At 46.1% G+C, this 144179-nt stretch overlaps 5 protein-coding genes and 1 pseudogene across 5 annotated transcripts; 1 reads left to right on the top strand and 5 right to left on the bottom strand.

Annotated features, from left to right (window-relative positions):
* Nucleotides 1-13057: 13057 nt before the first annotated feature.
* Nucleotides 13058-23563, bottom strand: LOC146199352 (uncharacterized). Its single transcript, XM_084592760.1, has 5 exons — nucleotides 23407-23563; nucleotides 23027-23210; nucleotides 18088-18274; nucleotides 17538-17736; nucleotides 13058-13790 (listed from the first exon to the last, which is right to left on the bottom strand). Exons 1-5 carry the CDS (start codon nucleotides 23437-23439, stop codon nucleotides 13479-13481), a joined length of 915 nt encoding a protein of 304 aa, XP_084448886.1. The 5' UTR covers nucleotides 23440-23563; the 3' UTR covers nucleotides 13058-13478.
* Nucleotides 23564-24564: 1001 nt separating this feature from the next.
* Nucleotides 24565-39735, bottom strand: LOC146199350 (uncharacterized). Its single transcript, XM_084592758.1, has 4 exons — nucleotides 39687-39735; nucleotides 31492-31659; nucleotides 30310-30667; nucleotides 24565-25122 (listed from the first exon to the last, which is right to left on the bottom strand). Exons 1-4 carry the CDS (start codon nucleotides 39715-39717, stop codon nucleotides 24771-24773), a joined length of 909 nt encoding a protein of 302 aa, XP_084448884.1. The 5' UTR covers nucleotides 39718-39735; the 3' UTR covers nucleotides 24565-24770.
* On the bottom strand, nucleotides 36502-39207 carry LOC146199351 (uncharacterized; annotated as a pseudogene).
* Nucleotides 39736-51748: 12013 nt separating the features above from the next.
* On the bottom strand, nucleotides 51749-58891 carry LOC146199349 (uncharacterized). Its single transcript, XM_084592109.1, has 3 exons — nucleotides 58717-58891; nucleotides 56758-57131; nucleotides 51749-52105 (listed from the first exon to the last, which is right to left on the bottom strand). Exons 1-3 carry the CDS (start codon nucleotides 58889-58891, stop codon nucleotides 51749-51751), a joined length of 906 nt encoding a protein of 301 aa, XP_084448235.1.
* A 380-nt stretch (nucleotides 58892-59271) lies between these two features.
* Nucleotides 59272-96704, bottom strand: LOC146199348 (sodium- and chloride-dependent neutral and basic amino acid transporter B(0+)-like). The gene is made up of 17 exons (XM_084592108.1): nucleotides 96675-96704; nucleotides 95215-95332; nucleotides 93552-93683; nucleotides 91146-91321; nucleotides 90225-90415; nucleotides 89267-89402; nucleotides 88382-88516; nucleotides 87685-87788; nucleotides 87015-87139; nucleotides 85765-85877; nucleotides 85391-85519; nucleotides 84576-84675; nucleotides 78017-78117; nucleotides 75229-75378; nucleotides 73492-73641; nucleotides 72428-72697; nucleotides 59272-59325 (listed from the first exon to the last, which is right to left on the bottom strand). Exons 1-17 carry the CDS (start codon nucleotides 96702-96704, stop codon nucleotides 59272-59274), a joined length of 2214 nt encoding a protein of 737 aa, XP_084448234.1.
* A 10600-nt stretch (nucleotides 96705-107304) lies between these two features.
* LOC146199347 (uncharacterized) lies at nucleotides 107305-108423 on the top strand. Its single transcript, XM_084592107.1, has one exon. It carries the CDS (start codon nucleotides 107305-107307, stop codon nucleotides 108421-108423), a length of 1119 nt encoding a protein of 372 aa, XP_084448233.1.
* The last annotated feature ends 35756 nt before the right edge of the window (nucleotides 108424-144179 follow it).

Below are 144179 nucleotides of genomic sequence, written 5' to 3'. Positions count from 1 at the left end.
ATGGCTCGAACGTTAATTCGCGCCGGCTCGGTTAACTTTGGAGTGTGACAAATGGCAGCACCGTGTCTTTACTGGCTGCTCCGGCGAGTGGCGCTGCGGCGTGGGACACTGTGTCCACCAGTCTCGATCGTCGTGACGTATACCAAAGCGTGGGAAGATGCGGCGTTGTTAAAAGCGACTGGTTCCTTGGCTACGCATCCGTGTCCAAATCGCGCGGAGTCTGTGAAATGAGGGGAAACGTTTACGCTGCCGGTTGGAGACGACTGCTCTTGGGTTTGGAGTCTTTTGCTTTCGTTCGGCTTCGTGCCTGATTGTGCGGTTGTGTGGCTAATGACGTCGCATGCTGGGCAGCTCTAAGGCGTGTCCAAATTTATATTTTTTGGTACAATCATTTGTAGTCACGCCGCTTCAACTTAAGTTGGTCTAGTTACTGAGTCATTGACACCGGTGTGTATGTGATAGACGCAGTGTTCATCACACGTCTAGCATCGTGGTAAGCATTACACACGAAATACCTTTTGCGGAATCTGTACGCCACTGACTTTCTCCGTTAAATGAAGCACCCTGCAGTAACCCCAGTACAGGCGAAAAAAGACGCCTGCCCTATACATGGATAAAAAGTGAACCGAAATTTGTTTTGCTTGCGTTTGTTGCATCGCGAATGTTGTAGCGCATAACATGTAATTCTACGCTGCTGATTTCGAGCGACTTTGAACAGACTAGGGCACGTAAGAAGGTTTTTTTTTTCTCTCGGATCTAAAGATTGACCTGAGTAATTACTATTAAAGTCAATTAAAAAAAAAATGAAAGGGTTTTTGTGATATGATAGATTGGAACTTAACACATGTGCCTAATGCTGCGGTGACACCGAATTACCTACATTCACAGCATAAATCGATGTACACAAACATCTGATCCAAGAAGAGAAAACCCGAATTTTTCCAGCTTTTCTTACGCTCAGCTGCATGTCCTGAAAGCATCGGCAGGCAGGTTCCCGAAAGAGACAAAACTTGAGCTAAGTGGGAACCTTGGCAGCGGTTGTGGTCAGTACTATTAAAATTTGCCGCGCTAGGCCGACCACTTTGGAATAATCCTGCTGTTTTCGTTCCCTCTCGAAAATGTTATTTTTCTATAAAGAAAAAAGATCACAACAAACTTTTTGAGCGATAAGAAAACATTGCGCCTCTAAGCCGCTTTGAAACAATTACTCCGCCTCACCCTGTTGCCCAGTTGCCCCGTTTGTCCGCAATAAAAGGGGGAACGATGTGCAGTGCCTCTGTAATTATTTAGGCCGTGTGAACAATTTTGTCATAATTTTAAAATTTAATGCACGTTTAAGAGGCGGTTAATAGGTGCTAATTCTTATGTATGGTGACATTTGACCTGATTTCACAGTCTTACTGAAAGCGAAGACTGAAGCTAAAGCTTCCCTACGCCATGTAAAGTCAAAGTCGCCGTACCGGGCGCAGGCCACTACTGCGCATGCGCCTCGTCTCTCGTCGTCTTCTCCTTCCCTTCTTCAGTCTTCTTCTTCTTCTTTCTCGTTTTCTTTTTCCTCTTGCCCTTCCTCTTCCTTCTCTTCTTTTTCCTCTTGCTCTTCCTCTTCCTCCTCTTCCTGTTTTCCCTCTTGCTCTTCCTCCTCCTCTTCTTTTTCCTCTTCCTCTCCTTCATCTTCCTCTTCCCTCTCTTCCTCCTCTTCTTCCTCTTCCTCTACTTCTTCCTGTCCTTCTTCCTCCTCTGCCTCTTCCCCCTCTTCTTCTTCTTCTTCTTCTTCTGTTTCTCCTCCTTCGATTTGACGTCGAGCAGGATGACAACCCGGAACGAGAGGAGGGGTTAAACACCTACCACGAGATCTGTGAATACTACAAACCCAACAGAAAAACGTTCTCCACTCCACATAAACAGCTAAATAACGAAGAAGCCAAACGTCTTCGCAGACTACAGGCCGGAAATTACCGTGACCCAGTGTGGCTGCACCATTTAAAAGTAGAGGACAGAAAAAACAAAAACTACAAACGCTGCGGACCGAAAGGTACACTAGACCACACAATCTGGCAATGCCCCTTTTCGCCTGGCCAACATTAAAGATGCGGAAGGTTCGGAGACCCTCCTACAAAGCGAAAACCTTACCCAAAAAGAAGTCGTCTGCCTGGTGACTGAGGCCGCAAAGAATCAGTGTATTCTTGCGCGCTTCTAGTTGCGGAGTGCCAGCCCACTATTCGGGCCTTCGTACCTTAGTGAGGGGAGTAGGGGAATCTCCTATATCGGCTGCAGTGAAGTTTTCAAACAATCAAGTAAGAAGCCTGTAAATAAAAAGCTTTACCACGTCTAACCATTAGTAATTAATGAAGCTTTCGCTTACACACTAGGTTTAATTAAGCTAAAGCATCAGCAATTTTTAAATTCATCGTGTATTTTAGCCGGAGCTATGCACGGCATAATTATTGATCAGCTTCATTTGCCTTCACATGCAAAAATGCGTGAATTTTATCAATTGCGCCAAAATATAGCTGGATATTTTCATGCTCCTTCAAATGGCATGCAGGCAAACTAGGTCGCTGAATATTGCTGGTTAGCCTGAACTGGCTCTCGCTTGTCATATATATGCTATGCGGAATTCCGCTAAGATGAATACAACCTTTCTTTAGCGTTTCGACAGTCAAAAAGCTTAACCGCTTAGAAATCAGCCTATGACCACTGGAGGCAGCCTCGTAATGAGATGGTTGCTTCTAAGGATGAAGTAAGATGGCTGAGTTAACGTGGGATCTTGGATCAAGGAAGGGTGCTTAAAGTAACGGTGTGGAGGGCCAGGCTATAGTGAGTGCAAATTCCGAAACCTTGAGGGCACGTGCAGAACCTCTCTTTCTGCAAGTGCAGAGCGCTAATGTTTGGCAGAACAGTGCAGTCAAAAATCAGCGAGTGCACCGACACTGTATGTATTGCCCAATTTGATTTTTTTCTAAGGCGTGCAGAGGCACATGTTAGAGCAGTTCGAAAAGAAGCACATATCTACTTTCCTTATTCGCTATATATATTTTTGCTTCAGCAGACAACTTGATAGGCAATTAAAAGAATAATGCCCCTTGAAGAAATGTGTTGAACAAACGCAGAAATGAAGCTTCTTGGTAAAGGCTCAAGACTATAGTTGTCAAGTGCACGCCAGTAAAGTGTTCTCTTCTGTACTAATTCCACATGCAATCACGTGGCCAAAATAATGACAAAATTATATAAACAAGATCTCGTTACCGAGGAACCATGGCCCATGGATAGCAATAGAAACTCGTCGTCGCGCGAGTGGAGCACGTGGTAACGAGTTTTCTCGCGGTCTCCGCCCAAACACGTGGCAGTCGATGTAGTTTCGGCGGCAGGGATTTCAGCTCGGCGCCCTCCTGTGGTCGCGTCAATGGGCGGCACGCACTTCGTGCACGGCGGAAACAATACGTTCGGGAAACGGGTGCACCACGCTGACACGCTCCCCTGCAGCACATGATGGAAGCTGTCCAGCCGTCTCCTGCAGGATTGGTGCGCAGGCAGCGTGGTCGGCACACCGATGATCGGGCAGGGCACCACGCTGGCTCTGTGAACGAGGCGTCGGAGACAGCAATTTCCTCTTTGCGCAACAGCCAGGCTGGTGCTGTTTGTCCACTGGTTGCGGCAATTTGCGTCACTGCGTCATTTGTGGGGACGGAGTGGGGCGGAGGGGGGAGCAACAAGGAGACGCGCAGATTCTGAAAATTAAGCCGCCTATTCGCGCGTGCATCTATCCAGAGATCGAAATATGTCCAAGGTGGCACTGGCGAGATTCTTCATTTTATGTAAAGAGGCACGAGAAAAAGTTTTGCGATACGATGTACGCAAGCTTCGACGTAAATTTCTTCATTCACTTTCACATTACTGGAGATAACTTGAACCCTCAGCATATCTAAATGCACGCCTATATAAGCCATGCTGCTTTCTTGTTAACTACTGTAAAAACGTTCCGTACTTGTCGCTGTAAAATAACGGAGTTAGAGTTCGGAACAATAATGCTTACAGACATCAACGCGTTTAGGGATTTAGATATTCTGTTCGGACACTTTGTTAATTTGATGTGAATTACCGAAATGAGGACTGATAGCAGGATGAAATCCGGTTGAAACAAATGTAAACAAAGTGGATGCCAATTGGATTTTTTATATAAACCAACAAGAGGAATATAGTGGTAATGAAGGGCGAGACGTTCCAGTAGAAAATTGGGTTGTAATCATGAGGCAGATACCAAAGGATGCAACGTTCTATATATGAACCGTTGCATCCCTTATTATCAGCCTTTATATAGCATCACGTCATGCCCGAAAACTTAAAATAAGTGCATGTTTTCAATAGAAGGTTGCTCATGGACGAATTCTTTTTAACGTAGCGAAAGTTTGCACCATGAAAATCAATACATATGCAGGTAATTTCCCGGGAGGCATCTGTTTTTTTTTTCTATTTGGTTCCAAAAGCGCGCTCCATTGTTCTTCTATTGCAGTCGTGACTACCCGTTGCGAGCACAGGTCAAATTCCTGAAGCGGGGCTTTGCTACGAATCCCAAGATTACATCATAGATGTCATATTCCAATGGATGCATTGATTTCTATTTTGTATTGATGTATGCATATTTGTGAACTTCAAAGCAGATCTCAGAATGTTGAGGTAGACGCATCCTTGTATCTGTTATCTTGACTTAGTGTCAAGGGCGCCGTCAAGCAGTCTTAAAGTCCTTAGCCGCTAGGCTTCCAAATTTTTGAAAATCTGAAACATGCAATTTTGATTCCAATTCCTACATTTTCAGAACAGTAGCTTAAAATAACCACAGTTGTCTGACAACAACTTAGATATCACTGCAGAACCTGCATCTTGAGAATGCAAATTTGCGTTGGTACAACGTTGTTGGCTCCTAGTTGACGTCTTTCTACAGCTTTCTTACCAACATGGCATGACTCTCCACTTTAGTCTCATGACCCATGTCACACGACTCATGACTTACATGACTACAGACTTTCTTGGCACGTGACGAATGATTCATGACTCGTTAATGATGCATTATTTTTTTATACCATGGCTTACAACTCTCACCTGGTCACTGACTGACTCCACTTAGTGATGACGTCACGAGGGGACCAACTTCCGGCGACACATTTTGCGGACACTTCTGGCGTCAACATAGCCAGCGCATCCCCCTTTGTTTTTTATGGCAGATGTAAACATATACGGCGCGAGCACTGGACTAGGTTTCAAAGTAAGAATACGTTACGCGTCGGGAGGTTGGACCATTCCCATTAATGCGCATGACAGTATGTTACAAAATTCCAAATATTCAGCAGTTGCCTCCCTATTATAGGTGATATCTTAGAAAGCTGGTCTTGTAAACTGCATGAGTTGTACTTAAAATAAACTTGAGAAAAACCACATGGGAGTGTTTTGCGGGTGCAATGGAAACTGATGAGGGTAAGAACCACCAAATAATCAGAGAATAACAAGAGTGCAGGGAACACAGAGTGGTTGCGTGACACCGCATTTTGGATTTAGCGTTTCGGACACTCATGTGGTCTACATCTGGGTACTTTCCTCGGCGTATGCCCCATAATCGCTCTTCATCCACAGCTGTGCCGTTTTTATATTCCGCGACTTCAGACTGGACAAAGGAGACAAGAAGTGTACCGCTCATCCTGTCCCCTTCTTGCCCTTTGTACAGTCTGAAGTCGCGGTTATTTTTCCCACAACAATGTCGTCTCAAATGGCCCAAACCTTCCCCATGTTGGACCTTTTTCTATTCAATTTTAGTTTTTTATGGTGACAAAAATGTCCCATTCAGATTTGGGAAGTTTTTCTAAACAAGCTAAATTAGTGACCGAAACTGAGCCACATTGTACTGTAATGGCAAGTAAATCCATAAAACGTTTCTTCGCAAAACCTGCAGTGAGAGAAACTGCCTCCAATTAAGGCCTAAAAATTGAGCGCAAATTTAATTTCAAATCATAAATGATCCAGATCCTGCTTACGTACGATTAACATCACCCAAATTACTCGTGGGAGCCTTCTTTGCTAGTCTGAGCCTCATAGCTTGGACTGTTTCGTGCGCGCTTTCATTTATTTTCCTTCTTCAGAGTTATTTTACATTCGACTCGGTATATAAAGGAACCAAAGGGCGATTTGAAACCAAAGACGACATGCAGGAATGGATAATTAGCCCCGCTGCCATGAAAGCATGGATGCGCCTCTGCACAATAAACATTAAAGTCTTTGGTTCTTACTGCCAAATGGCAGTAGTAGAGAGAAAGCTGCAGGACTGATGGCTGTGACGGGGGTCTTTTACCCTGACTGCCATTTCGCTACCTAAGTTCCTACTGTAAAGTTGAATACATCATTTATCCGGTATCTATGATATTTCTTGCTGCAGATGAAAAGTTGTCAGAAGACTATCCTCAACATCATCATCGTTACCATCATCTGCCGATACTCACTGTAGGGAAAACGGCTCTCCCATATCGCTTCAATTAGATCGGCCCTGTGCCAGCTGCACCAAATTGAATTCTCAAACTTCTTAATCTCGTACACCAACCTAACTTTTTGCTGGTATCAGTTAAGCTTGCCTTAGAATCGAGTGTTACCCTTAGCCACTGTTATCCTTCCTTCACATTGAACGCCCAGCTCATGTCCACTTCTTGATTCTGATTAGAATATCCTTAACTAGAGATTGTTCCTTGACCTACTCTGCACGCCTCTCGGCTCTTAACGTTTCACCCGTCATTTCCTGTTCCTCAGCTCTCTGCGTTGACCTCAACCTATGTATAACCCTTTTCGTTAGCCCCCACACGTTTCTGCCCCACAGGTGAGTACAGGTAAGGTGCCACTGTTGCTACTTTAAGGTAAGGTAAGGTGCTACTTTCGTTTTGAGGGATACCGGTAAGCTGTTATTCATGATCTGCCAGTTATTATGAGATCCATCCCAACTTGAATCTCCTATTTATTTCCCTTTTGTGGTTAAAACCTGCGACTACTTGCTCTCGTAAGTATAGACGTGCTACCTTACCACTTTCAGTGCCTCGCTACCTAAACAAAGGAACAGTGCCAGCAGTGTTCCTTTTTTAAGACTGTTGTACATTAATTTAGTCTCCTCCATGTTAATGCTAAGGCTTACCAATCTGCTTTGCCTGTGTTCCCCATTAATATTTATCCGCTATTCTTCCCCTATCATCAGCCAATTGCATATTACTGACATGTTCTCCATCAACCCTTATCTCTAAATGTTCCCATTCCAGGTGTCTTAATACTTCCTTTAAGCAAGTGTGAATGGTATCAAGGGGATCGTGTCTACATGCCTACACCTTGCTTTATTGGAGTTTGATTGCGTTTTTTTATGGAGGACTATAGTAGCTGTGCAACCATTATATGAAATTTCCAGCACTTTCGCATACGGATCATCTACACTATGATTTCGTAATGCCTGCATGGCTGCAGAGGATTCGGCTGAGTCAAATACATTTTCGTGATCTACAATGAATGGTGTTTATAAGGTTTGGTTATACTCCGATGTTTTTTTTTCAATTGATAAAGTGTGGATATGATTCCTTTATAAAGTCCAGCCTGATCCTTAGATTGATTAAGGTTTCCTGTATTCTCTTAGTGAATATCTAGCGCCTTCGACGTCCTCTTTTTTTGTGGACTAAGACAATATTAGCTTTCTTACATGATTACGGTACTTCGAGGTTATGATATACAAGGGTTGTCAGCCAGTTTTCCTAGAACGATCTCTCCACCATCCTTTAACCTACCTTAAGTCACAAGGGGGAAATCAGCTGAGAAGGGTGTACCCTTCCCAGCTGCTTTCCCCCCTTTCAATGCTTCTAATATTTCTTTCTCATCATAGGATAAAATTAAGCCAGCTATTGATGGAGGTACTTGAAAAAAAGCCCTGAAGATGTCCTGAATAAAAATATTTTAGCTCCCTCCATAACGCACTGGGGCCCGAACCCTGGCCCTTCTAACGCTTTTAGGTGTTTCGTAATTTAGCGCCGAGCGTAACAACGGAGAAGGTTCTTCCGCTGTCGTCTTTTCGTGGCCAGCAGAAAACAAATTTTTCGCGCAAATGCCGACGCTATCCCGCGTCTAGTGCCGGCATCTCCACGGCGCTTACCGCATGGGCAACGGCGCCACGCACGAATTGTCTGCAGTGGCCAAAAAATGGCGCCGAGCCCGACAACGTCCGCAGCGCAGTGAAGGGCGGGTCGGCGCGCAATTTATCGCCTGCCAGAGGCAGCTGCCATCAGCCAATGGCGTCGTGAGCAAAGGAGCTGTCACAAACAGGGCCCAAAGCACGGCGGCACCATTACGACGCGCCCTCGGTCGATACGAGGCACCCGGGAGAGCCCGCCTACGAGCGAGACAATCGATACCAGCAGCTCGGTGCTGCGATGCACGAGCTGCGAGATGTGCTTGAGGAGAAGGTGAGAAGAGGGTGCGGTATATTCCGACCATTTTGAAACTAGAGAGGTAAAAGTCGAAATGTCAGTGCAAATGTGTTACAATTTTCATGTAGGTTTCAGCGAAGAGGTTCAACCGAGTAGGTGGAAGCTGGCAGGCCAGTGAAGAAAGGAAATGAGAAGGTTTATGTTATCAAAACAGCTTTCATTATTGTTTTCAATTAGGAAGTTTTAGAGCACTGGATGCTTCTTGCCGTAATTGTTCACGTCGCTGGCAAGCGCAAACTGCTCACGCAAAGTATGGAGGGGTGAAGAAATAGCGTAAAGATTTGCAGCGACTTCAGGTGCCACCTCCAAGTTTACTACCACTGTGGCAAAATTTTGTTTTTTTATTGCGAAAGCAATGCTACGCCAGGTCTAACCGCTCGTCGCTGTGTGCGCTGTCCGTGTCGGTGGCCCCTCATGACGTTTGAATTCACGTTACCCATATGCCACGGGTAGGAGCTGCTCACTCGGGTCGCTCCTTTCGTACGGGAGGGTGATATCAGAATCAGCCTGCCAGAACCGTTTGCCTTCACGTTACCCCTACGACACGCAGGCACGTAGGGGAATAATGTAGCAGGCAAAAGAAGTTTTCGCTGTTGCTTTAGCAATTCAACTAGAGTTAACCAGAGCTAAATCATAACTAATTACTTTATTTTCTATTTTCCGCAGTACTATGCTGTAAAGTCCCACAAAGGTGCACGAAAATTGAGAGGGAAGTTTTTGCCGACGTCAGCTCAAAATTATGATCAACATTTTGAACGAAAAGTAGTTGAATTTTAATGCAGATAAATTGAAATAGATTATTCCACAGTCATGAACAGCAGATTGCGGAACGAAGGTCATTTTAGAGTGAAAAAAAAGTGCTCTTCGAGAAAAAAAAAGTTCATTGTAATGTTCACCCCTCCCTTGACCAATTACTAGCAAAGCGGGTAGCAAGGCTACGCAGAAAGTTCTTATTTTGTTTTTGTGCACAAGATTAAGTCGACTGATCATCAAATTCTTGACTGCAACATGCATTCAGTGGCAGCAACACGACTGGTGTTAATCGAGTGGCCAAATGGTTATTTTTAATTTATGAATAACGCCTAGCAGTTACGTTATAATATACGTCTGGTTAGGTTATCGCGTTATGAAAGTGGCAAAAGAAACGAGAAAAAGAAAGATAATTCCCGTGCGAATGCAATTGCATTTTCTATTCCAGGTATACAAATGTTGAAAAATTTGCCAACCGTTGCAGGGTTGCACTGGCCTGTTTAGCCTTTAGCGCTGTACTGAAGTGTCCAGTACTCGCGTCAAGCACAGATTCTACCTTTTCATCAAACCGTATCAGGGTAACGATCAACAAAACCAGAACACAAAATCAGTTCGATTTTGTATCGCGCTGATGCCAAACTGAACATCAGGATCATCGGCAAGGACCGCCACCGCGTGGTTCTTCAAACGACACCCTTGCTCAGTGGGCTTCGATTCAAGTACTGCAAATTTATTTGGTTGTTTATTTAGAACACACCTGGCTCCTCGTGGTTTATTACAAGAGGAATCGCAGTACAACATCAAAGTAGTATATTAGTTACTACATTAATAAATTATTTTCTCGGTGAACCTTTTAAATTCTACGGACTGGAGTGGGTTACGGTATCAAGTGGAAGATCCTTCCAGTATTTGCAGTCTGAATGAAAAATAAATAAAAGTATGCGCAGTAGTATGGGCAGACGGTGGATACACACTTTTGTGGTGGCAGAAGCGTTGCGAAGTCGGGTGAGAGAGCTGGATGACAAAATCGCATAGCTGCGAGCGATAATATTTGTGAAAAAGGCAAAGTAGATAAATTTATGGAATTGAACGGCGGCCCAACACAGAAACGGAAACGGCCGTTCAATTCCATCATGCACCAACTCGCCCCCCAGGCCGTTATTCTGTAGATAAATTTCACATAGATGAACGATTAGCAGCAGGTTAGCTTGAGACTGTAGATTAGATACATTAGTGAAGTAGCTGCTGTAGTTTTACAAAGAGCGAGCAGCTCGATTTTGTACTGATTCGAGAGTGTTTGGAAGGTATGAATGCTGCGAATTTCAAATAACGCATGTCTACGGTAATTTTGCTCGAAAGAGGCATGGATATTCTTTAAGTTTTACAGAGGGAGAAGCAAGTTTTAGATGGTGGCGAAGGAAGCCAAGACATCGGTTAGCGTCGTTTGTTATTGTAGAGGTGTGGTTATTCCACTAAAGGCCGTTGATTATGTCTATGCATATTTGTAGGAGTTTTGGTTTGGTTTGGTAACGTCTCAAAGCGACTCGGGCTGAGCGGTGCCGTAGTGGAGGACTCCTGAAATTTTGACCACCTGTGGCTATTTAACGTGCACTGACACCGCTCAGCAACCGGACGCCTTAAATTTCGCATCCATCCAAAAGCGCTCGTGCGGCCGGAATTCGATCCTCAATCCTTGGGCATAGTAATTGAGCGACTTAACCATTGCACCATTACGGCATGGCTATTTGCAGGCGAGAACACAGAAGATTAAGGGACCAAAAGTGACGTAATTGGGCAGTAGCGTTGTCGATTAAAAGGTATGGCGGATGTGTTTTTATAACAGATAGACATTAATCCTTTGTTACACCAGGATTCAATGAAATAGCGGTTATGTCGGTAGTACTAGGTATGGATCAATATATTACACAATCATCTGCGAACAAACCAATGTTAGGGATATGTTATTCGACAAGTCGTTGATGTAGGTAAGGAAGAGTTAATGGTCAAGAACAGTACATTGAGGCACCCCGGAGAAGACAAGGTGCATTTGCGATGGACACTTGTTACGTATACGGAATGCTGACGGTTGATGAGAAAGGAATGAATCCAAGTTAGAACTGAAGGGTTAATATTCAGGCACGAAAGCTTAGAAAAAAAAAAATACTTGTCTGAGGAACCTTGTCGAAAGCTTCCTCGAATTCAATGAAAATTGCGTCTACAGGAATGTTAATATCGATAGGATAGCTATGTCATTAACAAATAGCGCTCGGTGCAGCGGTTAGGGCACTCGACGCCTGTGACCAAGGATGCGGGATCGAATCCCGGCTGCGACAGTCGCTTTTCGCTGGCGGCGAGAAGCAAGGCTTCCGTGCGCTGTGCGGTGTCAGTGCACATTACCCCGGGCGGTCGAAATTTCCAGAGCTCTCCATGTAACAAACAGTCGTCATATGCCGCTTGGACGCAGGGACTGCATCATCGTTCACTCCTAGACTTCATTGTATCAGTTAACATTTTCTACATTTACTTGACCATACCGCTTCATCCATCGCAACATGTTTCTTTCTGTCCCGAGGTAATAAACATCGACAAAAAATCAACAACGGAGATTGTGATGGCTTTGGCGTATTTTGTTTGGGCAAAATGAAGTTTTGAAGCCGGCCATAAACAACCAAAAGAAACGTCAGTGTTGCATGTGGTCTAAGACTGCCCAGTGAAGCTGACCTGTTTGCCTCGGCGAAGGTTCGAAACAAACAGGCGGCGAAGTTTTGTCCCCTCGGCGCTCTCAGAGACCGAAGCTCAAATCGGCTTCGTATACACACGAATGAGTTTTTTTGCGAGGATGCGGGTAACAGCGCTAGTGCAATTTTGTTGTTTTATTAAAAATCTTCACCGTCGATATCACAGATGATATTTCCTGTAAAGTGAGTCGCCTGCTCCGCATTTAGGGCAGAGGGTTTCAAACGACACAGATCACTTTCCTCCTCCTTTTACTTTACTTCTTTGCACAGTCCGGAAGTAAGACTGGCATACACCAAGTTACCTGTATCGACGAGCAAGCACGAGTTTATTGGGAATACATATACATGCGCGCTTCAACGCAGGCTAACTCCAAGAGCAGCCCTCCTGCACTGGTGCCATGATGCATTAATTGAAGTGCTCCATCTATGACGGGACACAGACGCTTAAGCTCAGCCTTTAAAGTATAAGACACGACAGCGTCCCTGTCTGCTCATTCCTTTACAACTCGCTCAGCCACTAACCCCTTAATGCATGCCTATATTATTTTAGACTTATTAGCATGCAGTGCCCAGGTAACGGGACATAAGCCTCAGTTTTTCATTCGTTATCTACGAGTAGCGTGTCTAGCTCAGGAACCAGGGGTTCCGCAAAACTGAATGCCTATTCCATCCTCCCATTGCAATGGACCTCGACCATATATGTATCTGTAACGTGAGATAACTCCCACCTATCAATCAGTGCCGGTGATATCACCTGTCAACTACCAACTGCCTGAGACATGCCTACAGCGCTCATTAAACTCTTTAAAGTCTTAAGTGAACCATCGTTTACAAGATGCTATATGCTATTCTCTTAATACTTCATTTCGGAATAGTGTGACTGTATACTAAGCATAAAGATGTAGAATCACGCTCAGTGAACCACGAATCGAAATGTGTAGGAGCTGTTATTCCGTCGAGCGTCAAGAGCCGACGCATTGTACACATCATTAAGGCAGACGTGCCTCGGATACGACCCGTCTAACCCCCCCCCCCCTCCCCCATACAAACAAACAAACAAAGACACACACACAAAAGAAATCGTCCCCGAACAAGAGAAATTACTTGAACTAGGCGACGCGCGGCCACAAGGGTGTTCGTTTTAAAATGAGGAAACTTCGAACCAGATAGGAGACTATATGTTGAATGCCTTTTTCTGCTTGCAGCTAGAAAAATATTTAAAACAATAAAAAATAATTCTGAGTAAGTTTGCAGGAACTAGTCTGTAATACGAGTAATGAAGTAGAGAGGTTATCAGCATTTTACAATACACACAGCATAGCGTTTGCTAAATTCCAAGGTCAAGTGATGTGCGAGTTTTCCTACTGCGCGCTTGGCGCGGCTATAAAAGAGCTATAAAAGAGCCACGGGTAAGCAAGTATGAATCAGAGCCCAATGCACGCGAGTAACGCACGCGGACGCAAATTTATTGCGACGTGCGTCGACGTTTGTCTCGCTTCTAGCTGGTGGCGTATATCTTGGTGAAGTCCCCGTTCCTGGAAGGCCACCGGAAGAGCGTCTTCATGGTGGAGGACACCTTGAGTCCCAGCTTCTTCTCGAAGTAAGCCTCCTCGGTGTCTCGCATCTGCACGAAAAGGATGACGCGCGACACATCGCGCAGCAGGTGGGCCAAGAGAGCCTCGGCGATCTCCTCCGAGTCGGCGAAGATGCCCCGCACAATGCGGCCGCCATAGATGTCGCTCGTGGCGAATCCGTAGCCGCATACTCTCTTCGCACCGCGCCGGGCAACGGCGGTGCAGGCGTCCGGCTCCTGCAAAGGTAGTTGCACCTCAAGGTCTGTGTTTCTGTGGTAAAGACAACTTTCACGAAGGCTACAGGTTGATGCCTATTGCTCTGTTACGGGTGTACTCTATGTCGACAAAGAGCGCAACATTTATAGGGGGGAGGGGGGGAGGGGGGGAGGGGGGGAGGGAGGATTATTCGAACGTCTGTACTTCATTGATCGAGCCTTAATGTGGCATCAATAGAGACACCAAAAAACGAGCCTTGCAAGTGAGAAGAATTGCCGGAGGGCAAGTTTAATGATTTTAGTGAAGGCGAGATTACCGGCAAGCGCGAAAGGCTATAAGGTGGCGAGAACGATTCACTGCATAGAGAGCGCAGTGTGTTAACAGTGGGGGCAGGGAAGTCCAGACAGGTTGGGAGGGGGGAGGGGGGGGTCGTGAGAGGATGTGTAATTTTCTTTGCTTCACGGGTGTAATGTTTCATGGTACATTTGCCTTATGAACGCTCGGCAACAAGAAGGAGGAGGGTTCATCTGATATTTGATGCGAAACTCGATAAAACAGCAAAATTTTGGTCAGAAGTCACGAGTTGTCTTCTCCAAAGATAGAGCGCTACGCATACGGAGGCTTCTTAAGCAAAACAAAGCGCAATTTCAAGAGATGCAAATTGGGATTAGGAAGTTTATCTATAAACTTCTATTATCTATACAGTATATTTGGAGCAGTGGGAGGTAATTCTGCGCAGCGAGGACCCCGACCAACAACGAGGACTGGTTCGCAGGGCCCACGCTGCGAAGCAGGCCACTGGGCTGTCGCAATAGGCGGACCACCCACAACTCCGAGAATTCCCATGCACTCAATAAAGTTTTCAATCAATCAATCAATCAATCAATCAATCAATCAATCAATCAATCAATCAATCAATCAATCAATCAATCAATCAATCAATCAATCAATCAATCAATCAATCAATCAATCAATCAATCTATCTATCAATTACTAATTGATGAATAATGATTAATTGATTAATTAATTAATCGAGGCAAGTGGCAATCCGCAAAATATCTAACGATTGAAAGATGGTGCGGGAGAATTTTTAATTCCGATAAAGCTGGGTTACGCCAGAACCTGAAATAAAAAGCAGTTACATCAGTGCAGCTACGTACTTGTTTAATTCAATACCTTAATACTGCATTTCCTTACCTATGATTCCGTGACGTTGTAAGAATACAATTTTTTGCACGTTTTGCCGTGGAAACAAACATCTGATTCGGAGAGCGCTGTTGCATGCCGTTGTTTGAATACGCTAAAGTAACGCTGCGCAATGTTACCGATCTCTACGAGCAGCCAGAAACGCTGAGCGCTAATAGTCTAATCAAAGTAGCTTGTCATAGAAAACAAGCTTTTGAAGCCATCACAGATTTGGTCTTACTGACCCGTAGTTGCATGAATGGCTTGGGGAAGCGATGCAAAAGACGCAATGTTTCATCAAGAACGCTTTTTATCTGTTACCGACCGTAGCACACTATTCCTTAACCATTCCAGAATTTAGAACGCGCGAACTTGATTCTGATACGCAGAATAGAAAAACAAGAATTTGAGTCTTTTGAAGCTCTCATGACGGCCTCGCCTTGCTCGTGACGAGCTTTCCTTTGACGCACATTTTGAGTGCGCGTGCGACATTCGGCCGGAACTGAGTGGGTAGTGAATGCCTCGTTCCAATCGTCCTTTTTCGCATATCGTAACATCTGTGAGCAGTGCTGCAGGGAATATAGGGAATTTCATTTTAGTTGAAATAGATTACTTCAATAATGATCGAGAATAGGCTAAACAAAGAATTGATTAGTATTCAAGAATGTTTTCAAAATTAGCATTTCGCTACCTTCACTTGATCTCGGAGGAGCAGCACTGTTAAATACAGAGGCGACATGTCCCAGTGAGGAGCATGCGAACTACAGGCAACTGTGCTGATACGTGCGTCTCTGCACCGCTCACTATAGAAAATGTAATTATGCTCTTACCATTGCCCCTGCCATTTTGGTGAGTGACAGGCGCGTAGGAGCACATTAGCCTAATATATTACGCATGATCGTGATTGGGCTAGGTAGGCCCTGACCTTTGAAGTGCTGCGAACAGCTTCTGAGACTGAGTATAACAAGCTAGCCTCAAAAGCGAGTGTGTGCTGGTAGTACAGTTTGGTTATGATACACCCGCACGGACTAAGGGGAAATGTGTGTAAAATGTAATCTTAATTTCCAGAATCAAATTCCGAATGCTAATATTTTCAAGCTTTTGGAGCAAGCTTCGAATGAAAAACTGTTTGAAGCAAACTGCAGAACTGGAGTCCTGTGCAGAATTCCCCGAGTTCTGTCGTCACCTGAAATCTCCCCTCGTCTGTAGGACGGCAGTCAATAAATGTAGAAAACTGCGAAAAAGCGATAGCAGCAGCAAATAAAGTGCCCAGATAAAGGCACGTGTGTCAGCACGAGTTCACCATGCGCGCGCCGCTTCCTTGTTTCAAAACAACAGACTGAGCAATGCAACGTACGTCTCAGTGCCACTGTTGTCATCAGTGCAGCATCGAAAATTGTGGGTCACTTATAAGCCTTTATAGGTTATGAGGCATCAACCATCACTATAGGTCCCGGTTGCCGGCTTACCATGCGGATAGTCGTTCACGTACATACACGTTTCTACACGCATATCACAAATAATTTAATTTGTGCCTCCACAATTACACACATATTAAACTATAACTCTACACTTAATAATTAGCATACTGTCATAGAACTACCAGATAGAATGAAAGACCCCCGAACTAGATATAAAACTTTTTACCGAAACAGTACGAGCGTTCCTGTGTGGACTAGGGATATTGTTCCTGACTCGGGATCCAGTTATTATAGAAGGCTACATTCTAGCTCTCGCCCTACCCTCTCAAAGGCAAAGCCCGAGTTGGCAGCGCCCGCCAAATCTGCCATGTCACGTGGTCTCGTGATGTCACACACCCAAACGACCAATTAGTGCACGTCCTTGTCATCTGCCAACTAAACATACGGAGACGCTGGGGTTCTTAGAGAACGGGGCCTTTAACGCGGTCGAGTTAAGAATGCGAGTTGGTCACATCCTAGTCGAAATCAACAAAGAAATGAGCCTGGACAGAAATACAAGGCCAAGCCAAGATAACCTATTGTCGTTATAAGAGTAGAGATGGAGTTTAGAAGAATGGAAGCCTACCGGTGGCGTCAGAAAGTGGAGCTCGCCAGATGTGAACCGGGAGTTTGGGAGAATAAGGTACAACCCCAATTGGCCCATGACAGGGTTAACTGTTAGGACCTTTTGCTCCATCGAAAAGCGGCTCCCGAGGCCGGGATTAGATTTCGCATCCTTGAGCAACATGCTACACAATATATGCACATTTCGGGCATCCATCTGCGCCAAATGATATCTATATTTTTCGTGTATCAAGCTGCGGACAAGAAAGAAATTCACTTATACATGGCTGAGCATTCATATTCCACCAACTAGCTTAGAAACCAATCCTTATGCCTAAATAGCATCGTACGTGCGGTTGTACAGTGCACGCTCTTTCGAATTTTTTTCCTTAAAGTACGTGCTGTTAGGAAATAGTGAAGCTTTGTAAATACTCCATGTCGCATATTAACTGACACTCAAGTGAAAGAAGTAAAATATTATCAAGAGAAGCGTCCTAACCATTATGGGCAGGGGGAGGGGGGAGAGCAAGCATTGCAGCAAGGAAAAGTGAGACGTACGGCAGTTCCTAGCTCGACGAGTTTCTGGCGGCAGCAGCCGAGCACGCACTCGTCATAAGTCACCACCAGCGGCAGCGTCTCCTTGCTGATGGACTCGACATCGACGCCCGAAACGCTCTGCAGCAGCTCCGAAGTATTCGGCACTCCAGGGCCTAGGCACCTTAACTCGCGGATGTAGACCTGCAGTTTGTGCCGGTCCCTGCACATGCAGAATTCACCCATTCAGAAGCGCAAACACCATATTTGGGTTAACTGGAAGATGAGGCAGCAACGTAATAACAAGCGCCCGGTATATTAAGGAGAAAGCTGTACGCGGGAGTTGGTAAAAACTGTGACTGGGATCTGTGTTTTGAATGGCAAAATATGAATTAAATTATGTAGGATATGTTACAATTACGAAACAAATCACGGCTGCCATTTACGTGTATGGTTTGAGGGTAGATAAGCTATGGAGGTTTCGCACCAAGGTACGCCATTTTTAGCTGTTTTGTCATCGCTCCTCCTATGCCCGTTTCTGCACCGCAGCTAATAGAGCACATTGCGCCCGTACCTGAATAGGGGAACCTGCGACGGCAGGCAGTGCAGGTACACGTTGTGCGTGCCAACGTGCTCCATGGCCGCGTTCAAGAGACGCTTGCCGATGCCCTGGCGTCGACACTTGGCGTTCACGCCCAGCAGAGCCAGATGTGCCATGTCCGTGCCCACGAAAGGGATGGCGCACATGCCATACAGCTCGCCTGCGCGGACCGTCAGAGACAAGGTATATGTACACTGGCAGCGAAGGCTCTATAGGTTCAAACCACGGCGGCTCATAGGCACTTCATCGCCCACTGAAAATTGGGGGACCAACTAAAGTTAGCTAAAACAGACGCTTGGGCAAGTTGGTAATCCATTGAGGGTAAACAGCGCAAAAAAAGACGAGGACGAACGAAGTACACAAACGAGCGCTGACTTTCAACTCGCTTTACTGCTTGTCCCGCGAAAATATATACATGGAACAAACAACAAAAGAAAACGTGAAGACACTGATAATCAAAGATATATAATATCTCCAGCTGCGGATGACAACAGCGGCGTCATTGCCTTGCATTCAGAAACCTTATTTCCTTCGCTGTTAGAGCCACCGAAGCGCTACTAACACTCTATCTTCGCGATTTCAACGGCTTCCAGAATTTCACGGGTTAGCTGATTGCGGTGTTTCGTTATCACTCTCGTTTGTTCAAATTGTGGCGTGCAATTATCACAATCCCTGCAGTGAATGCCTAAGGTGCCCTTTCACTGCTTCGTGCACATTGTAATGATGTTCTTTGAGGCGTTCATTGAGGCAATGTCCCGTCTGCCCGATATATTGTTTACCGCAAGAAAGCGGAATAGTATAAACAACACTTTCCTGACAGGGCACAAATTGTTTTTTGTGTCTAACTGAGCAAAGTTGTGCAACGAACGCGGCGTTGTTAACTTTCTTGCAAATCATCCCCAGCTTGTTGGGTGCCGAAAGGGCGACTGATATTAAATCGGCTTCCTATTTTCTTCAACTTGTGTGAAAGCCCGTGAATATATGGACCACTAACTTTTTCTTTTTTCTGAATGGTTGCAGGTGGAGCGTCGTCCTCGTTCCTTTTCTTCGACCTTAGGCCTGAAAGAATTGATTCTGCTGTTGTGACAAGCAGCTGCTTGGGATACCCGGCATTCACTAGACGTTGGGTTTGATACTCGAAGCTGTCTTTCATGGAATGGAAGCATGGCTTTTTAAGTGCATTGATATAACAGGACTTGACAACAGCTCTTTTTACTAGTTTTGAATGAGATGATGCAAATGGAAGTAATGGTTTACTGTTTCGTGGTTCGTAACGTCAACTAAAGTTAGTGACGTTGAATGACGTCAGGGCTACCTATAATAATGGCGCGAATTTTAAAGTGTCACTTTTATGGATGCACCCTACCGTATTTCCGAGGCCGTCCTTTTGAAGGGCGCCTTTCAGCGCTCGCCAACCTTTGCCATTCTATTGGGCTCGAATCTTCCTGTTTGAGTGCAGTTGGCAATCAAACCCAGCAATTAGAAGACAGCACAGGAAAGAAGGAAACGAGCATCTCTTCTAAAGGGACAGGCTCTGCATACTTGTGCAGCCTGTAAGGCACTGGCGTAACCGCACAATTTGCAATAGTGTGTCGAACAAGTCTAGCACAAAAATAGTTGTGCTTTGCTATATCAAGCCCGCAAATACAGTGATAACGCGTGCTAGCAATATGTACAGTCTAGCGCGATTGCAAGGTTACCGCGCAAGTATAGTGCCCAGAGCGCAAGCGTCGACCAGCCTAGCGTTCCAGGCGCCTAGCGGCAGGTTTAGAAACAAGGAAAATTACGATTTCGCATTATTCTCTCCCTATTTCGCTATTTATGCTATAACCATCACCACCGCGAACAACTAATCACCTTTTAAGGCGAAAGCCTTTAATGGCTCATGCTGTCGTGGACAAAGTGTGTACCGCTTTTGCGGCATTCTGATTGGTCGAGGCGGGATGCGTTCCTGCTATCTGCAATGCCACACTTGAACGCGCGCCAAGAAACGCCAGCCCTGCCGGGTTGGTGCAGTGGTAAGACGCCCTACTACTGTGCCGGAGTACCCGGGTTCGAGCCCGGCCTCAGTGGCTGCGTCTCGATGGAGGCGAAACGAGGAGGCGTCAGTGCGCTGTGCGATGTCAGCGCACGTTAAAGATCCCCAGGTGGTCGAAATTACTCCGTAGCCCTCCACTACGGCTCCTCTTTCTCTCTTTCCACTTTCACTTCCACCTTCCTCCCTTCCCTTACGGCGCGGTTAAGGTGTCCACAGCAAACAAGTGAGACAGTTACCACGCCTTTCCCCTCCTATAAATTAATCAATATTAATCAATCAATCAATCAATCAAGAAACGCCACCCGACAGGAGCGATGTTGTGGCTGTAGGAAGAAGGAAAAGAAAATGCACGAGCTTTTTCCTGGCTCTGTAGCTGAGCTACATCCGCTGCCTACTGATTTACTGATTTATTTATAGGAAGGGAAAGGCGCGGTAACTGTCTCACTTGTTTTCTGTGGACACCGCAACCGCGCCGTAAGGGAAGGGAGGAAGGTGGGAGTGAAAGTGGAAAGAAAGAAAGAGGAGCCGTAGTGGAGGGCTACGGAGTAATTTCGACCACCTGGGGATCTTTAACGTGCGCTGACATCGCACAGGACACGGACGCCTCTTCGTTTCGCCTCCATCGAAACGCAGCCGCCGAGGTCGGGTTCGAACCCGGGTACTCCGGCACAGTAGTCGGGCGTCGTGCGGACAGAAGAGAGAAAGTAGAGAAGAAAGAAAAGAAGAGGGAGAGAAAGACGCGCACCGCAACAGCCGTCGTCCACCACCTAAGCGGTGGCGGGTGCAATGACAGCCTACAGCAGATAAAAATTCGGTGGCTGGCTAACCACCATCGCAAGCGTCGTTGACCTACCGTCCCAGCCCCGTAGGGCCTGGAACTGCCACCTCACAGGAGTGATGGTGTGCTTTTCAAAGTAATGGTGTACTGTTCAAACACACTTGTCGGAGAAAACGTGATAGATACTCTTCCTTTCCTTTCCTGTAAACCAATTATAATTATATGTAGCACTGCAACGAATGCCGACAAGAGGCTACGATTGGAGGCAAATTATAGGATAGGAAGGGTACGCTTTCAGATACTAATTTTAAATTAAAGGCGAAAGCCTTTAATGGCTCATACTGTTGTGGACAAAGTGTGTCCCTCTTTTGTTTTGTGGTGGCTTTCGCGTGGCATTCCTTGGCGCGCGTTGAAGTGTGGGATTGCAGATGGCAGGAACACTAGTCAAGTTTGGTTTGGTTTGTGGGGTTTAACGTCCCAAAGCAACTCAGGCTATGAGAGACGCCGTAGTGGAGGACACCGGAAATTTCGACCACCTGGGGTTCTTTAACGTGCACTGACATCGCACAGCACACGGACGCCTTGCATTTCGCGTCCATCCAAAAGCTGCCGCCGAGGCCGGAATTCGATCCCGCGTCCTTGGGAACAGTAGTCGAGCGCCGTAACCACTGCGCCACCCCGGCGGAGGAAAGAAAGAGTACCTGTTACACTTTCTTCGACAAGTTTGCGTTTGGATGGTGTGCCATCGCTCCTGTCGCGTGGCGTTCTTTGGCGGGCGTTCAAGTGTGGGATTGCAGATGGCAGGAACGTTAGACAAGATGAGGCTTCTCAGGCTTTCACCTTTTAATACTTTAGTCGCTAAAGTCCCTCGTAATATTTCTATGTATTCTAAGCTTTTCATTCATTGCGATAAATTGTGGACTTCGTTACCTCTTCCCATCGTGGACGATAACAAAAAACTGGTGGAAATACGTCACGCGCAATACGATCACTGCCTGTTCTCTAAAGTAAAAAGTACAATTAAAAAGTTATTCGTCTAGAATGGAGAAGACACTGCAAAATGCACAGCAAAGAGATGGAAAGTGGCCTGATACTGCTCTCGTCACGGCAAAGGATTCTGGGTCATGGCACTGTTCATGTTCTCGGTCGACGCTCGCGCAATAACCTTCAAATCACGCTAGACTGTACAACAAAGCTAACACAGACCAGTATACGTAAGTTAACAATGCGCACACGTAAGGCGGACTACACGTGTAGGCGGGAACTCACGTGTAAATGTCCTTCCGGAAACAACGTAGGGGCAGTTCCTGGCCAACGGGGCTGGGATGGTAGGTCAACGCCGCTTGCGGCGGGGGCTAGCCAGTCAACGAATTTTTATCTGTTGGAGGCCGTCATTGCACCTGCCACAGTTTAGGGGGTGGACGACGGCTGTTGTTGCGGCCCGCGTCTATATTTCCCTCTTCCTTTTCTTTCTTCTCTGTTTTCTCTTCTGTCTGCACGAGGCAGCGGAGGTGGCTCAGCTACAGAGCCAGTAGCAGGCCTGTGCATTTTCTTTTCCTTCTTCCTACAGCCACAACAACAAATCGTTCTTTCTTGTTGTATCATTCCTGCGTGATTGGCGACGAGATAGCGCTGGCGCTAGACGAATTTACCTGCGCAAGAATGAGTGCCGGGTGGCCACCGAAATTCACAGATGCAGAAGGTACGTGGCCTACGTATCGTTTTCGGCTAGAGGCTTACTTCGAAGCCTATAGCATCGTGGAACCAACGAAGAAGTGAGCGCTGCTCATAGCTTCGCTCACGGACAGTGCGGTGCGAGTGATGCAGGGGCGGTTTCATTAAAAAAAAAAGAAAGAAGAAAATGTGAATGAGCTGAGTTACGAAGAAATCTTCCGGAATTTGGAAGACCACTACGCTCCACAAGTTAACGAAAAGGAGCTGCCTGAATAAATCGTTCTTTCTTGTTGCGTCATTCCTGCGCGATGCTATATAACAATTACGTGCAGAAAATGAATGAATATTATAAACATATCAGAACTGCAGAGCCGCTATAGAATATTCAAAGTTAACAGCATGCAGAATAAAATCTCGCATACCATTGTCCGTGACTGCTCCGAAGATGCTTCCAGGGTCCACTTTCCATAGTGTTTCAAGCTGGTGGGTTCCGATGATGAAGCCTATCTCGAGGCGAAGTTCTTTGGCCAGCGGAAGTTCTTCCCATAAGAGCGGACGAATCGTGTACTCTTTCAGGTCCGTGCTCGACATCGCTGGATCTGTGCCCTATTAGGAAGCGATAACGGCATCGTCGTCTGTTAAGCAAGGCCTGCAGATGATGCTGGTGCCATTCGAAGCCTCAACCTGGCGCTTCAAGCCAAGTGTATGGCCATCTAGACAGCGTCAGCACTCTACCGTGTTGTTTCGGTCTACTGGCGTATGCAACCCAGAAAAAACTGCGAAATATGTTAAAACTGCTCACCTCTTGTTGCCGAACTGCAAAAGATGGGGCCATACTGTTTGTCTACCAAGCGACAATTCTTCTTCGCTTTACAGGTCCGAATGTGCACGCGCGGACGCCCAAAACTCAGGTGGGAAACACTAAAGCCAAGGCGGATGTAAAGCAGCCAAGGTAGACGAAAAAAAAAAAAAGATAAGAACTACAGAGAAAAACCAGAGGGAGCGTGACTGCTTCGTCTTTGTTTTATCAACTACACTTGACGGTGTTGGATTTGTGCGTTATGATGATATGCCTTCCCTGACAAGGAAAAAAAAAGGGGAGGGGCTCTTTGTATAGGGGTTGGTAGTGCGGAAATTTCCTGCGCGCATAACATGGGCAAAAGTAAGTTTATGTGTTGGTAAGTTTACGTGTTACAGCCACAATAGTGCCCACACCCTTGAACAAAGAGAAGTGACTGCAATCATTTGAAGGCCTGTGATGTTTTCGTTTAAAGCTAATATCTTTGCCGCACTGGAATATTTAATTTCAGTACAATCGCATTGTTTGCATAGAAAGTCATTCGGTTTTCTGTCGGCGCTGCAAAAAAACAGAGAATGTCATTCGCAAATGGTTGCATCACGACCAGCGAAAAAACAATACTACAGTTAAGGAACTATACAATATAAAATAGTATAATAGAATAATTCAGTTGTCAGTTATGTTTGACAACCTAGCTCAATGATCCCTCGTATTATTGTAGGAAGTTTATCTAGATAGAGCAGGAAGCGAATATCGACCCCGTGAGTGAAATAACAAAAAAAGAAATGAAGTGGAGCGTCGTACTTGAGAGCTTCAGAAAGAGAAACAATAAGACATGGGGAGCGAGTAGAGTGGGCCAGTGAATACATTTGTGTTAAAGACATCCTAGCCGAAATCAAGAAGGAAAAACATGCGTTTTGGCCATGTTATGAGAACGCGAGATAACAGATGTTTTCTAGGTGTGACAGAGCGGGTGCCATTGACAGCAAGTTTCAGTAGTGGCAGAAAACCAGGCTATAGAATTAAAACTGCAAGGATCAGATGCATGGTTCCTGCTAGCACATGACAGGGTTAATTATAAACCATACGGAGATGTATTTGTGGCCTGTGTTTTCAGGTTTATGGTTGGGATATACCGCTTTACGGGCTCCCTACGTCCCCTACCCGGCACTGCAGTTGGTCCTGTCTTCTTCCTTTGTGCCTTGTCTCAGTGCTGGTTTCCCCCGTCAGAATTTTCCCGTAAAGACTACACACAGCAGTCAGGAAGCAAGCTTTTTTATTTTTTCCAAGCGGCGACGGAAGGCTGCGGCTTCCAGTTGACACAAGCGGCATCTTTCCTCGGGCATCGAGCGAGCTGTGTTGGTGCCTCAGTAGAAGACGTAGACGCGCGACATGTCGTTGTCGACGCCCCGGCGGCGCAGCAGCTTCATCTCGTGGATGGACTTGAGATTGAACTTTTTGAAGAAGCTGTGTGACTCATAGCTCTGAATACAGCCGATGGCCCATACGCCATGCGTGGACACCGAAGGGAAGTCCCGGAACAGCCGGCCCAGAAGCAACTCGGCGATGTCGATCGAGTCTGCGCTCAAGTGACGCACGATGGCGGCGCCATGGAGGCCCTCGCTGATGAAGCCGTAGCCGCCAATTTGGTTGTCGTCACGCAGGGCGATGCGCAGCATCGTGTTCTTTTCCTTCAGCATGCGGTCCATGAGCGCTGTCCTGCGCAGTGGCCAAAACAGGGTTCATGATATGCTGAATCATGATGCGCGGTTACACACACAGGAGGAACAAATAGCATTAATCACCGATTTTGTTTAGCCTACAAATCTTCGCATAGACGCCGTAGAGTGCAACTCAAGAATGCGTGACCGATTTAGGTATTTAGATTACCACGAAACGGAAAGAACGTGCTTCAGTGGCACATAGGTGTCCATGACGTCGGGTTCAATACCCATGTCAAGCCTATTTTCTTTTTCAGCGCAGTTAATTTGCTTTACATTCATGCATGCCATAACGCGTGAGTAATACTGCAACCTTATGATAACAATTTATCTGTTGCTTTAATCAGTTCCGATTTCGTGCGACGTTATCACCCTCGATCGCGACCATCACGATTTTCTAGACACGCCAACAACTATGGCGCTGATTTTTTTTTTCGCTCAAGGAGGCCTCTGACGCTATCGCATTAACCCCCACCCCATACCATGGTATTACGAAACAAGGGTGATGGCTGCAGTGTTCAGTTAGCTCCCTTCTCCCTTAGGGAACCAAACGGGAGGTGCGCAAAGGACACTACAGTACCGCGAGGGGGTCGCGGAAGGGGAATTTTGTAGCGAAAGCGACACTATGCTAGCAGAAGTGCATTTCGCTTAGCCGGGCAAAGGCCAGTACTTTGCGTCGTTATGATGGCAACCAGCTGCGCCATTACACAGGTGTTCCGCCGCAGCGCTCGCAATCGAGAGGAGAAGTATCGGCATCCGTGCAGATGAGAGCTACAGAGCCAGTAGTAGGCCTGTGCATTTTCTTTTCCTCCTTCCTACAGAGCAATTTGCTTCCCCTGATGGGGCTGGGACCGGTAGGTCACCGCCGCTTGCGGCGGGGGCTAGCCTGCCACAGAATATTTATCTGTTGTAGGCCGCCATTGCACCCGCCACCGTTTCGGTGGTAGACGACGGCTGTTGTTGCGGCGCGCGTCTTTCTCTCCCTCTTCCTTTTCTTTCTTCTCTATTTTCTCTTCTGTTGCACTAGGCAGCGAAGGTGACTCAGCTACAGATCCAGTAGCAGGCCCGTGCATTTTCTTTTCCTTCTCAACTTCTTCCTACAGCAACAACAACAACTGCGGCGTGGTGACGAGAAGAGTAGTTTCTACATTGCGCATGCGAGCGCCGCCATGGAGAGTTGACCGAGTGGAGCATGAAAGTGTCTGCCGGCATTGCATGCGTTGGCCATGAAAGTGGATTCTGTAATAATCATGACAATTGGTTCACAGGAAGGGAAAGACACCGTATCTGTCACACTTGTTTCTGCGGGCACCTAACAGCGCACCGTAAGGGAAGGGAAGAAGGTGGGAGCTGAAGTGTAAATAGAGAAAGAGGAGCCGTGTTGGAGGACTTCAGAGTAGTTTAGACCTCCTGGCAATCTTAAAGTGCACTGACATCGCACAGCACACGGACGCCTCCGTATCGCTTCTATCAAAACGCAGCCACCACAGGTCGGGTATGAACCGGAGTACTCCGGCACAGTAGTCGGGCATTTTAACCACTGCGCCACCGCAACGGGGTAAAGTGGATGCTGCCTAGAAGGCCGGTGAAGCTTTGGCTTTTGCGTTCAACGGAACGCTGGTTGTGTTCGATGCAATGCTCGGTCACCCGCAGGCAAAGCTTTCGCTCCACATTCGGTTTAGGAGCGTTGAACCCCTCTAATTTTTGTTTGTTTCATTTCATTTTGATTACTATATTATTTTTATGATTGGCTAATTTCTATGCCCCATCATCGCTATCCCGCGTTTTGGCAGTCGGAGTGATGAATCATAAGGCAGAAATAGAAAGCAAGAAGAGGGCATTGCTCTACAATATAAAATTACTCAGAGGAAACATAAAAATCGTTTGTTATCAATGGCAAGGAAATGAATAAGGAATTAAGTGCTCTGTTTTCGGTGTTCTCAAGCCAATTACTTGGTCACGTCTACGGTGACAAGTTCCTTTATCAAACATTTATAAAATGAGAGGGGGGGGGGGGTGGAGGTGCTGCATTTATTGCAATCACCAGAACATTGTAAACAGCAGAAAACGTTCCAGGTAATCCAACACTTCATTTGAGAATAAGTTACACGTGTGCCAATCCTGGTTGATTGATTGATTGAATGTCCTTTATTGAATGAGAAGGCTCATGGCCATGGATGGGGATAAAGGGGAGTAGACATAATCTTTATTGTTTAGGTCGTCACTCGAATCACATTGCTCTAACCAGGCCACTATGCAAGCCATACTTGGCAAATATCATCTGTGTGTTAGCATCAGTTTCTAGAAGAAAACGGTAGTTCAGGCGGTAGGGTTCGATCTCGGGGCGTCCAGTAGAAAAAGCAGGCCAATCCCAAAGTAAATGAGATATGCCGCCGCAGGTTAGAGTCGTACAGTGGGGGCACGTAATCATTTTCTCCGTATACTGACGCCAGCGGGCCATAATACGTGGCGTGCAAGCCGCATGGGCGATGAGCTTATTCAAAAATACTTCTTGACTTCGGGTGAGGTGGGTTCTCGTAAAAGGTGGGTCTGGTGTGGCCACCTGCATGCGATGCTGACTGAGGCTACGAAGACTGGTCCGAGTATAGTGCATAAGGGCAAGAGAAGGGGTGAGTCGCCCGCCCAAGGTCGAATAAGGATGAAGCAAGGGGGGTGGGGAAGTAAATGTGGACATCCCACCTGCCAAGGCAGCCGCGGCGTGTGCCGCCGCATTGCCCCCTGATTCGTCCGAGTGACCTGGGGTCCAGTGAATAGCGACAGTTCTGGTCGCGAGTTGGTGGCGTTTAAGGAGGCGCTGTATAGCCGTAGCTGTTGCATCTTGTGAACCCGGAGTAGCGATTTCCTTGTAAGCTTCAAATGAATCAGTAAGAATACGTATTAACCCAGTTCCGGTGCAAGGCACTCCTGACCAGGCTCTCCAAATCGCGAGGAGTTCAGCGTGAAGAGGGATACCTTGAGGTAGATGGCAGGCATAAGCGCCTGAAAGGGAAGGGTTGTCATCGCATACCCAGGCCATAGATGCGAATTCGCTTGTAATCGATGCATCGGTGTATATGTCAGTCGTATCAGGGATTCGCTCTTGTCGGTGATGGGCAGCGAGGAGCTCCCGGGGAATGACAAAATCGCGGTTTATAGGACGGCGATGGACGCGTGTGACTATTGGCATCTCCCAAGGGGGAAGTGATGCATATAGGGCTGGTGTTTTGTCGTTACGCTGTTCATCCCAGGCCAGCAGGCGTCGCCCCTGGACAGTGTTCTCTAGACGTATTCGATGACGCGTCTGTGACTCGGTAACGATGGTAGTGAGCGGTGGAAGAGCGGCCAAAACGCTCAAGTTCGCCTATAGGAGTGTGCTTAGGTAGACCGGTAATAGTGCGTAGTGTTGCGCGATGAAGGCGTTCGACCTTAGCGAAGTCAGTCTTCGACAGTTGGAGGACGGGTGTGCCATAGAGGATTTTTCCGACCGCCGTTGCTCTGGCCATCGCACGGCAGGCATGCTGCCGCGCACCGCCGTGCCGGTTGGACAGAGTGTGTAGCAGTGCTGGCCAAAGGCGTTGTAACTGATGAACCCATTTCTGGGGGCTGTGGCAGCTTGATATGGGCAGGCCAAGAATGCGGATTTGCCCATTTGAGGAGGTGATGGTGTTGCCTCCGATGTGAAGATGGATCTGCATACTGGGGTTGGTTTTATGTTTTCCGTCGATACTAATCAATTCTGTTTTATGTGGTGCGAGTTCGTGGTTTTCATGAAAATCATATGTTGCGTCGGAAAAGGTTCAGATCATTGGCGACAGTGTACGCCATTAGTAAGGGCCTTTTTTTGCGCAGTGGTTAGGGCGCTCGACTACTGTGCCCAAGGACGCGGGATCGAATCCCGGCCTCGGCGGCCGCTTTTCGATGGAAGTGAAAAGCTAGGCGCCCGTGTTCTGTGCGATGTCAGTGCACGTTAAAGAACCCCAGGTGGTCGAAATTTCCGGAGGCCTCCACTACGGCGTCTCTCATAGCCTGAGTCGCTTTGGGACGTTAAACCCCACAAACCAAACCAAACTTTTTCTTTATTACATAAAGACCGATTGAATGTTTCCTGGCACGAGAGGAAAGCGTTGCGCTGCTCTGGACACTGCATGCTGCATCACGTCCTTATAACATTTAGGGGACCTCAAGGCTCGTACTGGTACAATTAGGCGATTTCAGTATGGCAATGTGCAACACCATGAAGCGACTGAAGGCCGTGTTTCACTGGCACCGCCCTAGCTGGGCCAATGATTTTGCTAAATTTTGTTCTGGCTGCTTTTTGTATGGCGTGTTGCACTGTCATCGTGATCACAACATTAGATCATTTGGCACACTGAATTAGAATAGAATAAGGTCAAATGAAAAGAATCGAATCAGTATTCTACAGGTATCAGATGCAGAAACATGATCATGAACTGAAGGAGCTTGCTAGCTGCAGTGAATACCAGTAGCGTTGCAGGCGAACGACTAGGCGAAATTTAGAGATTAGCATGTTGTCACGCCCCTGCGTCATTCCTATCAACTGTCGTAAGGCTATATTTAAAAACAGATGTGGAAAAGAATTAAAAGGTGCAGGGCTGACATAGTTATCTATGCTCGTGGACGAAAGCTCAGTCTCAACCCCTGAAACTAGCCTAGGTGTCTTGCCTGCGATTACAAGATTTTGATTCGGAGTTTCCAAACTGGTACGGTAAGGAACCTGAAGTGTTACTGGGTTGCTGTTTCTATGCGAATGACATCGAAATACTATATAATACTAAAGAACACCCACACGAAGACAAGTCTACTTGTTGAAACGTTACGTTGGCTCACTTTGCAAACTGAGGCTAATACTGCGACCTTATGATCACAATGTATCTGTTGCTTTAATCATTTCCGATTTAGTGGGACGTTATGACCCTCGGTCGCGACCATCATGATTTTATCGACACGCCAACAACTATGGCGCTGATTGTTTTTGATTTGTTTTGGCCAAGGGGGTCTCTGAAGCTATGACATTAACCCCCCCCCCCCTCCCCCCTTTTGTCTCAGCGCTCTTCCACAAAGGACTGGAAGTGGGTCTTTGCAAATATATAGTCGAATATCAATGTGCTGAGCAATCCGACAGGTAGTATTGCTTTGCTGTGAGCAGTAGCTTAGAGAAGCCCACCTGTTGAAGCCGACGATGTCGGTGTCATATTCGAACAGGAGCTCGCGAACGCCGCGCTCGCTCTCCATGACGCGCACGCCCGGCAGCGAGGTGATAACGCCCGTGAGGCGTGGTACCGCAGGCCCCAGGATCTGGAAGAGGCGCGAGCTGACGTTGAACTGATACTTGTTGAGGTAGATGTGCTCGTGCTCGGGAATGCACAGTGTGTACGCGTTGTTGTCGCCAATGTGCTCCATGGCGCGGTCTGCCAGCTGTGTACCCAACCCTTGGTTGCGGTACTGCTGCAGCAGGCCGTGCAGCCACAGTTTGGCCATGCCCTCGCCCACGAACGGTGCGCAGCACGAACCGATCACCTCGCCTGCACGGCGTCGGCAGAAAGGCGAATGTGAGTGGCCTTGGGTCTTTTGCAGAAGCATTGTCGAGCAGTGAACTAAGCACAGATAATGGTTGTAAACAGGCCCTAGACATGACTGAAATTGCACAAGGTTCAGGTGAATAATACACACTTTGAGACACAACCGAGGGTATGCGTGAGTAACCGCGATGCGCGTTCTGTCTAGGGCGTTTATAGTTTGAGGTTTTTATTCCAAGCCTAAAGCGGATTTTCCTTAGTTACAACAAGACGAAGAAAACTATAGGAAATTTTTTGTTGTCACAATACATTTTTTGTTCGTTTTTCAGCCCTAAAACTGTTTTGAGAAGAAATGTCTGTAACGATTACAGAATTGTGTGTGGTTACCGCGGAAAAGTACTACAGAACTGCAAGCTACACAAAATCACTACAGAAAAGACTTCATATCTACGAAAAAGCATCAGACAACTGAAAGCTTGGCGTTAAGGGAAAGGTATACGGAACATTTTGTCTTATATTTCGCATGTTGATGTCACTTCTTCTATCTGGGAACATACCTCCTTTACGGAGGTTCCAGGTGCTGTACTTCTCGCCAGAGAAGTTCTGCGTTTCTCCCGGTATTGATCGATTCCATGATAGCTTTCTTGAGAGCGGCATGTATCGGCCATAGGGAGAGATTAGCGTAGCCACCCCACTGATTGAGAACGTACAACCTTCAGGTTTAAATGATGCACAGTTTTAGCACATAATGAATGAATAAACGAAGAAAATTACAAGACCAGGGCTTGAAGGCTGCTTTTATAAATAAGTGCGAACAGCCTTTCTCTCACCGTCTTCGGCAACAGCCGCTATGACGCCGGCACGGTCGCACTTCCAGATGGAGTCGATGAGGTCAGCACTGACCATGAAGCCGATGGACTTCCACAGCTTCACCAGCAAGGGGAGCTCTTCGTACTGCAGCTCCCGGATGGTGTACTTGCGGTCCTGCAGAGGCATCGCTGCACGCAAACACCACATTTTTCGCACATATTCAGCAACCATATTCTTGGAGGTTCGCTAGCAAGAAAAACGCAGCTGCCTCACGCTGTGTGTGGCTTTCAAGTGATGTCATGATATGACGCATGATTTGGTTTGGTTTGTGGGGTTTAACTACGTCCCAAAGCAACTCAGGCTATGAGAGACGCCGTAGTGGAGGACTACGAAAATTTCGACCACCTGGGGTTCTTTAACGTGCACTTACATCACACAGCACACGGGCGCCTTGCTTTTTGGCTCCTTCGAAAAGCTGCCGCCGAGGCCGGGATTCGATCCCACGTCTTTGGGGACAGTAGTCGAGCGCCGCAACCACTGCGCCACCCCGGCGGGGTTGACATGACACATGGTGGCAAATCACGCATACAGCTCCCACAGCGCCCACTGGGACATGTGACGATGCAAGCATTACACGCCACAAGTTTCACCGTGAACATAGATTACTGGAAGTTTGGTTAATTGGGTAAAGTACCAAGGGTTTTTGCACGGGGAATGGCCATTCATCCCAGAAATCTTTGCTGATGTAATATGTGCTACAACCACTGTAAAGTACCTAGGTGTCCCTCTGGAATTCTACCGTGATACCCTAATGACAAACGCAGGTCTAGGAAAAAAAGGAAAAAGCTGATAAATGAACACCTGCGCATCTGTCCATATTTGCCAGAGCAACAGTCTGTAACATATGTTTTTTAAGCAAGCTTTGGTACTCGCTGCAAGTGCTTCACTGCTCGCGGAAAACGTGCAGAAGCTCCTTCACGTCTTTGCAGTCTTTAATTCAGCCTCCAATGGGAGCGGTCCAGTCGGACGAGTTTGTTCAGGCACGTGAAGGCGAGGGGGGAGGGGGAGGGGCTTGCGCACTTGTTCGTGCGTCAGATGGTAAATAGGTTCATGTTTCTCCGTAACGTTAAAGATTCTTTTTTTTTTTTTCCAAAGGCGGCTGAGATTGCGCAATAGTTTGAAAATCATTACATACGGAAATAAAAATTGGATGGTGGTAACTCAAACACTAATTAATTATCCCAAATTTGGTACGACAGGTTTCAAAATTGGTTATAAACTAATCAAGGAGTGTTTCGGAGCCTTCAGTCAGCCTTGTAGGTGACGTTATCGCATTTTGGGCAGAGTGAGTGTTCAAGAGAGATTCAAACATCATCTTCGTGCGAGTTTCGAGAAGAAAATTAAGATTAGCTTGCCTCCGCCCTGCAAGTTCTATATTGCGCAATAAAGAAGGTGCAGGCAATACACAGAATATTGGCAACTTTCGTATGGTGCTCTCAGTGGGATCCCATGCACCTGTTCCTTCCAATAGGGTTTGGCGGATGAGGTTTTTGTTCGTACAACATCTAGTGTCGCTTTTTTTTTATTTTTCAAATTGGCGAGCCATCCATTTTTAGTATCTGTGCTTATTAGACTTCTTAGTTCTCACTTGCTTTATCTAATCGCACCGACCGAACAGGTGCACGAATTTCCTCACATCGCGTGTTTCTTCACATTACCTGCATTGCCTATCCAGAAGGCATATTTGACTGAAGTTCTTACTGAGTCTTTGTTCCGCGTTCCTTCGTATTGGCAACCAGGAGTTTCTTGACACTAGCCTTCTAAGCGTATGCGATAGTGTGGATCGGCAGCCGGCGGCCCTCGCAGAAACGCACGCGGCGTATGTCTGCTTCCGAGTCTATAGCGACTTACTGTTTAGCGTGTTCCAGTATTGCAGAATAAAAAATCCGGAGATTTCGAGAATTCAGGAAAACAAAAACAAAAGATGCGCGGTTTATAGTCATGTCCGGCTCAGCTTGTTATGACCCTGACAGATTCTAAATCCGCCCTTCAAAGATTAGAGTGCGGGTTCCCTATTGACGTTAAAAAAAAAAAAAAAAAAAAAAAAACTAGCGCATATAACACAGACACAGACATAGGAGAAGACAGGACGAGCGCTAATAATAATGATGACACACCAACTAGCCCAGCTTTCGGCCTTTACTCCCTATTGACGACTTGTCCCTTAGCTGTGTGTGCTTGGTGCATACTCTCGGAACACCAATCAAGAAAAGTTCCTCAAGACACCAAATGCTCTTAAGAGAAACAGTCACCTGACATTTCAATTCCTTTTGGAGTTCCCCCTACAAGGCATACATGACCAAAGGACTGAAAGATCCCAAGCGACTTGCTATATATCGCATTCGCACGGGCTGAACTCGTAATTCCTACATAGGTGTACCAGATGGGTCTGGCAACGCCTCCGCTGTGTTTCACATGTGCTGTGTGCGGGCATATAGAACATTACATTATGTAATGGACTCGAATCTGGCATATAGATAGTGACAGAAGTAGGGACTGTTACCTATTATATGTGATTATGTATGACTGACTTGTGAACACTACTTATAAAGCGTCGCTAATATGGAGCAATTGACGGCAGAACCAGCAAGACTATAATCCCAACTGTAGTTAGCAACAACCTCAACCTCAATTTCAGGGCCTCCGCACTACCACTAAGGTAAGATGTGCGTGCTATGAATAGGTGATGCGGATCGAATATTCTAGTCCTTACAGATGAGATAAAAATCATTTGCGCCACTCGAGTATTATTTATATTCCCAGATACTTAGATGCCTCCTATTTGAACCAGCTCCACGTCGCCTTCGTGCATGACCCAGTAAAAAAACAAATCCGTGCTAAAGGTTGGTGAGAGTGATATAAACACTTTGCCTCAAGAGCATAGACGTTTAGAAAAAGCTTGGTACCAACACATGAGTGATTGGAATTGAACAGCGTGCCGCAATGAAGCGGGAGATGAATGCGAACACTAAAGTACATAAAAGATATATAAAAAAAAACAAATTCAGAAAAAAATCAAGTTTTTTTAGTGTGCTGATAGCTGCCTCCAATTTTGAACTGCTCAACGACTGTAGTGTCAAAGTTGAGCACTGAGCGTCTCTTGCTTTATTTTTTTTTATTTCAACGCCGCTTCGCACCATCTCACATTCGCTTCTTCGAAGCTGCGCTGCCGCTGTGCTGTGTCCGACGATGGCGTGATGCGCAAACGTTTTGGGGCCATGTCGGATACAAGTCCACTACAAGTACAAAAATACCAATGGCCACCTTCGCAATTTCGTCTCATGGGGCTGAGAAGGCTTCCGCATTATAACGCTACAAAAGGAGACAAGATATTCCCAACGCACTGTTGTAGCCGCGGCGAGCGAAGCAGAGGCAGAGCGACTAAGCAACATGTTTATTCGGCATGCTGGGCCGTACAGATTGAGAGACCCGCACGAGCGATCTGGACGCTGACTTCTTCACAAGTGCCACGCTCCCCCTCTCGGCGTTGCCATTCACACACGTCACAGCATCACGTGACACTACATACCAATCGCGCACAATGCGATCACATGATACTTCATTCCCTTTTCCCCCTAACTGTTTTACACCAGCTCTATGGGGTATAACGATCAGGAGGCTTCCGAGAACGAGCACTGCGCCGAAGAGGTGGCGAGTCCGGAGGTGGCGCATGCTCCCGGAGCGGTGGTGCAGGCAGCGTGGACCTTGCAGGCGAACTGGCGTTCTGTCCCCGCAACGTAGATGCTTGGGCAGGCTGTGGTGCTGAGGAATCCTGTGGCTCAGACGTATCTAAGGAAGGGGTCTTAGTAGACGACTCTTCCGTTACAGAATCAGGCATTGAACTAGGCACAGAAGGATACACAGTTGGCCCGGATTCAACACTTTGAAACGAACACGGACGTAGGTTGTCAGCATGCACAAACCTCTGTTCCTGCCCTATTCTAACATTGTAGGTGGATGCACTGCACCGCTGTTCTATAACGCCTCGCAACCACTTCGATTCCCCAGGACGTAGTCCTTGGACGAGCCCATGGTCGCCTTCCTCAAATGATCTCCATGACCGCCCTCTCTCGTTAGCCTTCTCTTTCGTCTGGTAGAACCTGTCGTCCATACGTTTTTCCAAGTTCGGTTGGAGAAAGGTCAGGCGTGTGCGCGGCTTCCATGACAGAAACAATTCCGCGGGTGTCAGCCCCGTGGTTGCGGTTGGTGTGTTTCGGTACGTGAACAGAAATTGGTCAACCCGATGTTGCAAGGTTTTCTTGATCCCTGTTCTTCTCTCGTCGAGAACCTGTCGCAAAAGGTCCCGCTTAATGGTCTGTACGTACCGCTCTGCGCTTCCATTTGATGCGGGGTGGTACGGTGGCGTCCTGGTATGCCGCACCCCATTCCTGCGGAGAAAGTCTGCGAAATTCTTGGCACAGAACTGTGGACCATTGTCCGTAACTACTTCTTCTGGCAGGCCGTAGGACGCAAAGACACTCCGCAGCTTTTCAATGGTCTTCTCGGTAGAGGTGGATGGCATGACGAACACTTCTGTCCACTTGGAATGCACATCCACTAGGACTAGGAGCCACTGGTTATCGGTAAAAGCAAAGTCCAGATGGATTCTTTGCCATCTGCGAGTTGGCCAACCCCAAGTTATCAGTGGAATACGTGGCGGAGCATTTTGTGTTAACTGACACGTGTCACAGCTTTTCACAATCTGCTCAATGTCCTCCGTGAGCTGAGGCCACCACACAAAGCTACGGGCGAGCATTTTCATGCGCGTCATCCCGGGGTGTCCTTCGTGCAAAAGATGCAACACCTGTTTGCGCAACCCACGAGGTATAATCACTCGATTTCCCCATGTAACACGCTGCTGATCTACAGATAGCTCATGTCAACGAAATAAATAAGGCATTAACTCATCATCTTTAACATGCGGCGGCCAACCACTCATAGTATAACACAGCACTTTCGACAATACTCTGTCAGTTCGAGTGCACTTCTGAATGTCAACAGCAGACAATGGCATTTCATCAACAACTGAAAAGAAATGTGCATAATCCGAGACATCATTGCGATTTGCAAGTGGTAACCTTGAAAAACCGTCAGCATTTCCAACCTCTCGACCTTTGCGGTAAACCCAACGATAATCGTACACTGCAAGCAGTAAAGCCCAGCGCTGCATGCGGGCTGCTGTCATCACTGGTACGGGCTTACCATGAGCGAGCAAGCCTACCAATGGCTGATGGTCGGAGTAAATCTCAAAGCAATGCCCGAACAGATATTTGTGGAACTTTTTCAGCCCAAAAACAACAGCCAAGGCTTCTTTTTCGATGTGAGCATACCCCTGCTCTGCTTTACTTAACGTTCTGGAAACATAGGCAATTGGCCTTTCGTCGCTTCCAATCTTATGAAAAAGAATGGCTCCTACGCCGTAAACCGAAGCGTCGCACACTAGTCCTATCGGCTTTTTCTGGTCGTAGTATGTCAGCACATTGCTTTGTGTCAACCAGCTCTTACTTTCTTGAAACGCTTGCTCAGCTTCCTGTGACCACTGAAATCCCTTTTCTTTTTTTAGAGCATTATACAGAGGCTTAAGCTTAGCTGACATGTTCGGTACAAACTTCCCGTAGAAGTTAATCAAGCCCAGGTAAGCTCGCAACTGTGCCGCATCTTTTGGACTTGGTGCCTCTTTTATCGCTTTCACCTTTTCATCTGATGGCCGAACGCCCTTGTCGTCCAGAATGTGGCCTAGGTAAGAGACAGATGTCTGAAAGAATTTACACTTTTCCTTTTGCAATCGCATGCCTCTTTCTAGAAAACGTGCCAACACCCTTTCCACTCGATGAAAACATTCGTCAAATGTTGAACCTGCGATAAGCACATCATCCAAGTAGCAGCTTACCCGCTCAAGCCCTTTTAACACATCATCCATGACAGACTGGAAAACAGCAGGTGCACTTGTGATGCCATAGGGCAAGCGCGTGTACTTGAAAAGCCCCAGGTGTGTATTGACAACCACCATGCAGTTCCAGCTGTTGGTACGCTGTCGACAAATCAAGCACTGTGAAATACTTGCATCCTGACAACTTTGCAAACAAATCTTCCATCACGGGAAGTGGATAATGGTCAGTTCGCAGGCACGAATTCAATGTAACCTTGAAGTCCCCACACACTCTGACTTTGTTGTTCGCCTTAGGCACAACAACTAGGGGCGTCGCCCAGTCGCTTTTCTGTACAGGGACTAACACTCCCCTGTTCACAAGAGACTGCAATTCAAGTGACACGGTTTCCCTCAAAGAAAATGGCACCTGTCGCGCTTTGCAAAATACGGGGTTGCTCCCCTCCTTCAAAACCAGCCTGGCTGGACTACCTTTGATCAGCCCCAGAGTGGGCTCGAACACCTTTGCGTACTTCTCAAGTAGCGCCGCAACTTTGTCTAAACACACGCCATGCACACTTGACCAGTCTAGCTTAAGAGCCTCCAGCCAGTCACGCCCTAGCAACGCAATGTCGCTATTGTTGTCGGTTTTAACGACAATGAGCGGAAGTTGCTTGTACTGACCATTATGTTCGACTGGAACCATCAACTTCCCTGTGACTGTTAGCGGCGACCCACCGTATGTCCTCAGCTTTATGTGGCAAGGCTCTTTAGGTAGACTGGGCCACAATTTCCTGTATAGCGTTTCTGGCACAATGGAAACAGACGCACCCGTGTCTATTTGCATGTTAACATCCTTCTTGGCTACCTTGAGACAGATTTCATAACGCCCTGGGCGTTCTGCACAAGAATAGACATTGTACAACAACACTTGGTCACAATCCGCGTCCTCCACAACTACCAAATTAGCCGCGTCTCTAGACTTGAACTTGCACATTTTCGCCAAGTGTCCGTAACGCTTGCATGCACGACAACGATACTTGCGAAATTTGCAGTTCGATGCTTCGTGCGCTGAGCCACACCGAAAACAGACCGGTGATTCAGACACTCGGTCCCTTGCTAGTCCTGCACCGGTTGAACGCTGCTGCTGGCGTTTCCCACCGCCTGGCTTATGACGTACGGCGTCGACTGTACCTTGCGTCCCGCTCGGTTGAAATTCCCGACTTTCCTTCCGCGCTAGCTCGATGCTTTTCGCAACGTCGCAGGCGTCCGAAAACGTCAACTTGCTTCTCTTCAGCAACTCTGCTTGCGTTGCGCTGTCGCAGAGGCCCACTACAAAGCGGTCTCGAAGAGCCTCATCGAGGAATTCCCCGAATTCGCATGAAGCTGCCAAACGCCTCAACTCCACTGCATATGCTGCTATGGACTCTCCCTGATGCTGCTACCGCCGATTAAACTTGAATCGTTCTGCAATGACCATGGGCTTTGGGGTGAAGTGACTTCCCAGCACTTCTACGAGTTCCGCATAAGTCTTGTCCTCTGGCGTTTTAGGCTCTAGCAAAGTCTTCAGCGTCTTGTAAGCCCTCTTGCCTATTGCCGTAATAAACATCGAGACCTTGAGGTCGTCGCTCACCTGGGAGGCCTTCAGGAAGTGCTCGAACCTTTCCACGTAGGACCCAAAATCCTCGTCTCCGTCCTCGACGAACTGGTCGAAACTTCCAAGCGTTGCCATCCCTGTGCCTCGCCCAAACGCTCTCCACGAACGCCGGTGCTTCCACGCACGCCGCGATGAGTTTCACGCAGTACAGCAGGATCACGAGCGCCGCGATGCGTTTTACGTAGTCCAGCGGGATCACGAACGCCGCGATGCGTTTTACGTAGTCCAGCGGGATCCCATCCTCGTCGCCAATTATGTTGTAGCCGCGGCGAGCGAAGCAGAGGCAGAGCGACTAAGCAACATGTTTATTCGGCATGCTGGGCCGTACAGATTGAGAGACCCGCACGAGCGATCTGGACGCTGACTTCTTCACAAGTGCCACGCTCCCCCTCTCGGCGTTGCCATTCACACACGTCACAGCATCACGTGACACTACATACCAATCGCGCACAATGCGATCACATGATACTTCACGCACCAAGAGGTACAACCGAAACCAAGACCCTGCAGCATTGCGACAGCTTCGGCGAAGGACGCCGAAGCGCACTTCAAGGCGCCACGGTGGGGCATGATAATTGTCTAAGCATAAACAACAACAAAAATTGAGCTCCATCTACTGCAGAGTTACTCACCGTTCCTTATAATTACCGATTCTTCAGCCATCGTGTTCCTGCGCTCCTTGGGCTCGCTTCGAATGGTACTGGGCACGCGCTGTGGCGACAGCTGAGCACGATCACTTCTTCTTAATCCGATCCTCTGGTCTTACAGGCACGGGGTAGGTAATGAGAAGATGGTAACTGGAACGAATAAACTAGCATATTTTTTCAAGATAACTCGTTTGTGCACTATACCACCAAATTATGCAAAAAAAAAAAAAAAAGTAGCGAAGGTACACCCTGGCAGTGCAGAGCTCCCGCTTCCTTATTTTCAGCCAGTGCACAAAAGGCGTGATACAAACAAAGTGGACACGAAAGCGCTCGTTTGCCTCTCTATCTGAATTTTTAGCGTTTCATTCCCTTCATTTTTTTTTTCAAATTTTATTTCCGCAGTGGATGTTTCTCGACCTCGATCCCTGACATGTGAAAACTATTTCACGAAGCATTTTTAACCTACAATAATTCCTCAATTAAAAGTTCTATGCAGAAAAATCAAAGCCAGAACAAATAGTTTACTGCTTGAGTGTGCACCGAATCTTGAACATTTCCCCATTACTAGTACGTGACACTTGCTTTAAGGCAATGACAAAAACAACAGCTGTTTTTGTTTCTTTGCATCGAAACTTCCACGCTGAAATGTATGCCGTTCAATTCATTCCCGTGTGGTGAATTTGCTTCACATCCCGCCGCTGTGGCTTAGTGTTTAAGGCGCTCGACTACTAAGCCTAAGGACGCGGGATCGAATCCATCCCGGCTGCGTTGGTCGTTTTTCGATGGAGGCGAAAAGCAGAGCACTCGTGCACTGTGCGATGTCAGTGCACGTTAAAGAACTTCAGGTGGTCGAAATTTCTGGAGTCCTCCCCTACGGTGTCGCTCATAGCCTAAGTCTCTTTCGCACGTTAAACCCCATAGTGTAAGCGGTTTGATAAGACCTCAGCAGCAATATACGCATGGTCCTCTACACTTCATTTCTTATTCCTCCGTTTTGTACTGATTGAAGTTTTTGACGTCTACTAACTTGCATAGAATGCCACTTTGGTTCCGTTAGAGCATGATTTGTTCGAATCACCTTTGCCGAATACCGTCCGCAGCGTTTCCTTGACACCAAATAACCTTTATTGTACGAGACATTTTAAAAATAGTGTTGTGATGAGTGACTACAGCTGTTTGGAAAGCATACAAATGTGGTTGCGCGAAGTCACTGCATCAGACAAGATCGACGACTCCAAAGGAAGAGTGCATGCACGCGCCGCATCAGCGGCTGCACAAGCAGGTGCGCATTCTTGCCATTTTTCGGAACATTGGCGTTCGCGACGGTGATATGTGCAGACGGCATGAAATATTTACTCATTCATATGTATGGCAACGATTACGCTAGTAATTTTATTCTGGAAAGGACGATATATCCGCCACCAGACAAGGAGCTCGACAAAAGGCCGAAGGTAAAATGGCGTCAGCTCCAGGCACAAGCCTTCTTTCTCTCCTCGGATAGCCGGATACGATCACATTGTATGGAGCTGCAAAAGGCGCTTCCCCTGACACACCTACAACCGGTCTCTTCTTGATAGGGGTGGGAGGCTGCCCAGCTCAGAAACGTTGACGCAACTCCGGGCCACTGACTAGTTGGCTCACAATGTTGCTGATAGCCGTGGACTGGAAGCCATCTAGTATAGCACTCAAATAGGGCTCAATGCGGGGAATAAACACTTTTCAATCCAAAAATCTTATTCACATGCAAATGTAACAGACAAGACAGATAGATAGATGGATTTATTGAAAGGAAAGACAGAAAAGTTGGCCAGAATGATTACATCTGGCCTGCTACACGGCACTGGCGAAGGGGAAGGGGAGAAGAAAGAGGATCATGATGGATGACGATGTAGGAGAAGGCATAAGAAAAAATAAACAGGCACGGCAGTTTGCTTTACAAGCGGGAATCGAGCCCGGTGGCCCACAAAAAACGGTAAAGAGCCCGCACTGACTGGACACCTTTCCCCTTGGCCTGCCAAGCGCCCAGCAGCAGTTCCCCCGGCAGAGGCCTCTTGTCCAAACGCTTCAAGGAAACCGCTAGCACATTTCTCTCACGCGCATATAATGGGCACACAAACAATATATGGTCCACAGTATCGGGGATGCCACAAGTTGAATGCAAGTACTTGCACGTGAATGCCACGCTTAAACGCAGTTTATGTAACAAGCATGCTGATGGTGCGAAATTTCACGCGGAGCATAAAATGGCAATGCTAGATCGAGTCTTCTTAGACGAACGTATCGGCCGTCTGGCTGGGCCCAGTAAGCTGCCGTAGCCTTCTTCATATAGCTCATTTTTAGAAGACACGTCATGTCCGCTCTTGACAAAGTCACAGCTGTTTGGAGGCCATTGCTGAGGGCACGTTTTGCTTCAACATCTGTCTGTTTTTCCATTAAGCCTGCAGTGGGCAGGGATCCATTGAGACATTATCCTATGGCCTTGCAGTCGGTCAGATGTAAGGAGCTCCATGACGTTTAGGGCGAGAGTCTGGTAATCGCTCATACCGGGCGTGATAACAGTGCGTGGGACTAAAACAACATCGGTGACATCGAAGCCACATATTCCTGTTGGATCGTCATCCCGTCTCGCGATAGAGGTTATCTTGATGTCTGCTCGTGGCGTGTCGCGTTATACCGTGCTTGGCTGCGCATGCGCCGGCAGTTCACGAAGGTAGTACTTCACGAAGGTATTCACGAAGGTATCCCTTGCTGGAGTATACGAATCTAGTGAGAGCATAGAAGTAACACTTCGCAGTTTAGGTGAAAAAGAGGTACCTACCTTCAGCCGCAGTTTTCTCTATTTCGACAACATGACTCTATTGCACCAGCAAACGCGTTTATAAGTGATGTCAAGGTTACACAGTACATTCCGCGATGCTTGCCCGCAATACCTTTCTGATGAATATTAGCTTGGGAGTGGCCGCCTACACACTCTCGGATCCACGAGCCACGCAGGTGTGATAAAAAAAAAAAAATCTATATTTAAGGGTTGGACAGAGAGGATTACTTGTGTTTAAGGGGAACAAGGCCAGCTTAGCTAAAGCGTATGACATACAAGATATGGGGCTCGAAATACAAATTTTAAAGCATTCTGCCCCAGGGAACCTAAGTAACGGTTTGGGGAAACGCTTCTGCCCTTTGGATGACAGCCGTCCGCCCAAGCCTCGATCCTCCGCCGTGCTAGGAAGACGCTAAGACCACTAAGGTATCGCTGCAGTCTATGTTGAGAGCGTTAGCGCATAGTAGGCTGAAACATAGAAAATATATAGCTGAATGGCGAGGAAGAAGAGGTAAGGTTCAATAACGTTGTGATCTAGTAGGTTATGGTACGCTGCGATGTAGAATAGCATGTTGTAGTGCGAAGATGAAAGAAGAAAGCTTCCAATGAGTACAGAAAATGAAAAACTAGAAGTAGAAGAAAAAAATTGGAGTCCGAAGAATAACAACACAGACAATAATATCAGAGGGGAACAAGCGAAAACGAAATTTTGAGGAAAAAATGACGAAACTAAACTATGGAAACAATTTGCAGAAAACAACTCCAACTGTGAAGCCTTTCGTGGCCAGATTAGTAAACGCAACAGTCATGGCAAGATGCAGGTACTTCCAAAAGGCAGATTATTGAAGCCTTGAGGATGACGTCGGTTCAGGAGGCAGACATCGAATGCGGTGAAGATGCTGAACTGTGTTGGACAAACTGGTTCAAATGAAAGTCAATTGGACACAGTTATGTCAAGTGGCACGGCAACCACATTATTTTAACTGTTCGAATGCTTTCTGTACTTATACCAAATCAGGCAATAAAGAAAAAAAAAAGAAGCGGTGGCGCCCCTACTGAAACAATTGTATGAGGCAATAACCTCATATTTTCTCACCCAATCTCACACAATTCACATAAGAAATCACATACAAGTCATATATAATTGCATAAGGTCTCATAGTTTCTTGTACATTATATAAACTATGTAGGATATTTTATGATAATGATGTGCACTGTATGAGAGTCTATGCGATTAGACGAGATTTTTATGAGGTTATTGCCCAGTAGGTAGAGCATCCGCCTCGCATTCGGGAGGTACCAAGTTCGTACCTTCGAGTTACCGGGTACCCACTGGTTTTTCAATTAATACAAAATTCTCCTCGTCCTGGTGCTCAGCTCTTCTTAAGTGGAGCTCTTGGTAAAAGGGTCATCAACCAACGTTGCTATGGAGGGTCAGTAATTATTTCCGCCATTCGACAACCATACGCCCACCTAGTGTGACAGCTAGAGGCCCCTATGTGGCAATTTGTTTTTTATTTTATTTATAAGCACGGTGGTTGGCTTTCACTTGGCAGCACCTCGTATTTGAGGTTGCCGATGCGATGAATAACCGTGTACTCTCCGAAGTATCGCTTTATCGACGATGTACCGCAGTGCATACTTAAACCTTATGACCAGGTCGAAAATCAACGTCACATATCTCCGAAGATTGTAGCGATGAGCCTCGATACGCTGTTGGTGTTGTATGTGGAGTAGTGCCAGTAGGCGGACAAACCAAGAAAACTTCTCACAGTCTTTTTGTCCGATAGCGGTGTAAAGAACGCTACAGCCGCTGTTTTATCAGGATATGGCTTCACGCCTGAGAGGCTGACGATATTCCCAAGAAACGTTAACTAGCTGTACACGAACCGACATATTGAAGGCTTGAGTGGGAGGCCAGCGTTCCATATAGCCTGTAGAATCGCTTGGCACACAAGATGGTTGAAAAAGCTGCTTGAAAAGATATCATCATTTATATGCACAAGACACGTCTGCCACTTCAGTCCGACGAGCACAGCGTTCAAGACTTTTTGAAATGTTGCAACTGCAGTACATAAGCCAAATGGCATCACCGTAAACTCATAGAGGTCATTCGGTGTTATAAACGCTATTTTCTCCCTTTTTAGCTAATCCTCTTCAATATGCCAATATCACCTCCTCATATCCATCGATGAAAAATAGCGGGCGTGACGGAGCCGGTCGAGAGTGTCTTCGGTTCGGGGCTGTGGGCATACACCCGTGTTTGACACTTTATTTAGTAGCAGCCGGTAATCGACGCAGAACTGAAGCGAGCCGTATTTTTTATTGAACAACCCCGCATGTGCAGCCTACATGCTGTTGGAAGGCTGCAGGTGACGTTCTCGTTGAACATTTCACGCAGGTTTCATTTTTCTACTAGGAAACCCAGTAGGGCAGTAGCGGATAGGGTGTGTTGCGCCGTCGACAATAAATGTGTTTGTGGAATGTCATTATTTCGAATTATTTCTCTGACTCACTCTGCACGCTTCCTATCTCTTAACGTTACACCTACCATTTTCCGCTCCATAACTCTCAGCGTTGTCCTCAACTCAAGCAGAACCCTTTCCATAACTTCCACGTTTTACCCCCTAGGTGAGGGCAGGCAATATGCAACTCTTATATACTTTCCTCTTGAGCGATACGGTAAGCTGGTAGTTATAATCGGCGAGTACTTGAAAATGCCATCCGTTCCAACCTTATTTTATTAGTTATTTCCCTTCAACTTTTCCGATCTGCGGTTACTATCTTTCCTTTAGTTAAACATAGTTGCCTACCACTTCCAGTGCTTCGTTACCTATTTTAAACTGCTGTTCTTTCCTGAAGCCGTTGAACATTGCATGTCCTCTGCTATTATTTGTTAGGCCTATTTTTCTACTTTTCCTATCTAGGTCTTTAATCATTCTTTGTTGTTCATACCCTGAGTTACTTAGCAAGGCAATGTCATCAGCGAATCGCAGATCACGGAGATATTCTCAATGAACCCTCATTACTAACTGCTCCCATTCCAAGTCTCTGAATGCTTCCTCTAAGCATGCTGTGAATAGTACTGGGGAGATCGTGCCTCCTTGCCTAACATCTTTTTTTATAGAAATTTTATTACTTTCTTTATGCAGAGCTATGACTGCTGTGCAGCCGCTATAGATATTTTTCTGTACTTTCCCATACGGCTCATATACACCCACTTCTCTCATTTTATATAATACTGCGTCTCACTGCCTGGTAACAGAGATCATTGAACCTCAACAAGGTTGACGACTGGGCACGTTGGTATGGGTTCATATTTAACCAGCCAAAAGACGAGACACAGCAAAGAGGAGGACAGGACAAGGCTGGACTATCAACTGAATGTTTATGATCGGAAGAAAACAACGAAGACTCCTTCCGAAAAGCTCGCGCACAACCCAACCGGTGGAATGCAAGACATTAGGAAGAAGATGAAGACAAAAATTCAAAGCCTGTTGCACACAGCCCTCTCCCTAATGCCCAGCATTGGGTGATGCAGAAGCGGAATCAAATGATCGACAACGAAACTAACTTCAAAATTGCCCATAGCTCTCGATGAGCCTGCTATCGAACGCACAGAGCGGCGCTTTATCTGGTCACGCCATCTGCAGTGATCTCGAGAAAACGTGAAGTCGAAGCTAGCAAATACCGGCAGTTGAGCAGAGCGAAGCGGGGCACGAAGACACAGCAGGGCTCACACCGATCTCGCGCAGGGTTGTGGTGAGGCGGAACGTCTCGGAACGGATCAATACATACTACGGCTCCGTTTCTCTCAGTGACTGTTAGATGGCGATAGTTGTACGTTTAGCGCACAGAACGCTAAACAATACTGGCGCAGCTAAGGGGTTTATGTAGAACTTCTATATAACCTCCTTGGGCGCACAGACAGGCAGTAGAGGGAAAGCTATTCGAAACTTCGAAAAAAATTACGTGTGTGGAAACACAGCGCAAAATAAATTCAGCGAAAGGGCCGCCAAATACAGGTTTGCGGCGACCCTATCTCCAGGTTGCGGTGTGAAATTATCGATGAATTGTATGCATTATACAAGCCAGCCACTTATGCCGACGGACTGGGTAACCACAATTCCGAAATCGCTGCATTGTGCAGCTCTAGAACGTAGAGGTGTCTGGATCTCTACGTGAGCCGCACCAGATCGCTGTCAAAATAAATTTCCTATTCAGAAAGGTCGGTTTGTTCAGTTCATTTCATTTCGTTTATTTCACGTACTGAAAGCACATGAGGGGGCGAGAGAAAAAAGCTGCCTTGTCGACAGCTTGACAAGCTCGAGCCCCCTAATGCATAAGGGCAAGGGCAGACAGTAAAAGCGTTTCGTGAAACAAAATAGAAAATAAAAACACAGATGTGAAAAACACAGCTACAAATAGAAATAATACAGATTAACAGCAGTTACATGCAAATTTTACACTGGGAAGAAGCAGCTAGATCCTGTAATGAAGTGTTGCAAAGAAAAAAAAAATACAGAGCATTTATATACAGAGCATATAGAATAAAAATCTACATATAGCAGGATGAAAACACGACAATTCAAATCAACTATACAACAGTGCGTATGCATGACTGTTTTTTCTGAAAGGTGCGAAACCTTGGGTGCAGCCTTTCATTGCTGCAGGCAAACCACTGCGAAGTTTTTGTAGAACTGACTGCGCTGGTTTGCTTTCGTGTTTTCTCAACCGTTTTAGCGGTGAAACACTGAATTTCTCTACAGACAGCATATTTTCCTCATGTCTCCCTCATTTTAGCAGCGCGAAGTGGTGGCATGAGAAACGAAGGACTATAGCTGTGGTTGATATAAATCTGCCTTTCCATAAACGCGCTTCGGCGTCTAGAATTATAAAACTGCGTTCTGACGCTATCTGTGAGGATCAATCTGCGTCGTCATTGAACCACATCACGTTTTGCGTAACAAGCAGCTTTCATAAAGTTTTTATTGAAAACTAAGTGCGGTGCGGGGGGCAGCAAAATGAAGTAAACGATTGTTCATAGCCTGGAACTCGCCCAAGGTTGTTTGCGTTCTTACTTATTTATTCAGGCAAATTGATAATCGCAGATCTATTCGCAGTCTGTGTTCGATGACTATGTGTTGAATATTTTGTGATTGCAGTCAGCTTGAAAAGAGCAGACAGCGATAGGAAGATAGAGTGGGTAGTTTTACTTCTTTTTGCTGTTTCTAAACAAGTCTTGATTCAAATCGACGTAAGCTGCAGAGGAAGGGTTATGGGACGATTGTCGATAAATCAAGACAAATATCAATTACAAGTTTATCCTCTACTTTTGAGGCACAGTGGTATGTACTCTGTCGTTTTGACCTATGGCTACTATGCTGAGCGAGAAACTTTCATCTGCTCGAGCGCACTGAAATGTTAGTTGCCTAGATTATATTTGTCGAGGGCAACCATCAAAACGTAAAGACGGCTGGAGACACTACGGTAAGCTCTAGGATAAATTCTGTTGAACTTGCCAATAACAGCGCGCCAAAAAAAAAAAAAAAAAAAAGACTAAACCGCGTGATTACACACTATTATCCATTATTGAATTATATAGTGATTACAAGGTACGCTGACAATTACCGAGAAGGCAGCAGTAGTTCTGAGTGAAATGGTTGGCTCAAGTTACCGTAGTTACGGTCGCTTTTCTTCAAGGGCTGTTCTTTTTTTTTTTTTTTTTATCTATGACGTACTCCGAAGCGCGTCGTCTGCTTACCTGGGAGAACAACTGAATGCACTGGACCAGCGAGAAGGCACGGAAAATGGAACGTAGCAGCAGAACCCTTTCGACCTCCTTTTGTTTTCTTACCTTCACGTTGCGGAATTCTGACGAGTCAAAACCGGAGAGGTCATTTTACAACGCATGAGTAAACGATTTCTATCGCGCACTACTACGCTGAACCTGTTTCGGAGGTTTCCCGCTGAGGCCGATAGGTGCCGAGGAGTAATCTGGAGCTGCGAAAAGTATTTAGGCGTAGGAGCAGTAGTAGTGTTTGTAATAGCTAGTACACTATAATACGATCGTCTAAATTTGCTGCGGACGAAATAATAATGCGAACGAATATCTTATCTTATCGGGAGCGTCTTCAGAACGTGTCACTAGAGCATGCTAACAAAGCGGGTCTTCAGATCGTGTCTTCATTGTCTCAGTACAACCAGAAAAGAACACAGGGACGTGCCAAACATTCGTTTTCACATAGCCTTAAAACGTCTTTAATGCAGGCAATTTATTAAACAGGCTCAGCCATTCGGGTGGCTCGGAAACGCTCTCTCTGCAAACGTCCTGCACTTACGTAACTCTGCGGATGAAATTTTCATGTGTGAAGGAAACATTTTCATCGACGTGAGTGACCTGCATACTTGTCCTAAGAAAGCTGCACATTCTCTGAACTATTATCTTGTCCTATGGTATCCCACGATCATTTTTAACGACTTCCTGCGAATGTATCCACAATTCCGTTTGCCGAGCGTAAATATACTGTACGTGGTTTAGGGGAATAAAATATAAAAACATAAAAAAGGCAATAAAATAAAAAAAAAGAAAGTTAAATAAAAAGGTTTAAATGACGACGCATCCAGTGTCACAACAACAGCAACAACGCTCACGCTTTCGCATTTCTCCTGCGCAAGTTCTGCATTGCTCTCAAATGTTTGTTTAGATGCCCGATATGCAAAAAAGCTGAGCTGAAATTGGTTGAACTTCACAATACAGAGTTCAAGGATTGACTTTACCTTGCGAGCTGGTACTATTTAGTTAGAGGAAAGGGTGGTTAATAGCTCTATTGTTTAATGACTTAAGCATTAGTTGTGATATTTGAGAAGCATAATCCTACAAGTATAATACGTTTTTCCCCTGTACCTGAAATTCGGGAAGTTACTGCGGTAGCACTTGTGCCAAATAACTTTTGAATTCACAAGCAGGATCGCTAAATTTCCTCTCCGCTACTAGCCTTGCATCGCAGTACCTTGGCTTTTGCAACAACAGCCGAGATTGCTTTAAGTCTGTTTACGTTCCCCAAGTTTAATTTATATGGCACTTGCAGCTTCAACCTCTGGTTATGTTTTCAGTGGTGTCAGATTCCACCTATTCGAAAGCCATTGTGGCACACAACTGCGCACAGTATTTAAGGACCCATTGACTCACTGCGGAATGCATATGACACCATTGTATATGACTTCTGGAATGCGACACGGCATGTAGTTCCGTGGTTGTGTGAGACGGTGGCGTTGCAATAAATAGAATCCGGACACTCTAGAGAGATACAAGTCAGCTATTGATGTAGGCACCTGACGGGTGCCGCAGGCGGGCTAGAAATGCAATCGCGTGCTGAGTCATTCCGCGAAAACTTCATGAGGGGTATTTAAAGAAGTAACATTTTCTAGAGGCGCATCTATACACGAATGCAGCCAACCGCCACAGACACCGAGGAAAACAGTGATTTTAAAACATTTTGTTCTATGTGGGATAATACTGTAATCAAGGAGGTAGTCGATTATAAAGTAGGAGAAGAAACAATTACAGGCAGCTGGTGAAATCCGAACTCGGAACATTCGAATTGGGCGTCCGGTGCTTTAGGGCTACCCTGACAACATGACCACAACCGGCACACTCCCAGAGCACTGGAGCCTTCATGAAAACAAGAGCATAAGATTCTGCGGAGGAATAGTAACTTCGCATAACAAACATATCTTTGGAAATAAAATCTAGATAATTATCACTGGCAAGCAAACTCTCCTCAGCTTTGATTGGTCTATAAACATCTAGAGGCGCCTTATCAGAGAGTTAAAATAATATACGCAGCTTGAACTCCGCATTTTAACAAACGCAGATGGATTAAGGATATTGACATCATAGCATTTAGCTGCAGTCAGAGATTGTATTTTCTTAAGAGACGCTTTTTCCGCTCTACCTACACTCTTTCTCCCATATAAAAGCCGTATCATGCAGCACACAATTTACCGAATGGCCGCTAATTTTGCCCTTGGCCACTTATTCCTCAGATATAATGATGGAATCGCTCAGATTAGTAAAGGCCATTCTCAAAGACAATGACAAGCGCTGTGTCGCGGCCAGTTCACTATTGGAAGGCTCATGCCTCACGCTTTAGGCGTGGTTTACGAAATCAGTTAGATTTTAGCGTCTGAGCTTCCCAAGGTGACCTGCTACTGGTAGCCAGTAGTTTCAGAAAAAAAAATAAAAAAGTATAAAAAGTACAAAAAAAAATGGTAGGTTTTTTAGCGGAGGTACACAGGATACGAGCGAAAGTTTCTGCGCACAGTAAATGGAGCGGGCGAGGTGCGACGCACAACGTTCGGCATTCACTTCCCATGACGAATTCCTGGATTCGGAACCACTGCATGAAGACGGCTTTCTTTCTCCCTGGGCGCCGCTCGCACACGCAAGGAATACACTGTGCCACGGTGGAGCCACGAGACCGCTGACAATTTTCTTGGTCGGGGTGGGGCGGCTGGGTGAGTGTTTTCACTCCAACAAACCTATTGAATAAAGTCTTTGGAGGTATGATTAGTGAAAACATCTGCATTTTTAAATTGTTTTCTCCACCTATTCTAGTTGATCTTAGATCACGATTCTCTTTAACGGGGTTCATTAGAACAATACGTTACACTGTCGGAGGTATAAAAAACGGAGCAGCTCAATATTACTACAACTGCGCACGAACATCTTTGTCAGACTTTGTTGTAGAAATATTTTATAGCCAATATTGCCAATAAATGCGTGTTTTTTTTTTCGTGTTAATTTGCACTGAATAAACAACTGAAGTGAAGTAATCCAACCATGCTAAATGAATGATTTTTTTCTCTTCTGGTTGTTATAAAAAGCTAAAATTCTTATAAATACCCACAACTATGCTAATTTGTTCGGAGAAACAACTGTTGGAGAAAGATGTGTTCTTCGCTTCAGCTTGTATGCTCCTGCAGGAATTTTCTACCTTTGTGCACAGTCAATAAGATTTTTCGAACTCAATAAAATGTTCATTTCAACGAATGAATAAGGGACGAAACAAGTAAGAATGCAGAAGTGAGAGGCAGAGCTGCTTCGAAACAAAAAGAAACATGAAAAACTATGCACATGCTAACCGCGCACGCGTGGCGACTCTTGCGCGCCAAATTTATTCCGTCCATGCAGCTCGCACGGGGGGACTGTCAGTCTAGACGGCGATCAGACAAAGCCTCCCAGGGAAAAGATTTTGTTGTAGGAGAACGGCAGTGCGAATTTTGTGAAGAGCAGGCAGGACACCTTGTCCCCCTGCAGTCGCAGGTCTGCGGCGAAGTTGTAGGCGGTCGATTTGGCGCCCTCGGTCATCATCGGGACGATCAGTACGACGCCTTTCCGGCCGGCTGGTGGGAAGCCGTTCTGTACTTCTAACAGAAGCATCTTGGCCACGTGCTTGTCTTCCGCGATCAGGTGCGTAACAATGGCGGAACCGTCTGGCAGCCTCTGCGCTAGCACGAAGCCGCACACGGTGTCGTGCTCCGTCGCCATTCGGCTGAAGCTGCCCTGGTCGGATGTCATCACCTGACAGGACAAAGTATACGGTCATCTGGTGCTAACGACAAAAAAAAAAAAAAAAAAAAAATCTGCAGACAACTTAGGAAAGCTGTATAAGAATGCGAAAACAAAATTGTTTGCCCGGTCGAGTTTTTTTTCCTAAAGGGAAACTATAGGACGGTTTTTCATCCATTTCGAGTTGAGTTAATGTCTATTTCGTGTTCCTGAGGGCATCCTGTAATTTCGTAATACAGAGTATTCATAAACTACCACCAAGTAATTTCCGAAACCGAGAACGCGAAACCGAAACTACACAGGTTCGTTGGCATGACATCGACGGTGACGTATAGAGTTGATTCGTCGGGTTGTTAGGATCCATCGCGTACCAGGAATAACCGCCGTGCTGCGTTTTTTTCTTTTTTTTTTTTTTATCAATGTGCGTGAAGAGGCAAGAAGCAGGTTTTGTGGAACGATTCTGACCGGCCGAGTATCATTTAATGCGCGGGCCGGCTGTAGCGTTAGTACAGAACCCATTTTCAAGTGCCTATTCGACACAGCCTTTGCGATTCGAAAGGCTTCGCAGCGTACACGCATTCTTTATAACATTCTAGCCCCAGTTTGGAAAACAGTTAAAGCGACGCACAGCTTTGACCAGCCTCTCGCGAAGTTCCTTGTGTCTTGAAAATTTGCTGTAGATCATGCTCGCTGACTTTGTTGCTAAATTTTGCACCTACCAGCATAGTCCCAGTTCCAGTGACTCCCAAATTAGAGGTATATATCACATCAAATTGAAAGAAGCAAGATAAGGTGAGTAAGCACGCAGAGATGCCGCGACGCCGTTTCCGAATTCCCGGCTCTACACGTCCCTGACCAACTGGCATATATGTCAGTGATTCAATTACTGCAAATAAAATAATGTATTTATTCCCGTTCTCAGTAATCTGCAAAGTAATAAACTGCTTATATGGTATGGTAATTTAGTAATGTAATGGATTTCTTAAGGACAATAATTTTACATCAAACGTTATTGGGTAATTCTTTTTGAAATTACTTTTCTGAAAGTACACCACTGATGTTGCCTTAGTAAGAACTAAATACATTCGGAAATGTCCATGTCATAGCGTGAACATTACCGAACGCAAGGTGTCGTGGTCGATCCGTGGGATCACAAAATAAAAATAATAATTAACTTCATTCAGGATGTTTGAGAAACTGACACCTTAGGGTTAGCAAGACGCTGGATTCACTCGCTTATGTCTTCGGCTCAAGGAACGCGACGATCACTGAACCAGTATTCTGCTTTAGATGTTTAGGTGCCATTTTCTTGTTTTTGTACTAGCGCGCACTGTAGGAAAGAGGAAGGAAATATTTCCCTGGGACGGAATTTGGAGGCAAGACGAAAGAATGTATGCGTCGTGTCTGGAGAGAGGTCGTTTTATTTCGTTATATTTAATGGGACATGGAAGATGAAAATGCCATAGAAGGAATATAGACATATAATTTATTTCAGACCGGCGGAATTCAAAATTTCGCCGTAGTTATCCATTAAATTTCTTTATGAGGGATACTTCGTGTGCGGGGTGTGTTGTGCACTAATAGAGATATACGTTTGAAACATTTAGCTGCACAGTGATAAGAGGGGACGAACTCTCGTTCTGCAGCAGTTTCTCTTTTTCCTCTGGATTCATTATAATGTTCCTTAATATTCACCTTTTTGAATCCGCTTTGGTCGCTTCCAAATTGCCATGGTGGCGACAGTGTCATCGCAGCCTCCCATTTTTGCAACTAGCTACTGCGGGCTTGGCCTTGAAGTGCCATCGCGGTAACTCTCCCTTAACTAAAGGACATTTATCAGATTCATAAAGCGGGCGCTTAATTTTCTTCTCACCAGCCGTCTTTTTCATAAGTAGGATCGATGTGGGAGACGCCGTGGCGGCCGTGTTCGATGGAGGCGGAACGCAATGAGCCCATGCGCTGTACAACGTCAGTGCACATTAAATTATCCGGAGACCACCACTACGGCGTCCTTCATATATCCTGAGTCACCTTGGCGCGTTAAACCCCCTAGACCAAACCTCACTAAACCCTAACGTAAAGCATAACGCATCACCTCAGTATACTGTGCGAATATGTTAGCGCAGTTGGAAGACGCCATAATGGTCAAAACTTCTAGAGCTATTCACAGCGGTGCTCCTCATATCTGAAGTCGTTTTGGCCCACCAGAAAACAAACCAAACGACACCACTTGCAAGCATAACCATCACCACAAAATAATCATGCTTAGCCACGTTCTGCACAGGTGGCGATGCGTGAGCGTAAAGAGCAGGCTCCGACAATTTTCAGAATACTGCCGCCAACCATTCAAATCTTTGTTTGTTGTTATTTTCAACAGCCGCCATCATGCCGCCTTATCACTATGCTTATAGCGCACGGAACGATCTTGTTCATGTTCGCTGTCGAGAGACGCGGCTTTACCACTTTCCTTCGCGAGATGCGTCGAGATATTTCTCGAGTGATAGCGAAGCACCACTATTTCCGCATCGTTCCAAAATTTTCCGGGCTCCTTTGGCAGGTTATATAGATTGTTCTTTGCCGAATTTAAATTGAGCGCTGCCGAATTTGCGGGAATTTCTACTTCGATGACCGACGAGCATGCCTGCTCCTATTGTCGCCGCAGATTCTCTTAGTGTTTTTTTGCGCGCGAAAGTCAGCCCAATAAAGAGTTCATTGAGCACAATTCGCAATCTCTTGATTTGCTGCCTTAGCGATTGTCACAATCACGTGACAATACTCAAAGCACTTAATTGTTTCAGTTACTTCATAGTTATTAGTATTTAACTATATAAGATGCAATTAGTTAACCGTTGATTACCACTCATTTGCACCACAACAAAACAGGTTAAATACAACAATGCGACAATAAAGCAATTTAATCCAAACCGAATCAGATTGACGTATACCCGACACAAAACAATCATGGAAATCACGAGAAAAAAGATAAGCCACAGCATAAATGCTTACGCGTGCATTAAAATTCCCTATAATTTCTGTGCAGTTTCCTCGGTCATTTTATTGGCGGCTGCTCAGCAGTATGCGGTGACATGTTCTGTAAACAAAAGACTGCCGCCCGCGAACGATGCCTTCACCTAGCAGTGTAAAGTCGCTTTTTTTAAAGCGAAAGCCTTTCAAGGTTCATGAAACGAAATCCCGTGAGCGAGAGTTGTGCGCGATATCTGTCTCATACCGCGAAAATCTAAGTTAAATTGGTTCACAGGAAGGGAAAGGCGCAGTAACTGTCACACTTGCTCTGTGGACACCCGAACCGCGCCGTAAGGAAGGGAGGAAGGTGGGAATGAAAGTGGAAAGAGAGAAAGAGGAGCCGTAGTGGAGGGCTACGGAGTAATTTCGACCACCTGGGGATCTTTAACGTGCGCTGACATCGCACAGCACACGACGCCTCATCGTTTCGCCTCCATCGAAACGCAGCCGCCGCGGTCGGGTTCGAACCCGGGAACTCCGGCACAGTAGTCGGGCGTCTTACCACTGCACCACCCCGGCGGGGCACAGATTAGTTCTTGTCTAGCGTTCCTGCCATCTGCGATGCCACACTTGAACGCACGCCAAGGAACGCCACGCGACAGGAGCGATGGTGTACTGTCCAAAAGCACACTTGTCGGAGAAAGTGTGACAGATACGGCGCCTTTCCTTTCCTGTAAACCAATTATAGTTATACGTAGCACTGCAACGAACGCCGTAGAGGCAAACGAAGAGAGGTAAATGATTGCAGAGGAAGGGTAGGCTTTTGCCATTATACTCTTAAGAGACCATATACTTTTTTTTTCTCGTGTGCCAAGGAACTGCGATAAAGATGGAGACGGGTCATCGCTTAAGAAGTTGGTGGCGTCTCTTTGCATCCGCCAAACGTGTGTGTTTATGAAAGACATTGCGATACCAAGGAGATCGTTCGGCAGCGTGAGTTGAGGACGTTGTGTCGCAGCGATGTGATCTGCCCAAGCTGAAGCCTGATTCTCTTCCCAGGGAAGTTAGAAGGGCGACCACAATAATTAGCCAAGCTAGAATAACGTTCTCGGCCATTAATGAAATGACGGTGTGCCGCCTTAGGTGCCCGCACAGTGGCCGACGCCGAAACCAAGTGAGCGGCAGAAGCGCAGCGCAAATGCAACCTGTGCCGCTTGCTTAGCGTGGTCTGTGCCTTGAGACCCACTATACGTCGCGGTCTGTAAACTAGCACATGACAAACTTAAGCAATGTCTCGGTGTTCCATGAAACACAACAAATTTCCACGCAGCAGCCAGACGATTGCCTGTACATGAATCTCCAGCCCAGGCACCGCCGACAACGTTCTTTCAACACTTCAGGCTCAAGCGGGGTAGAATTACGGAATTATGGCGTATGTGAAATTTCTGTTCAACATGGCATTAAAAGAAACTTCAATCGACGTTTGATTTTCATGAACCATTAGTAGCATTAAGGAACTCTGCAAGCAAAGTGAAGTCAAATAACAAGTTCAATTTTGCCTTCCATAAGAGCCGCGTTGGTGATAGCAAAGCGGGAATAGTATAATATAGCACCCGTGAGCACTTGATGGTGCGTTTTCATTTAATTGAATAATGGCAGCTTACTGCTTCACTTGAAGCTGTACAAGAATCTATACTCACAGAAAGGTAGTCATTGCGCAGGGTCTTCATGACGCGCTCGTCGTAGGCGGCCACGTCCTTGAGGTTCTGCGGTGTGACAAGGTGGACCGTTACGCCAGGGACGCGGTAGACGAGGTAGTCGGCTTCGACCACCTTGGCCACTGTCTTGACGAGCATCCAGGGTGCACGTACAGGCAGCACTTCGGTGATCTTGCAGGCTCGCTCCATTTCGTCGGTGACGCGTGCGAAGACGTTTTTGTCGGGGTGCTTCTCGGCCGTATCCTTGCAGAGCTGGTAGATGCACGGCCAGCTATCCGGTTGGTACATGCTCATCAGACCCAAGTACAGGGCGTCGTCGGAGAATTCAATGACTGCCAGTTTAGCCGTGACTTTGTCTGCACAGATAAAGTGAATGTCAAGTTGCTGCTAATAACGATTTTATTTTATTTTAGCAAATACAGCGTGACCGAACAGAGACGTGGCTAACGGGGTTTTAGACTTCAAGAGGTTGGTTCTAAGACTCAAAGAAGTCGAGCACCAGGCGAAAGCTGGCACCCCTTAGAATATCGGACGCCAGAACCACTAGTCCACCACGACGGTGCAAAATTTGTGCATCAGACCGTGCGAATATTATCTGATCCGTATAAGAGACACTGTGTCGAGGCGTCTCAAGATTTGTAAATTTAGATTGTTAAAGGGCACAAAACTGTTGAATGAAGCTGCTAGTCAAGACTCACATAGCTATGTTTAAATTAGCGCAGCTGCTTAAGTTTTCAAAATTAATCCAAAAACGTGTCGCCCGTTTCATTTACTCTCAGTATTCATACGAAGTCAGTGTATACCATCCTTGAAATCGCAGTCCAAATTACGAACTCTTTTATTGCAGCTCACTCGGTCAAAGACCACACATGATCTCCGTCACCCATATCCCTTTGCATAAGCTACTCACTTCAAGTTACCCCCCCCCCCCCCCCCCCCACGCACCCATACCGTAAACTTTTCCAACACCTTTCCTAAAGCCGCGTCAGAGTGGAACGACCTATCCCACTCCGTAGCTGCCATCACCATCTTTCAGCGCCAGCATTAAATGCATGTATCGCGTGCGTGCTGTAAAAGAACTGTTATTGAGATTGATGATTACTTTCCCCACCACTCCTGTGATACACCACGAAAATGTTAGTAAATGAAATAAAGGAAAAATAAATTTGAAAGTGGAAGGGGCCACAGCCTCCGTCGCAGCTCAGCTCATAAGGAGCGCGACATAAAGAGGTGGACGGTTCGTCATGCACCCATATTGTGGGCATTTTTCTTCATATTGTGGACATTTTTCGTTTTCTTGGAGAATATACATAATCTGTAAACTATTGTTAAATGACAAAAAAAAAATTACACGCACGAAAAGAACTCCTAAATGTTCTCGTTTCATGAAACTGCTTCTTTCAGGTGGTCTCTATAGACCGTCATTTCTTTATCCCTTCTGTTTATTGCAAAGACATTACCAAAGACAGTCATGTAATAAAGGCATCCAAGCTGCATCGTTGGCGGGGCCGGGGAAACGAAATAAAGAAAGCACTAGCCTTTGGCGGAAGACACGCAACGCCAACGTATCGGCGTGTAGGTTCCAAAATTTTCTCAGGAGGCCTCGCTACGTGTACATGTCAGCGCAGTGACTTCCGTCACGTTGCTATGTGTCCCCAAGGGTGGTCAGTTTAACCTTGTACCAAGAGTTAAGCCTAGGCTACCATTCTTGGTCTCTGCTGAGATGATGAGGAAGGGGATACGCGAAGTAGCTGCGCTATCAATTATAAAGTCCATTTTAAAGTGGAAAAGTGTTGAATTTGTATTTCTTTCCTTGTGTGTGTGGATTGACTAGAAACTTCGGTTAGCACGCAGGTAGGACACGGTGGCAGGGGTTAACCTTAGGGCGTACATGCAGTACAGAGGGTAAGAAGGCACTGAAAACGTGTAGAATCCCTTTACCGTTTTCGTCGACACACTTCTCGAAACCACCAGCAACCTTCTGGTACAGCTCGTGGTAGTTTTCGGGCAGGAGTCCCTCAGAGCAGCATACACGCTCTATGGTCGTCGGTGCGGTTTCCGGTGCGTTACTGGACAGCGCGACATCTGTTTTACTGTCAGTCGCCGCCGCGGCCATGGCGACGCCGAAGTGCGCTGCTGTTTCTTCTACTGCCAGGAGTGACAAATCTATGGCCCACTTCTTCGGCGCCGAAATGGCCACTGACCTCGCAACAAAACGCACGAGCGAGCAGCAGTGCTGCAGACCACCCTGGCGGCCATGTTAAGGAAGTAAGTTAATACTTCATCAACGAATTTTAAACATTATACAACTTACCCCATCAATGAATATGCACCCTAGTAAAAATAACGGTATTAAAGCGCATGAACGCGTAATAAGTGTAAATGATGTCGCGCGGTCATCACAAGAATCATCAGTGCTATAAACTTCGTCTTTTGGTAACCACAGGGAGGGATCGGAGTTCCTGACGCAGAGGCAAAGGTTGGCCTGAAGGGCCATCATCTGGCCTGCTGCTCGGCAATGGCGGCAGGGAAGAGGGTGAAAATGCGGTTCTGACGAATAACAACAGAGACAAAATGAATAACGCAAATCAACGCAACCACTTAACGTGCGCCCTCAATCACAACAGCAAGGCGAGAGCAATGATAGGGACTAAGAAAGCTGCCTATGAGGGCCCGCTATTCGCTTGTGACCCCGCTGAACTGGACCATGAATTCTATTAGCGTCTTATCAAGCGCCAAAGAAAGGAGAAAGTTTTATTTATAGAAAAGTGAAGTCTAGAACACATTAATATTACCTTGAGTGAGTGATGGTAGCTTAGTAGCAGCGGTAATGAACCCCGGCAGTGTTCATTCTGAAGCGTTTAATGTTTTTGTGAATTTTCGGCAGCATTTTACGAAACTGTTCGTGCTTAAAATAATCTAGGTGAGATCTAGAGAGTTTTTTAACGACCACAAATTTTATTCGTGAATGGAAAGGTAGCCATACTACTCTCTGTCGGGAAACAGACAGAGAGAAAGGTAGTAAGACCTAGTGAGAATATGAAGCTAAATTTAAGAATAATAAAAAAAAAATATGGGGATTCATTTAACCGGGGTGAGCCCACATTGCTGGGGAATATGGGCAAGGTTAGAATAAATGAAACAGTCCAGTGTACTCTGATAGGCAAATGAAAGAGTGAGCGCACGGTGAACGGACAAGAATAAAATAGGAGGGGGGGGGGGGGGGGGGGCGCCTTAAGGTTTTACAGTTTGCCAGTCATCCATTTTCTCACCCAAATAGGAAAATAAAGTGCAACTCTGGTTTTGGCGAAACCGCGGGAACTACACCTTGTGTCCTTTCCGATGGTCACCAGCGCTAAGTTCATGTTCATTCCTTCTCACCGATGTACTCACGTTCCTGTCTTCATTTCGTGGCGTTGCTGATTATTCAACCATTCAGTCGCCAGCCGCAGACCATTTGCCGCCAGATTTTGCAGGGCGGCAAGTCGAATAAAGACGGGTTTTAACGCTTATGGACTCTGCGAACTGTTGGAAAAAACAGTGCGTAGTTTTGATGTGCCAGTAGAACAGCAGTTTACAATCAACATGACTGCCGCTGGTTGGAATGCCGTCTAGATGATTCATCACGTGCACTTCTGAGATGCTTAAGAGGTAGCATTGAATTAATGGCAGTGCACAGGTACCTAATCTGACAAATATTAACTCAGGTGTCGGTGCTGACCGCGATAATAGTGAACGCACCACAAGTCGAGAAAAGTCGACGATTTGATCGTTGCCTTGTCTACCGGTGCATGGTTTTCTTTGTTAAGCTGCTTGGTGGTAGTAGAACTACAAGGGTGATATGGCGAGATGATTACGAGGCTTTTCGAGAATGGCAAGGATATGAGGACTGTGCCCTAGCTTCATGGAAACACAGTTACTATGCCCTATAAGATGCTGCCCTCAGTTATATTTAATAACTGAACACTCTAGGCGTAATGGGATATGGGATATGAGCTTGCCTTTAGGGGTTGGATTATGAGCGTCTGGGTTTATGAGAAATAATACTTGTATAACACTTTGGAATATGCAATACTTTACATCATCGCCACACAACGCCCCTGCACTATTACGCCTCGGTGCCAAGGCATCCTTACTTTCTAAAAGCAGCGTCATGGAATTCGAGGTCAAGCTGAAAGTAGGCATCGAACAGATAACTGCCTCCAACCTTGAATTCTTGGCATGTCATCGCGCCTAACTGCTAACTCAAATGCAATCCGATACACTCAGCAAACGGGCTGGTTGTTTAGCGCATGGAGTGCCGAAGATGAAATCATAAAGATATGGTAGTAAAGAGCACTGAACCAGCGTTGAGGGGGAGCCTCCATTCGAGAGTTCAGCTCGGCTTGCGAACTGTTCAGTGACCGGTAGCTCAACCACTGTTCAGTGTTCTTTCATGCTGTGTACCCATCTTCTTTCTCTTGTCCTGCCTAAGACACGATACGTTATCCGAAACTTACAGTAACTTCTGCAGCTGGCACATACACTTCAAGCCTCGTCTATCGGTTTGGCATTCGGAGACCTTTGACACTGTTGAAATTTAGGTGTAGTCTTTCTATGCACGAGTAATCCCAGTTGCGAGTAAACGGTGTAATCTCTGGTGTTCTGCCTGGTCTAGGAAGGAGTCCGGTTCCCTTTGTTCCTAATTAGCCCCAATTAATCCGACCCAAAAGGCTTGACAAACCACTCCAACGAAGCAGCGCTTATGCCTTTGCCAACAGAAATAGTTCGCCTTAACTCTTAAGGGGTGCTGAAGAGATTTTGTAATTCGAAGAACTTGCAGGACTTGCAGGGAAACTCGCATATAAAACAAGGGAAGGATTTTTGTGTTAGCGTTTGAAATGATGACGCAATTCGCAATTAAATGCCGTGGCGTTCTTGTTTCCCCGCAATGCACATCAGTTAGGGGTCGGCGTCATGACGCCGTGAAGGTTTACGTTAGATTTTTAGAGCTGTAATGATTACTCGAAAAAGAAAACACATGCCACCAAAGTGAAAACTTTATTTGCGCAGTTTGTTGTCATTCGGCAGAACATATCCTGCCGTGGTCGCAATCATCATAACTGTGGCATTCAACCTTATTGACGTCATAGTTAAGGTTTCCACAGTGCTCTAGTGCACAAAGGGAAAGCCTGAACCTCGTCGTGGGAAATTTTTAAGCCAAACCTTCACTACGCCAGGTAGGTCGAGCCGTCGGGTATGCACAGTTTTCACCTTGAGAAAGATTTAGAAGTCAAACTACTGTGCTAAGCCTGGCGGTCGTCATGTGGCTTTGGGGCTTAGTCACGAAGGTCACCGTGGCCCGTGACCACTGCTGTCAAGGTCACGTGAGGCGAGATCAGTGTGACGTGGAAGGAGAGGCTACTAGAGGGCAGTGCTGTCAAGGTCAAGGTTAAGGCCATGTGATTTAGTGCTCAAACTTTTGTGTTAAGCCTCGTGCCATCATGTGACGTGTGGGGCATAGTCCCATAGGCCACCAAGTGGCCCGTGACCACTGTAAAGGTCAAGGTTATGTGAGGTGACGTTAGTGTGACGTGAAACTAGAGGGCGCTAGAGGGGCGGGTGCTATACGTGTATAAATAGGAGTTCCGGGCTACTGCCTAGGTTACAACATTGCGCGAGATGGAGGAGGACGAACACCTTGCCACAGTATCGCGTCGGAACGCGAAGAAGGCACGTCGGAAAGAGGCCCTGAAAAGGCGGCGTGCCGAAGAAATCGATGAACAACGTGCTTTACGCTTGGAGAAACGCGCGATGTGTTTAATCCAAGCTTGACATTGAGCGTAGCCATGTACATGAAGCTTTCGCTTCCCTCCAGGGTTAACCAAATTAAACCACCAGCTAAATTTTGGGGCTATTGCGTTACTACCTTAGTATTTAATGTAAAACTTATTTGAAATAGTTTCATGCTTCACATAAATGAGTTTTTTTTTTTTAATGCCTTTAAACAGTAAAAAAAGGAAATAAAGCTTCATCGCCCCTTAAAATACAAACTTGTATATTTATTGGTTGAACTATAGTTCCTTTGTGTGAATTATTTTACGGTTCTTAATAGGGCTTTGAAGTGATATTTTTAGTGCTGTGATCTGATTGCCTCTCTAAAATGCTCACGAGTACCACTCTCGTTCAACCGTAGATAGTACATTAAACACATCGGTATTCACATTAGGGGCCATACACAAGCTCAAGACAGATTGCTGGATGTTTTTATTTCCACCCGGCCTTCGCGTTAAGAACAGCTGTTGTGCGTTACATTTTCCATCCGAGGTAACTGCGTATTTTTTCAATCATTTTGTTCTCTCTAATTGTATTTGTTACGCAATTCAATTCAGAGTTTTCAGCATGATGCTCAAAACTCTGCGCTCATGATTTCAGTTGTGCATGCCAATTAACTTTCGCCATTCTGCTTCATAGTTGATAACCCCGAATTAAAATTCAATAAAATCCGTAACAACCGAAAATGGCTGCAACTTCTACTGCGTACTGAAACAGTAATGCTAGTACCGCTGAAAGGGTACTTAACTACGAGGCGTAAGTCTATATAACCTAAAACTGCAGAGGGCATGCAAAGAACTGAGCGAATGTAACAAAGAACCATGTATTGCAATGTATAGTTCTCAAAACCAGAAGGCAATAATCACATCTGCCCCCCCTCCCCCCCTTGCCCCTCTTTCATACCAGACGTTCCCCAGTACACGACCTTTAGTTGTACGCATGCGCGAAAATTCTAGATGTTTCGTAACTGCTATGCAATGGACGCAAGATAGCGATTAGAATATATTTTTTTACTGACACCACTTATTTTTCATATAGCAGCACGAAAATTATCACTTACCTTTAGGGGCTCGCTTCCTCATTGGATGCAATCAGTGATGCTTTCGGGCCGCAGCTGCTGTCCCTTTCCATAAATTCGAATGCGCTTTGTCATTCACATTATATTTAAAACAAGTTCAAAGTCTTCCCGCATTCATCATTTACCAGTACATTACAAGCGGAGTGTATACATTAGACTTTAGGTCGCATCTTAAGAAGCTTTGAAGTAAATATATCTGAAATGCTTGCAAACAAAACAGAGAACGAAAACCGGGTGGTAATGCATGCGCGAAACACGAGATATCACGCATGTGACGGTCAGGTCCCTTCCAGAATAACTTTGTACATAAAAACCATCCAGAAACCTGTAGACAAGGACACGGTTTAACTCGAAACAGGCAGCGATTGCTTAGCCGTAGCCTTAATAATAATTGGTTCACAGGAAGAGAAAGGCGCAGTATCTGTCACACTTGCTCTGTGGACACCTGAACCGCGCCGTAAGGGAAGGAAAGAGGGTAGAATTTGGCACCATTTTATTTTTTTTCATTCCTTTCCGCGAGACGGCATCCCTCCATTTTTTCACCTTCTTGCCCCTTTCTTCCTCTTTTTCTTTTCTTCGTACATTTATTTGCTTCTGGCAAAGATTAGCTGCCAGAGGCAGCAGTAACACAATGTTTCGCCATGAGTTATCCTGAACTGGTTGCCTATTGTATCTAACAAGCCCCATTAATATAAAACTGAGTCGGAGCTATAAGTCACCTCAGATAAATAATTACTATGGTGTATATAAAGTAAGCACTGCGTGCAAATAATATGTCGCAGTCATGATCACGTACGGTTCGAGGGTCTTTTCATCGGACCAAAATACGTGCAAATGCTTGAACAGCCTTTAAAATTTTTAAAACTTAGGACGTGTCCACACAGTAGATTTAAAAACAACGTCCATAAGCGAACTGTCAAAGCATGAAAGTAAAAAAAAAAAACTTGAAGCTCAACAAATCTCGCTATTTCGCTGATGAGCGAACATGGCCCTATAAGATATGGCTGCCGTTCGAGGCGCTGTCTGGCAGTGCAACAAATTTCTGCCATCAATAATGGCATCGCTCACAGTAGGCACTTTTTGTTGCCAAAATATATGGCACATACCCACACAGGGGGATCGGCCAAGAATTGGGGTGCAGAGATATTAGATTTTGAGATGTATAACTACATCGCAAAAATAAATAGAAATAAATGCTAGGGAATAGAGAAGGAAATGTAAATATGAAAAACCAAAATAAAAAAAGAGTAAATACTAACGCACGCAGTAGGGGAATACTAAGATTTATATGTACAGATTAAAAATTTAAAGCATATTAGCAAGGCAGACGTTTTGTTTCTATTAAAAATTTTTGAATGGCGTTAAAAACAGACCTGTGGCTGTACTTTTAACGCGCACCCGCCGACAGTGGTTTCTACGAACAGGACGAAACGCAGAAACTCCACAATTGTAAGGTGAAATGGCTCATAGTGTTGCTGTCTATATGCACTTTGTAATTGTAATGGCTGCCTCTTCTATAGAAATTTCAGCGAGTGACTCCTGACGCAGTTACCTGAAACACGAATATTTTTTTTTTTTTTTGTTGTTAGGGCACTCGCTGATTCCTGACTCGGGTGTCTAGTATGCGAATGTAATCTCTTGTTAACAGTCTTAGGAAATTGGCGTATACAGACGACTGAGTTCTACAACCAACAGGGTTTATTTGACATAAAACCCGCACGTCATGCTGTATTACCACTCATAATCAGACACCCAAGTGATGGTGCCCCACTTTTGCCCACATATTTTAGGAACTTAGACACAACCTGGCAGTCTGAAGTACGAGGTTAGAGAACGGCTCCCCAAAATTTCGAAGGAGTCACTTTTTTTGAGCATTTTGCAGCTCAGGCTCAGTGGGAGGCGACAAAATGGCGACGCCGGAGGTAGCGCTGAAGACCCCCGGTGATCCAACGCCTCTTGTGCCCTTCTTGTGATGCTTGTGGTCCCTCTTGTGGTGCTTACGCTTTTGCTCTTTCTGCGGTTTATCTTGAGCGCTTACAGGACGCTTGTCAGCATCTTTCACTTGGGTTTCTTTCACAGCTGGTTGCGGCTGAGATCCAGGAGCGAAGCCTGGCAGTTCCACTGCGGTGGTTGAGGCTTTCGACAACGCCCTTCCTGAAGGCCCGACGCCTCCTTGTGCATACTCCTTTTCGAGCATCCTCCGCTTTTCCTTGAGCATGGAGCTGACTTCAGGTTGCCGTTTTTCAGCAGGTTCAATCAAGCATGCAGATTTATTTCGCTGTAGGGAGCGCTGGCCTTGGCCATGTTTATCGGACTCTCCTACATCAGCAGCTGGGTCGTGTGGCACTTTCTCCTCGACCTCTGCCGGTGCGCGAGGTTCGCTCTGGGGAACTCTCTTGTGAACACTGCCCCTCGTAAGTGTTTTTGTAGCAGCAGAGGGTTCCCTCAATGGGGCCTCATCTTCCGCCACGACAGACTTCTTAATGTCCGGGTGGTGCGACCGGTCTTGTGTTTTATCAGGTGGCTGTCCCGAAGATTTCCGCGGCAGCGCCGTACCCCGCTTGTGCGTTGCGGTTCGTAGAGTGGCAGCCCGAAGAGAATGACCTGCAGCGGAAGCTGGTCGTGAAGCAATTTCGACGCTTTGGCCGACCTTCCGTTCGATTACGTCGGCGGTAGACGTTTGCGCCGCTTGTTTGCCCACCACTACAATGGCTCCTGCTCCGCCGGCCGTACTTTCGGCAGTTTTCTTGGTGACGGCAGAAGCCTTGTGCGCAGTTGACCTGCCGTGCTTTGACTGCTTCTATGGAATAAGAAAAAAAACGACGCTTTCTGGGATTAATGCACGAGTTAAAATGATGCTGCCGTTCGTTAATTAGCATCCGCAATAAAATGAACCATTTTCACTCTGCAACCGTGGTTCACTTCGATTTCCTCTTGTTCGAACCCCGTGAACATTTGGTACTACCTTATCTCGCTACAGGTGACTACAACAATACAAACTTGAAGCCTTAAAAAAATGTAAATTTCGTTAAGCCATAGAGTATTAACCTCACGTTAAGCGAAAAAGCCTTACTTTTCAGGAGCTGGCAGACAAACTTTGACATGCGAAATTAATTTGCTATGCAAAAAATTACATGTATATGATAATTTAAAATGATTCCAGTGAAAAGGCTTTTCGCAAGTTTCAGATATTTGCGTTTAGAATAGCGCTCGATCCCGAACACATGGACGACAGCAGAGACGATCCAGAAGAGTCGGTATCTGGACATTATCTGTAAATGTTATCTTTCCTTGCCATCGTGCGATTTGAGTGCAGACGTCTTGTCATCAAAATTGTGCGCTCATTAATATCTTAATTCCACAGCCCTGGCCAATCCACTATATTTTAACCCCTTGCATTCCTGGTTCATTATTACCGAAAGACTGCAAATGCATTTACCTTTGCACTGACGGGTTTTGCCCTCTTGGCGCGTGGAGATCTTCCGGACCCACCACCTGAAACCATTCCTCCAGGCAATTCGGCGTCAGGAGATTTCAGTCCAGGCTTTGGCTTTTCTCCCAACGCGACGCTCTTCGTAGGACCCCCAAACGAGGCTCGGCCCTCCCTTTCTTTCTTTTCCAGCGACTCAGCTGGTTTTTGGAATGATTGCTGCCGAGACAACCGTTCCACTGACGCATTTATGCTTGCGTTTTTGCCATTTTTGATTTCATTTGACCTAATTTCAGTAATCTTTTGCGCTACGCATTCTGTATCTTGCATGGGGGGTTCCTTGGACGACTTTGATGCACATGGTATCCAAATGAAGACGTCGCTAGTGATAGCTCTCTCCTGGGGACTGAACGGGAGAGGTCTATTTAAGAGCAATAAATCTTGGACGCTCGGGCGAGACTGCCTGGATTTCGTCTCCAATTCCGGTTGCTCCACTGAAACGTCCTTCTTTTCCTTGCTGTTGTTATACAACTCGGCAGCGACTGCCTCAGGGCGTTCGAGTGAAGATAAAGCGTCAGAACGCCCGTTGGCTGCCAGTTGCTGAGACGGAATCCGCCCATTGCTTTTTGTCATCGTCTCCAGAAGTGGGTGGTGTGATTCGTGCGACTTTTGTCTCGGCAAGCTTGCGGCGGATTTCTTGGCAGACCCTAGTGTTACGTCGCTCAGAGATTTCTTTTCTTCAGCGATTTTTGATGTAGCGGCATTCATGACTTCGTTGTGGACAGTTGATTTCTGGCTAACAGGAACTTCTCGCCCACTTTGTGCTTCTGATCCTAAATCCTTTTCGTGCAGGTGACTGTGGTCCGCATTCACCTGAATGGAAAGTAGAACGAACTATTCTCACTCAAATAACTTGTTTCACGTAGACAGCTTGCGAGCTATACCTCTACGTTATATAGGAATTTAACGCTGAGCTGCTATTTCTTGACTAAGCATCACATTAGATGCTTTTATTTTCACCTTACATGCACAACTTCGATTTGCTTAAATATAACCAATCAAGCAATGAAAACCAACGGCCAGCATATTCCTGCCTTGCGATGCGGCAGTGACTTTTGAGTATGTGCGCATAAGCGATCTGCTCTTCGTATTTACCGTTTAAATCATGCACATTTATTCAAGTCCCCGAGGGATCGATACTCTAAAACGTGTCGATTGAACTTCAATTCATATCCTTTCACCATGTCGACACGATGTACAGGCATCAATGTTACGGTACAGCCGGCTTCTTTATCTTTCTTCCCCTAATAAGCAGTACTCGCACCAAAACAACAACCTGAAATAAAAATACTAAGTAAGACATCTGTCAAGAGGAACTTTTCTTCGTTTTATTCCTAAGGTTTTCGGTGCTTGCTTACTTTACACTCCGTTCCCAGCATCCATCGTATATTTTGCCTTACCTAATTGTAGACTTTTTCCCCTCTTTTTTTACATTTTGCCTCTAAGGTGGTTAAATTACTGCTTATCTAAGCTTTACCCCCCCCCCCCTCCCCCTTTTTTATTTCTTAATGCTAGCAGACGTCACTGGCGACGTATGGCCATGGAAAAGAACAAAATTGTTTTCTGCATACGTACGGGTCATGTTTAGTGCTGTGCTTTTCCTATAAATTGGCTATATATTTCGCAGTCAGGAAAACATTGCAAGGGCCCTCGCACACGATTACCAAGAGTCTGCTATAAGGGTGTGTACAAATGAGCACCTTATGAGAAATGTCGCTCCCTTCTGGGCTTAGCTGGTCCGGTGGCTCGACAGCGGCGTCGGACGAAGGGAGGACGACGCCAGCAATCTGCGAACTCTCCTGGAAGGTGGGCATGCTCGGTGCTATCATCTGAGAAACACCGATGAATTGTGGCTCTGATGTGCCTGCTCCTTCCGCTTCCCGAAACAACCGCTTCGGATCCTGTAAATACATAAGCGAGCACGACAGGCACGTCAAGTATAGAAGGATGCGGTTAGTTTGTTCGACGTAATGGAAATAAACAGAGCAAAGAAGGGGTGAGGAAAGAAGCCAACACAAGCGGGGATTATCGATAGGGTTTATTTAAAAAATATGACTTTTTTTTTAGTTACGCTAGGTCTGACAGGCCCAAGTCTGTATGTTTGTTAATGTATTGTGCCAGTAAGCTGCTGCTACTGCTATTATTGCTATTGCTATTATTATTATTATTATTTCACATTGATCAACATAAAAGTCTCTTATGCCTTCTTTGGTGTCAGCGACTGTTGGCTCCCTTAGAATGCATCTCATAACCATTAGTTTTTCCTAGATTTGTGTGCTGATCAGCCCACCGAGGGCCTCGACTATGAAAGCCTAGATATCATACGTATCCCGCAAATCTCACCCTCACCGTTAGATTGCGTTTCATGTGACCGGCACTGTAACACAGGACGTTCTACGTCCACCCCGTGGATGAGGGTGACGCTAGTGATAACTCGTAAGGATATGTTAAATACAGTATAAATACGAAAACAACAACTGAGCAACCGTTGCCATAGCTGAGTTAGTGGAGCACCGGACGCGAAATTCGGATGCCTTCGGTTCGGTTTCCACTGGCGACACGTGAGTTTTCTACTTTCGAATCAATTCACTCCATGATTACTTTATTCCTTCACACTGAACAACACCAAAAAAGAAAATCTTCTATCGTTTTCTTAGTGTCAGTGGTCGTTGGCTTCTTTATTATGTATCTCATAACGGGCCTTTCACTTCCCGTACACTTGTTTGCTGTCTTGGTGCAAAAGAGACCAGTGCTTTCACGTTCACAGGCAGCATGATATAGAAGCCAGTGGGGGAAGGCTGAATCGTGCTGCTCTTCCATAACAGATCTGAGTAACACTTCATTCACATTTTTCATTCAGTATGTTGTGTGCGTGAATGGGCATATGCCTTCGCTGTATATTTCTTAGCTGCGAGTAAGCTCTACTCCTACTTATTCCAGTGGATCATACGACTCAGTTATAAGGTAAACGCCGTATACATTGTCAAGATATAGGTCCACTGGTAGTCAACTGTAACAGTGCAATTCCCGGCAAAAGAGCAACTCGAAAGAGCGATGCGCACTTCGCAACACTATGTTCCAATGTGTGTATTCACTTCACTCTGCAAATTTATTGCCGACGCCGTAAATCGGAGTTAGAAGGCCATCCGCTAACCGTTGCAGTCCACTATGAATGTCCATTATCCGTCATGTGCCCTATCCCCCCCCCTCCCCGCCTCCTTTCCTGTACACTGATACCGGAAAGGTGGCTACAGCAACCTGTGCAGTTAAAATGTAACTTGAGAAAATTATTCGGCTTTGGTTATCAGCAATGATGATGGATGCCTTGGCGCAGTAGGACCTTCACGGCAACGACTAGTAAGATCGATTTGAGTAGATTATCGCAGCTCATCGAGGCCATTACGTAGCATCGCTTTGTTCTTATAATAAAGACTGGTGCAAGTACAGTGCTAAATGCGCACTCATTAGTCCTCCCTATTAATTCAATCGCATCTATCACTTCACTTCTAAAGAGCAGACACAAATCCAGTACAAATTTAACTAACAGTGACCTCCTCCATTAATGCTCCTGAAATTTCATAACGGATCAGTACAGCTCACTGTCCCAATTCTCCGATAGTGAAGCAGATTAAAAACATTATACAATCGCGTAACGCTCAACAATACGTCATCATACATCGTTGAGCTTTAGAAATACTAGGACAATGAACAGGAAACTACACGAAACACAGGTGCGCAAACTACCAAATAAACTTTGTAGTGCACACACACACACGCACACGCACACGCACACGCACACGCACACGCACACACACACACACACACACACACACACACACACACACACACACACACACACACACACACACACACACACACACACACACACACACACACACACACACACACACACACACACACACACACACACACACACACACACACACACACACACACACACACACACACACACACACACACACACACACGTGCAAAAGAAAACAACACAAAATACAACGTTGGACTCCTTACGAAAGCATCAGAAGTTTTGACTTCGAAGGAAATCTAATTGCAAAAAAAGAGAGATAAAATTTTACCAGTTTGTAGCACCTGCGATTTCGTAGGCAAAAATAGGAAAGAAAGGCTGGTGCTGTTTCGTATCTGCATCGCCTTTCCCGCAATCTCAAAGCGAACCGTGAGGGTGTGTTCATATTGTCTTTTCATCGCCTTAAAGGTTGTCCAAAATGTGCAGAAAGGTTAATGGCAAGAATGGGGTAGAGTGTGGTGTGCACGGTGATAGTTTTGTTCCTTGTCGTGTGAGAAGTGTGTTGTAAAGACTGGTCGCCGTCGTAACGGCTAAACGAATATCGTGACAACGTTGCCCGCGCGACCACTTAAGGCCACGTCATCAAACGTTGCAAGGATTAATATAACGGCAACGAATATTGTGAACCAATGCGCACAGAATGTGGCACAAGTTCCTCCCGCACGTTTTTTTTTCTTTCTGATCACACGGGAGTATAAAAACCTGCTGGCCAAACGATAAAAATTATTTGTCAGTCAGCGCTTTGCTCAGTCTTCTCTTTGTCGTTAAATGCGCTGTAGTTACGGAAGTCATTATTTATACATAGACAACGCGACAACGATTAACGACGTGTGTGAGGAGTTTGCGCCCGGAAGAGAAACAAAACAAAAAATTGTACGATTTTAATGGGAGCTCACTATTATAACGCGAAATTGTAATGCACTGATCTGATCTAACACAATATTGTGAAGCTTCGCCTAGGCCTGACGCGTCCGAAGCCGTCATTGCTGTGAAGCCTGCTGCCACCACTGCATAGTCGAAAGGGGCAGCGTACTACCATGTTCCTACATATCCTCACGACCATTCCTCATGCTTCGCTCTACGGCCACCAGGCTGTCAGTCTTTTTTTTCGCTACTTGAAAACGAGCAAAAACCGGGCTATATTCAGATTTGGCTCCGATATAACGCGAAGGGCGTTCTCAACAATGCAACTTCTAGAAAAGAAATATGAATGAAATCGAGTAAATACGGTAATTCTGTCAATTCGTGTAGTCGCCTCTCTTTTCCCCTAGATTGCGCTGGCTGCAGTTGGACTCGGTGAGTGACCAACTGGCTGCAGTGAAACAAGCGCGCGCTCGCGGGGTTTTGCGGGGCTGGAGTATTCGAAAAAATTTCCTCTTCCTCCGCGAAAATTGGGGCCTGCTCTCATGTAAACATACGATAGCTTAGCTTTCCCTACACTTACGTTCAAGTCATCCAGAACATGTCCCTTCGCCACTCTGGCGTGTACCACGGACTGCTGAAGTGAGCTCAGGCGTCGGGGCGCGTGCAGTGTCCCAGAAAGTGAGGTCACTCCCATCTTGGCCCTCCGAGCTGCCAGGGTGGAAGTTCCCGTCGCTGTCTCGGCGTACGCTCGATCGCTGACGAACGTCATTGCACTGGCCATGAATTCGGTGCTGGACGACGACGACGAGCTGTTAGCGCGCTTGGACTTCTTGGACGACCCGCGGACAACCTAGGGACCAAACGGTTCAGTGAAGCGCGTAAAAAAATAAATAAAAAAACGTGAGATAATTTGGTCCTGCAAAGCCAGCTCTGTCGACACCGCTTACGTGTAACCATAAGTTCAAGTAACCGCTAATGTGAGCGCACGCTAATGTGAGGTTCAAATATATTTTATTGCTCCCAGCACGATTCTCGCACACAAGCAGCTGCGTGTAAAGTTCCATCTACACGCTTTATGTCCTTGAAGAACTACTTAAATTAAGGCTAAGAAGAAACGAACGTTTAACATGGAATTTAGTATAAGTGATATGTACCGGCACGCAACAATACCGATGGTAACAATGAAATCACGGTAAACAGCCTTTCTTTTTTTTTTTTTTTTTTCATTTCGCACCCTCCAGAAAACTTTGTGACCACCCATTGAACTCGTGAGTTAGCGTTTATTTCATCATAGTTGTGGGATGCCGAGTTAGTAATTACTGCAGGCCAAACAACTGCGAAGTGCGGCTTTTGTTTTTGAAAATGCACTCTCGTTAATTAGAATTCGCTTAAATAACATTTTTAAAGTATTGGCACTTGAGCTTTGGCTCTGTGAACATGGCGTGTATTGGAAAGCCGCCTCTAAACTCCAACAAATTTGCACAATGGAAAGTGAACGCATGATCTAAAAGTGAACTTTCTGTAGTCACAGGTAATGGCAAGCGGTTTTGAGCAGGAGACTTAAGCCGCACAAATATTCTTTCACTCTGATTAAAGTGAGCTAAAATGAATGCCAAGATGACAAAACAGGGTATGAGGGATTGCCTTTGGGCCTCGCCGTGGCTTATCGGCCGCTCCCATTTTCTTTACGTCCGAGTCGAAGCCCTTCACCACCAGCGTCTGCCTGTACACCATGGCGTCCTGCCAGCTGACGGGAACCCACGTTGGCAGAGGCATCAGGCAGCTGCTGACTGTCTGCGCCGAAATGATAAGAAAGCAAAACGTGCTTTAGAACGTTTTTTTTTCCGCATATGATGTCAGCGAGGTGCAAAGGCGGAATAAGGTGATGAGGCCACAGTAAAATACATGCTTTGTAATAAAACCTGTGGAAGGCATGCAGTGCAAATCTTTGCGGAAATGTTGTGAATGGCGTGAGCTACCACGTAAGTAGTGAGTCAAAACTAGAGTGAATTTTATGACCAAATGTGAGGTCCGCGCACTGCGCTGTCGAATGATCCTCTTCATGGCTATCATCATCATGACGTGATAGGAATAAGTACCAAGTTTTTCTACAAAAATATTTCATCGTGCATATGACCAAGCCGGTTACCCGAGCTCCAGGAGGCAGAAATAAACAGACCGCAGCAATTGTTGTAAAAGAGAAACGACTGTGTTGCTTACAGCTAGTACAATGCTTATCTACATAGACAAAACAAAGCCCGATTTCCCCGATTGCATGCATTGAAGGAAGTATTTTCATCGTGAAGCTCAGCGGTGTCGTCATGCTTATTCTGGGGCTTGTTTCGCCTGCCAAGATTTTGAATAAAACTTACAAGGGTTCATTGAGGGGGGGGGGGGGAGTCATGTGCACAAATTCGAAAACATCACGAGTTCCGTGCCTGATTTCGTTATAACTTCTGCGTTCCACTGTTGCCTAGTTGACGTTTCTAATGGTCATATTCGGACGAAGTCAAATTTTGGAGTTCGAGGAATCAACATTTGGGGTTGGCTGACCCAAATTTGGGAATAACCGCTATGCTCGCCATACTCAATTTAGGTTTGACACCTAATTTTGCTCATATTTGGACGATCATCAAATTTTAGAGGTCAAGGGAGCCAAGATTTGGGGTTGTCCCATATAACTTTGCATATCACCACTGAGTTGGCCACACTCAAACTAGGTTAAAGAAAGTTTATGGTCAAATTCTGAAGAGGTCAAATTTCGATGATTCAAAGGGGGGGGGGGGGGGGGGGGTTAAGAGTTTAAGCAAGATACAGTACCCATCTTAATGCCTAACTAGCTGGCCAAGTTTTTTTTCTGCATTTATGATCTCATCTTTTATATATCAGCTGACCAATAATTTCGTACTTGGGATCTTCGAACCACAAGCTTTTATTTTGGATAAAAAGCAACTGATCAAAGCATTTATATTAGCCGAAATCAATACAGTGACGATTGATTTTGTGTCACCCGATAAATACCTTCTGGTGTGAAGACGACTTGATGTCTAGTAAAGATGACGATGAAAGAGAACAATTTAAAGTGCTAGCATCGCGCATGCATTTTGATTTATATCGTCGTAAAAAAGACCCCGTTATGGCGCCTTATTAACAAAAATGGATTGATTTTTAAAAACAGAAGCTGTGCAGTGTACCGTTCTCCACGCTTTACCTTGCAAGGACCACGAAGATTTCGTCATTCCTCCTAGCCTTTTCAATTTAAAAACTGCATAGTATCTCAGCTAAAGCTTTCCAATTCAACAGTAGCTAGAAAAGCTGCTGTACCTATAGGGCGTCACATAATGGCTAACAGAATATCGAGCTCCACAACTTCTTGCTCACCATATGTGTTTCATTCATGAGGACAACGGCGAACACTGGAATGCAGCTGAGGTGAACAAGATCAAACCACACCATCGTGCCGTAAATCCAAATAGGATATTGACCCAACGCTGGCCAGCGCTGAGAAGTAATCTTGGCTGAAAACAGGGTCTGCAAGAAAATGGAGACAATGATTACTTGGTGCTCTTGTAAACGCGAAAAATCGTGTTGTCGTTATTACAAAAGGCGCAAAAAGCTCTCTCCAGCTTTATAGAGTGTGTACAGACAAGACAATTCCCGGACTATCAGAGCGACTGATGCGGAAAGGAATCTGTTTAGCACGTGAGCTCCAATTTAGTGAGCGTTTTATGCAGGAAAACTAAGTTCATATATACTCACGACAACAACATCTTGTTTCATTTTGATGGTTCAAACCTAACATAGTTCCACGTGACGCGCCCCATGCTCGTCAGATTAAGTTTTCTCTCGTTTGTGATTTATTTGGAGCCACTCACACAGAATGGGCACATGTTGGAACTTGGGCTAGCACTTACAAGTGGCTGCGTATACTGCGGTGTTTGGACTGGCCCCTTCTCGTGTGAAATTTAATGAATAATAGTAAACCGACAGCTCAGCGCGAGAGGATTGCAGTTAAGCACGCTTCGGAGACTGTTTTGACCATAAATATTACATTATTGTTTTTTGCTTTCACTTAGGCTGCCCACGGCAGACTACCATCGTCGGCTGTTCTAATATTAACACCTCAATGTCGTACTACTGAGTACTGCGAAGTGAAGGTTATGCGAAAGAAAGGAACGCGAATTCATGTTGTAAAGAACGCTGCAAGTGCGTGTGCATCGTCATGCTTCTTTCAGGGTTGCATGTAGCACGTTGTGCCCAAGAGCAACATCGCCTCGAGTACAAAGTCTGAGTAACTTTAGCTGAAAATTCGATTCGATTTAATAACTCCAAATAAAACAGTCTTTTCTTTGTACAATCAATTATTTTCAGCGCGAAAGAGAAGCTGATTTTGTACTTGCCACGCTTGCAATCTCGAAGCTATCTACCTATACCACACGAAACGGGCATTCCTGTCTCTATAAAGAATGGATATACACAACTACATAAACAATAAGTTCCGCTAGTTAGCACGTTGAAAGCGCTGTACTATTCAGTACATAAGATCAGTATGACTCAAGATTTGATCCAGAGGCAACAAACGAACTTTTTCAGTGACACGCGTTTTCATCACAAAGGGAAGTTAATGCAAAGGTATAGCGATACCACACTGGTGACACTGACTAAAATGTAAGTGCTACGCACCAGAAGCATGTGAGAAAGTAAATTCAGCAAAGCCTAACCACATGTTAACGTCAGCAACCCTCTTCTCGACTATAGTCATCCTTTAGGGAAATTTTGAGGTCATTACTGAGGAGACGTTGCCATCAGTATGGCATTTTGTGCGTGTTTATTATTCACCTGAAGCATTAAAATGATTTTTTTCGGCAACAAACCGTCTAAAAGCGTGAACGAGCGTGATTAATACATCGCTAAAACGGTGCAGCGACCAAATATCAAATTTCCGGAGATCTTCACTATGGCGTCTCTTATAGCATGAGTCGCTTTGGGACGTTATACTTTTTAAATAGAATCAAATCAAGCCTTTCGTGGTCCGGATCTGCGGTTACTACACGTTGTAAACACATTTTGGTGCCACTTCCTAGAGCTATTGTAGAATTGTTCAGAAGTGAGGAGAATAGCCAATCTTAATAAGCAAAGTGTCGTCAAACAAATGCTTAAGCCGATGCTTGCTGCACGCATGACAGTAGGAACTCTAACCATTTTCAGCACCAGTAAACATGATTTCCACCGCTTTCCATCTTTCGTATGTAAATATGAGCTTGCAAGGAGGCCTTACACAGCGCATGTCCGGCACTGAAGAGCTAACGAATGCCCAAGAGAGAACCAAAAATAACCATGCTGTTGGTACCCCGATCACATATGGTAACAGTGTGTAATTAATGCATGAACTCGCTAACAAGGAAGAATAACCTGAAAAAATCTGCCTGAACTATTTAAGGCTTACTCCCTTAAGTCATTTGCCCTTTGCTCCTACAGCAAAAAGAGTCATGTGATCCAACTTGGGGAGCATGATCGACGTCCGCACCGTTCGCTTCGCTGCATTGGTTAAGCTCACGTCCAAAATTCTGATGGCGCCTTGATCTCGGCTTTACTAGTAAGATATAATATAAACGTGTAGTTAGCGCTTATCATATTTTCAACTGTCCTGGTGTCGTGTGCTGTGCTGAACCTCATGATGATCATTCCAGCCCAGTGCCTAGGCACCCCATGCTCTACTTTTTGCAGTTCTATCGTATAATCAGACACGGCGAGCTTCTGAGCGGTATTACATATACGCAGTGAAACATTCCTACTTTTGTAATGTGTTTTTGGTATCGTGTGGCGGCCAGTTGCATGAAGTGCTGCACAAATGAAAATAAAAGCTCTGTTTAAGGCGATGTTGTTTAAGTAATTTTCTTCGAGAAGACAAAGCTACAAGAAGGCGATGTTGCTAGCTGAAGTAGCAGTGCATATGTTTTACGAGGAAATAGCCAAAATTAAGGGACCTGTCAATTGAACGCAGACTTCAGCGTGTCCAAAGCGTCAGCCCTGTCAGGGCTAGGCTTTAGCGTACTTTTATGCGTCGTCCTGCGAAAATGGAATGAAGCTATATAGTTTACAATACAAAAAAGTAAATGCAATGTTGTTCATGGCCGGTTAGGCCACCTGCGAACGAAGGCGTACTTACAATTATCGTCAACGGTATGATGGACGCCAAGCAGACCTTCACAAATGCGCTGCTTTCACGACCAGTCATCATCCGACAAACTACGTCGAGTCGCCGCTGTCCTGCAGTCAATGATAAGAATCGTGAGTTTTAGAGGAGGAAGTTTTATATGCACAAACTACGTCATTTAGTCAATTAAGAAAAGAGAGTAAGACCAACTGGCACGAAGTTATGGGGCAAACTTCCGAGGAGTAACCTGTGAGGAGAAACGCTGGGTGATCATCTCAGTATGGACGAGTGGCTCAATTTTTATTTAAAGCCACTCAAAAATGCGTTTTGAACAATTGAACGTGCGTATATGTCTGAAATAATAATAATAATAATAATAATAATAATAATAATAATAATAATAATAATAATAATAATAATAATAATAATAATAATAATAATAATAATAATGTGAGACAGCACTTGCACAAAACGTCTGTTCTATTCCAGAGCCAGCTGGCACACAGCGCGCGACGCTCCGAGCAGCAGTCAGCGATGATGATGATAATGATGATGGATCTATACAGATGAAAGAGGTGAAAGTTCACGCGTTGCGCTCACACAAATCCCCCCGACAAAAGAGCGGCCACCCTGGTCGCTGATTACAGGGATGAGGGACGACGGGCATAGGGCTTCATGCGCGAGGCGTGGACGATCTCTTCGGAGCGACGACGTCGATCTGCGACGGTGTGCGAGGGAATAACGCGATAGTTCACCGGAGACGTTTGTTGGAGTACTGTATAAGGGCCAATGTAACGATGGAGAAACTTCTCACATAGGCCAGGAATGCGGATTGGTGTCCACAGGAGAACTTCATCACCGGGGTAAAAGCAGGGAGTTCGATGGCGTTGATCATACAGGGCTTTGCGTTCCTGTTGAGCATCTTCAGTGTTCAAACGGGCAAGTTGGCGACACTGGGCCATACGAGTGGCAAACTCTTCGCCCAGAGATTCAGACGTAGAGGGAGCAGAGAAGAAAGTAGTGTCCAGTACTGTCGATGGTTGACGGCCATAAACTAAAAAGAAAGGGCTATAACCAGTAGTGCGCTGAACAGCGGAATTGTAGGCGTAGGTGACGAAAGGTAAAACGTTGTCCCAGTTCCGGTGATCAGGAGCGATATACATGGATATCATGTCGGACAAAGTGCGATGAAACCGCTCGATGAGTCCGTTGGTCTGAGGGTGGTAGCTAGAAGAAGTCTTATGGACGGTGTTGGCTGCGCGCAGTACTTCCTCAAGGACTTGAGAAAGAAATGTCTTTCCACGGTCGCTAATGAGAATACGAGGAGCACCATGACGCAAAACTATCGCACGCAGGAAAAAATCGGCGACTTCAGAGGCGGCACCGGAGCGAAGAGGTGCGGTTTCAGCGTACCGCGTTAGATGGTCGATGGCAGTGACAACAAAACGGTTGCCGTCTGACGTCAAAGGGAGAGGACCAAATAAGTCAATGGCGACCGTGTCAAAAGGCACAGATGGGCAAGGTAGAGGTTGCAGTAGGCCAGCAGGAGGGGATGTTGAACGCTTGCGATGCTGGCAAGACGGACATGATGAAATGTATTTGGCGACGCTGGCAGAAAGCCCAGGCCAGAAGTAGCGGCTCTTGATACGGTCGTAAGTTTTAAAGTGGCCTAAATGTCCAGCAGTGGGGTCGTCGTGGTAAGCCTCCATAATTTTAAAACGAAGGGAGCGAGGGGCAACGGGTACCCAGCGTTGACCCGTAGGGTGATAAACGTCGCGGTAAAGTGTTCCATGGTGAAATCGGAACCGACGAAGCTGACGGCGCAAGCGACTGTTTGGGACAACTGATTCTCCACGGAGGCGAGCGATGATTGTGCGGCAGTAAGGGTCAGTCAGCTGCAGGGACGAGAAATCAGCATTGTTGTCGAGTGGAGCTATAGTGATGGGTGCAACATTCAGGTGGCCAGAAGAAGGCTGACTCGGATGGCAGCAGGGAGAGGAGACCGTATGTGGGGCCGCGTCAGTAGGTAGCAATGGGCAGCGGGAGAGGGCGTCAGCGTCGAGGTGTTTTCGCCCAGATTTATAAGTGATGGTGAAGGTGTATTCTTGAAGACGTAGTACCCAGCGACCCAGTCGACCCGATAAGTTCTTCAGCGATGACAGCCAACAGAGTGCGTGATGGTCTGTGACAATGGTGAAGTGGCGGCCATACAAATAAGGTCGAAATTTTTGAACCGACCAAACAACAGCGAGGCACTCTTGCTCGGTAATAGTATAATTACGCTCAGCTGCAGTAAGCGTACGACTGGCGTATGCGACAACTTGCTCTTCAGACACTGCGTTGCGTTGCAAGAGAACCGCGCCAATACCGTGGCCACTGGCGTCTGTGTGAAGTATGGTGGGCGCGTCAGCGTCAAAATGGCGAAGCACAGGGGTGGAAGTGAGTGCCTGCTTGAGAGCTTTGAAGGCGTCTTCACATTCAGTGGACCAGGTGTAAACCACTTGGGAAGACACGAGCTTGTGTAGCGGGGCAGCAATTGTTGCAAAGTTCCGAATAAAACGGCGGAAGTAGGAGGCTAAGCCAAGGAAGCTGCGAAGATCTTTCTGACGTTGGGGCCGAGGAAAATTAACGACAGCCGTAATTTTTTCGGGATCAGGCTGGATTCCTGCCTTACTGACGACATGGCCGAGTACTTTGATGGTCTTACTGGCAAAGTGGCACTTCTTGGTATTCAGCTGAAGCCCCGCCTGGGCAAGGGACGTGAGGACATCAGTGAGACGCTGCAAGTGCTGAGTGAAGTTTGACGAGAAGACAATGATGTCGTCGAGATAACATAGGCATGTTTTCCATTTCATGCCGCGAAGCACGGTATCAATCATGCGCTCAAAGGTGGCCGGCGCATTGCAGAGTCCGAAAGGCATCACGTTAAATTCGTAGAGACCGTCGGGGGTAGAAAAGGCAGTCTTGTCCTTGTCTGCATCGTGCATAGGAATTTGCCAGTATCCCGAGCGGAGATCGAGACTGGAGAAATACTCAGCGCCTTGAAGACAGTCTAATGCGTCATCAATACGAGGCAAAGGGTAAACATCCTTGCGCGTGATCTTGTTAAGTGCCCGGTAATCCACGCAGAAGCGGACTGAGCCATCTTTTTTGCGAACGAGGACCACAGGTGAGGACCAAGAGCTCGTGGATGGTCGGATGACATTTCGAGCAAGCATGTCAGCAACTTGCTCCTCAATGATTTTGCGTTCTGCTGCTGAAACGCGATACGGCCTTCGTCGAACAATAGCAGAGCCGTCCGTCTCTATGCGATGAGAGGTGACGGAGGTCTTCCCCAACGCTGAGGCGCACACATCAAAAGACTCTCGGTGCCGCAGGAGGACGTCTAGCAGAGCTGTGGACTGCTCGGATGTAAGGTCAGGGCTGATGGCGGCTGCGAGCGCAGAGGATGTCGGAAATTGAGGCTTGGCAGGAGGCGGTGGTGCGCTGGAAAGTGTGTTGAGGGGAACGGGATCGCAGTCAAAAATAAACCCAACTGTGGCTCCTCTGGGCAGTAAGAACGGCTGGAGAGTTGTATTAAGGGCCGCAACGACCGCGCAACCGCGGGTGAAGGAGGTGAGGCACGAGGCAAGAGCTAGGCCGTCGGAGGTCCACCGAGGAGCGGGCATAACGAAGGCTTCGCCATCGAGAGGGTAGTCCAATGCCACGATGATCAGCTGCTCGCGTCCTGGGGGCAAAACGAAATCAACTGCTGCGAACACGTGTGGTGGTGAACAATCAGAAGTCGGTAATGTATCGGGGTCCGCAAGATGAATAAGGCGCTCACGGCAAGAGATGAGGGCGGACGCCGACGATAAGAAATCCCACCCCAATATCATGAGATGAACGCACGTGGGGAGCACAATAAATTCGATATGATGCCGCTGGTTATCGATGAGGACACGTGCTGTGCATTGGCCGGTGGGTTTCATAAGAGTTCCATTAGCTCCACGAAGTGGCGGACCGATGTATGGCGTTATAACTTTGCGCAGATGAGAACACAGAGAGAAATGCATGACGGAATAAGCGGCGCCGGTGTCGATGAGGGCCTCAACGTACAATCCTTCAACAATCACTACTAACATATTCGACGGTCGCCCAGGAGGAATTGTAGATTTCGAACTCGAAGCAGCTTTCCCTCCAAAAACTGCTTCGGTTAGTTTTCCGTTATAGGTTGGAAGGGTTGCGAGGCAGGACGAAGCGGTGACGTGCGGCGAAAAGGCGAAGGGGATCGGCGTCGGGAAGGACGCGAGGGCCGTGAAACATTGGTGGAATTCGGAGGAGAGGAAGAACGCCGGTAAAAGTCTGAGTAGGGCAGTGCAGAATCATCAGGCTGGCGCACGCGGGCACGTTCAAAGGGAGCATAACCCCGTTGCTCGTCTTGTTGGCGGCGGCGACAGACACGGGCAATGTGGCCACGTATCCCACAATAGTAGCACACAGGGCGGGAGGGGCGCCAGGCTGTAACAGGACGATGCACTGTAGGATATGGCGCCATTGCCGCGACGTGACCGCACACGGGTGCCGAACAAGTCGGGGAAGGCGGAGTGGGTTGCCGTGAAGTAATCTCGGCATAGGTTGGCAAGGAATGTTGGGGGGCGTTGGGAGGCGGCGAGGGAGGTTGGGAGGCAATGGGAGGTGGGGCAGGTGCCACAGTGCAGTTGAAATTCGTCAGTTCATCTTTGATGATGCTGCGCAAATTCACCGTTGCTGGCGGAAGAGTTGGAGATACTGCAGAGGGGTTGGTGAGGCCGTAGAGCTCCTCCCGGATCATGGTGCGGATTAGGGACCGCAAATTTCCATCTATGAGGGAGCCACCATCACTGGGGTCTTGCACGAGGCGGCAGGACTGTAGCTGGTCCAGACGTTGACATGTGGATGTGATGTCAGATACGGACGACGGGTTTTTAAACACGAAGGCATTGATAGCAGCAGTGTTGATGCCCTTAATTAAGTGGCGAACACGCTCAGATTCAGGCATAGCAGCGTCGACACGGCGACAAAGGGCCAGAACGTCCTCGATGTACGACGTATAGGACTCGCCGGGCTGCTGGAGACGAGCTTCAAGTTTTTTCTTTGCCTGCTCTGAGCGACCAGCCGGAGTGCCGAAAATTTTCTTTAGCTGGTCCGTGAATGTAGGCCAGTCAGCGATGTCATCCTCGTGATTGAGGAACCAGGTTTTGGCGACGTCAGCCAAGTAGAAGACGACGTTTAGCAGTTTATGAGCGTCATCCCAGCGGTTAAATGCACTGACCCTGTTGTAGTTGTCGAGCCAGTCGTCGACATCTTCACCGCGAAGGCCAGCAAAGATTTGGGGATCGCGCTGGCGGCTGGTGACAGTCCAGGCAGGGGCAGCCGCAGTAGGAGGAGACGCCGGGGGTGAGCGAGCACCGTTGCCCTCATCCATAGCACAGGACCGTGGACGCAAGCGAAGGCCTGAACGGAGCTCCAGGGAGAACGGTAGGCGGGTCTAAAGCGAGAGGTGGGGAATACGAATCGCACCTCCGCCACTTGTGAGACAGCACTTGCACAAAACGTCTGTTCTATTCCAGAGCCAGCTGGCACACAGCGCGCGACGCTCCGAGCAGCAGTCAGCGATGATGATGATAATGATGATGGATCTATACAGATGAAAGAGGTGAAAGTTCACGCGTTGCGCTCACAATAATAATAATAATAATAATAATAATAATTGGTTCACAGGAAGGAAAAGGCGCAGTATCTGTCACACTTGTTTCTGTGGACACCTGAACCGCGCCGTAAGGGAAGGGAGGAAGATGAGAGTTAAAGTGGAAACAAAGAAAGAGGAGCCATAGTGGAGGGCTACGGAGTAATTTCAACCACCTGGGGATCTTTAACGTGCGCTTACATCGCACAGCACACGGACGCCTCTTCGTTTCGCCTCCGTCGAAACGCAGCCGCCGAGGTATATGTGTCTGGTTATCGCCCAAATTGGTAATGCGTTCTAGAGTAAAGCATGCCAGTTAACGTAAATTGCCGTTTTAAATCTAATTTGAAGTTTAAAAAGTCATGCTAACGATGCTATACTTGCTAGTTGTGTGAAAGTGGCACAGGTGGAGGCTTTTTTCTTCTTTTGAAAAAGCCTTGGTATACTTACTCGGGTACTATTTTAGGGAAAGTGCTGCGTGTTTCTGTCCTTGTTGATTTTACTGGTTATTGGAATGACAGGAAATAATTTACTTGGTGTAGAGTACAGACGTTGGGAATCGGGAGAAAAAAAAGCAGCAACGGTGACTTAAACAGGTACCATTCTGTCAACGACACGACTCGTTATTAGCTACCATATTTACTGAATCTGATTTTATATTTTAAAGCTGCAGCTTCAGGTTCAGGTGCGGAGACGTTCATTCTCCTTCAATTACTGCATTTCAGAAAACTGTACGCAGCCTCGATGTCAAAAGAACATCAAAACGACTGTTATGTCGAGAGTTTTGTGGCATAGGCTATGTTACTGCAGCTTAGCCGGACGTTACAGTGCAGTTTGATTCGTTTCAAGATTAATAAAACGTACCGCAGAACTGCAGAAACACGATGGACTCGAGAAAAAGCATGAAGAAGCGCAGATTCTGGTCATGATTGTGAACTATAATTGCGGCGATATGGGCACCGCCCTGAAAAAGACGCGCCGATTCTTTATCAGGTGAGGCCTACGCCATCGCTTTTCACAGCAACACATTCAGTGCAACGTTGTTTAAGAGAAGCAAAGACACAAGTTCCAAAACTAGGGGCAATCCACTATGGTGAAACAGATTTCTGCGTGAAGCTTGTGGCTTGTAGTCGTGCTGACTTGTGAACTTATTTTGTGACCATAAAGTCACAACCCCTCCACACTCTGCGATGCACTAATGAAAATGCGTTCACTTTTACAAGCAGCCGACAGAGTTCACAGATTATCGAAGCCTTTTTTTTTTTGTTTTTGTAATATCATATGGCCTTCTGCTCGATTCACAAGCGAGTTTCTGCGAATTTGTACTCTTTTATTGTTCATTCACTAGGCTCTTCGTTATTGACAACTGGAAATTAACATGCGCATAAAGAGAATGCACATTACGCCCGCTTTCCAATCGTCAAGTGTTAAGAAAGCAACAGGGCAGTAGCTTATGTAAAAGTGATGGCTATCCTAGTACCATTTCTTGAGGCTATGGGATATATCTTTGTTTACTTTCGTTGTCCTTTACATGCGTATGCTTTAACTAAATGCTCTGCATTTGTTAATATAGGGAATATAGTGTAATATAGGCAAGCCTAAAACCGTGCTCTGTTTGAGTGGTCAGGAATAGGAAAAGCGCTGAAGTAGATGGACATAACATTGCACATAGCACTCACGGGACTGCAGACGACAATGCTGACCATGAGGAGACACACGCATACGAAGAAGTGTATCAGCGTCCGGTTCAGCAAAATGAACGGCTGGGCGGCGGAGAGAACTTCGATGACGATGTCCGGAACGATGAGCTGAAAAAAAAAATGCAACAACAAAGGGGCTGAACGTCGTGGCGCAGCGGCTTTCCTCCCATCACGATTTTTCTTCGTCACTATCGAAATCTCGGAACCTTTTGTCAAAGACATATTTTTCTGACATATTGAAGAAGCGCTTTACGCAGAAAGGAACCTCAAGGTCGTCCGAAGGTGGAATCTCTCTGCGTTAAATAACTATGCGCCAGCGATCGCGGAGCACTTAAATACCGTGACCAACTCACAAACTTCGGGAGCATCGTCGAGAGGAGCCACAGGCAGTGGACGTGGCTCCACAGCTGATGGTACGGCACCAGGCTTATGGCTTGCGGCATGATGCCCACGACAAAGTCGGACTCTGCAAAAACAATGGCAATAATTGTGGCAAGTCTGACATCTGCATACGAAGCACTACCAACGTCATATTATTTCGTCTCCAAGCATAACGCAGTAACAGGGGTTATATTTTAATTTCTAAATTTATATAAAGAAAGAAACACGACGTCCTCAAAAGTTGAAGAGGCGAGCAAGTTCAGTTAAACGATCTAAAATGGCACCGGACAAGCTTCCGTGAATATACGCGTGCATAGGTATAAATAATGAGTTGAAAAGCGCTTCGATCATTTATGAATTATTTTTAGCAAACATCTGACCAGAAGGTTATCTTCAGCAGGACTAAAATGTGCGCGCAATACTTCCATAATCCGAGTGTGGAGATGGACGAATGAAAAAAAAAAAAAAAGAGGATACACCATAGCTGCGTTAAATGAGGATGAGTAAACAATTATCAAGAGCCTTCACTGCACAGTATAATCACATGAATTACGAGTGGAATGAGCAGTCCTGGTCAAAAGCTGCAAAATTGAGCTGTCATAGCTCGCTAAAAACCCAAAGGGTCTCGAAATGCTAGAAGATTATTATTATTTTTTTTTTTTTTATCAGAGTGAGGAGCGGTCGTTGCTAGCATTCCAGGTCACTTTGATGTTTAATAATGCAGCGACGGCTTCATTGTACGGCTGGCGAGAATTCGCTTTGCCCTCGGCTTTGCAGTCGACTTTTCTAAGTTCAGTTGCTATACTGCCTGTTTATTAGTGCGGCACCACATAAATTTGCACAGCTTAGAACGCCACTACGATTAAACCATTTGGCAGCAACATGAGATAGCAAGCGTTCTCTGCTCTTTGTGATGAGTTGCTCTTCTATAAACGGATAAGTATCTCCGACTGCCAGGTCAGCGATATAGTTCTTGTACCCATGAAGAGACAGCCGACCCAACCATAAGGGTGTTCTAAAGACGATAAGGGCAGATAAGAACCATAAATGGTTGCGTGGCAATGCCATAATACCTGAAAGCTATGTCTGCAATCGCTGTCTCGTGTGCTTCAGATACACACCACACGAAAGAAGACGAGACACAGGTGCTGTGTCTCGTCTTCTTTGTTGTGGTGTGCATGGTTCGGAGCAATGTTTTCCCCAACTCATGTGCTTCACTAACCGATGCCGACAAGCATGCGGACGTCGATGCCGACGGTCGAGGCCAGGTGACCGAGGAACATGAAGGTGATGGCTGTTCGAAGTCCCTTGGTTGCCGTGTCCGCGACGAGCACGAAGTTCACGTCTCTGTTAAAAGCGGATTGAATTTTTAAGTGCAGTGTCACTATCGTGCTTTACTCAGTAAAGAGGCGTTGTCACATCGAAAGCATGGCAGGTTTGTTAATCAAAATTTAGATTTTGCTGTCCACAGGAGATTATGAGCGTACACGATATTTTTCTACTGTATTTCCCGCTAAAGAGTGGAAAAACTGCACAATATGTACGACAGTGGCCAGGATGGTTTACTGATTCTGTATGCGTTGGGTTCGCACGTAATGATGCGCAATGACAACCTAAGTATGGGCTTATCGTGATTTTCCTTTTTAAACCGAACTATTATTCGATGTTAGCGGAAAGTGAACAAAAACGCAGCAGGTCAAGTTAAACACACTGGAGAGATCTTAGCTAAGGAAAATCTAATCTACTAGTCTACAGCACCGCAGTATAGATACATGCACCATAATAAAAGTATCACTAAATGCGTGTGCAAAGGGCCTATTCTTTACCGCTACAGGCAATTACTCTGAAACTAAGGAAGAAAAAAAGATGAAGAATAAGGTAAAACTTGTCACCGCTGGTACTCGTTCTTGAAGTCGTTGAACCGAATGATGCCTAAGTACATGGAACCGGTGACGCCGAAACTTTCCAGAGACACGTACAACGCGCTGCACCACATCTGGAAACAAAATTTACAGTTTCGAAGCAGCTGCCGGAAAGACTACATTCATAAGCTATTTAGCATGGTTGCGACTGAAGTGCATTCTTTTATGGTTGCTCGGGAGCTTAGACGTATATCCATTACGTGCTATCACACTAAAAACAGTGCATGCGTTGTTGGCGGCCGACATACTGTGGGAGCGTATCTAGTAGCTATAGATCACTTGTTCTCAGCCAAGGTGGACTATGCCAAGAGGGCAGGGATGAAGGTGGAGGTGAAACCACCGAATTAGACGTCCTCGCTCTCGTACAATCTTCAGAGCCCTTGAACTGACATCGTACAGTACACCGGAGCTATTGCAGTTAGTTTCCATCACAGGCATAGCCTTCTGTCGCCATTCGACTACAAGATTTCTAGCTGTGTTTAACCATTTGCCTAGACGCTTGTCAGCGTTAGAGCATGGCCTACGCATTCACACCTGAAGAATACGTTAGTAACGATCACTTGTTTCTGCTAAGCAATTGGCTACTGATATGGACCAGTGTCAAGCTTTGAGTTGTGTTGGTGCTTTAGCGCCTGAAGAAAGTGAATAGGTTTATGTGGGTTTCGACCTGTAGATTGGCGGCGTAGCTCCAGTCGGCATAGAGAATCATGCTCAGGCCCCCCATGGCACCGGGAAGGGTGGCACCACGAACCAGCAGCAGGACGGTGGTGCCCAGGTGGAGCCACACCATCGCGTACAGGAACTGCGTGAGCATTGATCACGTCTTACACTAAGGACCAGCAGTTCAAGGGAGGTCGAGCTAAGGTCCCGACAAACACCGGACACGCTAGTCTCGCGGGGTAGGTGGGAAAGGACGTGGCACTACAGACGAAAGGTATCAGCGCAAAATCTTATTTTTCCATCTGTACGTGTCTTCTTCCTTCTAGTGACGTATCCAGTCAAAGTATACGGCTTATCACGGTTACCTTGTAGTCAACAGTGGAATTTTATTGCTTCACGGCTGCGTCTACGGAAACTGAGCGTAAAGCGCTACAGTGCAATGGTTTTTATTTGTGAAATTTTCTGACTGTTAATCAGCCTAACGGGTGATACCTTTAATAGCAGCCGACAGATTTTCACGACAGCTTAGTCTACACGAACTAATTTCTAGGTTGCCGATCTTCAATACTGTATAATTTTCAAATTCAGCATATGAAGCTAATTAGGGTTATTTTTGATTAAGTATAATGATAATAAGTATTTCATGCGCTTACTCTGCAGAGCTCCGGTCAATTCACAAGATATGCATCGAATTTTCTCTACTCCAGCGTCAGAAATACGAGCTATTGAAAAGTTCAGTTGATGGCGACAAGAACGCTGAAAACTGTGATGACACTGATGGCATGCTATTCTAGTGCGACAGGTCTCGTAGAGTAGGGCGTACTGGACATATTCAGGGAAACAGTGTGACCGGACGAATCGCGGGCCCGAATGAGCCTGGCAGATTACTCACACGCTTGGCCGTGGTGAGTCCCCGGCGGGCAAGGGCGAACACCAGCATCCACATGGCGGCCAACGATAGAAACGGCTGAGCGCGGATGTCGCTGAGAGAACGCATGTCCTCCTCCACCCAGTCGGAGGGGCGTCGCCTGTGTGCCAAAAATAAATACATTGTTTTTTCCAAGCTATATGGTAAAATATGTAGCTCATAATAACCCAACAAACTAGCCTTTTTAAAGGTCACACATATCTGGATAGCATGGTATCAGCAATACCAGGTTCAGCGACTGTAGATGTTTTTGGCGACGATAGTTCTGTGTGTTAGTGGGGATTAGGTTCGGGTAGGTTGGGCGCTAACAGCGGGGCAGTTATAAACGTAATAGCGAACATTTAAGCTGCTGCTCCAGTTTCAGTAGGCTTGTAACTATGCCGGATGGATTGGCCCATATCTTTTAGGATCTCTGGAAATACTGCTATGAGGTAACCACCTTTAAAATGCTACGCCTGAGACTATTAAAAATATCAGGCACGTGTTTTGTATCATTATTCCATCTTCTGAAAAATTATTTTATTCAGCGGTGATGCGTTCTTGTTTTGGTGGAAGCTTAACTTTTAGCAACAGAGTTGAAACTTGGGTCAGTTGGTACATGTTCTTGAAAGAAACCAGTCAAAAGACGAAGCACAAAGAGGAAGACGGGGCGCACACATCGACTGGCACACCCAGTCGATGTGTACGTGTGCCTCGTCTTCCTCATTGTCTTTCGTCTTTTGACTGGTTTCTTTCATGTTCATTACTTTTTAGATACTCAGCGAGGCTAATAACGTTTTCAATTGAGTCATCTGGCCCTACCTAGGAATAGTGTTCCTATTTAGGAAAAACCTGCTGCGCCATCTGTTGTGTTCTTAGTAAACTACTGAAGCAAACACTGCAATGCTGACGAGTGAATTTCTCTACGCAATCCAATACGCACTGCTGGTACGGCTGCAGGTAGTTGTACAGTCCGGGCACACAGGCATTCATCTCCCGGTGATACTCATTGGGTGGCACCAACGCTACACGCAGGTCTTCATCGTCCGCTGCGCCCACGGCCGGGATGCCCTGGCTAAGTGACTGTCGCCGGAACGCCTCCACGAGCCGATCACGGGTGGTCCGGCACAGCGACTACGTGGACGAGCGATACAAGCATTCCTTTGTTAGGCTTACTAGCTTGCTGGTCGTGTGTTTGCTGCACGATAAACTTGAGCCATCGATTTAATATGTCCTGATGACTGCTAGTTTGCAAAGCTCGAGTTACCACGGAGACTTTCCAGGGTTTACTGTGGGCGAAACGTGATAAATGGGCGAGCTTAGTTCGCTATCCGCTCATACTATTTACTTTTCGTGGACATTTTTCATTCTTGACCTTTTAATCTATACTAAAACCAACATGCACATTTGTACTGAAAATGGCGAACCACAGACGGGGATCAGTCTGTTGATACAAGCTGCTAAATGCGAGGTGGGCCGAAAAGCGATACGTGCTTTGCCCTCCACTAATGAACCTCCCTCTTCTTTCACTTTCACCTTCTTTGCTTATTTACGTTGCGGTTCAGCAGCCTGGCGAGACGTTTGACAGGCATATTTTTACTGAAAGTACACGGACAGTTTACTGCGCACGTTAAATCTAGAATGCATATTCACAGTACGTGCAACCCTGAATACGTTATAGATGTCGCAAAGTAAGCTCTACTAAGCTTTTTTGGGGGGATGCTCTTGTGAGAGAAACCTTTTTTATTTATTATAAAAATAATTGGCACCCACACAAAAAGGTACTGTTCACATTTGTCGTTCATTGATATCTAGGTAATGAACAAATTCAACACGAGAACAGCAAGGTCAGCGGGGCACTCACAAGTGCGTGCTTGGGAGCGTAGCAGGTGCGGTTGGGTGCAAGCACCACGCCGTGCGGACAGTCGTTCCAGGCGGCCTCTCTGACCGAGCCGAGCAGGTAGAGCAGCTGGTCGGACACTGGCACCGAATCGCCCACCATGTGCACGATCGCGTACAGGCTCATGGTGTAGCCGAGCCCTGCGAGAAGACGGTGACGACGAACGAAATGTGCATAGCAGTTCATGATGTCCATAGGCCCCTTGGCGTTGCGCACAAGTCAGCCTCAACCCATACAGATTCAACTTAACTCACAATCTATCCCAGCTTCACAATGCTTCCCAGCTAACATTAGTTAGACTGAACGTATGCTGAAGTACGAAAGGTTGAGTCAACATCAATGATGTTAATAAAGCCTGTGTGCTAAGGAACGCTATCTTCGTGTTGTGTTCAGTTTAAGAAGAAGTAAGATCTAACAATACCATTTTCACTGCTGCATTTCCGATGCAAATTCTAGTGCATTCGTCATCATTTTCTATTTTCATGCGTGCTAGAAATTTTAAGCGGAGAAAAATAAACGATATCTCATTTGATCATGCACGCAGGGACAAGAAAGCTATATCGCACGATTCGTGGACGCAGCCGCATTCGGTGGTACCGCAAATGGGAAAGGGCGAAAACGATAAAGTGGACACTGGCAGCAATGGTGAGAAAATCCATGCCTCCTGGCCACAGTCAGTGCAGAAAATAGCGGGCGCGCTGGCTACCGGCAGCCATATTAATGCGAAAGCCTTTAATGGCTCATGCTGTTGTGGCTATAGGAAGAAGGAAAATAAAATGCATGGGCCTGCTACTGGCTCTGTAGCTGAGCCACCTCCACTGCCTCGTGCGGACAGAAGAGAAAATAAAGAAGAAAGAAAAAGAAGAGGGAGAGAAAGACGCGCGCCGCGACAACAGCCGCCGTCCACCACCGAAGCAGTGGCGGGTGCAAGACGGCCTACAACAGATGAAATTCGGTGGCTGGCTAGCCCCCGGCGCAGGCGGCGTGGACCGATAGTTCCAGCCCCGTAGGGCCAGGAACCCAGGAACAACCACCCTTCACCACCTGGGACAAAGTGTGTCCCGCTTTTGCGGCGTTCTGATTGGCCGAGGCGGGATGCGTTTCTGCCATCTGCAATGCCACACTTGAAGTTGCTCGCCAGTAGCACTCCACACTTGAAGTGGAGTGCTACTGGTGAGCAACAACTCGGTTACTTGCTTGACCCCCAAATGCTCTGTACGAAGGAGTCAAAGAAAGTTTGAAAGGACTAAAAAGGAGTTGTGACAAGCTGATAGCAACAAAAGCACACTTGGAAGAATCCGTCATTGATATATTTTAGCCTACTGAATACGTACTATATAACGTATAGGACTACCAACTTACCGGACGTCATCTACGCAAGCGCAGTAGACCCACCTTGGCCCTCCCCAGACAATGCACGTGCGGGGTGGACGTCAAACTGGTTTACGTCTACGTTAGTACACCTACAGTATGCTAAATCTCTCTTGGAAAGGGTTAGAATGGCTCCGAAAAAGAAGTAGATAAAAGAGCGTAAAACTTGCAAAGAATGAAACTTTAATGCAGGAAATCTCAGGAGTTGAGATTTCATCCCGGTGTAGTGATGCTTCATTAGTACGTATGTATGCGTCCTTCGTCTTTCAGGATGCAAGGAAAGCTGCAGTTGAGCTGTCACGGCTTAGTGCACCGGTTTCACATCGTGCACAGCGCCCAATGAAACTGAACACAGCATCACCAGTACTGTCGTCTAAAGAATTCACCGCTCGTATGAAGAATGTGTAGCTGATAAGAAACATTCGCTCAATCAGTTTAAACCAGAAACATGGTTTCAGTTTGGATTTCACTGATGAATTTTGTTGAGTCCAACGTTTCGGTGAATGATCTAGTTGAAGTAAATTTTTTATTTTATTTGTAACTAGTCTGCCTCGTTATTTGTGACAGTAAATGATTACAGATAGAAATGTTTTATTATTACTGCTGCCTTTACACGAGTTAATTACAGAGAGGAAATTGACAGCTAAGGGCAACAAACTGGATTCCAAGGGAAAGCAAGCGTAGCAGGGCATGACAGAAATATAGATGGGCGGATAAGATTATCAAGTTGCAGGGATCAATTAAGTGTGTGCAGCCGGCACACAACCGAGTTAATTGGGGAGATATGAGAGAGGCCTTCCTCCTGCAGCGAGTATAGCTTAGCTTATGGTGATGAGGATTAGTGCTGCTGTTTTCTCCTTTCCTTGGCGCTGATGGCCCCTGCTTAAGCCAAAGGCAATGACGCGCTTTGGTGCCATGCGGTTCTAAACAAGAGACAGCTTCAAGAGAGGAACTTGTGCTTTGAAGCACCTAGATAATTAGCACAAGGCTCGGACCCACCGATGAAGAGCGGAACTGTGCTGAAGATGCCCCTGTTGCCGTCTCCAGCAAACTGGGCCAAGTTGCTCTCCAGGCGCATGATGGGAAACGCCACGGCACCCAGGAACGCCAGGTACGCCAGCAGGAACGGCACTGCGTCGAGAAAGAACCCTGCTCGCTGCCACAAAGTCCGTGTCTCAAGGAGACCTAAAATTAACAGACATGCTTAGGACCGCATAAATGTTTGAAGGCGAAATCTCACTCGCGCGCCAATGCTCGATTCTCACGCTTTCTCATGTGGTGCGTGCCACTGCGCGACCAGTAGCGTGATGTCTTGTGTGCTCTTTCCGACTCTGACAGCACCACACTTCTCTTTCTCTGCCGGCGCTAATTTCCCCCATTGTCCTCTTCAAAACGCCCACTGCTATATATGATTAAGCATGTACCGTGCATGCCGTACGTCACGCGGAAACACTGTTTCGGCAGCTCGACAATGGCTGGCGTCGTAGTTGCTATTACAACTGTGACGCTAGCTGCTATAGCCAGGACAATTGTGAAGCGAGTAGCGAAGCCCAACGGGATATCCGGTTTTTACTTACGACACATTAATTTACAACACTTCGTTATATCAAGATTTTAGGTACGGCGTACTAGGAGATCACGTTATATCCGGCTTTCTTTGTCATATGTGGTCTTGAGTTACGATGTGCTGCGGCGCTTCGTTATATCCGGTTTTTAGTTACGACATACTACACTTCATTATAACTAGTTATTAGTTCTCTTTATGACATACGGCACCCTTATAAGCATTATATTCTTTTGCATCAAAAGTAGAGCTTTTTAATGGATGCATGATAGCGGTGCAAGAGCCGTACGTGCTACCTATTGACCGAAAAACTCGCACCTTTCTTAGCAAGCGTGTACTTTTATGTCTATTCTGATGTCCATGAAGAATATGTATATATGTTCTCAGTTTGAACTGTACCAATCGCTCTCTGTAATGGCCTTGAAAGAAGACCGGCAGTACGGTAAATAAATAAGTTATACCAGATTACTGCAATAAAGTTTTACTTATGACGTTACATTTTGTCAAGTGACTTTTGGTACCATTACGTCTGGCGATATTTCTGCGCTGCATTACCCATATAAAGCTTTCGGCAAAACTGGTGTCTTACCGCGGCCTTGGGAGCTGTGAATTTCTCTTTCACCTAAATAGTTGAGAAAACCACTTCACGTACCGTGTCTAGATTGCGCTTTAATGATCCCGAAGTCTCCGCGAACTCAACGCTTCAAATCTCCTCCTCCTCCTCAAAAAAAGGAACGGACTCGTTGACACTTACAGGTGTGAGAAGGAAGTGGTGAGGGGGATTCTAAGCTAAGTTCTATATTCTAGGTCACGAAGGAGCAAGTCCACATCAAGACTTTGATAGCGAGGTGGCAGCGTCAAGTCACACTATTGGCATTGCTCTGCTCTCAAAGACTACAGACAAGATAAAGAAACTTAACTCCATACGATATTGAAACAGGCAAAGCCAACACCATGCGCAGAATAGCAGTTGGTTGGCCATCTCCAATTGATTTTAGCATTGTTGACAGTATCGGAACAGGGACGGCAAAATAACTTAATTTACCATCCTAATATGCACCTGCCACCTTTTCGGAGTGTCTAAGGCAGGATGCTCACCTCCTCCGTAGACGATGAACATCATGGGAAACTGGCTCGCGTTGGCACTGCCGGCCGTCATGATGAACAGGGTGACCAGCTTGTGCGCCCGGCTCTGGTAGCTCCTCAGAGAGTCCCCCTGCAATACGGTTGCAGCCAGACTCTAGCTTATACAGCAGACAGAATAAGCAGCAGCTGTATTCCTTGCGTCAATATTAACCACACTGTCGTCACCACAGTCACTCAATGCTTCTTCAGCCTAGATTTCCGGTCATCTGGATTTACTCAACTTCCTCAAAAGCTTCAGCTGATGCAGTCGCGCACACAGTACGAGCTCGCTTATATCCATTCTCTTGGCCATAGTCTGTTTGTGCTACTCTTCGCATTCATTCATACGATTCATGATATCAGCAGAGAACTCAGATAACAACTTTTTCAGCCACGTGATGTGTTCTAAAAGATCAGGATTTAAGGCTTGAGAAGGCATCTTTATTTATTTATTTATTCAGGTTACCCCTAAAGGCCCTCCAAGGGAGGGTATTACATGGGGGGGGGGGGGGATAGAATTGTAAAAAAACACGATGCAATTAGTAACAATTACAATAAGACACATTAAATATAACATGAAAAGAGGAAAGAAAAACAACAGCAAAATATTCAACACATTTCCGTCACAGCGAAGTAGCTCTTGGAATATTTTTATGTTAGTTTCTGTAGCGATGTGCGATGGCAAGTTATTCCATTCAATGATAGGGCGAGGTATGAATGAATTGGCATAAGATGATAAATGACACTTTGCGCGTTTAACTTTGAAGGCATGATCAAGTCGTGGAAAAATGACATCAGGTAACTGAAACAAATCACTGCGCAGTAGTGGATGGTGATAAAGCTTATGGAAAAGTGTTAATCGAGCGTGTTTACGACATGATAAGTCTTCCACTTCAGCACGTTGTTTTAATGCTCTGCCGCTAGTGAAAGGGGATCAGTCTGAAAAAATAAAACACACAGCACGCTTCTGCAAGGATTTGACGTTGGTGGTAGCATAGGCTTGATCAGAGTCCCAAATAGTCGCGGCATATTCCATTTTAGGGCGTATTAGAGTAATATAAGCAAGTTTTTTAACATGACAAGTTTTTATGACAAGTTCACCTAATTCGCTGCGCATAAGCCTAATCTTTGACGACATTTACCAGCTATGCTTACTAACGTGATAAAGAGAACGTTTTCGCGGCTACGCAATTAAGATACAAAGGGATGTGGTTTCACGAGTGGTGCTCAATGTAACGGTGACGCCCTCGGCGAGTCGTGCGTTCAATTCACACGCACAGTGACAAAATAAAGCCATTTCGCTGTCTTCATGAGATGACGCCCATGACGTGGAATGAAAACCGCCATGACTGCAGAGGCAGGCTTCAACAGGACAAGGCGCGAGGAGTGTCTGTGGCATCGAACCGACAGCGAGGGCAAAGACAAAAGCCTACCTCATTCTCGTCCTCGCTGGACGACGACATGATCGGGCACGGAGCGCGGGGAAGACGCTGCTGCGGCCCGTCGTTGTCTTGATGGCACTCGTGAAGAATGAGGGTGTGCACACTAGCCACCGCGGTGAAGGAACAACTGGGCACAGAAGCGTCCGCTTCTCGAAACGGGTGTTCTTCTTCTGGCAGCACGAGCGCGTCGGCACGCGCATTTAGGGACATGCGTTTCTTCTTCTTCTTCTTGACCTTTTTAAACGTGACACTACCCACAATGGGGGATTGGCCAATGTGTAGTAGTATATGTATATAAATCTCCACAGGCAATTGCGACAAAACAATAGCGAGAAAAACAGATTTCACAATAATGTTATACGACAACCCACATCGACGCTTGTATGTGCAAATATTCTTTTTTTTTGTTTGATTGTATGTGTATTGGATTGGAAAATATTTATTGTCAGCAATGAGCGATTTGTGGGAGCTACACTTAGATGGCCTCAAGACCGTTGCTCTCGGCGACCTTTTGAGCCCACTCAGTAGCCCAAACTTGCGTTAACGGGTCTGAGCTGGCCAGTGTAGCCTCCCACCGCTCAAAAGAAGGGACTGGTAGTAGGTCCGCTGGTGGCGGCGCTTTTTTGCAGCTCCATAATATGTGACCATATCCTGCTATTTCGCCGCAGTGTTTACAATTTGGACTGTATTGTGCTGGATACATGTGCGCTAATTTAGAAGGGCTGAAGAAATCAAGCGTCTGGAGCCGACGCCAGATTACTTCTTGCCTTTTGTCTAGTTTCTTGTCTGGTGGAGGATATATCCGCCTTTCTAGTTTAAAGTGATTAGTGTAGTCATGAAATGAGATTAGTGCATCTCTCGAGAAATAACCTGGCTCACTGCTCAGCTGACATAACCTCGAGCTATACTGTGAGCCAACTCGTTTCCTTTGTTCCCCGAGTGTGCCGGCACCCATATTAATTCCACCTCTTTTTGGTTCCAGTCTTTATATCTTAAAATTCGATCTGTCTCTTTGGAGATCATGCCCCTCGCAAAATTGTTTATAGCAGATTTGGAGTCGCTAATTATGGTAACCGCTTTGGTGCTGACCATCGCCATGGCGATAGCCGCCTCCTCCGCTGTCCCTGAGTAGTTTGTTTTTATTGAACCTGCCATTAATGTTTTACCCGAGTCGTTCACGCCCACGATAGCAAAAGAGTTGCCTCCTTTGTATTCCGCCGCGTCTACATAAACAGTGTATTTAGAGCCTTCTAACTTGGCCTCAAGGGCCTTTGCTCTTGATTTTCTCCTGCCTTCATGAAAAGCAGGGTGCATGTCTTTTGGTAGCGGTTTAATAGTAAGTGCGTTCCTGACTTCAGTCGGCAGTTTTTCTTGTGCATTTCTTTCCGGGATTCTATCTTGTAGTCCTAATTTACCCAGGATTTTCCATCCCGTGGATGTGGTGGCGAGCCTCTTTAGCTGTGTTATTATATGTGCCTCGCATAGTTCCATGGTGTTATTGTAGACCCCCAGTTTAAGAAGTCTTTCCGTAGGGGTGCAGTGGGGTAGCCCCAGTGCTGCTTTATATGCCTGCCTTATGATCGTTTCAATTTTGTTCTTTTCTGCCACCCCTAGCTTGAGGTAGGGGATGGCGTACACTAATCTGCTTATCACAAAAGCCTGAACAATTCGGCACAAATCTTTCTCTTTGACCCCGCGTCTTTTGTTGGTTATTCACCTTATCAACCTGGGTGTCATGTTAATGGTTGACTTAAGTCGATTTATTATTTCTGTGTTTTTTTCCATTTTCTTGTATTATCAGTCCTAAGACCCTGATTTTGTCCACTCTGGTTATCGGTGTGCCATTTAATTCCACCAAAATGTCTTCAGCGTTGATATTGCGTTTTTTTTTTGTTCCTCGGATTACCAGAAGTTCCGATTTGCTTGGTGAGCATTTCAGCCCTGCCCATTCCGCATATTCTTCAACAATGTCGATTGCTTGTTGAAGATTTTCTTCTATTTCCCCATCGTTGCCTGTGCATGTCCATAACGTAACATCATCAGCATATAGCGTATGTTTCACCCCTTTCACAGTTTTCAGTAATGGTGGGAGGTTCTTTAACGCTAGGTTGAAGAAGAAAGGGGAAAGAACTGAGCCCTGAGGGGTGCCCTTGTCTCCTAGCTTAATTGTTTCAGACCTGATGTCTCCAAGGCCTATTTCTGCTGTTCTTTCGGTTAGAAAATCCCTAACGTAATCGTAAATCCTCTTGCCAGGGGCAATTTCCTCCAGATTATTTAATATGGCTTCGTGTTTGACATTATCAAAGGCTTTCTGTAGATCAAGGCCAAGTACAGTTTTTGTGGCCCCTTTATTGGGCGCGTCAATTATGTCTGCTTTGAGTTGAATCATTAAATCCTGCGTGGACAGCTTGCTCCTGACACTTAGCATTGTTTCGGAAAATACCTCCCTTTCCTCTGCATACTCCTGAAGTCGGTTTAGTATTACATGCTCCATCAGCTTCCCTAGGCACGATGTTAGCGATATCGGCCTGAGGTTGCCTACTTCAAGTTTCTTCCCAGGCTTCGGAATGAAGACCACTTAAGCATGTTTCCACTCTGAAGGCATTCTACCTTGTTTCCATACCCCATTAAGAAAGTCTGTGAGTGCTTTGACTGATACTAAATCTAGGTTTCTCAGTATTTTATTGCTGACCCCATCTGCTCCCGCTGCTGATGTGGTTCTTAGCTGACTCATTGCTCTCCATACCTCCGCTATTGATATGTCTCTATCTAGCTCTGTGTTCTCTGGCCCTCGATATGGTGCAGATGAACCCCCTTTGCACGTATTAAGGTATCTGCTCTTCAATTCCTCTATGAGATCTTCAGCCGTGCCCTGGTATTTATGAACCAATCTTTTCAGCTGTCCTTGAACGGCGGTCTTAGTTTGTCCTGGATCTAGCAAGTGGCGATGAAGTTGCCACGTGTTTTTACACCCAAGTTTCCCATTCAATTCGCAAATCTTCCCCCAGTGTTGACTCTGAAGTTCGTTCGCGTATTCTTCTATCTGTCGTTCAAGTGTAGATATTCGCTTCTTTAGCCTTCTATTGCGCCTCTGCTTTTTCCATCTTTTCGTAAGGCTCTCGTGGGCTTCCCACATGTGGGCCAACCTCGAATCTGTAATATCATTTCCGGCGGTTGGGATCTCTTTAGTGTGTATGTTTACATCACTTATCAGTCGTTCAACCCATTGATTTAGATTCACGATCTCCCTCGGAGCGGTTCTATCCCTGACTTTTCTAAGAGTATCCCAATCTGTCAGCTTCTTTTTGTGCAGCATCCCCTTCAGCGGTCTGGTATGTATATCAATCTCTATAATATAGTGATCACTACCTAAGGTGTGTCCTGTGTTTGGCCACTTCTCACCCTGAAGGTCTCTGCCCAGCGTCAAGTCTGGGGACGTGTCTACACTGATGCTGTTGTCTATCCTTGTGGGGTCTTGTGGGTTGTTTAGAATTGTTAGTTTTAAGTGTTGAATTTCCATCCATAGTTTGTTTCCTTTGGGGGAGGTCATCCTATATCCCCAAGCCGGATGCGGGGCATTGAAGTCCCCAGTGATTATTAGCCCTTTCCTGTCAGCTAGTCTTATGGCTTTCCGTAAAATATCTGCCAGCCCTGCCCCTCGGTTTTTGGGCGAGTTGTACGTATTCAGAATAAAGAGACTGTTGTCTCCCTTTGTGTTTGGGATTAGTTCAATCATTACATAGTCTTCACTCGTGTTTTCGAGTTCGTGTTGTATTGCTGTCAAATTTCTCTGCACTAACGTAGCCGTGAACGACCTAGATTTATGGCCCCTTTGTAATTCTAGCGGGGTACGCGGCCTAGCCAGTTACTTTTACTGTGCCGCTTGCCTCTTGTAGCGTGATTACATCGGGTGTGGTTTCAATTTTTTTAAAGGGTGCCTGCAGGTTCCCTCTCTTAGAGTGGAAACCTCTGCAGTTACTCAACAGCGTTTTACGCACACGAAGGATGTTTTAATGCGAAAGCCACAGAGTAAGAAAGCCTTTAATGACTCACAGTCTTCGACAAAAGCTGTCCGCGCGAGCGGCGCACCTGATTGGTCGACAGAGAAGTGACGTCACCAGCCGCCAAATTTGAAGCGACCAACCAGAAGCCTCATTTTACCTAGCCTTTCTGCCATCTGCAATCCCACATTTGAACACGCGCCAAAGAACGCCACGCGACAAGAGCGATGGTGTACAGTCCAAACGCGCACTTGTCGGAGAAAGGAGAGCGACCACACCCTTCATCCATCATAGCATTCCTTTTATGCAATGAGGCAATAAACTTCGCAAAAAAAAAAACACAAAAGTGTGACAGATATTGCCTCTTTCCTTTCCTGTAAACCAATTATAATTATATGTAACACTGCAACGAACGCCGTAAGAGGCAAACAATAAGAGGCAAATGATATAAGAGGAAGGGTAGGCTTTCGTCATTCTCCTCTTAAGAGACATCTAATACCTCTGTCACACGGTCACTTTCGATCCTCCTTGAACTCGATCTGCATTGAGGTTTTCAAGAAGGATTGGAGCATCCCGGGCTACACGGGCGTTTTCAATGAGCATTGAGAAATGTTCCTCATGTGCGCTACGAGGGTGTAAATGACCGCTTTCGACTGTGTTTGAAACCTCAAGATCGATTGAGGAAGTAGCATGAAGTCAAACAGGCCGAGCTCGATTGCACTTGAAAGTTGCCGTGTGACGAGTTGAATGCAGCTCGAGTTCAATGAGGATCGAAAGTGACCGTGTGACAGAGCTGTGTAAGAGACCCTCTATTTTTTTTTTTTCACTTTTTTAGTGCTGCAGCACTACTACCTGCATTTTCGTAAAAACCTGATGTTTGAAGTCTATTTGACCTTTGACCTTTCCCAGGGACGTCAGGTGCCCACAAGATCAAATGTGACAGACACTACGCCTTTTCTTTCCTGTAAACCAATTATAGAACGACGGTGAATTTTGACGCGTTCAACGGAACGCTGGTTTTTCGAGGACAAGCGCCCCATCAGAAATTGCACCGGCAGCTTCACTACAGCACTCCAAAAACACCGGTTATTCTTCCTCTTCTTTCCGCTCCAGACAAGGCGAAAAATAGGTTTCAAAGCACAACAAAGGTATGTCTGTTATATGTCCCATCGCGCTTACAGTTGAATTTTCAGAACTATAACATTTTTTGCAACCCGAAATTAAGGCACCTATTCCACAGGTATTTTCGCCTTATTTTCACTTTTTTTGTCACTAACACAATTACCTTTCTGTGGTGCCGAGCTCGTGAATATTTCCTTGCACGAGGAACTCGCGCTAAAGGCACAGCTCGATCTGTTGTTCCTCATCCGAGCTTCTCTGCGGAAGACGACTGGGCCTGGTAAGTGGCTATATCGTGATCGTCTTTCGTTCCTGACCATTATTTTCTGAGATTGAAGCCTGGGTATCTAGAACAACCGGCTGCTCATAGTTAGGTGCTGACATAGCTAAATTCGAATAGGTCCTATAGATACCGTGCCTAGACGTCCCCCTGCATCCAGCAGGTGGACACGCGCTTCGTGGCGGCGCTCATTATCCAGCGCGGAATTGACATGAATTAAGATCTAGATCCTAAACTTTAACGTCCCAAAGTGACCTATATGGTATGAAGGACGCCGTAGTAGAGGGCGACGGATAATGTCGACCTCCTGGAGTTCAACTCACACTGACAATGCACAGTACGCACAGTACGCACAATAGGCACAGACCCTTGTCCCTCGTAATCTGAGCGCCATAGCCACTAAGCACCACGATATTCGGCTGTCGGGCTGAAGAGACACGTGTTTCTAACTGCAGAAGCTATACCTCTTACATCAAACGTAATCCAGCACGGTATCGGCTTTCTAAGTTTCGTGTAGCAATGGGAGATATGTTACCAAGGTTCTTTTCACACTTATCTCTAGTGTAAGTACGCGACTTCAGCACTTTGAGGCAGCTCTCCACAGCAGCGCAGCCGTTCACACATTTACCTAGAGCGCTAACAGCATGCTTGGTAGAGTAGGGGTGATAGCTGGCGTGCTAGGCATTGTAGATAGGCCTTTTGTAAATCCGTGGTGAGCACAGTCCATGGGGCACTCAGTATGAGACGATGTTTAAAATCCTAAGCCACTCGTTAATGACTCCAGTAGAGCGCATCGTGCGCAGCTCCGATGCTCTAGAGAAGTGTATTAACGACTGTAATTAGCTGGAAGTACCACATGATTTTCAGTGCAAATGTGCTAACGCTCCGGACTAGAGTGAATGCGGCATCAGCTTTGTTGCCACTGTAGCTTTCAGTGCTGTGAGTGAAAATCGCGAGCATGCCTCTGGCAAATGGTAGTTGGCCAGGGTCCGACTAGTCGACAGGATGAGTTATGTCACGGGACCACGTTAGACTAAATTAACAGGAAATTCTAAACCGGGCAGCAGCAACTTTGATGTGAGACCGAGACGTGGGAATCGAAGCCCATCAACGCTGTCATGTCATACCCTTAACGGCGTAAGTGCCCTCCAAATTTTCGCAGAAATTCTAAAGTAAAATAGCCGCTAGGAAATGGGATGTGGTCATACATCGTTTACTTCGCTATGAGCACAAAGACGTTACTGCGATATATGACACCTTCGCGCCGCCCAAAAGTCTGATTGTGTGCACATACGCTCATCACCAAAGTGCACAGCCAAATTGCGTTGTCTCTTGAGACAGGTCCAATCCCTTAACATGTCGAAGTCCGGGTACTAGGGCTCTTCATACATCAACACAAACGGTCAGGCATGACATTGGCGAAACTGCGTAAGGTGGGGGACCAGGTGGGCCGCATGGTCCACCGGATTTCTAATGAGCGCGGGGGGTTACGATGCAAGGACACCTTGTGGCTGGCGCATACATTTGTAACCAGTCGAATTCTATATTTCTAAGAGGTTACTGCGGGGCAAGACGAGGATGCACTCGAAGGCATCCTCCACAAAATTAATAAACGGTCCCTGGACCTCCCCGTGAACACCTCCAACCAGCATCACCTGGGGCTGGGCATGATGAACACGTTTCGGGAGCTCCGGGAAGCCCACTTGACAAACCAATATACATGTCTCTCGAAGACATCGTCGGGTCGCCGCCTTCTTGCCCGACGGCATATCCAACACACCACTCTCATGGAAGAGCGTGTACGCATTCAATCCCAGTGGAGATGCGCCCTCCACGTGCTCCTTCTTCCCGCACACGTGACCCGTGAGGACCATAATGGCCGGTGCCTGGCGCGGGCGGAAGCCCTGGCTCGTCACTATAGATCAAAACTCGGCGTATTCTACGAGGATGTCTGCGGTCCCCACCATGAGGGATGGTATACTGCTGCAGCCCCGTCCACCAATCCGAACTAGTGAACGAACTTACTTTTCGAGCCCGTAGCATAACATGTGGAGGAGGTCGCCATTGCATTAGCTGCAGCTCATCCCACTTCCAAAACAATTATTTCCGACTCACGGGGGGCCTGTCGCAACGTCGAGCAGGGCTGGGTACAGTACCTAGCCTATCACCTTCTCCAAAGCAGCGTCTACACCGGGGACCCCGCTCACCGGAATATCACTTGGGCTCCTGCTCACATGGGCCTTGAGGGAAATGAGGCAGCTGACGCCGCCGCCCGCGCTCTCTCACCGGGCATTCTCCTCCGACCCCGATGATCAGGAACTCGAATTCATTCCAGCTTATTCTTTCAAAGATATTGTTTTACTATATCAATCTGGTCACGGCATTTATCCCCGCCCGTGTAAAGGCATCTCAAAGGCGGAGGAGCGGCTTCTGCTACGCCTTTATACAAATAATTTGCTGTGCCCGGCAGCTCTCAAACACTTCGACCACTCTTTCTCGGGGCTGTCCGCACTGTGCGGAGAGGTCTTCGGACATTTACCACATGGTGTCGGTCTGCCCCTCCAACCCTGCTATCCCCCCTCATCCCAACCCCACCCTGGAGGACTGGGAGGCGACCCTGCTCGGATGCTCTGACCTACAGGCCCAAAATGCCTTGGTTGAACGCGCCCGGGCAGCGGCCGACGCCACTGGAGTCCCGTACTAAGGACCCCACCTAGTGTTTGTGAGGACTGGCCTCTTGAAGGCTGGTGCAGTCATACCTCTCTGTGAATGCTCTTTTGAGCCAATAAATGTCTTTCACCACCACCACCATCAGCTTTCCGTTAAGTATGTCTGCACATTTTAGGATGATTTAATTGCCAACGCACCTCCATGCTGCTACAATATCACATCACCTTTTGGAAATTGTCTTCAGCATATTAGTTCTGAAGGACTGATGCGGCACCAAGGCCGAGCTAATACCTTGGACCTTACTATAGAGAACTGTAACCTTATTTTTCAGGATAGTTGCCTTATCAACAGCTCATCGTTAGACACTTGAAGCACGCCGTCAACACGAAGAACTTAAACTATTGCAAAACTGGAAAGGCGCAAAATTATCTCTTCTCGGCGGACACAATAAACGCGTAGCCGGAGCGACATGCCGAAGCAGAGATGAGGCGCCTTTCAGTACTGCGCGCCTTTCCTCTATTCATTTCATGATGCTATGTCCTGGCGACGGCGAGGTGACTGTGGTGTTAGCGCGTAAGAACTGCATCACGCGGTCAAACGCAATCACAAATCTCTTGCGACACCTGAACTTGAGGACGTCATTTGCTAAACAACGCATAACGCAACCCCTACGTATACCAATGGACTCCAGGGAAGAGATTGCCTACCATGGTGGAAATGACTTTTGGTTGGTTTGGTTTGTGGGGTTTAACGTCCCAAAGCAACTCAGGCTATGAGAGACGCCGTAGTGGAGGACTCCGGAAATTTCGACCACCTGGGGTTCTTTAACGTGCACTGGGAAATGACTTTTGACGTTTGACCTTTGGGCACATTGAAATTTCGACTTACGTGCGTTCACGCGGATAAACCAGCTGAACCATTGTTTAACCGTTTCAACTCCTTTGAAGCCAGAAGCTCGTGCCTGTGACATAAAAAATGACTAACACCTTCGTCACAGCATTCAGTGTTGATGGCTGTGTAATGTGGCCATTTTGAAGTGATAGCTTACACAGCTCGATTACTCAAAACGCTGTCCAAGTAGTAGTAGTAGTAGTAGTAGTAGTAGTAGTAGTAGTAGTAGTAGTAGTAGTAGTATTAGCGGTGGTGGTCGTAGTAGTAGTAGTAGTAGTAGTAGTAGTGGTGGTGGTACTGGTAGTAGTGGTAGTGGTGGTGGGGGAAGTAGTAGTGGTAGTAGTGGTGGTAGTGATGGTAGCAGTATTAGTAGTAGTAGTAGTAATGGTGATGGTGGTGTTGGTGGTAGTAGCAGTAGTAGTAGAAGTAGTATTAGTAATAGTAGTGATAGTGGTGGTGGTGGTTGGGTTAGTAGTAGTAGTAGTAGTAGTAGTAGTGGTAGTGGTGGTGGTAGTAGTAGTAGTTGAGGTAGTAGTGGTGGTAATTGCGGTGGTGGTGGTACTGGTAGTAGTAGCGGTAGTGGTAGTAGTGCTGATGGTTGTGGTAGTAGTGATAGTGGTAGTAGCAGGGGTAGTGGTGGTGGTGGTAGTAGTAGTAGTAGTAGTAGCAGTAGTAGTAATAGTAGTAGTGGTGGCGGTGGTGGTGGTGAAGTAGTAGTGAATAATCGGGGCTACGTAGAAAAGAGCGTGTTATAGTAATCAGGGATCTATATAATGATTGAAGATCGAATGCTGTGTGATAAGCGATCACGAGTTAATGAAATATTTGCAACTGATTCGTGAAATAAATGAGAAGAGGCCTTCAAAATTGTCAAAATGCTTATAATGAAAAGGTAAGGCTTCATGAGGGTAATTAAGGTAATGCACTTTGTGTAACTGAGCCTTAATTATTAAAATAATTTAAATATAGAAATTGAAAAAGTGTACAAAGATGTCAAATGCTCAAACTGAAAAGCCAATGCTTGGTGGGGCCATAAATGTAGAGCTTGGTGGTCTTAATAAGAAATTTTAGTTTGTAATTGATCAATTATTTATTTGAATCAGCAGACCAATTATATATGCCTTCAAAGGCGTCAGACTGCTCATAATGGAAAGCAAATTGGTGAGGCTAAGTGTCATTGTATAAAAATTTAAAAAAGGAAAACAAAAAATATTAAATGAAAAACATCATCCACGTTATATCCTTAACGGCGGAGCTTAAATGTCCCCCAAATTTTGGTCTTTTGGTCAGTGCTCAAGAAAAGTTATCAGAGTGCCAAGATAAATGGCGGTACTCGCGCAATAACGACTCACAGGTCGAGCTGTGCGCCGCCTTTTTGTCTTTGCGACAGGTGACAAAGACCGGCTGGTATCCCAACGCGATGGCCGTGCCTCAACGCCTCACTGCAGCCACCAGCCGTCGTGGGCAGTGCAATGAAGATCAACGAGGTCATCGACAACGGGAGTGTCTAAAAACACCACGAAGACAAGACCCGGTAAACCAAATGCAAGGTAGCCACGGTGGAACTGATGACAATTATGGTGCTGGCATTGTGTCATGGCAAGCCGTAATCCCACCATTTTTTTGCTCGCCACCGCATCCGATCGCCTTCTGGGAACTAATGCCATCGTTCAATCTGTATGGCTCCTATGAGGACCAAGCCGTGGGTGACAGCGGAAATGAGCACAGAGGCACATTGGAGGTGTTCGACGGATTCCTTATGCCCGACCTTACTTTCATGGACGTTCAGCAGCAGTGGAGAGATTGGGTCAGTTTTCGGATGCATTCAGCACAGTTTCCGGAGTGCGCCTTTTTTCTTCAGCCTCCGGTAATGCAAGAGTTATGCGCTCATTATCCAGCTGAAGCATACAGCCTCACAGATGAACTGTACAACGGCGGTGACGTGGATGGTGAGGAGCCGCAAGTGATGAGCTGTGAGGGCTGGGACAACGTGCGGGTGGAGCCGGCGGCCATCTTCCAACCCGATCCGCGGCATAGCATACCGGACTCGTACTATGGACCCCTGGTGTCGAGCTGCGGCACGATCTCCGTGTTCCTGAGACATCACGTGCGCGTCGATATTTCGTTGGACAACGCCGTACGTGTCGTCAACTATGCCACGCACTGCACCGCGGTGATCGGGAGCTCGAGCAACAACAGCTGCGTGTGCCACCCTTGCGGTCGCGTACTCCAGGAAGGCGACGAAGTGCACATGGCTATGGGCGTGCGACTGGCCAAGATCTCCAGACGCGGTGTCATATTCACTGCGCTCGGCCATGGTCTTGTGTACCTGGTGGATACTTCTGGAATCAAGTCAACCACTGAAAGGTTTCATAACCTGGCCTACGATTTAACGCAGAGTGTGTTCAACTTCGAACCTCAACCGGATGTCGATTCATTCAAAGAGTGCTTTCAGAGAATCAGCCAGGCCAGGCATCGAACTGCGGAAGACGGAAGCGCTGTTTGGACAGTCGCTGGTGTGCGCATGAAGCAGACCTCTTGGGGAGACGTCCAAGTGTCTCGACGTTCCGGAAGGCGCATGATTTCGACATCACCCGGGGCCGGAACTATTTCTCTGAACACACCACTCGTGAAGGCAGCCCTTAGCTACGATGACAGCGAGTACGTTTCTGTCAAGACAGAAAGGAAGAAGCTTAGCGTCAGCGCGGGGGGACTGATTGTCAGAAATGGAAGCCAGAGAGCGGGATTTGACAGTCGTGGCCGGCTGACACTTCCGTGACCTTCTGTGTCGCATCTCCCCGCACGCAAGGAAGGAAAGTGCACTGTTTTTCATCATGCTTGCAATAGCATTGTTCTCTTGGAAGCAATAAAATTGCCGTCACTTCAGATGCTCAACGAAGGATGACCACATTGTCACGGCAAGGCCATTTCGTAGCTTCAAAGCGCTTGATGGCGCGTAATGTGGACGTGCGTAAGAAGGTTAACCGCCATACTGGGCTGTACGTATGACTGCGTGCATTAGCGCAGCTTTTAAATGGCCACTGTGAAGCAATTTTATAAGAGGCGTCAAACTAAGCGGCACTATAGGGACTGTTTCGGAGCTGTCGAGCCATTTACAGGTTTCACGCGGTGTAGCCCGATTGAATACTCGTTTTAAGAATAAAATGACGCCAATAAACCACACCACATGTCACCTGTCGCACTAAGAAAAAGAACAGCATGGAATGGCTTATGGCGCTTCAATAGTGAATGATGTAGGCTTATTCGCTAAGATGTCATGGAACGTAACGTTGAGGTTTCTTAAATAATACTTGCGCCGTTTATCAGACACAAAGTTTGAGAGCTATCGACTGCGCAGTTTACAGTGCAAGTACTTGTCACACGGAGTTCTTTATTACGTGGTTGCGTGGTTGCTGATAGGAATAACACGGGAACTGTGAATTCGCAATTGATATATTGGGATAACGACACGTCTAACGTGAACTCCTTTATTTATATGCTCAATTTAAGGAATTTCCTCGGCTTTTTTTATTCGTGAATCACGTACGATATAGTGGTCTTTGTCAGTACGCGTGGGTTATGCGCTTTTTTCTTGAATGCTCAATCTGGACGCTGGCGCAATTGGGACTAAAAGTTCTGATTTCACGTGATGACATTAGGTTATTGCTTTCAATTATGGGAAATATGGCTTTAGTTTCAGTGAACATGGCGCGCCCCAACTACAGGAGAAATAGGCACTCAGGTCAGGTATTTCCTCGGTGAGGCTACAGCGATAATGCATTGAATGCCACATTTATAGCATTATGTTTGAAGAAAAGCAAAAACATTGCAGTTGCATTTGCATTTACTTTAAATCAATTGTTACTTATTTCAGTTGATAACTGACCAATTGCGAAAGAGCAATAGACAGGGGACTCATCAAGCGGCAACAAAAACGCATGGCTTCTTCGAGGATTCGTCGATTACTTGCTTATTATGCCAATCAGAGGTTAGCTGGGCGGTGCACGCCGAACAGCGGAGGAGGAAAAACTTTATTTAGCCCTGTATTACTTGGCGGTTTTTGGGACGTCTTCAGAGATGTCTGCTTGTTGAATCCACAAGAGTCTTCTCCGTCGACTTCGTTCACTTTTGCACAATGGTCGGTTGTCCTCAGTCCAGGGCTCCGCTGGCTACTGCCGCCCGTTGAGCTCGCTGTACCAGACCTTGCTGGTCTTCGCAGCGGTCGCTGGACAGCAGAGTCTCCTATTGCTCCGCATTCAGGTTTCGAAATTTGGGGACCACATCTATGTTTTGACAGGCCCATGTGATGTGATATAGTGTTGGTTTTTCATCGCACCACCGACATCTGTCAGCGTATATGGTAGGGTGCATTTTGTTTAGTATGTGTATGTCTGGGTATGAACCCGTCTGTAATTGTCTCCATATGACAGCTCGCTCTCTGGTGAGAGAACTGTGTGGTGGGGGATATCGCATTCTTCTTCCTCTATAGTTTTCTAGTATGGCTGAGTATGCCTTGGGTGCTGGCAAAAGTTCCGCGGACTCGTCGGATGCTCGGAAAGTAGTGTATGCTCGAGCTATCCTGTCAGCCTCTGGTTCCCTGCCACTCCCATGTGCCCCGGTACCCACATAATTTTGTACCTGGTCTTGTTTTCTTCGTGGTTTTTAATTCAGTCGCTCGCTTCGAGGAGTATACGAAGCGCGTGACGACCAATCCTACCATTCATGAAATTTCGACAGGCTGTTTGAGAGATGTAATACCCTCTAATAAGGGTCTTTAAGGTATTAAAGTGAAGTGAAGTGAAGTCCGTGAGTATCGTTAGCGACCGCCCAGCTCTATAGCCTTCCGCCACCGCTAGAGCAACGGCTACTTCCTCGACCTCTTCTACTGTGCAGTGTCGGATAGAGGCGCTGGTCACTTCGCGTAGAGACGAATCGACCACCGTGGCCACTGCAATTTTACTGTGTCGTCCTCTCGACGACGCGTCTGCATACACGGTCGTGTCTTGAGGAGCGTATGTCTTTTGAACAAAATCGGCCCTTGCTTCTCTTCTACCTTGGTGGAGGTTAGGGTCCATGTTTCTCGGGATTGGAGCTACCTTGAGGGACTTGCGAAGTTCTTCGGGGATCGTTACCGTCCTCGCTATTTCTCGCATCTGCTCACAGTATCCGAGTCTCTGCAAGAGCGCTCTTCCAGTCGTTGTCTGCAGCAGCCTGAGTTTTTGCGACTCAAGCTGCGCCTCGCGTAGTTCTTCGAATGTGTTTTGCTTGGATTGCAAAACACATCCGAACAGCGGAGTCGCGTTTACAGAGTTTCGGTAACGGAACATACTCCAGGCCATTCGGTGGCAAACGCCAGTGAGCTTACTTTGAATGATGCGCTATGCCGCGAATGTTGCGCTCCTCCATTCTTTAGAGCGTGAGCTCCACTCCTTTCATTCCAACTCCCAAAATCATTCACTTGAGCGTTTAACCTTGAACCGAGAGACGCCGTAGTGGAGGGCTCTGGAAATAGCGACTACCTGCACTCTAACCAAGAAACCAGGAATAAGACTATAGGGAAGTAAAAAGGAAGCAGCACTCTCTATTATAGTGAGGGCATGCTGCGCCAGCTATGGGGCATATTTGCATCACTAGAAATATGGAAGGCTATCCTGACTTCAAAATATGCGATGTTTTAGCAACTACAAATATATTAAATTAGGTTTTATGCCCTCTAATAGCATCAAAACTATCAATGCAGCCATTAAGAGTCTTCTTTCATTGTTAATTACACGAAATTGATATTATTTAGGAAATTACATATGCTTCTGTTGTCGATGTACAGCACCGCCAATAGCGGAGCAAATTTATGTGATTGCTGAGAGAGCGTACCCTGTCCCTACAAGGGAGTGCTCTAGAGCACATGCTACTCCCTTTTTACTACCTTGAAGTTCATTCGTGTTTATAATGTGGTGTTCTTTAGTGTGCACTGTCCACGGTTGGTTTCTCTGGAGGAGGAGGATACTCTTGATTTACGCCGACAGGAAGTTGAACAGAGCGGGGGTATCGACCCATTCAGTGTCTATGAGATCGTGGCGCTGGGTGACTACTAAGGCTCTTGTGACGACCCGGATTTGTGTCCGAGTCGGAATGGAGAAGCGCGGCCTCCCACTGCTCTGGAATCGAGATATCCAAAATAGACCTGCGGGATGGCGGTCCCCATGGCAAGCCCAGAGCATGTGTGAGAAAGTGGCGTTTTGGGGGCATAGTATACAGGAAGAGGAGTAGATGCCAGGATATATGCGAGAACTATATCGCAAGCTTTGGAATGTGTTCCTTTGGAGGTGCATCTACGCATCCTTTTGGAGCTTCTGGAAAGAAATATGTGGAGGGGGGGGGGGGGAGGGGGGGTCATGGAGAAGTTTCCCTAAGCGGTAATGCATGGTGATGCCATTAAACGTAACCGTATGAGCTCACCGTCCTAAGAACAGGTGGCCCCAGAGCTCTGTCGAAGAAACCTCAGGCGTGATTGGGGGCCGTATCGTTCCCTGGATGAGATTAGCACGCTGGGACTGAGATCAATTGCATCTGGCGCAGTTAGAAATTGCTACAGTGCAGAAGGGATAGGGCCGCAGGAGGGGGGGGGGGGGGGGGGGGTTCAGACCCAGCCTTTTGCGAAGTTACGAATTGCATATTTAGAGTCGCTGAGGATGGTTTCTGCTGAGGTGGAGCCCATCGTTGAACCTATTGTCATTCTCTGGCCTCTTAGACGATCTGAGAGGGATGGAGCACGCAATCAAGGCCATCCACAGTGGTTTACTGCTGCGAGCGAAAAAAGCAAGGCGGTCTGTGTATTTGGCTGCGTCGACGTAGATTGGTGTCGGATCTGTCGAATACGTTTTGTGCACGGACCTAGCCTTGTCCTTGCGGCGAACGACATTTTGAACTCGGTGCATGCTTTTAGAAGTAGGGGCAACAATGAGGATATGAAGAATATCAGGGGAAGCTGGGCCTTGTCAGCGACGGTCGCTTCGAAACTTAATACTACTTTATCGAGTATATGACATCCTCCTCTGGGAGTGTAGGTGAGGTGCTCGCACATAGAGATGAAATGAGCTTTGACGAACTCCGTTACAGTGCTATAGAGCGCTAATGCAAGGCGTTTGTAGGTGAGGGTCCGCTGAGGGACGTGAAAACCCGCCTTGTGTGGCTGTCTAATGACATTAAGCAATAAACGCGGTCTCGCTCCTGGCAGCTAGGGTCTATGTAAGGAAGGGTGTTGGTGAGGCGACTAACAACAAAACGCCTGCAGATACCGTAAGTCAACCTCCCTCATGTATCTATGTTTGTTAGCAACGCTCTGATTGAGACGAATGTTCTGCGAGATAGAAGCTATGAGCTTAGCCAGAGTGTCGGTGTTTTGGCGATTGATTTGAGTAAGAATCTCTAATACTCTAATTACGGATACCTCTCGCATAGGCTGGCCGCTAGCACTAACGCAGATGGGAGAATGACAGCGGAGGCTGGGTTGACCTCGGATAAGGAGCACTTCGGACTTCTCAGGGGAGCATAAGCGATCTTCAGCTGCTTGGTGTCCAGTGACATCTGCCGCTTGGTGAATGGCAAATTCAATTTCGGCATCGTTGCCAGTTCAAAGCCAAAATGTGATATCGTCCATATGTAAGATGTGGGAGAGCCAGGGAATAACATCTAATTCAGGCGGTTGCGTGAGCAACGGGAGATTGAAAAGGAAGGGGAAAAGAAAAGACTGCCGATGGTAACAGGATCTGAGAGTAGAGAGCCATGCTTACATGAGCACTACGGCCGGAGAGAAAAGTTAGTAAATACTCGTAGGTACGGTAGCCAGGATTTAGTAGGGAGAGGTTAGTTGGAAAAGCTGCTTGGGAGACGTTGTCAAAGGCTTTAGTTAGGTAGAGCCCTAGTATGACCTTTGTGCCCACTCTGATAGAGGGGCAAACTATCTGTCTCGCGAGATGAAGGATGATCTCATCAGTTGTGAAATCTGTCTGAAAGCCATTCATGGTGGGAAGTAGGAGGTAATTATCTTCGATATAATGATTAATCCGGTTGAGAATGACGTGTTCCATTAGTTTCCCAGCAAAGGACGGGAGAGAGATGTGGCAGAGGCGCTCGAGAGCTATATTCGCTAGTCGGGCTTCAGTACGAAAGTCACCCGTGCATAATCCCATGCTGCGAGAATTTCGCCCTCTGTCCGGCAGTGGCTACACGAGCGATGGGGCGATAAAGGCGATAAAGGCGATAAAGGCGATAAAGGCGATAGGGGCCTCAATGAATGGGTAATCCAAATTATGGAAAGTTTTGTTTCAAACGCCGCCTTTCAAATGGCGGAGCCAGCTCCGGGCCAGCAAGACGCTAGGTTCGCCTGTCATTTTACGATCGTTCGACCGTGCTTGTGCTTTTGTTTTTTAGATGTACTTTTTTTTCTTCAGTTTTGTTTCTGTAATGGCAAGCGCTGTCGGAAAGATGGAAGGAATAGCTTTCTGGGACGGAATTTGGCGGGAAGACGAAAGAATGTGTGTGCTTCGCGTCTGGAGGACAAGTTGTTGTTTTGTTTACTAGCTTTACTAAGTTTTTTCATGGATTGAAACTAGAAAGTGATTTAAAAGTAATTCAGTTACTCAGTTAAGTAATTGTAATGTAATTTCAATACTGTTTGGGAACAGTAAGGAGTAATGTAATTTAATTTCTTATCTGCGATTTTCAGCATAGTAATAGTAATGTAATTTAATTCTTTTTCAAAGGTAATTTTGCCATGTATGATTGTTAATCATATATCGGCTTGCAGTCGACCAAGCCGAAAATATTTCTAGAACTAGCTTTGCTCCGTTTAAGTGCCAAATCATCAATGTGCAATAGAAATAAGTGAAGTGATATCATGGGCATATATAAAGATTGTACTTTATTATCTACACTTTCAATGTTACTAATTTAGCGGTTGAATCTCTACAATAGATTGATGGTGTGGGCTTTTGATGCTGGTATCAAGGTTTCGCTTTAACCGTGTCCTGTGGAAGTAAAATGAGTTGCCAGATTCCGCCCTACCCCCTTCTCCCTCCACTGCCAGTTATTTTGCGTGCCAGTCACTACTAAGTAGCAGCTAATCGGATGAAATTTACTTAACTTCGTTACGTCGCCTCGAGTCATTCATCAAACTCATTGCATGGCACATCGACTATTCTACTCTGACGAGAACTTCGCCTTAACGCACGGCATTATATAGCTGATGATGGCGCAGTCGTGCCGGGAGTGATACCTTCACTAGCGTAAACTTTACTCGGCCCATGGCATCACACAACAGGTTACACGGATCAGATGACCGATGGCGTAACCGATGGCAAGGAGCCGTCCGAACACATTCCACAGTAAAACATTTTTGCGGGCTAGTTGGCTCATTGCAGATAAAAGGTAACTGCGCAAATGAAACGGAACAAGAGACGAAGGAACAAAAACGACCAAAACCACTGCGGCCGTGTTGTCATTTTTGTTCCTTCGTCAGTTTTCCCGTTTCATTCGCACAGTTTACCTTTTTACACTTCTCAAGTATTTGTCGAATCTGACTGTGTTGAACATAAAAAAAAAAAAGGGACACCTACACTCGTTATACTTACTAATTAGAAAATAATAAAGCGAAGGGCAATCCCTTTATTTGTGTGATAATTTCACTTTTGCGTGTTTGCTTTGAGTAGGCAAACAATAGCTTTTCTAGCCTACGCGTACTAATCACCTTCTTCAAAACAACTTGAAAATCATATTAAGAAGGATTCAAGGTACTTCTTAATCGGAGGCTTGAATTTAAATGATAAGCGACACCTTACAGGTCGATTTTGTCCTTTAGGGGAAATCACTCTTGTAAATAAAAATGCTGGACTGAAAAATCTTGCGGTGCATTTACAAGCATATAGAGAAGGTATTTGCCAGCAAAAGTTACCTTATTCAGAAAATCTAAAATTTAAATTTAATTACCCCCTACGTCACATATCAGAAGTGTCTTCAAAGCAGCGCTTATCGCGATTTCTCTCTTTTTACAGTGGTGGCGTCATAGAAGGAAGCGTGCGTGCCACCGTGTAAGATCTACCGTCGAAGACCGTTACACATGGTACGTGTGATGGCAAAACTCCGAGTTCATCATCGCCTTCCAACTGCTTTTACCCGTTGTCTAAATAGACATGCGTGTGCATGAATGAAGTGATGGCCTAATGCGGTTCATCTTGGCATGCAATGTGTCTTGATTCTAGTGAGTCTGGTGCAGTATATGCAACTGAACGTCTCAAAGCAACATCGGCGGTTAGAGGCGCTGTAAGGGAACAATCCGACAATTTCGACCACCTCAGTTTTTAACATGCACTGATATCACTCCATACGTGGGCGCCTCAGGCTTCGCCTGCATCTAAATGAGGCAACTGAGGCCTGCATCGAACTCACGTCTTAGGGCCAGTAGTTCAATGCTGTAAACACTCAGCCACTGCAACGGGGCCATTCTTATTGCAATTAAGGAAACCGCGATTGTGCATACAGCCGAACACTGTGCTCCATTGACTCATCTCTAAGTCTCTACGTCGCATGGTAGAGAGAGAGAACACGCACCCATGTTTCTAGCAGCTGTGCAGCAGGACAAGATACCAAAAGCTCGCGACCTTCACAATGCTAGCCATGTAAAGCTGCTGCGTTCTCTTCTGAATTCCCCTGCACCTTTTTTTTTTTTTTCTGACGGCCGTTTCCAATGTAAATCATAATATTCCTATGTGCTGGTATAAGAGGGCACAGGTAGATGACAACAGTATGGCAGTTGAGATTTCAAGCATCCCGCCAGTAATCAGAGGATTCGCTGCAGGGCGACAGGTGGCAGCACGGAGGTATTTCAACACTATTCTGTTTTATCGACCAGCTTACGCGCGAGCGAGATTATTTAAACGCCATCAAGCAGAACATGGTACTCTACAAATATATTGATACAATGAACACTGGGCTTAAAAACCAGGAACTGTGATGGTAACACATGAAACGAGGCTGGAGGATGACTTTTTAAATGTCTTCGCCAGTTCAGCTTATGCATTAAGCACATTAAAGATTTAATACTGCCTCTTCAGGGTTCGAAAAGCTGTTCGCTTATATGGGAAAAATAATGAGCTCGTGTTTTTAAAGACATTAATAATTTGTTCGATCATTTGTTTGCTCTTCATTGAGCAACCATCAATAGTTAAAAAATGAGGCAGACAACTCTTATGGAATCCTGACGTGTTCTTTATGTGCATAACTTTGAAAGCGAACCTATTACAGACAATTATATCGTTAAGACATGTGAGGAACTTAGTACGTTCATAGGTTTGCACGACCTTGGGCGACGAAGTGCACCAGCAACAACTCCCAGAACGGGATCTAAATGCGCGAACGGAAAACAGCTTTTGCAACGCACACTGCACATGTTTTGGGATTCTGAAACCTCAGCGCAGCTCCAGACCTTATGATTTAGGACGGTCTTAAATCTAGATTCTCTCATTCGTCTGAGAACTGTCCTTCATATCAAAACCTACATATTTCACCGTCATCAGCCGTACTACACAAACTGCAGGGCAAACGCCTTTCTCACACTCTTCAATAAGGCCGGTCCTGTGCTAGATGCATCTACCCGAACCCTGCAAACTTCTTAACCTCATCCGCCCTCCTAACTTTCGTCCGCCCTCTGGTACGATTTCCTTCCCTTGGAATCCAATTAGTTACTCTAAGTGATCATCGGTTATGCTCTCTTCACACTACATGTCCTGCCTATGCTCATTCCTTCTTGATTTCCACTGGAATGTCAATAATTTCCCTCATTCACTCTGCGGTTTGGAAATGAGTTGGTTTTAAGTCCTCTCCAGAACGATTGCCTCTTGTGATTTCTCCGCATGATTTGTATGCGATTTGTCCGCGGTTAGGTATCATGGTTTGGCAGGCCTGCAAGGCTGAAAGATTTCTCTATATTTAATTAGCTTGCCTTCGCCAGTGAAAGGCTCGGCTGCATGGAGCGACCGGCCCGGAAAGTAAGTCCACGAGCTATTTCGTTGCCTGCCTTGTTCACAAAAAGGAAGACGTGATGTAGAGGTTCATATTCATAACAATTTGCCTACAGGCAGTGTATTTACGGCGTGAGCCGATATACGGGGACACCCTGATCCGTCGCGTGATTAGTGTCCATACAACATTAGCGGCCAATGCGCCCAGGCAACAACGATAACAAAGCTATTATGGAACAAGTATGGTCACAATTATATATCAAAAAAATTATCCTAGGCGTGATAAAGTAGCATGGTTATGCGAAACATCGATTCGACAGTTTTATGAAAAAAAGTTATATTAAACTACCAAATACTCGTTGCAAATACTGTAAGGCTACTTAAGCTCTACTTAAGTAAGGGTACTCAAAGGCATCCTTGTGAATTTTCGTTCTATTGCATAAACTTCGCTACTCGCTAAGCCATAAATCCTTTAACTATGTGAAAGACCGCACTATATGTGAAAGACTGCGTTTTATTCGCGTTATACGAACATTCCTAAATGGCCCAGGAATAGCGCGCTTGACGAACCCCGGCGGGTTACAGTCCCATCTAAATGTACTCAATTCAACAGCTCCTGCAAATTCGATCATGGCAGATGCGCTATAAGGATGTCACACCGACAAATCAGTATTCCGCCATGTCACGCGTCAACTACCACACGCTTGAGTCATGCTCTGGATTTTCCATGCGATGGACACTTAAGCTCGATCTGACCTTTGTGGTAATGTGCATATACATGCAATGATTTCCAATTAAAAAAGGTACACTCCTCCACACACGCATCTAGAGTGGTTGAATGGCGCACCCAACAATACAATCGTGTCACTTACGTGAGTCCTATAGGGCTCGACACTACCATATGGTGCATGGATCGTGTTTAAACACATCCTGTACCTTAAATGACTACATAGAGACATCCAAGCAGCGGCTATTAAAATGTATGCACGAAAGGTTCGCGGCGCTCGTAAGCTCTAGAAGCACATGTCGACGACTCTAGTATCAGCCTGGCAATAAATATATTTCAGGATAAGCTGTCCTGACCTTCACTACAATTACTGCTGCTAGAGCGAGATAACCTTACAAAAAAAAAAAAAAAAAAAGCTGTCTGCATGAAAGACTCACCATGACGTCACTGGTTATAATACTTCCACGCCAGCCAAAAACACCTTCCTGCCAACTATATGAAGCTGCCCCCTTTTTGTTCCAGCATAAAGGCCACCGTACTGCACCTCAGTACAAATGACTTACTTGCTATTTGCCGGTGAAATAAGGTTAAGACGCACTCGACTGCTACCACGCCTTTCCCGATACATGGGGCTTATCCCGCATTATTTTGTGGGAGTTTCTCCCTGTCAAACCTGGTGATCCAAGTGTATTCCAGCGCCGTGAAGAGTGGCTACACTTCAGCCACCGCAGAGGCGGTGACGCACTGGGACCGGCCACGTCGACCATTGCGAAATTGAGTCGATGAACTTCAGGTCCAGTATCTCAACGACGTCGCCTTCAATGAGATATTCCCTAATGAGCGTATACATCTTTCACTGCTGAAGTGCAATGAGCTGTTTTCCATGTTCTATTTCTGTGCGCGACAGGTGACACGTGTTTTGGTTTACTGGAGTCATTTTATCTCAAAGCGATGGCCTGATCACTTCGATTCACGAACATTCACTCGGGCTACATCAAAGGAAAGCTGTAAATGGTGCGATAGCTCTGGAGCTAAGCTGCGCTAATGCACGCACTCTGCCCTGCCGTGGTACTACAGTGGTCAGACGCCCGACTACTGTGCCGGAGTTCCCTGGTTCGATCCCGACCGCCGGCGGCTGCGTTACGATGGAGGCGAAACGAAGAGGCGCCCGTGTACTGTGCGATGTCAGTTCACATTAATCACTATATGGAGAGCACAATTGTGGCAGATACTGCGCCTTTTCTTTGCTGTGAACCAACTATTATTATTATTATTATTATTATTATTATTATTATTATTATTATTATTATTATTATTATTATTATTATTATTATTATTATTATTATTATTATTATTATTATTATTATTATTATTATTATTATTATTATGCACGCACTCATACATATAGCCCACTTTGGCGGTTAACCTACCTAGACACGTCCACTTTACTCGTCATCAAGCAATTCGTAGCAACCCAAAGCGCCTTGCTTCGACAATATGAACATCCTCCGTTGAGCATTATCTGAAGTGACATCAATTTTATTGCTTCCATGGGAAACATGCTACAGCAAGCATAGTGAAAAACAGTGCATTGTTCTTTCCTTCGTGCCAGAAGCCGCAACACACAAAGTCACAGGAGTGTCAGCCGGCCACGACTGTCAAATCCCGCTCTCTGGCTTCCATTTCTGATGATTAGTCCCCAGGCGCTCACGTTATGCTGCTTCCTTCCTGCTTTGACCGAAACATACATGCTGTCATCGTAGCTAAGGGCCACCTGTGTGAGTGGTGTGGTCAGTGAAATGGTTCCGGCAGCGGGCGATGTCGAAATCATACACCTTCCGGAACGAGAAGACACTTGGACGTCTCCCCAAGGGGTCTGCTTAGTGCGCACACCGGCGACTGTCCAAACAGTGCCTCCGTCTTGCGTGGTTCGATGCCTCGCGTGGCTGAGAATCTGAAAGCAGCCTGTCAAAGTATCGACATCTTGTTGCGGCTCGGTGTCGAACACGCTCCGCGCTAAATCGTAAACCAGATTATGAAACCTCTCCATGGTTGGCCTGACTCCAGAAGTGTCCACCAGGTACACAAGACCTCGGTCGACCGCCGTGAACATGACATCACGTCTGGAGATCTTGGCCAGTCGCGCTCCCATAGCCATGTGCACTTCGGCGCCTTCCTGGAGCACGCGACCGCAAGGATGGCACACGCAACTGTTGTTGCTCGAGCTGCCGATCACCGCAGTGCAGTGCGCGCCGTAGTTTATGACATGTACGGCGTTGTCCAAAGAGATATCAACGCGCACGCGGTGTGTCAGGAACACAGAGATCGTAGCGCAGCTGGACACTACAGGTCCGTAGTATGAGTCCAGTATGCCATGCCGCGGATCTTGCTGGAAGATGATCGCCGGCTCCACTCGCACGTCGTCCCATTCCTCGCTGCTCATCACGTGTACCTCCTCACCGCTCACTTTACCACCGATGTATAGCTCATTTGTGAAGCCATATGCTTCAGTTCGATAATTAGCGCAGAATACTTGCAGCACCGAAGGCTGCATAAAATATGCGCACTCTGGCAATCGCACTGAAGGCATCAGAAAATGGGGATATTCCCTCAACTGCTGCTGAACATCGTTGAAAGTAAAGTCGTTCATAACAGATTCCTCGAGCAGCTCGAATATTCTGCTGCCAATGAACGGAATCCCGCTGTCACCTACGGCTTGATCCTCATAGAAGGAGCCATACAGACTGAACGGTAGCATTAATTCCCAGAAGACGGCGGGCTCTGGTGGTAAACAAAAAAAGGGTTGGATTATGGCTGGCCAAGACACGAGGCCAGCACCATAATTGACATTGGATCCAACGTGACCAACTTGTTCACTGTTTTCTTGGTACTGTCTTTGTGATGTTCTGAGATCGTACCGTTGTCGATGACCGTGCTGATTTTCACTGTACTGCTTACGACGGCTGCCGGCGGCTGCAATCAGGCGTTGAGGAGCGGCCATTGCGTTGAGATAACAGCCGGTCTTTGTCACCTGTCGCAAAGAGAAAAAGGTGGCGCGCAGCTCGACACATAAATTGGTTAATGCACAACTACCGCTTTTTTTTGTCACTGTGATTACTTTTTCTTTTCATTTAAACTTTTTTACACAGTGATACTTAGCATCACCAATTGGCTTTCATTGTGAGCAGTTTGACGTCTTTGAACGCATATTTATTTGTTCTGTTATTTTATTAATTTAATCGATCAATTACGCTCTAAAATTAATCCAATTAGCGCCATCAGGCATTGCTTCAAATTTTGAGAATTCTGACCAGCATTCAAACCTCCTTTCAAAATTGTCAGTTTTCAATTATGTAGATATCTTAATTATAAAAGCTCAAAATATACTAGCATCTCGAAGCTTATGCTTTTCAGTTTGAGCATTGGGCGCCTTCAACCCTTTTTTCAATTTTACTATTTTTGATTATTTATTATTAATTGATCAATTGCAAACTAAATTTTCTTAATTAGCTTTATCAAGCATTGACTTTTCATTCTTAGCATTTTGACACTTTTGAAGCCCCATTTCTACATTTATTTATTTCATCAATTATTTGCAATGATTTTATTAACTGGTTATCGACTATCACCCACCAATCAATCATCAATGACCAGATTTACAATTACCATGATTCGATCTTTTTTACGCTGCCCCCGATTATTGCCGACACGCGGCATCAACTACTACTGCTGCTACTACTATTACTACTACTACGTCGACAGCGTTTTGGCCAAACGAGCTGTATAAGCTATCGCTTCAAAATGGCCACATAGAACAGCTATTACAGTGAATGCTGTAACAAAGGTGGTAGCCACTTTTTATAAGTCACAGTCACGAGCTTATGGCTTCAGAGAGGTTTTAACGGTTAACACTTGTTTCACCTGGTTTATCCGCGTGATAGCGCATAGGTCGAAACTTCATTGTGTACCCAAAGATCAAACTTCAAACGTCATTAGCACCATGATGGAATCGCCTCCCAGGCGACCATCGGTGGGTAGGGGCTGTATTGTGCGTTGTTTATCAAATGACATCCTCAAGATCAAATGTCGCACGAGATTCGTGATTGGGTTTAACCGCGTGATACAGTTCTTCCGCGCTAAAATCACAGTCTCCTCGCCGTCGCTAGGAGATGGAACCACGAAATGAATCGGAGAAAATGTGTGCCGCACTGAAGGGCGTCTCATTTCTGCTTCGGCACATCGCTACGACTACGCGTTTGATGTGTCCGCCAAGAAGAGAGTTTTGCGCCTTGCCAGTTTTTCGAAAGTTCGTATAGATTCTTCTTCGTGTTGATTGCGTGTTTGATGTGTCCAACAATGCGCTGTTGATAACTAGCTTGAAACATGAGGTCACAGTACACTATAATAAAGTCCAAGAGTTTTGCTTGGCTCTGACGCCCGCATCAGTGCTTCAGCACTAGTAAGCTTAATACCATATACAGAAAGACAATGTGTCCGCATTGGCAGGGAGGCGCGTTATCAATTATTTCATCCGAACATGTGTAGACATACTTAACGGAAAGCTGACGCACCGAAGATGTCCTATCCTGCAGTAACGTCTTTCTGCCGGGACGATACACTCTACTCATAATGAAGTAAGATAAGTATGGCCTCATCCTATGTCACTGTGACAAATTATGCGTTTGGAAGCGGCTATTTTTGCTTTAGAATTTCTACAAGAATTTGGAGGGCACTTTCGGCTTTATGGGTATGACATGACAGAGTTAATGGGCTTCGATTCCCACTTCTCGCTATCACATCACAGGTGCTGCCCGGGTTGGTATTTCCTGCCACTTTAGTGTTGCATGGTCCCGTGACGTCACTAAACCCGTCGACCAGTTAGACCCTGGACAACTACCGCTTGTCAGAGGCATACTCGCGAGTTTCGCTCACAGCACTGACAACTACAGTGCCAACAAAGCTGATGCCACATCCACTCTAGTCGGGAGCGTTAGCACATTCGCACTGAAAACCATGTGGTACTTCGAGCTAATTACAGTCGTTAATATACTTCTCAAGAGCACCGGAGCTGCGCACGATGCGCTGAACTGGAGCCATTTACGAGTGGCTTAGGATTTGAAATATCGTCTCATACCGAGTGCCCCGAGGGCTGCGTTTAACATCGATTTATAAAAGGCCTATCGAGAATCCCCAACACGGCAGCTTTCACAAATACTCTACCTAGCCCGCTGTTAGCACTCTTAACGAATCTGTGAACGGCTCTGCTGTCGTGGCGAGCGGCCTCATAGTCACAGTCACGCACTTACACTAGAGATAAGTGTGCACAAAATCTTAGTAGCACACATCTTCCAGTGCTACCCGGAACGCAGAGAGTCGACACCATGATGGATTACGTTTAATGTAGTAGGTGCAGTTTGGTTTAGGGGGTTTAGCGCCCCAAGGTGTAGGAGGTATAGCTTCTGTCGTTAGAAAAACGTGTATCTTCAGCCCCACAGCTAAATATCGCGGTGCGTAAAGGCTATGGCACTTGTATTATGATCCAATGGACCCAGTTTTAACCCGGATCTAGCGGCCGTATTTCAATGAAGGCGAAACACAGGTAGTCGATGTGCTATGCAATGCCAGTGTGAATTAGTTATCCATTGCCTTCTACTACTACATCCCTCATGATTTTCGTCCCGCATACCCTGAGCGACTTTTGAACGTTAAACTTTAGGAACTGGATGTTAAATGCATATCGATTTAGAGCTGGATATCGAGCGCCGCGGTGAATTCGTGCTGAGCGTCAAAGCTGCTGAATGTGAGGGACTTAAACGCACGGTATCTAGGACCTGTTAGAATTTAGCTCTGCCAGCACCTAACTATGAGCAAACGGGTTTTCATGACATGCAGCCTTCGATACTACAAAATGAACATCATAAAAGAAACCGCCTGTGCGAAATAGCCACTTACCACGCACAATCGTCTTCCGTAGAGAAGCTCAGACGAGAAACAGCAGATCGAACAGCGCCTTTAGCGCGAGTTCCTCGTGCAATGTACTGTTCTCGAGCTCAGTGCCAATGGAAGATATGTATGTCATTGCCATAAATGAAAGTAAGGCAAAAATGCCTGTAATAGGTGGGTTATTTTTGGGTTGCAAATCATGTTATAGTTCTAGGGCTTCAACCGTACATACGATTGCACATGTTACAAGCATACCGTTGTTGCTGTTTGAAACCTATTTTTCGCCTTGTCATAGCACAAAGAAGAGGAAGACGAGTAACCAGTGCATACGCTTCATCTGGGTCCCCGGTCACAGCGGTATTTTCTAGAACGAAGCGGCAGATTTCCTGGCTAAATCAGCTCTTGATGTATCATCCCAAATATCACCATTTTTGGAATGGCCTGTTTTCAGGGTTATCAATACCTAGCCACTTCATGCAGTGATTCCTTGCTATCTACAGCCGAATACCAGCATGTCATATACTCATGGAAAGTTCGTCCGTGTAAATCACGGCAGTGTGAGGTAACGATAATTCTCATGAGATGCAGGATTCCTCGCCTAAATCTTTATTTATGTAGATGCGGGATCAGCCCCACAAACCTTTGAGATTGAAAATATTGATCACTTCCTTCTCGCTTGCCGAAGGTTTTCACTTCAGAGGAGGGTGCATTTAGAAACTCCAATTGCACGCTTGGGATTTACGTTGTCGGTCCCGCTTCTACTCTCCTTCGGTGCGAGTGCGAAAGGATTTGCGTTGCCTCAAATTTGTCAGCACTTACATAACTACATCACAGCTACGGATAGATTACCTTGCTAATTGTATTCCAAATTTTTGCATCGTATTTTTCCTTTCACTCAATTTTCTGATCTTAAATCTTAACTTTTTGTTTAGTTGACAATTACTATAACGCACTAATTCAGTTTGTGTAGGACATTTGGCAGTCCACACTGAACCCTGGCCAATCCCCCTTCGTGGGTATGTGCCAAATATCAAGGCAGAAAAAGAAGAAGAAGAATTTGGAGTATAGTGAACTAGAATTTACAATGAAGCGGACGGGTATGATTTCCAGTGGAGCGCTTGTCCTCGAAAAATGGGGAAGAAAGCGGTGTCGGTACTGCCGGCCACTTGATCTTGAACGTGTCTACACGCGTTGCTATGGTGTTTCTGAGACCACCTGGAAGCATAATTGTTAAGCAGAGTGCAGCTGTTGCTTCAATATATTTCTCATCGTTGCAGTTCGAAACCAGGCTGCCTGCATTCAAGGCGACAGGCACAAATGTAGGCCACAAACAAAATGATAAAAGACGTGTTAATAAAAGACATGTTAAAAGGGCACTTTGTGAACGCATTGCGATGCATATGGTTTACTAACATGTGTTTGTGTGTGTACGGAGGTTATAGTAATAATAACTAAAGATTAAATTATTTAAACAAACATTTTTTTTTTATTCGAGGAATAAAGGCGGCCTTAACGCCCTATCATGTCTGCCCATACGGGCACGCTCAAGCATTTTTCCTATTTAGTTTCGTTAGAAACTGCAAGAAAGAAAAAATACAAAGTTCTTAGGGAGCATAACTTTAAAATGTGCACAGCCGAAACATCCGAAACTATTTAGAGTTGTCTGAATGCATTGTTAACACTAGCAATCGGTTTCATGTTTTCAATATGGAAAACTATATTTTTGTATCGTAAGAATGCTGTTCAGAATTGCTCTGTTTGGTAATAGACGAAATCAGTCAATCAAGGTGAAGTAATATCGATGAGAATCAAACTATGTTTGGTATATTTGAAGACTCGTCTTTCTGCAAAGTAAACGTCGTCAAAGTGACAATACTAATAGGCTGATAATGGTCTCTTGCATATAGTGTTTAATATGGATGTCTCAACTTAAATGCCATGAAAAATAAATGCCAAGAATTTTAGGACCATAACAACCTCAATATGCTGGCTGTCAAACTGAAATATGAAGTTAACTGTAGCTTTCTTATTCCTGGGGCAAAAAAAAAAGAAGGCATTGTTCATCATCTCGGCTTTCAGTGGACCACGCGGAAAATATTTCGAGAGCCTTGCTCCGTTTAAGTGCCAAATCATCAATGTGCAACAGAAATAAGTGAAGTGACATCATGGGCAGATATAAAATTGCATTGTATTATCTATACTTTCAATTGTACTAAAGTAGAGATTGAATCTCTACAATAGATTGATGATATGTGCTTTTGAGACTGGTGTCGAGGTTTCGCTTTAACCGTGTCCTGTGGAAGTAAAATTAGTCGCCAGATTCCCCCCTACTTCCTTCTCTCTCCACTGCCAGTTATTTCGCGTGGCAGTTACTACTAAGTAGCAGCCAGTAGGATGAAATATACTTAACACGGTTATGTTGCCTCGAGTCATTCATCAAACGCATTGCATGACATATCGACGCTTCTACTCTGACGAGAACTTCACCTTAATACACAACATTATATGACAAGATGATCATGGCGCAGTCGTGCCGTGAGTGATACCTTCATTAGCGTAAACTTTACTTGGCCCGTCGCATCACTCAACGGGTTACACGAATGAGGTGACCGATGACGTAACAGGTGGCAAGGAGCCGTCCGAACACACTCCACCGGTATTGGTCGAATCTCACTGCATTGAACATAGCAAAAATGAAGCAGCTACACTTATTAAACTCATTAAGTAGTTTTACTGATTAGGGCGCTCGACTACTGTTCCCAAGGATGCGGGATCAAATTCCGGCCTCGGCGGCCTCTTTTCCGTGGCTCGAACAGCAAGGCACCCGTGTGGTGTACGATGCCAGTGCTGTTAAAGAACCCTGGGTGGCCGAAATTTCCGAAGCCCTCCACTACGGCATCTTTCATAGCCGTCTCTTTGGGGTGTACGTTAAACCTCATAAACCATCAATAATGAGAAAACAGAACAAAAAAAGCACAGGACAATTCTTTTACTTTGTGTTAATTTCACTTTTGCGTGTTTGCTTTGAGTAGGAAAAAAATAGCTTTTCTAGCCTACGCGTACTAATGGCCTTCTTCAAAACAAATTGTAAATCATGTTAAGCAGGCTTCAAAGTATATTTTAATTGATGGTTTGCATTTAAATGACAAGTGAACTCTCGTGGGTAGATTTTGTCCTTTAGGGGAAATCTCTCTTGTAAATAAAAATGCTGGATTGGAAATTCTTGCTTTGAATTTACACTTGTAATGAGCGGGTATTCGGTAGCAAATATTACCTACTTCAGCAAACCTAGATTTTAAATTTAGTTAGCAAGTAGGTAGTTCACATCCCAGAAGTATCTTGAAGCCCGCCTTTACCGCGATTTCCCCTGTTTTTACAGTGCTAGCGTTATGGAAAGCAGCGTGCCTGCCACCGCGTAAGATCTCCTGTTGAAGAGAACTGGGCATGGTTTCAGTGATGTCATAATCGCAGTCCACTATCGCCTTTCAACAGCTTTTACCTGTCGTCCAATTAAAACCGTTAGATATGCAGGAAGTTATCCCCTAATGCGGTTTTTCTCGGACATGCAATGTATCCTGATTCCACTTACTATGGTGTGATGTTACGGTGTGGCGCTCAACGTCCCAAAGCGTCGTCCGCTTTTAGGGGCGCCGTAGGGGAAGAATCCGGTAATTTCGACCGGCTCAGGTTTTTAACATGCACTGACATCCCTCCATACACGAATGCCTCGCGCTCCGCTTGCGTCGAAATGAGGCAATCGTGGCCTGCATCGAACCTCTGGAACCAGTAGATCAATGCTGCAACCAATATGCAACCTCAACAGGGCCATTTTTATTGCAATTAGGGAAACCGCGATTGTTCCTCGAATCGAACACTGCGCTCCGTTTACTCATGTCTGCGTCTGTACATCGCACGGAAGAGAGAACCCGACCCTAATGCTTCGTACAGCTGTGCCGCAGGAGAACATACCAAAAGTTTGCGACCTCCACAACGCCAGCCATGTAGAGCTTTTGCGTTCTCTTCTGAATTTTCCCGTACTTTTTTTCTTTTCTGGATGCCGTTTTTATTGCACCACCTAATATTTTTATGTGCTGGCACAAGAGGGCGCACGTGGACGCCAAATGTACGGCAGTTGAAATCTGAATCCTCCCTCCAGTAATCAGAGGATTCGCTGCTGGGCGAAAGGTGGCAGCACGGAGGTATTTCAGCATAATTGTGTTTTATCGACCCGCATACAGAGCGAACGGGATTATTTAAATGCTTCCGCAAACGTTTATGGAACGCTTACAAGTAGATTGAGATGATTAACACTGAGTTTGAAAAACATTAAGATTCATGGTAAAGCATGACACGGAAGTTTTTGAACGGCTACGCAAGTTTAGCTCAACCACTGGGCATATTGAAAATTTAAATACTGCATCTTCAGCGTGCAAAAAGGTGTTCACTTATGCATAAATCAATGAGCGTTGTTTGAGGTTAAGAAACTTATGGTTTTAAAAATATCGATACTTTGCTCGTGTTTTAATCATAAATGACTTCAGGAAAGCGGCTCATTCAAGATAAAGTAGAGAGTGTTTGGTGTTACGACCACTTTTTCTGAAAATCACACCTTTTAGTACTTTTTCGCCGTGAGTTCTAAATAACATCCCTTTTTCTCTCGAAAAGTCTCTGGGAAAGAGAACAGCTTTAATGCCCTAAGTTAACGATCCCATGTCGCCGAAAATCCGATTTTGGCGTAATTACTAAAAGACGAAAAAATCCACAATGGTCGATAGGCTCACGACGTCACAGCGTATGACCTTGCGCTGAAATCTTAATTACCCCGCAACACTGTAGTTACACGTTACGTCATACGAGGAATGAGAGTGATTAAAACATGACACGTAACACGAAATAAACGTTAATGCGTGTCTCAAATGGTTTACATACCTTCATAAAATTATATCGCTCAGAGAAAAACTTTAAGAAATTTTAGGCGGGATTCGAACCCGCAACCCTTGTTTTGACAATAGTTGTCGTTTATTTCATGTCCCTCTTCATTCATTCGTATTCGTTTATCATCACACCTATTATTTTCCTTTCCATAGTTCGCTGCGTGGTCCTCAATTTGAGTTGAACCCTTTACGTCAGTCTCGACGTTAATGTCCGACAGGTAAGTAAAGATAATATTCAATTGACACATACCTTTCTCGTGAAATATACTGGCAAACTTTAAATCAGAACCTTAGAGTACGTGCCAAGTGCGTTTCACCCATTTCAGTTACTTCACGACAGTTGGTCACATCTGCGTCCTCGCCCACGCCTAAGCACTTATCGCAGGCGCCTAAGCACCTATCGTACACTTCTGTAACATTGCTTTAATTTTCTGCACAATAATTGTTATACCCGCCGTTATGCTTCGCTTGTTTATTTATTTATTTATTACAAGTTCCTGCAGCGCCCGAAGGCATTATTGCAGGGGGAGAGATGACAAGTAATCTTGCTGGGAACGCCAGTGATAAAATACATAAAAATGAAGAAAATAACAGGACACAAGTGATAATGCGGAATGAAAAACATGCATCTAAAGGGGGCAACTGCGCGACGAACAAAGTGATGAAAACACTCAAAAAACAAAGTAATGAAGGAAACACACGCAAGAGAACTGGGCGCCACGTCACACATCCGATAAAAAAGCCCGAAATAAATTTTCAGTGCAACACTCAGTGATGCCAGCTGGCAGCCGGTTCCACTCATTGATCGTCAGTGGAAAAAACGAGGTTTTATACACATCTGTCCGGCATTTTATTTCGCGGATCTTCTACTGATGATCACGTCGTCTAGACAAAAAGTGAGGTTGAAGCAGGTACCGGTCTTTGTCAATGCTGAACTTTCCAAAATAAATGCGATACATGATCTGCAGTCTGAAATGTTTTCTGCGGTGAGCTAAAGATTCCCAACCAAGATGATGTTTAATAGACGTGACACTAGATGAAAAATTATAATTATTAGACACAAATCTGGCAGCATTATTTTGGACGCGTTCGAGCATGTCTGATAAGTAAATAAACTGGGGATCCCATACAGGGCATGCATATTCAAGAATTGGCCTCATGTAAGTGAAATACAGGAGCTGCTTGACATTTGACTGCGCTTTGCTGAAATTACGCTTTAAAAAATTAAACATTCTGCAGGCTTTCGATGTAATATGCTAAACTTGTCTCGTCCACGTAAGGTTAGAGGTGAAATATACGCCGAGATACTTATATTCAGAAACGTTTTGCAGGGGAACATTATTTATTGAGTAGCAGGTCGGTAGAGGGGAACGCTTACGAGTGAACGAGACAAGCTTGCATTTTGAAATGTTCAAAGACATTTGCCATTTTGAGCACCAGTGCTGGATAAAATTTAAGTCTCGCTGAAGTTTTAATGCGTCAGAAGAACTTTCCACAACATGATAAAGCACACAGTCGTCAGCATATAGCCGAATTTGGCAGGTGAGGTCAAGAACAATATCATTAATAAAAATTAGAAAAAGAAGGGGTCCAAGGACAGACCCCTGGGGCACACCTGAGGAGACGTTTACGGAATCGGAGTTACAACCGTTAATTACCACACGCTGCATGCGGTTCTGGAGATATGAACGAAGCCAGTCGAGGATATTGGAATGCAGACCAAGGCAACGTAACTTATGTAATAATAGCACATGAGGTACAGAATCCAAGGCTTTTTTAAAATCCAGAAATACACAATCAATTTGATATCCGTGGTCAAAAGAGGAAAACAGATAATTACTGAACTCAAGTAACTGGGTGGTACAGGAAAAACCCATTCTAAAGCCATGCTGAACTGGCGTAAAGAAGTCATGAGAGTCAAGGTGTTTCATGACTGCACTGTAAATTATATGTTCCAATGTTTTACAACACACGCTAGTCAGAGAAATGGGTCGGTAATTAACAACAGACATTTTCGAACCGCTTTTATGCACTGGGACAACATTAGCATTTTTCCAGTCATTTGGCAAACATGCCGAGTTAAGCGATGTTTGGAACAAGGTGACTAAATAATGAGCAATTTCGTTCGCACATGATTTTAAAACAAAGGTAGGTACACCATCAGGGCCGCTGGCGGAGGCGGCCTTGATGTTATTAAGCAGTTTTGAAACACCCTGATAAGTAAAAACAATTTCAGGCATGGTTTCTGTAATAGATTCACGAGTGTTCGGAAATTCACCGATGTACGCTGGCGCAAAGGCAGACTGAAAATATGCATTAAAACGGCAGGCTTTATCACCATTAGTACTAACAAGGTCACCATCAACGTCTAAGTTTGGGATTCCGACTGGTTCGCGTCCGTTGTGTTTCAGAAACGTCCACAATTCCTTGGGATTACGACGCAGTTTAGAACCCAGATTATTAAAGAAGTTATCCTTACGAGCTTTAATTTCAGTTTTTAGTGTACTGCCAAGGGCCCGAATTGACTGCAATACAGCAGGGCAACGATTCTTTTTATACGATTGAAGAAGGCGATGTTTTTTCCTGACAAGCCGTCTGATTTGTCGCGTGATCCATGGTTTGTCGCGGCGCCGCTTACCAGAAAGAAGTTTTGTTGGGATGTATTGATCAATTAGGCTGCCGAATTTATTTTTGAATACCCCCCAGAGTGAAATGCAGTCTAAACTCTGACTTAGAGTAATAAAATTGGGAAGGAAGGAAGCAAGTTCATTATTCATTGATGTATAATCGTCCCTGGTAAAAACAAAGACTTTCCTAGGGAGACCTTTTGGAATTAAATAAGGAAAATGCCTAACATTAGCAACAACACAACTGTGATCACTTATTCCTGGTATGATAACAGTGCCGCGCACTACCGATGGTCGGTTACAGAAGAGTAAATCTAACACTGAAGATGAGTGCTGAGTTTCCCGAGTAGGCTCAGTGACGTACTGATATAGATCATTAGTAGTAATTAATTCACAAAAAGCCAAAGACAATGAAGATTGATTCGTACGAAGAGGTTTGTAGTCAACCCATTTGAAATCAGGCATATTTAAATCCCCGCCAAACAGAAAGTCATTTTTTAAGCCAAACAAGAAATCAGACAGTGATCTGAAAATGTCAGGGTTGGTAGATCATTGATCACGCTTAGAACTTTTTTTTCCTCAGTTGCTTAGCCAAGCAATCCCATCAGCGAATCGCAGATCACCAAGTATTCACCATAAACTCTCATCCCAGCTGCCCCTAATCCGGCTCTCTAAATACTATATATATACTATACACACACGACGAATAGCAATGGAGAGATGGTGTGAACGTCTCGTACAACTCAGCTCTGACACATTTCCTTACAGGGATTGCGTTGTCTTTCTTAGTTGGTGGCAACGATGGGTGCGCAGCCGCAGTCGATATATCACTGTATTTAAAACAGTGGGTTTTCTACACCCTTGCTTCGCAATGCCTAACTCACTGCTGAGGTTTCGATTAATCGGAATCTATGAATGCTAGGGGTTGTTATATGCAACGGATTTTTCTATCACCTGATTGATAGTGTGAGTTATATACTCTTGAATGACCTTTATGAAAACATGCCTTATTCACTACTTGCGTGAAGCCTAGGAATATCTAGGATCTAATGTAATGCTTGTATTGTAACGCATGCATCCAATTTTCGCTCTGCCAAATTTCGTCTCGAATACGTTTTGGCTCTGCTTCGATTATTTCGCGTATGCTTGATTCTCTCCATATCACGTTACGATATGTCGTTTGCCTTACGCTTTGTATGCATTTGTAAGCACGCAGATACAGGAGAGAAGGTCTTGCTGAAAGGTTGGTACAATTTGTCCTAAGTATGGCGCCGCTTCCTGGCTCCTGGAGGGCTACCACAGCAGGAAGGTGTCCGAATGTTTTAAGGCGAAAGCCTTCAATGGCTCATGCTGCCGTGGACAAAATGTGTCCCGCTTTTGAGGTGGCTCTGATTGGCGGAGGCGGGATGACGCCATAAGAGGTCTTGACCAATCATAGAACACCATCACTGTATGCGCGAATAGTATGCGCATACAGTGCATACTATTACTGTATGCCTTATAGTGCCATATGCAAATCAATAAATAATTACTAATTAGGGACGGGTTATTTATTTAGTTACTAATTATTCAATTACTAAGTAATTATTTACTGATTAATTATTAATTAAATTATAAATCTCATATTCCCTGCTTAATGACTACCTAGGTAATTACTTTGTTAATTGCTAATTAGGGCAGTTGCGTAGCAGAATGCGGCACTCAGGCTTTCGCCTTTCACTACTTTAGTCGCTAAAGTCCCTCGTAACTTTTTTTGCAAAAGTCGTAGGTCGGCAAGATTCTTGTGGCCTTTAGAACCTAGCCAGTTAGGATGCTGGTGCTCAATTTAGATCGGAAGGATTTCCGGAGTTTAAGGGTGCCCGCCATGATCGGTAAGAGTGGTAGGTTGTTGCAAAGAAGACGAATGCTGTCATTGGGATTTTATTTTTGTCGGGATCACATGAGCCTGGAAATCTCAGATGGATATACACTGAGTTGGTACATAGCTCCCTCTGCTTCAAAGCTTGTCTGCTTACGGCAAACAATTTTACGTCGACGTTGTTCGGACTTCGTTATGTCAGAATTGATTTACTCCAGTTGAGGAGTGAGCCAATTTTCGATGGGCTGAGTGATGCTACCCGTGGTGCTCGACACTAGACTTTGCTTCAGGCCCTCGATAGCTGCCTGGATGTCAAGGTTTATCTGCTGTGGAATAGTTCGTTCCAGCATGGGTCTGTTTTGTTTAGCTATCATTTTATGCAATTCCTGAAAATTTTCTTCCGCTCTGCTAAGACGTCTTTCCATGTCCTTTGAGGTGGGTGCGACTGTTTTTGAGACGCTAGTGCAGCCTGATATGTCCGACCAAAACTCCTGCTCCTTGTCCGTGCTGGCCGAGGCCTGCATAAACTCCTGCTCTGGTAGTGGTTAAGCACGCATTGCTTTCAGAGTGGTTTTCGGGATCTATAGCACCAACCCGTTTTTATTTTATTTATAAGTTTCCTAATTTCGATTTCGAAAGTGGAAGGGGAGGTGGTAGGGGGAAATGGAAAAGCGACTGATGCCCCGCTGCTCACCTTTTGCTACACGCTTGCTAGTGGCGTTAAATCCCCGGCGTTGAAGGTCGGCAGCCTACTCCCTCTCCTATATCATTCTCTCTCGGGCCGAGAAAGGCAGGGTCAACCGTCTCATCCGCTAAGCCTACAAGTCCGCTCTCGGGCCTCCCACCTCCACCCCCACTTCTCCTCTGCTGGCGATGGGCGTCCACAATACTCTTTCAGAACTTGTGGAAGCCCTTCGCACGGCCTAACTCGACCGCCTATCACGCACCACCATTAGCAGAGCCCTTCTCGTTTCCCTTCGTTTGGCCCCTGTTTCCCCTGTCTGTGTCCCCCATCCTTTACTCTCATCTACCTTCTCCAAACTCATTGTCAACCCCCTTCCCAAGAACATGCACCCTGAGCATCACGCCGCATGCTGGTCTGCCCACGCATCCACCCTATGGTACCAGTATGGTACACAGTCCGAAGCTGTGTATGTTGATGCGGCACCATACCTGTCGCACCCCACTTATGCGCTGGCCACTGTTACTCGTACACTTACCCTCCTCTCCATTGCCATTATCCCTGTTCTAACTTCCACTGCTTAGAGGAAGCTGCTATTGCTCTCGCCACTGCCACGCCCCGGCCCTTTGCATATTCAGCGACTCTGACCGCAGTCCGCAACTTTGTAAAAGGGCCGAATCTCCTCCGTTGCGCTCAACATTCTTGACCCTTCTCCCCTAATTCTCGTCCTGTCCAAATATTCTAGGATCCGGCTTATGCAGGGTACCCTGGAAATAAGGCGGCAAATTCCATCGCTCGCTAGCTGACCGACCCAGCTGGCTCCCTCGACTCCATAACGTCAACTTCCATTACCGCAACTCCCGCTTATCCTTTTCTCCCCTTCATAAGTCCCTGTCTAAAGTTGAACAGAGCACATGGTGCCATTTACAGGCCCAAACTTTTTTCTCCCCTGCGCACCTTGCCCTTATTCACTCGTGTGCTTTCTCACCCGAATGCACGATATATACAGCTCTCGCCGACCAGACTAGGCTCACTTTCTTTACACGTTCCCGGCGCGCTTACCCCCAACCTTACTGCAATTAAACAGCCCGCAGGTGTGCGAGGCATGGTTTGGCCAGCTCGGAGCCCATATTCAACTATGGCTTACAATCTGGGCAGCGGAAGTCGCCGCCAGGTGTGACCTGGAGGCCACGATTAGCGGCTGGAAGACCATCCACGACAACAACATAATTTTTATTTCTTTTTGCCTTCCCTAAATACATTTTTCACCACCAGCCCACCACGGCTTGAACATTTCGCAGTTGGAGTTGTTCATTGCTAAATGGAAATTTTGATTACCTGAGGTTCTTTTCCGTGCAAAAAATGACACCTAAGCGAAAAGCGGCCGCCTCGGACGGGATTAGATCCCGTATCCTTGGGCACAGCAGTCGACAGCCCTAACCACTGGACCGCCATGCTTCAAGAACAAGGTCCATGATTAGGCGGCTACTTACGAATGTGGCAAAGCCTCAACTGCCTACCTAAGGCTGCAAGATTGCAGGCGGTCGCTTCCACGCGACAATAAAAACATACGACAGCGACTGAACACGGTTTCTTGTTGATAGAGGAGCTCGTGTTTTGGTGTGCTGTGCACTGCAACCGATGTACTGTCTTCAACCGTTCACGCTTACATATACTCCCGATTACGGGAGAGGGAGTAAGAGGGAGTAAAATGGGGAGCAAGGCGCAATATATGGATCACTTCTCGTTGGACACCTGCACTTCCAATCAACGGCACACAATTGAAGGCACATATATATATATATATATATACTTCGACGTCTCGAATCACTATCACAAGCAAGCCTCCAACTTGACTAGCAAACGATGGCTAAACGAGAAGTGAAATGGCGTGGCACCACATTGGACACGGCACAAACAGAGTTTGGGATACAATTTGATAAGAAATCAAGTGCATGTGAACGAGTTCGCTTCCGTGTTTCTGCAAGACCTTTTTTTCTTTACTGAAAGCAAACCTGAAATACAGAGTCCATGTTAATGATAAAATATAACTTTGTTTTTCTTTTAAATGTAGTTTTGATTTTATAATTTGGCCTTTTCTTGATCACTAAGTTGTCAAATATTAAAAATTATGACCTATTCCAACATGACTGCTCAGCACCAATTTTACAGTACTTTTTTTTTTCTGTTTTCTTTCGTCAAGGAACGAACCACCACACACTGTACATAACCGCCAATTTGCAAAAAAATTAATAGAAATGCCCAACTGCGCTCTATATCAAATCAAATCAAATCAAATCGAAACAGATTTATTTTCCAACAAGTGGATGGTCGCCTAGGCTAAAAGCTGTACAAAAAGCTTGACAGAGGCCCAGGAAACCGGTACACAACAAAGCAGGAGCAAACAGCAGATTCCAAAAAGTTCGTTAACAATATGACCATGACATCAAAAGTATTATACAATGTATATCTCTGCAGCACGATATGAAAACAAAACAAAAAAGTTGATCAATGATGAAAACAATGGAACAAGCTCAATGCAGAAACGATCATATCCAAAGCCGTTGCTCGCGTTCTTTAAAGATATTCGATTCCTTTCCCTTGGCTTTGCGGGAATCATTAAGAACGACTGCGATGAGCCCACACCACATATGATCGTGGTGAGGCGAATGTCGCAAGCCCTTGCATACACGCACACGCAAGCGAGTTCATCCATCACATGCCTTCGGTACGCAATCGACTTTTTACGGAAAAGGCTATCAAGCTTAAAGAATCGACTGGCAGAAGAGAGAAAGAGCAAAGGGGCGAAGGACAACGCACAGGCCGCTGACGACGATCAGCGCTGACAAATTAACACCTATAAGTCGATGTAATCCTCCCGCATAATAAGAAAGCCCGTTGAGGGATGACGCCAACGCCAAAGCGCTCTTACTACACAGCGTGCACTCGTCTGTTGCGTAATAAAAAGCTCATCACCCATATAGCAGATATGAGGGTGCGGAGGACCGAGCATCTTGGTATATGCATTTATTGCGCAAATGTTTTAGTCCTGTGGGAAAGAGAGGTAGAGTGCAAGCAAATGCCTTCGCATCGCCTCGCTCCTGGCAGAGAACTTTTGGAGGGAAAACTAATATGCGCTTAGCGGCGGCGCACCATAAGAAAACGAACCAGGCAGGAGAGCGGGGATGCCGTCCCTACTGCTGCCGTGCGCTGCCGAGTGCTCCGCTTCCCTTTGAAGCGCGGGCCGTTGCCCAACGCCTCTTAATTTATGAAAAGTATAGCGAAGCCTCTTGGTGCCGTAATATATGCACTCCTGCCACCTTCCCTCTGTGTCCCCACGATCTCTCGTTAGCCAGGCACACCACGCGGCTCGGTCGGAACGCAAGATCCTCCCCTCACCCCCTCCCCTGGACCAGAGTCTCGCGCTTTATTAAAGCCCTGCAGTCCCGGCTGCCCGGTCGTCGAAAGCCGAAGAAATCGATGAGCTTGTCTAGAAGACGGTGAAGCGGCAGGCGTTGTGGCACACCTCTAAGCTTGGTGTGTGCGGCCAGCGAGACATTACGGCACTGTCGCGCGCTTTGAATTGTGGCTGTGAGAGTGGGAAACTCGCTCGCATACGACGGCGTTCATCTGTTACTTTCTAGCGGCTTTTTCTGCTGTCTGCGAAAGGTATGCTGGGGGAAGATCTAAATTGCCCTTTATTTAGAGATCAGTAATTTGCAATGACAAATGACCAAATTTCATTAGAACAGAACTCTTATGTACAGGCAAGAAAGACCGAAAACCGACATACAGGTGTGCCACCATGGGTCGTTTTCGCACCTAAAATGGGACGACGTCAGGTCAGTTTATTTTGTTCTAGGCATCGGTATGTTCTAGGCATCTGAGCTTGGATCGCGCCCGTCTCACCGTGAATTCAGTCTGGATATCTCAGTGGAAAACATGATCCTGGCAGTTGAGCCAACGGCCAATCGGTGGAGGCGACCAAAAAATTCGACGTTTACTTCCCGTAGACGGTCACCTCCGACTGACTCAACTGTGGAACTTCGACACCCGCCTTTTCTTGTTCTCGCTATCCATTGATCACCGTCGATCACTTGCTTGTTCTCTCATTTTAGATTATGCTGTCGCATCTTCCCTTATCGGTTTCCATTTCTTGGCGGCAACAATCATGCTTGTATTTTAACTGCACCGGGTAACATCATATCTGGTCATGGAGCATACAGTTGGCGTGGGCAGGCCTTTATTTTTTACCAACTTACCCGTCCGCTTGTTAGGATCAATAGTGGACAGCTAAAAACGTGGCTGAAATATAATTATGCATTCTGTGACCTCTCCCTTTTCCTTAACATATCGCCGTTTCGATAGAGAGCGAAACGAGTCAGTAGATTTTTTAAAGGCTGTGGCTGTAGGAAGAAGAAAAAGAAAATACACGGGCCTGCTACAGGCTCTGTAGCTGAGCCACCTTCGCTGCCTAAAAAAAAAAAAAAAAAAAAAAAAAAAAAAAAAAAAAAAAAAAAAAACGGATTTATTTATAGGAAGGGAAAGGCACGACATGCGGACAGAAGAGAAAATAGAGAAGTAAGAAAGAAGAGGAAGAGAAAGATGCGCGCCGAAACAACGGCCGTCGTCCACCACCACCGAAGTGGTGGCGGGTGCAATGACGTTCTACAACAGATACAAATTCGGTGGCTGGCTAGCCCCCCAAAACTTCCCGTAATACCGTACAGTGCACATAGTGACATCCCCATTTATAACATCCAAGTGCGCCATACTGAAGCCTCGGGCCCGAACTAACAGGCAACTTCGCCGTTTTACAAGGTTAAGATAAGGTACAGCACTGCACGCTCCCTAGTATAGTACTTATTGGGGAAATCCTCGTTTCCATCTCCCATCCACAACCTATAGGGAGAGCGAAAGCTGCCCTCGCATTTCCGAAAACGGGCCCACCGACCCATGAGTCGGTAGCCAAAACAGCCTCTCCTCGTCAGTGAAGGTCTTTCTGGACCACTTCGTCCGCTCGGTTTGAAGATAATGCCCAGAAGCGTTCATACAGAGCGCAAGTTTGCTCTCTTCTTACTCTGCAAAAGCATTTAAAAAAATGTGGAAGGTTGCAATTGTACGCGGCCTGAAAGCCTAAATAGGGCTCTTTCATAAACAGTTTTTTTTTTTTCGAGAGAACAAGGTTTTATGGAAATGTATTCTAAAACGGCAAGTTGAGCGAGTTGGTACATAATTAGGCAAAAACAGCGCAACAATGGAGACAAGAGAGTAGCTGGTCCCGTCGTCTTTCTACTCTCTTCTCTCCGTTGTTGCGCTGTTTTTTGCTAATAAGAAGGAAGAACGAAAAGAAAATGCACGGGCCTGCTACTGGCTCTGTAGCTGAGCCACCTCCACTGCCTCGTGCGGACAGAAGATAAAGAAGAGGGAGAGAAAGAGGTGCGCCGCAACAACAGCTGTCGTCCACCACCCAAGCAGTGGTGGGTGCAATGACGGCCTACAACAGATAAAATTCGGTGGCTGGCTAGTCCCCGCCGCAAGTGGCTTTGACCTACCGTCCCAGCCCAGTAGGGCCAGGAACTGCCACCCTTCACCACCTCCTTGTCAAGCGGGCGCTGACATGCAAAACGCTGCCAGACGCACAAACTGAGGACAGTCAAACGAGGCACCGGTGACTGGCGGCGCTGGAGTGACACTGCGTAGGTCGAAAAGCAATACCAGTGGCCCCGACTGCTTCACTCCTTAAGGGTGGAGAATTGTTAATGAAGCATGCACATGTGCTTATCTTACCGAGATACCGGCAACCCACATGTTATCGGCAGTAACTGCGGTGACGTGCCAATCCAAGCGGCTATAAATGCTACTAAACTTTAATAAAGCTTGCCCCGCCGGGGTGGCGCAGTGGTTACGGCGCTCGACTACTGTTCCCGAGGACGCGGGATCGAATCCCGGCCTCGGCGGCAGCTTTTCGATGGAGGCGAAAAGCAAGGCGCCCGTGTGCTGTGCGATGTCAGTGCACGTTAAAGAACCCCAGGTGGTCGAAATTTCCGGAGCCCTCCACTACGGCGTCTCTCATAGCCTGAGTTGCTTTGGGACGTTAAACCCCACAAACCAAACCAAACCTTTAATAAAGCTTGTTCATTCTTCACCAACCACTTGTCGTTACACTTAATTCACGCGGGACGTGAGCGAATGGGATGCTGGTTGCCGATGTCCGACTTTTTGCCAGGTTTCGGGGTCAGGATCGTTCTTTCCGTTTTCCACTGTCGGAGGAGCTTGCTCGAGCACCCGCATTCGTTGTAGTAACGGGTTAGGGTTTCGATCAATGGATCGTCGAGGTTGCGTAGCATCTTGTTAATAATGAGATCGGGGCCGGCTGCTGAGCGGGTGTTGAGCTCGTGTAGTGCTACCCGTACCTTTGACATGGTAATGTCTCGGTTGAGCCACGCGTTGGGCAGCCCTCCGTATAGCAGGTGGGTTTCGGTCGGCATGTCCGGCAGATAGTTGGCTTTTAGGTTCTTGATAACGGCGTCTTTTTCTTGCTCTTGTGTGGTGGTTTGCATGAGAGAGACCAGGCAGTCGCGCTGATGTGACTTGATGTTAGTTTTGTTCCAGGTGCAACCGCGATGCAGTTGCTTGTCAGCTCGGTTGCAGTTTTCGTTCCACTCCTTAGGGCACAGGACCTTGCAGTGATGTTCAATAGCCCTGTTCAAGTCGGCCACCTTTTTTTTCTCAATTTGCGATTCCGTCGTGGCCGCTTCCAGTGCGCCTGTATCGAACGTTTGGCCTCGATCAGATGGGCCAGGTGGCTGTCCATGGCGACGACGTCCTCGTCCGTTTAGATGGTCTTGGTGGCCGAGTGTAATTAATCGCGTAGCTGTGCCGTCCAAATTTCGATGTCTTGTGCTGTGGCGGGACGTGCATTACGAAAACCGTCCCAGTCTGTCCACTTGTGTGTAATAATTTAGCCCCGAAATTGGTTGGGAATCGTAATTTCGAGGATGTAGTGGTCGCTGCCCAGGTCAACGCCGATTTTGTGCCATGTTACTTTACCCGTGTGGTCGTCCTTGATGAATGTAAGGTCTGGTGTGGTGTTTCATACTACAAAGTACTGATGTGGGTAGGATGAGCGAAGTACATGATCAGAGCACAGTTGGCATCCAGGGTATCCTGTAATAGGTCCCCTCCCTTGGCCGTGTCTTTCACGTAACCACTTGTTCGATAGGCGGCATTGAAGTCCCCTCCGATCAGCAACGTGTTGTGTGGCTTGGGTGCTGGCTATGTGAAGGAGGGTCCTAAATTTCTGTGTTTCGTGCTTGGGGTTAATGTATGTTGGCGATGAACAGGCTGGATTTCCGTTTGCTTGGGATGATTTAAGTGATGGTGTATTTCACCCTGCTGTGGTCGTGTTTCAGTTGGTGCTCGATGAACGTGAGCCCTTTGAGGACGAACGTGCAGACACCCCACCCCGTCCCTCCGTCTAGTTAATGTGAGCGCGATAACCGGGGAGTCTGGGGGTTCTCGTCACCGTTTCTTGCAGCAGAATGATGTCGGGTTTCTAGGTTACCATGGTGATGTGTTGCTGCATTACTGCTCTCTTGTTGTAACCTGTAAGTAAATATTGTTTCCAAAAGTTAGAGGCCACTCCAGGAATAGCATTGGGAAAATGCGAAAGCATATTAGCGCTGTCGCGCACTTTTCGTAATTTGTAATTTATATATTTAATATGTTTATTTTTATGGCACTTTAATTTTATTTATATTTAGTTATCTGATTTTATGTCAATTTGTTTTTAACTTTTAGGTTGTTTTCATTTAAGACTAAATATTTATCATCCTTTGATTATTAATATTAATTACCATAACCACTAACTATTATTAATAATAATTGGTTCACAGGAAGGGAAAGGCGCAGTATCTGCCCCTTTTATTTCTATGGACACCTGTACCGTGCAGTAAGGGAAGGGAGGAAGGTGGGAGTGAAAGTGGAAAATGAAGGAGGAGCCGTAGTGGAAGGCTACGGAGTAATTCGACCACCTGGAGATCTTTAACGTGCGCTGACATTGTAAAGACCTCGGACGCCTCTCGTTTCGCCTCCGTCGAAGCGCAGCCACCCATAATTGTCATATTAATAATAATAATTGGTGCATAGGAAAGAAAAGACGCAATATCTGGGGACACCTGAATCACGCGGTAGGGGTGGGGAGGAAGGTCGGAGTGAAAGCAGAAAGAGAGAAAGAGGTGCCGCAGTTGAGGGCTACGCAGTATTATCATTAGTAATGAGTACACAGGAAAGGCAAGGCACAGTATATGTCACACACTCTTGTGGACACCTTTCAACGCAGTATTAGGGAAAGTGATACTACTACAGAGCACTGAGCCTCATCCATGGCTTCACTTTTTGCCTCCACGGTTTGACCTCACCAACATAGCTTATTAAGGAATAAGAGAAAGCTTCTTTTGGTCACATAATCATAAATAGCCTGTCTGCGCAAAATGCCAGCTTAACCCCGCCTCCTCGGCCCAGAAGCCGGGAACGGTTCATTTGCTGTTTGATACAGAGCCACAACCTGAGCTGCACTCGATCTTTCCTCGACAAAGCCACGCAAAAATGCAGCGGCGTTCACCAGAATTAACAGGCAGCATAAAACGAACAAGTTACTAGCTTCTCTGCAGCGTACCGTGGCCTTCGAGAAGAACCTTACTATAACGCTGCGCGAGCGACGCCTTCATAACCCCCATCGGCTCGTTTACCGCCCTCCGCCGAAGAGGAAAAAAGTAGTGCATCATCTAGCATACAGATGACAAGCCCCCCCCCCCCCCCCCCCCCCCCCTGTGCCCCTTATTTTTTTCTGTGCCCCTAGTAGATGACAAATCTCAGCGCAGTCGCTCTCCGAACACGCATGGTTTGCGTGTGTATGACGGGAATTTTCAAAGGCTTCGCAAGCGTAGAGACAGCGCTCTCATGTCTGAAAAAGGAAGACGCAGGTGGGAAAGCAACGCGAAAAATCTAGCGCTTGCGTTGGAGCGTGACGCGCACGAGGAATTCCCGACGAGGAAAGGTAGCACACTTTATTGGCACAGCCGCCACTCAAGGGCTTTTGGGAGGGATGTATAATTACACAAGCCGGATAGGTAATATTGGCAACGGCCTCCTTGTAACTTCAAAGCAGAGACGATGTATTTATTAGTCGTTACCCAAGGCAAGCGACGGCTTCTTGCGAGCCGAGAAAAAGAGAGGCGATCGAAATATAGACAAGTACCCATGGGGTACTTAGCAGCAGATGGCGTGACGCGCCTAACACAATTCGAAGTGGTTACTTTTGATTGAAAAAGGTTTGGCAGGTTGCCACTGCGCGAATTAAAGGTGGCAAATGCGAGAGAAAGCCTTCTCTCTCAAAAACCACCCGCACATGAAACCCCCTTTTGCAAGCGACTTAAGAGAGAGAGAAAGAGAAGTACCTGAATGAAGTTTGAACGAGACATCCATGCATGCGCGTAATGTATGTTTAACCTCTGTGTGGTGTGCACTGAATGACTGCCTGAAAACCTTTATTGAGCAAAGATAACGGAGGAGCAGCCGCCGGACTAGAGACCACGTGTGCAATGAATTTGCTATGGGCAGAATAACGCCACCTAATAGAACAGGGACAAAGAGAAGGAAAACAAATAATAATAACTAAAACTAGTTAAAACTAGGTTACAACTAGTTGAGTTGCGAAAGCAACAGCAGCATGGCTACGCTTACGAT

Source organism: Amblyomma maculatum, chromosome 2, assembly GCF_055883805.1.
Source record: "Amblyomma maculatum isolate TAMU_Amacu chromosome 2, ASM5588380v1, whole genome shotgun sequence".
Classification (NCBI taxonomy): domain Eukaryota; kingdom Metazoa; phylum Arthropoda; class Arachnida; order Ixodida; family Ixodidae; genus Amblyomma; species Amblyomma maculatum.
Note: the sequence above shows the minus strand (reverse complement) of the source record. Positions and strands in the feature narration are given on the sequence as shown.

Excerpts from the sequence above, each read along its gene's own strand:
- LOC146199350 (XM_084592758.1), bottom strand. The coding sequence starts at position 39,717 with ATGGCTGAAGAATCGGTAATTATAAGGAACG. Across the intron at positions 30,668-31,491 it reads AGCGGCTGTTGCCGAAGACG|GCGAGGTGATCGGTTCGTGC; the intron begins GTGAGAGAAAGG and ends GACGCCGTGCAG. Across the intron at positions 25,123-30,309 it reads GACATCGTCGGCTTCAACAG|GACAGCGCTCATGGACCGCA; the intron begins GTGGGCTTCTCT and ends GCCACTGCGCAG.
- LOC146199348 (XM_084592108.1), bottom strand. The coding sequence starts at position 96,704 with ATGTCGTCGTCCAGCGAGGACGAGAATGAG. Across the intron at positions 78,118-84,575 it reads CGTGTTTCTGCAGTTCTGCG|GACAGCGGCGACTCGACGTA; the intron begins GTACGTTTTATT and ends CATTGACTGCAG. Across the intron at positions 59,326-72,427 it reads ATGTTCTGGATGACTTGAAC|AACCGCATTTTCACCCTCTT; the intron begins GTAAGTGTAGGG and ends GTTATTCGTCAG.
- LOC146199349 (XM_084592109.1), bottom strand. The coding sequence starts at position 58,891 with ATGGCCGCGGCGGCGACTGACAGTAAAACAGATGTCGCGCTGTCCAGT. Across the intron at positions 57,132-58,716 it reads GAAGTGTGTCGACGAAAACG|ACAAAGTCACGGCTAAACTG; the intron begins GTAAAGGGATTC and ends TTATCTGTGCAG. Across the intron at positions 52,106-56,757 it reads TGCGCAATGACTACCTTTCT|GTGATGACATCCGACCAGGG; the intron begins GTGAGTATAGAT and ends TTGTCCTGTCAG.
- LOC146199347 (XM_084592107.1), top strand. The coding sequence starts at position 107,305 with ATGCCATCGTTCAATCTGTATGGCTCCTATGAGGACCAAGCCGTGGGT.
- LOC146199352 (XM_084592760.1), bottom strand. The coding sequence starts at position 23,439 with ATGGCCCCATCTTTTGCAGTTCGGCAACAAGAG. Across the intron at positions 18,275-23,026 it reads CGGAGCAGTCACGGACAATG|GCGAGCTGTATGGCATGTGC; the intron begins GTATGCGAGATT and ends CGGTCCGCGCAG. Across the intron at positions 13,791-17,537 it reads TCGTCGAGCTAGGAACTGCC|GAGCCGGACGCCTGCACCGC; the intron begins GTACGTCTCACT and ends CTACCTTTGCAG.